Source organism: Zingiber officinale, chromosome 4B, assembly GCF_018446385.1.
Source record: "Zingiber officinale cultivar Zhangliang chromosome 4B, Zo_v1.1, whole genome shotgun sequence".
NCBI classification, from domain to species: Eukaryota; Viridiplantae; Streptophyta; class Magnoliopsida; order Zingiberales; family Zingiberaceae; genus Zingiber; species Zingiber officinale.
In genome coordinates, this window is record NC_055993.1 from 104135022 (window position 1) to 104253682 (window position 118661).

Here is a 118661-nt window from a genome sequence, read left to right on the forward strand (position 1 = left end):
TACAAATCAATTTCTCCTCGCCGTGCCCTAGCTCTGCCGGATCATCGTCGATCACCCGCAAGAAATTGTCGAGGAAGCGATCGGTCCACTGGAGAAGGCTTGGACAGCGTCAACTCCTTCGAGATTCCGGTGATGGTCCTCAATCGACGCAAGGAAGCTGAGACCACTGAGGGAGAGTCGTCCTCCGTCGACGTTGGGTCGTCCTCGAGAGAGAGCAATCGGGAGAGAGGAAACCGAGAGGCGAGGAAGAAGAACTAGCCACTTGTTTCCCCTTTAAAGCTCCGGTGGTTGCTTGCGCCGGCGACACCGAGAGGGGAAGAGAATGATCGCCGGTCGCTGGTGAGGCTCGGGACGAAGGAAGCTCTCGCGCGAAGGGGAAGGAAAATAATAAGGAATTAGGGCTAATTTATTTAGGGTTAAATTTAATCAAACCTTAAGTTGATTCCTTAATTAATTCCCACTTGAATGGTGTTCCAAACAGGTTTCCACTGTACCCCGAATCTATCCCCTCAAAACGGGTCATACGACCTCCATTCAAATCCCGAAAAATTTCTAAATTTTTTTGAAAAATCCAATAAGATTTTTCGTCCAATAACATTTATTATTTAATTTTAAGGTATTTTACATTCTCCCCCATTAATAAAAATTTGGTCCCCAAATTTACTGGTCAACTCAGGGATCCACACTTAAGGGTATCATCCAAGAAAATGAACAAAACTCCAACCATGATGATCCACCTCCAAGTGAATAACGATGACTCTGTGAGCTATGAACTCACCCTACTTTCGATACTTCCACACTGCTACTTAGCCAACTGTGGATGAAGCAACTACCTCTGAAATCCATAATCCACTATCATTAGATCCTCCAACATCTGGATAAAAAGCGCTCAAGCTATCCATCAATCTGAGGGTGAAAATCTATACTAGAGCAAAACTCTGAACCCAAAGTCTGTTGTAATCTCGGTCAAAACCAAGATGAAAAATCACTTATCTCCATCCAAAACAATACTCAGAGATACATCATCCCGTCTGGAAATCCCTCTAGAGTATAATCCTGCTACTCAATCCAAAATAATTTGTCCTACAAATCGATAACTAGGGAGCATAGTCCTCAACAAATCAATGATTACCCGACACACCACATCCTCTCCATATCCTGGGTAATCTCACGACAAAGTCCGTCATTACATGCTCCCAACTCCATTCCCACATACGAGTCTACTGAAACAATTCTACTGGTCTCCGATGTTCAACTTCCACTTGCTGACATGCTAGACATCAAGCTACAAAATCCGCAATGTCTTTCTTCATATCGTTCCACCAATAAGAATGCTTCAAATCTCTATACATCGGGTGTCACCCGGATGTACCATAACTCCATATCAAGGTGTTTCCTACAGTAACTCCTCTCGGATAAGAAGTGACTCGGAAACACACATAATCTCCCATGAATATCAATGAATCTCATTCCCATCACACGATGATTCGATATAATGGCATGAGACTGTTCCGCTCATGCTACATCGGAACTGCACCAAACCCCAGGTACGCCACATCTGTGTAGAGTACACACTCGTCTACACTAGAAAGTACAACTAAGACGGTGCAGTTAATAACTTTTCATTTCAACTCCTAAAACTAATCTCGTAAGCATCTATCCAGGAAAGTTCTATTCCTTTCCTAAACAGTCCAGTCAACGACATAATGCTGAATAAATTCACAAACAATCTCTAGCAATATCCAACCAGACCAAAAAAACTGAGAGTCTCGTGTATAGACTACGACTACTCCGAACTGGTAATAACCTCCAACTCCTGCGGATCCACTAATATCCCTCTACCAAAGACGTGTCCTAGAAATCTCGCAGAAAACAATCACAATACGCACTACTAAACTTCACATATAGATGTTCCCATCGAAACATGTCACGACCCGGAGGAGTCCCTGTCCGAAGAAATTTCGACAGCATCTCCCCTGTACGGCGGACAATCTGAAACTTTCTACATCTCCATATACCTCAGCCACATGCGGCTGGAATAATAACAGAAAATAAAATACAACACACAGACATTCCACGCAGTTTAATAAGCAATGATAAGAAGACTCAAAATCCACCCTACTCAACTACACTCATAAAACACAAATCCGACGATAAGATCAATTTACCTCTTCTGCCGTCTAGGCAGGCATGTAGTAAAAGTAAAACCAAACCAAATCCATCGACATTACAAAATCCATATCATATCCATACCATCAAACAAAACAAATTTAGCATAGTCTATGTAAGAAAACCAATAGACCAATAATATCCTCGAGGTCTGTAGGGACTAGCAACTGGAACTCTCTCCTGACAGCATCAAATAACAACGGAGGAGGGGGTGAGTCCAACGCTCAGCAGGTACAAGATATGTAGGGAAATAACATCTAGCACTAATCATGCGCACTCCCGATATAAAAGGATGGAATGCAACTAAAGTAAGCAGGAGAAAAACGAATAATCAGGTCATAAGACCGAGAATGGTATAAAATCTGTATGCATGTCAAACACGGTATCGAAACAATATGCGACATATAAATGGGAAACACAAACACAAGCAATAAATGCATCATGCGTATGATGTCAATGACTGGTCACCCGACGCCAATCGATCATCTCACACAATAGTGAGGCCGAGTGGGTAGGGTTGTGACAAGTGCACTCTGTCGTCACTACTCACGATGGTGACCGAGTGGACGGGATCTTGTCGATACACCTATCCTCCTACTTGAATCATAAATGGGGAGCGATGCTCTCGACTCACGACGACGGAGGAATCCCGGCTAACACGTTGCATCATGCCCCATGAGCGGACCACGGAGCCAAACAAAGTCCATCTGCCTCTGCCTGAATCAACCACTAACCCATGAGTGGTGGTGTGTGCAGATCCATGTAACTGGCGATGTGCTCAACAATAATGGAGCGGACTATCGCACAGCATGCAATCATGCAAATGGTGCATGTCACAACCACAAAATATCCTGAACTAATCCATATATATACATAAGGTGCACCACAAGTCAATGAATCAAACAACGGTACACAGATCAGATAAGGTATATAACCTAGGTCCTGAACATGGTGAAGCATGGTATGTCACTACCCCCTATAAGCATGTATAAGCAGGTAAGGAATACATGAGATACAAAACAAGCAATCAACCAAGTATGTAATAAGTATTGGGTAATGACTAACCGAAACAAATAAGAAACATAATTATTGCAATTTGTTAAAATCACTACTATGCATATCAAAGACATAAAGTCAAAAGTACCCGCCTCCAATAGGAATGTCCAAATCCGACATCGAGATGCTCGTCTCGTGTCAAAATCCTGTGGTATCAAACATATCCGGATTTAGCTAATTACTATATATATTCAGTAGCTAAATCAAATTCCTATTAAATCAAGAACCCTAATCAACATCACATAATCAACTTGCTTTAGGTCTAAACCTAAATAAACTTGATTTCTCCCAAGTATGCTCCTAAGACCAGAACAAATTATACACCTTACTTCAAATCACAGCCCTGTTTGTTGATTCACAGCAGGAAGTGTTGCTGTTGATAAGAAGATGGGTTGCTAGGGGAATAGCTGTCAGAACCAAAACCCTCCACAGAGTCCAACCTCCTTATTGGACACTTCGCTGACCAGCATCAAGAAAAGTAAATCCAGAATCAACAAAACAACCTAATTCCATATACATCTATTCATCCTACCTCTTTCTCTCCACTGGTCGGAGATGATGAACAATCTGGCGAAGGAAAACTCCAGCCCACAGTGTCGTGGTGGTTGTAATCTAGCTAATCTTCTACCTTCCGACACCAAAAACTCCTAAATCAACACCACACAGAGCTCAAATGCCCAAAATCCACAACTAGGGCACGGTAAGAAGAAAAGATACCTGAGCTAGAGCAGAAAGAAAAGTTATCGCCGGTGGTCTCTCTGTGGCGATCAGCGTAGAGGCAACTAAGGTTCGACTGGCCGGCGCTAGGGTAAAAGGTGCTACGATGCTGCGGTGGTCGGTGGCGCTCGACACCTAGGGCTCGAAATGGCGGCAGAGGAGAGGAGGGAAATCGGCAGAGAGCGGCTCTGTGAGTTACGACCGACGGTGGATCTAGGGCACAGCTGGCACAAGCGTCGACGGCGCTTGGGAGAAAAGTAAGAAGAAGGCGTTGGCTGCGGAGAGGGAGAGAAAGGAATCGGGAGGCAGAGGAGAGGAGGAAGAGAAGCAAAACCCTTGCCGAGGGGTTTTGTACTCGGGTGGGGGAAGGAACCGTCGGCGCCGGTTATGGTTTCGGCACCGGCACGCGCGGGGGAAAAGGGGGAAACGGCACGGGTTCGGCGTCGAGGGAAGAAAAAAGAAAAGGATAAAGAAATAAAACTTTTCCTCATTAAAACAGGGTAGCCTAAATAGGCTTTTCCGAAACCCAAATTTTATCCCCGTTAACTCGTCCATACGAGCTCCGAAAAATTCCCAAAAAAATTCCAAAAATTTCGAAAAATTCCCTTGTTAATATTCGCCTATTTTCGGTATTTTACAAAACATCTCTAGAACTATGTGAAGATAGTGTACGTGATCCTCCTCGGATCAGGAATATATCACAACATCGTCCATGAAACATCTAGGGCACGGTATGCCTAAATGGTAACACCAACGACTCCCAATATCCATACAACAGGCACACTCAACCGTAAGATCCCCGACACGTCTGTGATATGATCACGAACTACAAATCAACAAATCCATATATATCACAGACATACCACACTCCATGTCGTTATCAACCTCAAGTACCAATTAGTATATCCTCAAGTCAAATATCCACTAATAAATCATCGAAAGACAATATATCACCACACCTGATCTCACAACATCCACTAATCAAAATCATCCTCAACATCAATCAACCATACCAGATAGTCTCCTAAACAATGATAGAGGAACACTAGATACATCAAGCATATCTAACTACATCCGATAGGTCTATGAATCAGGATCTCACATAGAGCAACGATAGGCGAGTCTACTAGTCATCGCCGAAAGAGGTAGAGAACTACTCTCTCTTCAAAACACCTCAAATAAATCACTAAGTGATGACCGGATCTCCAAAAAACATTCCCTGCTTCTTCCTTCAAATGGTACCGGGTCACGTAAAGGTTAAGCAACTAACTTCAACTCTTTCACATCAGTACAAATCATATATCCAAATGTACTCTCCAACTCATACACCCTAGTAATGGTTGTATCTCATAAGTGTTAAGCATGTAGCCTTACACTTTTCCCACATCAGTGGAGGTATCCTATCCGAATGTACCTTTTAAGTCATCCTATCAGGTACAAACAGTCCATGGTCAAAGTCCCCATGGAATAGGATACGACAACCCTCTACAGGCTGACCAAGCCGAGAATGGTATACGGCTAACTCAGTCCTCCCCATGACGGTACAAGTCATGTACTCAAATATGTCTCCCAAAATATCTAACCAAGCACGAGTATCCCAAAGATAGGAATCTCTAAAAATAGAGTAAGTTGATCTCCTACTGATCGGATCAACATAAACAAATCGATCAACTACTATATGATCCAACAAGAGTATATCAATCCTCCACTAATCAAACTAAGGTAAATGATACACAACTACCCAAGTCAACAAGGGTAAATCGATCCTCTACCGACCGAACTAATAGGATCACGAAACCAACTAAGAAAAGTCAAACCCCACTGCACAAGTCAAACAGGTAACCCAATCCTAAACAGGAGTAAATCAATACTCTACTAACTGAGTCAACATGAGTATACAGATATCGTCCACTACCCAGCTAATAATAACAGGGACTAGTATGTGACTCTAACTCTCAACCAACTAGTAGTAACTGACACTAAAACTACTGGTAGTATGATATGACAAATCCCTTAAGACTGTAATCCTTAATCTCCATTAGGTCAACCGTGATCAGTGATTGACCTAACACATGCAATGCATGCTACAAATAAATAGGCAGGTACTAACCAGAGAGTACTAACACATGTCATAACTAACTATCATGGGGAACAATACATACACCAACACAGAAATGTATGATAACAATATGCAAACATACCTCCTATAGCATGGAGATGTCCTGCTGTTGCCTGGTCCCAAAATTCGAAAAGTCACACATCAAGAAAATCGAAACACAAAATCCTAAAACATGAAGAATAGGAATCGCAAACCCGCTCTGATACCACTAAATTTGTCATGCCCCCAAAGGAGTCCCTGCCAAACAAAAATCCGGCAACATCTCCCCTGTACCGGTGACAATATGAAAAATCACTACAAACAAAATATATCAGCCACATGCGGCTGGAATATATATGTATACAACCACGCAGTTATAATCACAGCTCACTCGGCTGGAATGAAACAATCACAACGACGCAGTTATATATAAAGCAGCCCACATGGCTGCACTAGAAACACAGCGGAAAAACGACGGAAAACCCACACAAACCAAATAAATACAATACATGTCGGCACGGCTTAAACACAAATACAACACCAAAATCATAAGATAGTCACATGGCTACACATAAATACAATGCCAAAAATAATAAAAAGATATACAAAAGAAAACAAACACAGTCTTTGGATGTGACATAGGACCCGGCAGACAGGATACTCCGAGCGACACCAACCATCTACAAGCTACCTGAAAACATAAATGTATTCATGCGATGGTGATTATAAGTAACTCAGCGGGTAATAGACAAGATAGTGCATGGTCCATAAACAACATGGAGATCACAAGTATACAGTCTCAGTAGGGAATAAAGAACATGATCATACTATCGTAATCAATGCACCTAAACATATCTGATATAATAACGTCATATGCTATAACCATATTATAAATGCACATACCCAATCGGAATCGACACTACGGTATAATGATCGATAAATCACTAAATATGTGATACAATATAAATACATGTATATACATGTAAAATAAATGACATGTATGCGGTAACAACCATATGCAACAATCATATCTCGATCAAGTGACAATCATCGCGTCTAGTATCTACTGGCGTATGCAAATCTGAGATGCACCGCGCGTGAATGGGAATAATAAGCTGCGTGTCGTGCTCCGTGGTCACCCCGACACCTCTCCGGACACCACGACCCCTGTATGGCCGAGATCTATCCTCCAACCCACTATATAGTGGTCGAGGCAGACAGTCCACTAGTAGCTATCTAGCTACATAGCATCAGGGTCCCTGACTCACAACGACGGATCTCACTAAACCTCGTGGCCGGGCGGCACGACGGCACGCTCCAGGCTACCACTACCCATGAGTGGCCGAGTGTGGCGTTAAACCAAACCGATGACTCTCTCAACCAAATGGGAGACAATGGTCGTCGGATGAATATGAGCATATATATATATATATATATATATATATAATCATCATCCATGCAACACCCCAAACCTCATAAATACCTCCAACATGAGTATAATCGTCATGATACCTCCACGTATCCCACCAAACATATGTACACACTACACATATATAATCAACCAAAAATCTCCAATAATCCCACCAGACACATGTACACAAAATATAAGTACAATCAACATGTATCCTCCAGTAAAAACACAACAGACATGTGTATATACCCCAAACATACAATCAACACAACTTCTCCAAAAGTACATGGCAAATACATATGTACACACCACATGTAAATGCACGGTCAAGAAGATAACTCCTATACCACATACCAACCTACGTACAATGCACATCCTATACAAAAATCAGTATGGTAATACCAATAACCCAACAATCTCTACAAGACCTACTCTACACGTGTAATCACAAAAGAGTAGATATCAAGAGTTGAGACTGCACATGATATAACTAGATCATCTCTAAGCTAAAGCAGAAGTATCAAGCAGGAAAAACAGCAACCGAACATGATATAAGGTAAAGTAACATAATCCGTCAAATAACAACCATGCACTAAGCTCAAAGAAAATCTACATAGAGGTAAAGGAAGAAATACCTGCCTTAATACATAGATCGTGTCCACAAATCCCACGTCCAGACGCTCGTCGCGAATCCAAGTCCTGCGATCAAATAATATATGGGTGAATTACATTTTACCCCCTGAGGTTTGGTTAAAGTATGAAATGATCCTCGTGGTTTCAAAAGTAACAAAAAAATCCCTAAGGTTTGACTAACATAACAAAAAAGCCCCTTGACTGGTCGGCGATAGTAGTCAACCGACAAAGTTAAGAAAAAGACATATATACCCCTACATTTCAGCGGGAAAAAAAAGTAAAAAATTACCTGAAGCAGTTGGAAATTAACTAAAATAAAAAATTACTGCAGCTTGAGAGAGTCATTTCACTGATCGATTATTCTTTATAGTGAAAGAAACAAAATATGGGAAAGAGGAATCTGGTTGGGAGCATAAGACGTGGAGTACGACGGGTTATGGTTCGGAGCATAAGACGAGAACGGATTTTTGCAATAGATACATTTCGGTAAGGAATTTGTAATCAAAGATATTTTGACTTTGTGGGTTTAGGGTTTACACAATCGATCAGTGGAATTACTCTATCAAGCTGCAGTAATTTTTTACTTTAGTTAATTTTTAGCTGCTTCAGGTAATTTTTTACTATTTTTTTCCGTTGAAACGCAGAGGTATATATGTCTTTTTTTTTATCTTTGCCGGTTGATTACTATCGCCGACTAGTCAAGATGTTTTTTGTTACTTTTGCCAAATCTCAGGGTTTTTTTTGTTATTTTTGAAACCACGAGAATTGTTTCGTACTTTAACCAAACCTCAGGGGGTAAAATGTAATTCACCCATAATATATTTAGCTAATTACATAGGTAGCAAATAACTAAATAAACTCCCCAATCTAATTAGGGAAAACCCTAATCGAAATAACTTACCTAATTCCTTAATTCAACTCCTTCTAGATCCAAACATAATCCACAATCTATTAATCAATCCAAAACTCACTAATCCAAACTCATCATAAATCCACAACAACCTAACATCATCATCTACAACTAACCAAACCACCACATCTGATAATCCAACCAACAAGCAATCCAATGATCTCAAGAATAATCACATAACAATCTACCTCAACCAATCATCATATCCACAAATTTCAACCCAATACAAACCTCAATTAATCCAACACATACCAATAATGATCATGTATCCATTTACATAAATCATTCACCAAATAACCATCACAAATCAACTTATCACAACCAAATCCCAAATTCAAATCAATTAATTAATTTAACACCATCGTTTAATCTACGTGTCATCTACTAACATCAAGAATCAATTCTACAATCCCTTAGAAAACCTAATAGAGTAGCATTCTAATAAGAAAACTAGTAGTACATCACTGGAAGACACTTACCTTGAGAGATGGCAGCAAATCCCGTAGCCAACAACTAGCCAGCCATTGTCCGGAAGCTACAACAGAACACCACCATCAATTCTTCCAAGAATCAATCCAAAAACTCAATTGTATAGCAAAGAATTGCTGAAACCCTAATCCACAGTACAAGATTCACCTTAACAGAACCTTACCTCCTCATCCGACAGCTTCCACAGAACCCAGCCGCAAGAATTGGAGAAGGTCAGCGAACAGCAAAGGCACAGTCCACCACAATGTGAATCCAAAGCCTCCCTCTAGTCCAGATCAGAAAGAGTACCACAAACAAACCCAATTACACAAGGAACTTTGAATTCACAGCACTTCCCGACACTTCCTTACCTTAACCGATCGCCTCCAATGGTGTCGTGCGATCCACTCCAACTGGTGATGATCTAGTTCGCCCTCCAGCGAGTAGATTGAAGAGGAGAAGCGAAAGGAGCTCAATTGGCCGAGAAGGATACAAATCAATTTCTCCTCGCCGTGCCCTAGCTCCGCCGGATCATCGTCGATCACCCGCAAGAAACTGTCGAGGAAGCGATCGGTCCACTGGAGAAGGCTTGGACAGCGTCAACTCCTTCGAGATTCCGGTGATGGTCCTCAATCGACGCAAGGAAGCCGAGACCACCGAGGAAGAGTCGTCCTCCGTCGACGTTGGGTCGTCCTCGAGAGAGAGCAATCGGGAGAGAGGAAACCGAGAGGCGAGGAAGAAGAACTAGCCACTTGTTTCCCCTTTAAAGCTCCGGTGGTTGCTTGCGCCGGCGACACCGAGAGGGGAAGAGAATGATCGCCGGTCGCTGGTGAGGCTCGGGACGAAGGAAGCTCTCGCGCGAAGGGGAAGGAAAATAATAAGGAATTAGGGCTAATTTATTTAGGGTTAAATTTAATGAAACCTTAAGTTGATTCTTTAATTAATTCCCACTTGAATGGTGTTCCAAACAGGTCTCCACTGTACCCTGAATCGATCCCCTCAAAACGGGTCATACGATCTCCATTCAAATCCCGAAAAATTTCTAAAAATTCCTGAAAAATCCAATAAGATTTTTCGTCCAATAACATTTATTATTTAATTTTAAGATATTTTACATGAGCTCCAAAAAATTCCAAAAAAATTACTAAAAATTCCATTAAGATTATTTTCTCAAATAATCTTATTATTTAATTATTATTTTATTGTCATATTTTACACACAAGGCATCAAAATATAACAGGACCTAACTTGACTTGGTTTGATTATATCAAAACTTCTACGGGGTACTTATAAAAACTTACTAGGATTTCTAGAGTAGCTGATGGGACTTTCATAGCCACTTGGTTAAACCTCTTAATGTAGGCCCGCAATGCCTCCTTAGGTCTCTGCTTAACCGTGAACAAGTTGACATTTATCTTCTGATGGCAGCGATTGCTTGCAAAGTGCTGCAAGAACGCCGCTCGAAAGTCTTTGAAGTTGCATATAGATTCCATCAGCAATCGCCTAAATCACATCTGTGCTGATTCGGAGAGCGTGGTGAGGAACACTCGGCATTTGACTCCATCAGTGTACTGATGGAGAGTGGCCATGTTGTCGAATTTGATCAGATGTTTCTCGAGGTCGGTCGTCCCCGTGTACTCTCCGATCGTCAACGGTGCGTAGTGTCGCGCCAGTTGATCGCCCAAGATCTCCTAAGAGAACTGTGTCTATTTATCCATTCGGGAGAATCATTGAGCCTAGGTGCTTTTCCCTTTTGCTCATCCCAAACGGGTATGCCATCCGAGGAGGATCCTTGTGCCTTCTCTGCTCGGCCGTGTTCCTCTGAAAGTGTGTGGAATAACACTTAGTGATAAGGGATCGACACATTTAGTGTGTCTCTGAATGTGTCAGTCGACTTGTTGTTTAGCCTGCAAGCGGTGGGATTTTTTGCTCAGCCTATATGATATACTTGTTGTCCTATCACCGACGTCGCGGGCTCATTAACTCGGCGATCAACCACTATCTGTTGCTGCTCCAACATCTTTGCAACTCACGCTTGTATCAACATTTCCAATTCTTCTAGTGTCAACATCACTGTGGTAAGTCGTCCATCATCCTCTATCTTCACATTTCGGTTACAGGTAGTTTTCCTACAAATTGCGCCAAATATGATCCTGTCTGAAAACGGATATGATGGCAAGCTGAGGATGTGGCTGGAAAGTTGACAAGGCGAGGATTCCGCGTAGACCTGCAACACAAGAGTCTTTAGTGTCGAGTTGGGAAGGGATTCCTGGCGATAACCTTAAGGCGCTCAAGTTAGTTTTTGGTGAGTAGAAAAATGGAGAACTATATCAAAAGTGTGTGGGAAACAAAGTTGCACATATCTCCACCTGTAGATGAGATCCCCTTTTATAGCGTCATTGTAATGTTCGTGCACGTATCTCAAAGCGTAAGCATGTTTCCTAGGCATCCTAGGAAAAAACAAATCAAAAAGTGTCCCTGACACTATTCCTTAAGGAGCCATGCAACCCTATGATGTGACAACCTGGAAGCTTCTAAAGTACAATTTGTTTACTGGGCATGCTATGTTGTCAGTGACACAGACTCTCAAAAGGATACGATAAGATAGTTAGTAGGTCCACACAAGGCCAACCAACCATCGCTCGACCAGGTTGTCCTCGTCCGGATGTACTAAGCAGAGCTATTGCCCTGTTTTCCATTCGATTGCGCTATTGACGAAAGGCTGCCCTGTGTCTGATCGGCCATGCTTCCCGCTCGGGGGAAGTGGCTCGGGAGGGTTGCTGTTTGTCTATTATCCTCAGGCGCGGGCTTTCAGAAAGCGATCGTTCAGATACGCTTTATCACAATCGGATGGTCACGCCCAACCGAACAATCAATACCGTCGCTCAACTTAATTGATTGCTTCAAGAGTCTAGGCTTTTAACTATTTTGACTTTGACCTCCATATCAAGTATTTTTCTTCTACTTTGACCAATTGATAGATCCCTCTTCATCACCACATCATACAAAATCTAATTTATCCCAAAGTTCTTTGCTTTCTGTAGTTTAATCTAAACTAAGTCCAAGAATGAATTATTCTGATTCTTTACTTGCCAAAATAAAAAAAATGATTTTTTTTTGCCACAAAATCATTTTTAATTACAGATGTAATTAGGAGTTCATCATGTCGGCTAAAAAACGATTTTTGTTTTGTTTCAGGATTTCGACATCTGGAAAGTGGAACGAGAAGTAGCTGTAGGTTTCTGTGTTCATTCTTTAGGGTTAAGTTTTTTTACTTCGGTTTCAGATTCAACAATGGAGGATTTGATTTGTTCAGGACTATTATATAGTGGCCACATAGTTTGGGGCTTTGGACTACAGACAGATACCTTCCCGGCAATGCTGTCTCGTTGAGCTTTAGAAGGCAGGCAGAGGCGGCTCGAGATCTCCAGCTCCGCCAAGAAAAATCAAATTTTGATGCTGGAAATCGAAGAAAGTTAGCATTTTGGGATCTTGTTGTGGTTTCGAATTGCAGAAATGGCTCCAAGCTTGGATCTTGGCGACTGGTGGGCGAAGGAGATCCGCCGCCGCGGCGGCGGCGGCGGCACGCCGGTGATGGTGACAATGCAGAACCCGAACTACTCCGTCGTGGAGCTCGACGACCGCGGCGGTGGCGGCGCAGCAGCCTTCCTGGAGAAGGGCGGCCGCGGGAAGAATGCGAAGCAGTTCACGTGGGTGCTTCTCCTCAAGGCCCACCGCGCCGTGGGCTGCGTCGCCTGGCTGGCCGCCGGCGTCTGGGCCCTTCTCGGCGCCGTCAGGAAAAGACTCCTCCGCCACCGAGGCCGCTCCTCCAAGAGCACAAGGGCGGCAGGCTGCTCTTCCGCTTCCTCAGAACCTCCTTGCTCCTCATCGCTATGCTCTCCCTCGAAATGGCCGCTTACCTGCAGGGATGGCACTTTAAGAACCCTAATTTCCGCATACCCGACGCCGGCGAGACCCGCGGGTGGACGCGCGACGCCTACATCTCTTGGCTCTCCTTCCGGGCCGACTATATCGCCTACCCTCTCCAGAACTTGTGCGCATTCTGCATCGTCCTCTTCGTCGTCCAGTCGATCGACCGCCTAGTCCTCTGCCTCGGCTGCCTCTACATCAAGTTGAAGAAGATCAAGCCCGCCATCAATGGCGATCCATTCAAGACAGAAGATTTAGAGGGTTCAAGCTGCGACTACCCCATGGTGCTCGTCCAGATTCCCATGCGCAATGAAAGAGAGGTGACGATCATCGACGCTCAGTTGGATCAATTCCACAGCTTTCAGTTTCAGTTTCAGTTTCATGGTGCTTTTGTGTGGTTGCAGGTGTATGAGCAGTCCATTTCTGCTGCTTGCCGTATCGACTGGCCGAGAGATCGTCTGCTGATCAAGTTCTAAACGACTCTGACGATGAGCCGATCGAGCTCTTGATCTCCGCTGAGGTGTCCAAGTGGAGTCAGCGGGGTACGAACATCGTCTACCAGCATCGCTCGATCAGAACGGGTTACAAAGCTGGGAATTTGAAGTCCGTCATGAGCTGTGACTATGTTAAGGACTATGAATTTGTTGCCATCTTTGATGCTGATTTCACTCCCAACCCTGATTTCCGCAAGAAGACAATTCCACACTTGAAGGTAATGATCCATCGAGATTGCCATGGTTGGGCTTCCTTGGTTCGGTGCACTCACAGGCCCTTGTCAGTTTAGGGAAATCCTGAGGTCGGGCTAGTTCAGGCCCGATGGAGCTTTGCAAACAAGGATAAGAACTTGCTGACTCGGCTGCAGAACATCAACCTCTGTTTTCACTTTGAGGTTGAACAGCAGGTCAACGGCACCTTCTTGAACTTCTTTGGTTTCAATGGGACTGCCGGCGTACGGAGGATCAGAGCATTGGAGGAATCAGGGGGTTGGCTTGAGCGAACGACAGTCGAAGACATGGACAGTGCTGTGCGTGCTCACCTCAACGGCTGGAAGTTTGTCTTCCTCAACGACATCAAGGTTGTTCAAATGCAATTGCTTCACTGTGTGGCAAAAGGCTTATATGTTTGTGGTGCCATAGGTGTTGTGTGAAGTGCCTGAATCTTATGAAGCCTACCGAAAACAACAGCACCAATGGCACTCCGGTCCAATGCACTTGTTCCGTGTATGCCTTCCGGCCATCCTAAAATCCAAGGTTTGTTATGCTGATCTTGCTTTGATGTCACAAATGAATTTACCATAGAATTCTAATGATCTTGCAGATATCGATATGGAAGAAGGCCAACTTGATACTTCTTTTCTTCCTCCTGAGAAAGCTCATCCTCTAATTTTATTCATTCACATTGTTTTGCATAATTCTTCCTCTATCGATGTTTGTACCTGAGGCTGAGCTGCCAATCTGGATAATCTGTTACATACCTGTCATTGTGTCGTTCCTAAATATTCTACCAGCCCCGAGATCCATCCCTTTCCTCATACCTTACCTTCTCTTCGATAACACAATGTCAGTGACCAAGTTCAATGCCATGGTGGTTGGCTTATTCCAACTCGGAAGTTCATACGAGTGGATTGTGACAAAGAAAGCAGGACGATCTTCGGAATCTGATCTTTTGGCCGCAGCCGAAAGAGATGCAAAACCTATGCAGCTCCTTAAAGGAGTTTCAGATAGTGAGCTCGTGGAGCTCACCAAATTGAAGGAACAAGAAGAGGAAGCGCCTCCTATAAAAAAGGAGAACAAAATTTACAAAAAGCAATTAGCTCTTGCTCTTCTCCTACTCACAGCTGCACTCTGAAGTCTCCTCTCGGCGCAGGGCATTCACTTCTACTTCCTGCTGTTTCAAGGAGTGTCATTTCTCCTCGTTGGTCTGGACCTAATTGGGGAGCAGATGAGCTGATCCTGAAAAAGAGAACACAATATATGGAACCACCTTCCTGCATATAAACTATAAGTCATGGATGGCTACTGAAGGGGAACAATAGTTGTGTCTACTTAAACAAGTTATGCATATCTAAAGTCTACTTAAGATTTTTTTTTTTTTTTCATCCCTATTTTTGCTTGTTTACTTTAGGGGCATTCTAGCAAATCAAGTGTCTATGCAGAAAATCTTGAGGACAAAAAGTTATCCAGCATTATTAACAGTGGGAGAGTTGAGAGCTGGTGTTCACATTAGATTATACTAGGGGTTGTGTTTACAAAATATGTACATCAGAATTGATTGAGTTGGAAACTGAATGAAAATATTGATGGTGCGATAACTCCTCTATGTAAACATCTAAGAAATGTGATGGTGTCAGAGAACCAACATACCTCTGCCTACTATCATTGATCTGTTGTGGCTTGCTATTTCCTATTAATGTATGCAAAAAGTTTATCATTGATACTGCAACAGTTGTTGACGCAAATTGACTTTAAGATTGCTAATACCGGTTATGAGTCTTGAGTTCAAGTAAATGGGCAACTCCATAACTAGTTTAGCTAGAACTACCACATCCTCCTTGAGAATGATTCACCATTATAGATGGAGAGGTGAGAAAAGGAAGTGAGAGGGATTGTGCAATGCATGCACCATGGTTGATGAGGATGTGGATGTCCCTATAAGCACATGCATTTTATTGAGATGACCATAAATGTGCCCATGTTTTGTCTGCTAAGTAGAAGGTAGAGGACTTTGCCATGGAGAAAGATTCTCCAGTATTCCTGTTGGTTTCTGGATCTTGTCATATGGAAACTGTGATCTTGTCCCTTTCTTTCAAAGGGCTTTGATTCGAGATTTTTTGTTGTCGTCTGGCTTGAAGAACTTTTGTTGTCTGACTAGCTGGAGCTGATATTGGCTTGCAAAGAGATTTAAATTCCTCCTGTTGATACTCAATTGGGCAAATAGGGCATAGCTCCTTACTCTCAGGATTCAATTGAGGTAAACTTGTACTTATATTGGGAGAGAAGAATGAATGAGCTAATGCACCTCTTCACTGGCCATATCTGCAAATATCGAGAGATACAAATCTGATCGTGCAAAGATATTCTCAAGGATGAAACGCCTTCTTCAAGAATCTCATCATAACCAAGTTGCAAGTCACTTACAGCATAAGTATCCAAAAAATAGCTCAGAAGATTCTGAAAAGTATTATATAAACTAACTAATGTCAGGCAACCATGGTGGCCACTCCACCAAAGTTAGCATCATTATATCAATAGATGCTACTCGAATGGAAATATTAAAGTGGGCAGCCATCTATAGCTTCAAGAAAACGAATTCTTCAATTGTCGGTGTCTCTCCAATTTTCCTCAGAGTTTCCTTGTTGGGCTCCTCATCAACGCCAATGGTCATTATAGCCTGTTTCCTTGGTGCAGTCCTACCTACACTCATAAAGCTAATATTCACATTCTGTTCCCCGAGAATTCTTCCCACCCTACCGATATTACCGGGCTGATCGGTGTTCCTGCACAGTATTACATTCCCTTCCAGGCTCACATCCACACTGAAAGACCCAACAAGGGTGAGGCGGGGTATGCCATCTTTCACTCTTCCTTCCACTGTGATATCACCAGCATCGGACAAGGCACTGGCAAATTTGGACTCAACATTAGATAGGTGGATCTGAATTGAATCTAGAGGAATCTCTGGAGAGGTGTCACGGAAAATCCTCTCTTCGCTGATGCGAAGACCTCTTTGCTTCGCTGTATAATCTGCATTGACAATATTGACAAACACGCTGGATATAGGTTCAATGATCCCTTTAGTGATCATAGCACGAAGAATCCTTGTGTCCAAGTCATCAGGATCTCGAGCAGATGTGTAGACGACTTTAACACCCTTGATACCGCTTCCCCCAGCTACTAATTGGACAGCTAGCCTGCCGAGTTTCTCAGCCAGGATAACATAAGAGGCTAGCTCGGAAAGGACCTGTGATAAAGAACAATGTCTCAAGTCCGCTTGCAATGCAAAATGGAGAAATTATGGAGATCTATTACAAATAATCACCTCAGCAGGAACCATGGGAGCATTCACAGCAGTTGCAGCTAGTTCACCTTTCAATGCCCCAATAACAGCCTCTGCTATTTCTACAGCTACACCTTCCTAAGAATATTGCCCACATAGATGATCATGGCCATAAGTCAAAAGACAATATTTTTGAAATATCAACTAAAATTAATCAACTGATCTTCTTATGAATCTTTGATACTTGTATCTTATACAAGTAAACTTCTGAAGAGGAGATTATACAAAATGCTTCTGCTACAAATATAGACTGGAAAATACTACAGCGACTGATGCAGTGAAAGTTATTTTTTATCTACACATTGGAGCTTGAGTTCAGAACACATACCTGAGCTTCCACAGTGCTAGCTCCAAGGTGGGGAGTGACAATAACATTTTCATGAATCACCAACTTGCTGTCTTTTGGTGGAGGCTCAACAGTGAATACATCAAGCGCAGCCTGTTTCAGTTACAATTAGCAAAGCCGATAGTAGTTTCCAAGTTTCAACAAAATCAGCATCATCTATGATCCATTAGAAGAGTCTTGAAAACATAAAGCAAAAAAAGGACATGCATGATAGTTTGATCCACCGGACATTTTACCTCCATACACCAATTACTTCCAATTTTATCAACACAAATCTAAAGCAGCAAACGCATCAAAACTGCAGGTTGATTATGTTTTTTTTCAGTTCAGGATTATGAGGAACTAATAATGTAATATCTGGGAACTAAGTGCTATGTTGTCATTTAGATGAGGATACATAAATTGGAAGCTGAGAGATGTCAGCAGAAGCATACCTGAGCAACTGTGCCATTATCAAGTGCTCGGACCAAGGCATCTTCATCGATAACCCCACCCCTGGCAACATTAATTATTCTCACTCCTTTTTTTAACTTTGCAAATGTTTCATCATTGAAAATCTTTGCAGTTGTTGGAGTCAATGGCATGTGAAGAGATATGAAGTCAGCAGTAGAGATGGCTTCATCAAACGATACAAGGTCCACTCCAACAGCTCGGGCTCTATCAGCAGGTGCATAAGGATCATGAGCAATCACATGCATTCCAAGTCCTCTTGCACGTCTGGCAACTTCTGAACCGACTTTTCCAAATCCCATAACTGCCAGTGTCTTCCCTACCAAAGAGACACCAACATATTTGTTGCGCTGCCATTTGCCTGAATATGACACACTTGGCCGCAATTAAAGGTAAACTTATATTACTAGTGTAAATGCAATTAAAGGTAATAAACTTGATGGGTCAATAGAAAACACCAGAGATATATACAAGTATTAAACAAAATTCATTGGTTCAGCTCAACAAGTTGCAAAATACATAATACTTAGAATATGTAGAGAATCCCTAATATAACAGGAAACATATCAGTTTTAATAGTACCTGACATTTTTCTTTCCTAATGGGGTTTATTATATCCCAACCATCGCCCTAATTCAAATGTTCCTAGAATACCTCATGCATCATACTTCGTCCAACTACCTCATTGAGTAAAATGAGTAGGCAAACAAGGGCAAAGGCACTTATTTGAAACTGGGGAGATTATTCATGAACCACTTATGTAAAAATGTAATTAACACAACATATGGTTCTTAAACTAGTTGCGTAGCTCTTGCAGACACTATGATGCAACACTAAAAATCAAACCCAAAGCTCAAAAAATAAAAAAGGAAATAAACTAACAATATTCTAGAAAAGAAATCATTGTGTGCCTGGACTGCTGAACTCAATCAAACCTAAAATAAATCCTCTATTCTCTGAACAAGATAATTACCAAATTAAAAACTACCTTAATTACCTTATTCTCCTAGATAAAAGGATCACCAAAGTAAACTTTTACAGCCTATAACTTCTAAAATTTACATTATAGCTACTCTGTCAAGTGGTCCCGCATCAAAACCAAGGTGCGACCACTTTTAAAACAATGATTTTTTGTGGTGAACAATGTCATTGTCTCAGTAGTTAGAAATCATACCTCAAGCAATATGAATCGTCTCATATGCATCAAAATTCTAGGCCATCATGAATGTTGCATTACATAGTCAACCACAAACAGTTGAGACTAACCCAGCTTGTTGTTATTGTCACAAATGTCACAATTTTAATCCACAGGTTTGAAGAGATAGGAGACCTTTTGAAAGGGGTTCCACAAAATTCATGAAATACATAACACATCAAAGAACAAACATTTACTCATTTTAATCTTGCGCTGTGAGTAATTTATAAAAATATCTCAAAGTTATCACCAAAGTTATCAAGTTAACAAGCATTAGCATAGGACCAATTTTATGAAGAGATGTTCAGGATTCTACCTTAATAATCAATAATCATCTTTGTGTGAAAGATAAAATAGTTCTTTACTTTGTTCTTTTAGTGTTCATATTCTAGGATCAATCTGAAGTTTTGAAAGTTAAATATGAATTAGGTCACAAAGACCAGCAAAGTTCAACAGAGAAGTAGACCTCATTAAACTGGGAGTCTAAAACTCGCTTAAATTCCCACCTTGACCTGACATTCACAAGGTTTTTTAAGTGTATGCAAATGGTATGTGGTCAACACGCTCCCTAGAGCAAATGCAGTATGTGGGAAACAGGGGAGGCATATGCAATCAGTATGAAACATTAAAAATATTTATAATAAATCGAAGTATTATGACTTGTAAATCAATTTAAGTTAACATTTATAAGTGACAAACTATTAAATAAGGTAGCTTAGCCTTTTGAGACAATTTAATTTTGTATAAATTTGTCTAGATGAACCAAAAAAGGATTTTTAACTGCATATATAGACTCCATATATCATATGTGGTTCCCTTGAAACTGCCGCTTATGTGGTTCAAGCAGGGGCTTTAAAACCAAAACCATGATTCGGTAATTTGATAATAAATTAGAAAAAAAAAAAATCAGCAAATCCATAATCATACTTCTTAATACAAACAAGAAATTATGCAATAAGGATCTGAAGTATTTCTTATCCACTCCCGTGTTAAAGATCAATCTCGTTCTTTTTCTTGCAGATCTAGGCAAAATGCAGGTAATGAACAACAAAGTCGGGTCACTTACCAGCCTTCATCGAGGCGTCAGCCTGCGCGACGTTTCTTGCCATGGCAGTGAGCAGCGCGATCCCGTGCTCAGCTGCTGCGACAGTGTTCGCAGTTGGCGCATTGACGACGAGGCACCCGCTCTCCGTGGCAGCTTGGAGATCCACATTGTCGATGCCCACCCCAGCCCTGCCGACCACTTTGAGTCGCCCCTTCGACGCCTCGAACACTTCCTGCGTCACCTTCGTCCCGCTTCGCACGATTAGCGCGTCGCAGAGGGAGATCTTGACGCAGAGTTCCTCGGGCGAAAGGTTGTATGAGCAATCCACGTTGGCGAACTCCCGGAGCAGACCCAGCCCAGCCTCCCCGAGCTTCTCAGCCACCAGAATAGTGGGCCTCGCTACGGCTTCGATTCGAAGTCCTCTTCCCGTGCTCCGGGTTCGAAGAGCGGGGATCTTGGAACAGGCGGGGTTGGCGAGGTGGATCCCGAGGAAGCAGGTTTCGATGCTGCAGGACCGGAACGAAAGGCACAATGTAGAGGAGGAAGCGGCGGATGGGAGGAGGGGGAAGATGTCCGGTGAAGTGTAGGAGAGGCGGAGGAGGGATTTGGTCGCGGCAGAAGCGGCCATGGCGGCGAATGCTTCCGGAAAAGGGAAGGGGGCAAATTAGCTTTTGAGCTTGTGAAAAGCCGTACTTAAACGGAAGTAGTAGGGTTTAAATAGAGATTGCAAAAAATGGAATGAAAAAAAAAAAGTTTCCAAACACCTTAGTTATTGTCTAATTTCTCCCTTAGTCCTCGAAATCAAATAAAATATGAAAATGTTATACAAATTTTCCATTTAAAATTAATTAACAATAAATAAATTTTTTTGAAAACAAAATATAAGAGTGTTTTTTTATTATAGTTAAAAGTGACTAAGTGAGTCCAATATTTTATGAAAAAATAAAGGTACGTTTTATCCTTAAATTTAGTTCCTAATTATCCCTCGCCTCTCTATTAATTATAATGTAAGTTGACTCCTAGATAAATTAAACTAAAAACTATATTGTATAATAATTTTTTTAACTATTATATATACAAATCTAATAAAAACTAGCATATCTTATAATCCTCTAGATGCATAATAAAAATAATAAATAAATAAATAAATTTTGTTATGGAGTGATATAAAAGAAGATAATTTACGAAATTATTTATAATCGATCATCAAATGACTAGGAGTGAGACGAGTTTTCTACTAAGAACATATTGAAAATTGATCTATCATCTTCTAATCAATTAGAAATCCCATAGGGTGCAATAATTTAATATAAATCTATCTAAGTCTAGATGGATATAAAAAATTCGAATAAAAATTGAAATAATATTTAGATGCTAATTAAGTGTGAAAGTGAATGTATTTTAATTTGACAAACATTTAAATCTGTTAAATGTATATAATAGTTTTAATTAAACATATTATATTATGTAATATCATAAAATTAATTCCACTTTATGTGGGTGATCAATACTTTACTCCATTTAAACAATCACAATTTTCATTTCTTACTGTTTCTAAGTTTGACTGTTTAACACAGGAAGAAAGTTCTAAAGAAGAGCTAATATCAGTTCATCCCTAATCAGCATGTGATGACCACTCCCACCAGAAGAACTGAGCAATCCTTCGACAATCGATCAATTTGAGACTGCAATCCTTATGCCCAACCATATGTAAGAGTCAATCCTTATTTTTATAAGCTACATATCCATCTTATCTATTCTTTTAACTATATTATTCCAGTTATCTCGAGAGAATTTAGTGATTAACACATGAGGTGTTTTAACTTAAAATTTGAGATTTGAATTTTAGCATAACTGAGATAAATATCTTCCTCATGTGTCAATCATTTGAAGGACTAATAGTCACTCGTGATTTACTTTTTCCATATCAATCCTGTGACAAATTAATGGAAATATTATAAGAGAGAGCACAATTATTTTTTACTAACTTATCTCTATTGTTCCAAAGGTTGTTCACTTTGAAAATTAGATATGGTTATAAGTACGACCTAGTGTGGACGGAACTCGGGCTTATAAATTGTCAAGGGTCATCAAGAATACACTGAACAGATATAATGTATGGATGACTCTCGAGTCTATCAATAGGATCTTCCAAGTAGAAAAGGTAACTATTCGCCAACTCGTTTGCAAAATTTCACATGCCAACTTAAGAATTTTAATCATATTCCCTTTCGAAACTGTGGAGGGATAATTGGAGAAAAAATAATAAATGTTTTTTTAAAAAAATATATTTTCATATTATGTGTTTTGATGATAATAAAATACTCTTTTAATTTTTGATCAAAAATATGTGTAGTTCCAGCCGCTCAAACTCACTTTTCACTTTCTTTTTTTAGCAAAAATGATTACGTTCAGATAACCGTCTTGTTCTTTTATCTCATGGTAAATTAAAATCAAACTTAAATTTTTTTAAAAAAGAATGGTACTCCTCACGCTCTACTCACGTGTCCGTTGTCAAGGATGTGAAACAGTTCTTGCCTTCCCGCTCTCGAGCTGAGGACTAATGCGGCTATAAATACCAGCACCGACCTTGCCCCATTTCACCCGATCCCGCAAACGGAAGCAGATCCTGCATCATTCGATCGCCGGCGAAGAGAGTGAGATAGAACCTCTCGCTTTTCATCTCCTTCCTCGCGTGGTAAGATCCCTCCTCGAATCGAAGCCCTAGATTAATTGCCCCTCATTTTTTTCCGACTCTTTTGTTTACGATCGGAACTCGTGCTCCACTTTTTACTGTTTTTGTTTATTCGTCTCGTACACGTCTCCGATCTCCGGAAGATTGGCCGGAGCGTGGAGTGCGGAACTGTAGATCTGCTATTTACTCAGACGAAGAGCTCGAGGGAGAGAGCTCGCGAAGGACAACGCTGATACAATTTTTATCTTCTGGCTTCTTTCGCTCAAGATTGGGAGGAAGCAGCGGGTGGAAGCGCAAGGTAGAGTAATTTTATTGCTGATTGTCTACCTGTCCTTGTCTTGAATCGAAAATTGCAAGCGACGGACAGAAGCGGAGGGCGAGGTAAGGAGGCACCGCTCTGGTGGGAAGCTGACGGCGATGGCATTCGGGTTTGAACAAACATTAGGTGGGAGCATTGGTTGGATGATAGAGAGCAAGCTTGAGGATCTTGGTGTGTTAGATGACTCGTCGACTTGAATTAAGGAGGTTGAAGACCTAAAGGCATGAGAACTATGAGAGATTATGAGTAAAAGTAAGTTTGAGCATTTTGTCCTTGGGAAACGTCATTGTGAACACTATGTGATAGCTAGGTAGGTGTAGGCTATCTAATGGTTTGGTTGTAAAGACTTTAATTGGCGATTGTTTGTCCCAAGTTGTAGTTTGTTGACTAGATTGATCTTGGGCCTTTGTGTAGGCTTACGATGGTTGTAAGATGGGTGAAGGTGGGATAACTTAGGATCCAGTCAACTGAGCAATCAATTGGAGCATGCAGTCGGCTGAATGCAATTGTTGGATAGATAGAATAATTCTCTTCGAGCAAAATAGTTGATTGGATGCCGTTCTAACTTGTGGTGAAATCTAGTTGATTGGTGACATAATCGTTGGCTTCCAATATTAACATTTGCTTGTCCAGTTGATTGGAGGATATTTTGTAAGCTCTTGAAGAGCTTTGAACTTAAAGGGTTGCACAGAAATATTTCTGTGAACAAGTGCTCAAAATCTTCAAGTGCTTAGATCAAGATTGAAAGCTTCAATTCAAGTTCTTGGCAATCTACTCTTTCCTAGATTCATAACATTAGGAAGAGTGATATTGTTTGAGAGCATCCTATTTGGTTGGTTGAGATTGTAAGAGGTTTGTCCCATTTCTCTTATAAAGGGGTAGTTTTAATACGCAGTAGTGCACCATTCTATCTAGAGAAGCTGATTATAACTTAGTTGCATAATGATAACTATCACGCCGTACCACTGAGCAATGCTTGCCATGGTCACAAGAATGGCTACAATCTTGCACTCAAATTTTCCCAATAGACACCACCCCTCTTTAGAAGTTTCCCATTGACTTGCGGTATGTTATGCCTTTGATTTAACCAACTTTTCAAAAGTTTTTAGATTTTTTTTTTTTTGGGCTCAGATGTAGCCCCTTTTTCTATTTATTTGTATACACCACTTTCAGCTAAAATATGCCTCCAAGCTTCTTTTTTCTGTACAGAAGATTCAGAGTCTGTGCATCACTTCAGCTTTGAAATTCTTTGCGTTTTATTGCAGGCTGCTGCTGAATTTCAATGCTTTTATCTCACTAAATTGGAACGATGGCCAACATAACAGTTTGTGTGAGGTTTAGACCGTTGATTTCAAGTGAGAAAAGGCTTCATGATGAATCTACACGCATTCAGGCCTTTGACACACAGTCTTTTGCATTCAAGGTTCTATTGCCCTCACTAATTGCTAAAGCTCTTCCTCACTGGATAATACTTGGCATGATCTTTCACTGCATTGCTTGTAGGATGAGAAGGAGGAAGATGCTATCTTTTGCTTTGACAGGGTGTTCTATCAAGATTCTGAGCAAGTAGAAGTCTGTGACTTCCTCGCAACACCAATAATTGAAGGTGGACACACATGAAAGAAAGACTTATCTTCTTGTTGTGTTTACTTATGGATGTTTCTTGTTAGAAAATGATGATCTATTTCCTATTTCTTCATTAGTGAAGATCATGTCTAGTCTTACATCTTTCAAACATATTAATTATCTCTTTATATAGGTGCCTTAAATGCAATAAATGGTACGATTCTCATTTATGGCCAGGTAAGCTGTGATTTTAGATACCTGTTTCTGTGTGATTACTTTTACCACTACAATACCGAAGGAAAATATATTGGCAAGAAAACAAAAGTGTAAAATCATATCTTTGCCAATTGCTACTACTTTATTGTTTAAATGTTGGGTGCTAAAAATGTGTGCTCAAAGATATAGAATTTAGGTCAAAGAATGCTTGATATTGCTTCAGGTGATTATAAGGAAGTTTGATGTTTAGACTGACAATAGGTAGTTACATAGGGATATAAACAGGAAAAGGTAAAATGTGCTGGCATATCCTTTTCTATCTCCAATTAGTTTCAAGATTATGATCTTAATAATTGTCAACATTTCTCTTAATAGTGACATAGGAGAATCTCAAACTATCAAGTGCATCCATGAATCACGTGGAAAATATGTAAGAATGGAAAGGTTTCTTTTAGTAAGAAAAGAACCATGCAAAGCATATAGGATCCTTGATCATCACACAAATTTCTAGTGCTACTCTTTTTTGGCATAGTTATTTGTCAATTGACAGAGCTCACTTGTACTCACTATACACCTACCAGCCATATCTTATATTCTTTGCACACGAAAGTTCACTTAGTTTTGACAGAACTAACTCTATCTTATTGTTGTGCATCAGTTGGTACGTAGATTAGCTAAGAAAGAATCAAAGAATCGAACATCATATGCACACTTCTCTATAGATCAACTTCACGTCCTCATTACACATCGAACTCCATGATCTCATGGCAAAACAGTAGCGAGCTGTCTGGGAAGTATCATTCTGCAAGCATTACTCTTGCATAACTAATGGCTACCCATGACTGTAACCTTGTCACTCAAGTTGACCTTACCATTGCTGGCTGTTTGACTTTTTGAAGTACATTATATGCTTGCTTTTTTTTTTCAAAATTCATATATCAAATTTTTTAGTAATAACCATGGAGTTACTAATTTTTCAAACTGTTGGATGTAAATGGGCAGACTGGAGCTGGAAAGACTTACACTATGGAAGTTAAGAGCAAAAAACCTTTTCGATATATTCAGCTTTTCATATGATTAATGAAATAAATATGGTGCATGCAGATATTGTAAAATGATTACTAATACTATAAATATTCCTCGCATCTTAAAGGGACCTAGTGTCTTGGACGAGGATCAAAAGAAAAAAGGTCTTCTTCCACGAGTTGTTGATGGACTTTTTGAAGGCATGAAATCTTTTGGTGAAATGACAAAGTGGACAGTCAAGTTGACTATGGTGCGAAAAGCAGTTTGATAGAATTTTAATATCATGACTGATCATGCATTATTAGTTCTTCTTGATCATTCTTGTTACTTGTTCAGGTGGAGATATATATGGATAAGATAAGGTTGGTAGCATTTAGGACAATTTAACTGTTTGATTTCCTCGTCTGATCTGATGACGTTTCAAGAATTAACTTGCTGAAAAAAAGAGAGTTAATATTCACTTGTATGATCATGTCCTATGAGGATTTAAATCAGAATTCATGGTATTATTTGTCAGAGATCTTTTTGATGCATCAAAAGACAACATACAAATTAAGGAAAACAAGTGCCAAGGAATATTTCTTTCTGGAGCAACTGAGGTAAGCTACATGTGCTGAAAATGTTCCAAATGGTAGAGGCACATTCCTTTAATTACCTTCATGTTCTTGTGTGTGCTTTTAGATGCCGATTAAAAATGCCATGGAAGCCTTACGATGCTTCCACGTAAGATTTTGGAAGTAATGCAAAGTCCACCTTTTTTAACTGACTATTGTAAAGATCACTATCTTTAACTGATTAACGCTTGTAAAATAACGCAGCGTGGAATTTCTAATAGAGCGGTTGGCGAGACACGTATTACTCTGTCGCATCCTTCAACTTTATGAAACAGAGGCTTTGTGAGGGATTTCTTTTCTATTCTCACAGTCAACTGGTTTATGTTTCTAGCTGAGATTTCTGCATCTTTTAACTTGAGCAGAAATGAACGTGGCAAGTAGCAGGAGTCATTCTCTCTACATATTTTCAGTTCAACAAGAATCTGCATCGGATGTAAGGTAATTTGTGCCTGTTTATTATCTCTCACTTATGCACCTCTACTGAAAATAGATTTGTGCTCTCTAGGATATATTCTAGTACTTCAAGAGTTCAAACCAACTTTCTTCTAGGTTCAAACCTTTTTTTTCATCAATTTGTAGCTTTGCTATAATAATACATCAAATCAATATCAAACCTTGTTTGTCCTGACCACTTTGGGTCGTCCAGTTTACAAGGTTTGTTTGATTAAGATATTTGGGTTTGATTGTTTAAAGCAATTTAGGATCTAGAAGTTCACCTTTGAAATTGAAGTTACATGTGGCTTTATTAGTTGGTAGTATTATTTGCAGCAATCGCTTCTTTTGCATTGGGCTACATAGGAATGTTCTACAAGTTTTAGTTGCCTAGGTCACACATGCATAAAATATTAGTATAAATACAATCAAATAAAGTATTTGAAATAATTAAAATTTTCTTATCTGCAGGTGATATTGTAAGAATGTATATGATAAGAAAACACATTTTTTATTATTTTAAATTTAAGTGAAGGAACGCCGTTGTTGTTTCCAAACTGAGATGAAAAGGCTGAGGACTACGTGTTAAGCATAGTCAACCAGTCACAATTTGTCGACACCTATGAACATGGATCTTACTTTTCATAAGGTTAAGTCATCACCCATAAGTGATGCGAAGGGCCTTAATCTCACGGTATTTTAATATGCAAAGGGTAGGCTAGGAGAAAATATTGCTAGATATTGCTTGTGTAGACCTCAACCGAGCAATAAAATTTATATAACCGACCACAAATTGTTGGCAGTTGGGACAAACATGACTTGACTTGAGTTTGCCTACTCTATTAGTGGAAATTGGGTGACATAAGTTGGGAGTTTAAGGACAATTGATTGATGATTTTCATGCTCACAATTGATTGATCTTGATAATTAGTAGAATAATAATTCTTGAGGTGGGACGCAGCCGATCCTAATCCAAATTGACCAAGTTATATGGTCAACCAATCTGCAAATTTTGCCTTCAATTTGTACAAATTTATATTAGATTGCTTCAGGTCCACCCTTGGAGGGACAACAATGAGTTCATGCGGTTGAATACAAGTTGACGGCTCAAGTGTCAGGTTGACTGAAATATTGAGAACTAGAAAACCTGATGTCCGAGGAACATATTATGTTACATCCCTACTCATATTTCCCCTTAGGTGTTGTTTCTACCATGTAATGTAATTGCCATACCAGGTCAAAAATAGGGAAGGTGGTTCTCGTGGACTTAGCTGGCTCAGAAAAAGCTGAGAAAACGGGTGCTGGTGGAACAGTACTTGAAGAGGCTAAGAGCATAAATAAGTCCCTTTCGGCATTAGGAAACGTTATCAATGCACTGACAACCGGTAAACAAAAAAAATGCTTTATGAACTAAGCCCATGGTTTTTGCTCTTTAGAATAGATTGATCGATCAGCTATATCTATTTTCTTCTTACAGGGAAAGTGAACCACATTCCATATAGGGATTCCAGACTCACCCGGATCCTTCAAGATGCACTGGTCAGTTACTGTTTCATAATTGGGAAATCAATTGCAATTGCGCTCATTTTTATCTTTTCACTGCAGGGTGGAAACTCCAGAACTGCGTTGCTTTGCTGCTGTTCCCCTAGTCCGACAAATGCTTCAGAAAGCCTCTCCACGCTTCGATTTGGAGCTAGGCACGCCTGAGCATTTTTGTATGCCACTTTTACAACAAGAAACTAAATATCTTTATTTTACCGCAGGGCAAAGCTATTAAAATCTGCACCAAAAACCAACAGTTTAGACTCAAAAGATGAGACCGAGCAGATTATCGATTGTCAAAATCAAGTGTATAGACATGCAATAACACTATTCAATAAGGTGGATCAAATTATCGACTGCGAAACTCCAATGTCTAAAGACAAAACACTCTTGGACAAGGTCATTTATAAAAGGAAATACTCTTCAGCCTTCCTATCTGTTGAAATTCCTTTTTATGTTTGACTCATCTTGTGCAGCTGAGGGAGAATCTCACTGAGGAAGACATTGACATGTTGGAACAGTTGTTTAAACAGGAGGGCCTCATTTTCGTTCTTGAAACCGATGAAGAACTTGAATCAGCAATTGAAGTAGTAAGAGACAAGATAATTTCGGAATTCGAACAAACAGTTGAAAGATTCAGGATCCTGAATATCGAGGTAATGTTTCTAACTTTTTTTTGGGGACTAATGGTTGCTCTAACTATCTTATATGTTTGTTGTCCTTTTACTGTCTACAGCTGATGAGAGAGAATCAGGATCTCGAAGCTGAGCTTGCGCCAAAAGTTGCTGATCCTGCTGCAAACACCTCTTGGTTCCGCAAGGTCATGAAATGTTTAACTTCTTATCTCCCTTTCTTTTACGGCGCAGACTGATAGTGCATTTTAATGGAACCACAAACAACATTTTCTTTGTCAAACGATCTTGCAACTGGCATTCTTGAAAGATATATGCATATATGATGATACAACCTTGCGTAGATCTTGATGGCAGGATAAGAATTATTCTTAAAGTTGCTGTTTTTGTTTTCCCAGACTACGGAATGTTTCGGACATTTTTGTGAAAAAATGGCTAGCATTCGTCTTGAGCAGGTTCGAATTGTTTAGCAGGTTTGTTTGGTTTAATTAGGCTTTTGATAAACTCGAAATTTGCCAAGAATTGAACCGGTTGATTGGCCCATTCATGATTGAACCCAGTCAGTCTAGTTTTTAATAGGAATGATTGGATCGGTTCTAGTTCGGATCTAGTTCGAATTGGATTGAATTTTTTTTTAAACCCTAATCTAAATTCGAATTCAATTTGAAATCCTTAAATCTGAATTAATCCGACCAAATAATCCAAAAACTCAATTCAAAATAATATTTTTTTTCTATTTTTAGTATAATTCTTTCTTTTTATATCAATATTTTATTATTATCATATTAACATTAATATTATTATACATAAAATCATTTTAATTAAAATTATTTTAATTTTCAAAGTAAAAAAAATTAATTAAATAAAAAAAATATCTATTAAGTGATTAAATCCTAAATTAAGGTAGAATCAATCTGAACACAGATATGATCCAATCCAAATCCAAAATTTCTTCAACCTAAATCTGACTCAAATTCAAAAAATTTCCAATTCAAATTTAATTTTTTTTCCTAATCGATTTGGATGGATTCATTTTATACCCCTCTAATTTTAATACACTGATTGATCTGGTGGTAAGGACGGGGGACCCTCGTTGGCGGGAGGTCAACGATACGTGGAGGTCAATGGTCAAGAGGGCTAACCCCAAGGTCGTGCCGAGCGGACAGAGGTCATGCTGAGCGGACTGGCAGGCCGACCGAGCATCCGATCGATCGAACATCCGGCCAGGGATCTCCCAGGGTCGTGCCGAGCGGACAGAGGTCAACGACACGTGGAGGTCAATGGTCAAGAGAGTCAACCCCAAGGTCGTGTCGAGGGGACAAAGGTCATGCTGAGCGGACTGGCGAGCCGACCGAGCATCCGGCCGACCGAACATCCGGCCAGGGATCTCCCAGGCCGGACGAAAGACAGCCTGACTAGGGGTTGGGTTTTCGATGCTCAAGTTAAAAGAGTCTCTGGTCGAGCGGGCAGGCCGCTCGGCCGAGCCACAAGACAATAAGGCGCAATCCCATCCGAGCACATGAGCAGGGCTTCCCCACCCGGTCCGAGGTATGCGCATTCCCGGAGGCCATGAGTGCCGAGCGACCGGTTCGCTCAGCCCGAGAACAGGCAAGAGGCGCAAAGAGACAAAAGGGACAGCTGGTAACATCATCCTCGAGACACCTGCCGCCGACAAACAGCATGGTCGGCGGTCGGAGCGGACAGAGTATTGTACGGTGGAAGTTTCCACCGTTACGTCATGGATATGCTCAGACGATTACGGAATGACATCAGACATGTTTTTCTAACACAACCCTACTGAGGTATGTTTGGGGAAGCGTGCACGCATCGAGAAGCTTGTATGCGCCTCCCCGGGGTCCTATATAAGGACCCCCAGACTTCGACGGAGGTATGTGATTCTCATCACTGTAGCCACAGTAGCGTTACTTTGCTCCTCTTCTTCTTCACTGCCTGACTTGAGCGTCAGAGGGTCGTCGTCGGGAAACTCCTCCCGGCTCGGCTTCTTTGCAAGTTCGCCGGAGGTCTACACCATCATCAGAGGATAAGGAAGAGCGTCACGTCCCCAGCGTCCATCAACTCAGTGCTCGGACAGGATCAAATTGGCGTCGTCTGTGGGAACACACCTGAATCCGAGCAGAGAAGATGGAAGAAGTTGGACGTCAACTCATGGTGACACTCTCCCCCGAAGAGATCGACACACTCATCCAAGCACGAGCAGCGAAGATTGTGGAGCAACAGCAGAAAGCTCAAACCGAGCGAATGGCACAACAGGCGACTTCCGTGTCGGGCGGCAAGGCAGCCCTAGAGGACCGATCGGAACAGCTCTCAATATGGGGGCAAAATAAAGGTCCAACTGGCACCCAGATGGGAGCACCGCCTGCCCCTATACCTTTCCACAGGGCTATGTTCCAAATGCCCTCAGAAGTCGCGCAAGCCAACCTCGACCGGGGCTCTTCGTCCGATGAGGCGCCCCTCCGCAACACAAGGAAGGGCAAGGCGCCACGGACAGACTCGTCCCCCGAGCGGATCAATAGGCAGTTCTCTGAGGTCATTCTGCGCGACCCACTACTAAGGCATTACGCGCCCCCCGCGATCGGGGAATACAATGGAACCACCGACCCGGACGACCATCTGGGTAAGTTCGACAACACAGCCACTTTACATCAATATATAGATGGTGTGAAGTGCCGGGTGTTCCTCACCACCCTTTCTGGATCGGCACAATGATGGTTCCGGAGGCTACCGAATGAATTCATCACGAGCTTCAAAGAGTTCCGCACGACCTTCCTCCATCACTTCGCGAGCAGTAGACGCTACCAGAAGACCAGCGTCAGTCTGTTCGCCATCAAACAAGGCTTGAAGGAGTCGCTCCGAGCCTACATCCAGCGTTTCAACCAGGTGGCCATGAATATCCCGACGGTCACTTCAGAAACTATGATGAACGCGTTCACACAGGGGCTTGTGGACGGTGATTTCTTCCGTTCGCTCATCAGAAAGCTGCCTCACAACTACGACCACATGTTGAACAAGGCCAACGAGTACATCAACGTGGAGGAAGCTCAGATGGCGAGGAAAAAGGAAGCACCATCCGAGCCACCAGCTCATGCCGAGCGGAAGCCGCCTTCCAATTATCAACCACCGAGAGGACCCCGCACAGAGGTAGCCCGTCCTCATCAGAGGTCGCACGCCGTCCAACAAGTAGCGGTCGATCGGCCTAAACCGAAAGGGAAGATATGGACTCCCATGTTTTGTTCGCTCCATCAGTCAACAACTCACAACACCCGCAACTGTCGGAGCCTCCCCCCAATCGCTCATCCTACGCCAAGGAGCTATCGTCGTCGATCACTTTCGCCGAATCGACGACAGCAACACCAAAGTCCTGGCCGGCGTACAGAAAGGAGATCTCACGAGCGACAACATAACCAGCAACACAGGGTCATTCCTCGGGCATCGCATGAACGACCCCGACCATCCGCTCGGGAGGAGGAGACTAGAGGCAAATGTGTCGAGTGGTGAAATCAACATCATCGCCAGAGGATCGACCGGAGGCGACTCCAACAGGGCAAGGAAGGCGCATGCAAGACAGCTCACGATCCATGCGGTTGGCTGCAGTCAGGAGCGGGCGAGCGGACCCGAGATCAGTTTTGGGCCTAGGGACCTCAAGGGAGTCGAAATCCCACATGATGACGCCCTCATCATCCAAGCGGTAATAGCTAACTATACTATTCACTGCATCTTTATTGATACAGGCAGCTCGATCAACATAATCTTCCGAAAGGCCTTCGACCAATTGCAAATCGACCAAGCCGAGTTGCTGCCGATGACAACTTCCCTCTACGGGTTCACCGGTAATGAAGTGTTGCCGGTCGGACAGGTCCGGCTGGCTATCTCGCTGGGAGAGGAGCCGCTCAGAAGAATGTGAACTGCTAACTTCATTGTAGTCGACGCTCCCTCCGCGTACAATGTGATCTTGGGGCGACCGGCTCTCAACGAGTTCCGAGCGGTCGTCTCCACCTTTTGCCAAAATGTCAAATTCCCCGTGGAAGATCAGGTGGGAGAAGTCCGAGGTGATCAGCTAGCGGCCCGGCGCTGTTATGTAGAGATGGTCCGATCCGAAGCCAAGGCCGCCCGGAAGGCACCACGCGTTGAGGTAAATGCTATAACCGAAAAGTCACCTTCTTTAGTTTACGAAGAAAAGGAGGAGGTAAAGATCCACCCTGTCCGACCGGATGCCACTACGTTCGTCGCACCCGACCTGGAGCCGAGCTAGAAGGAAAAGCTGATCAGATGTCTCCAGCAAAACTGCGGCGTCTTCGCCTGGTCGACCCACGAGCTGCCAGGGGTCTCGCCGAGCGTAGCGCAGCATGAACTCCATGTCCGACCGGACGCTCGGCCGGTGAAGCAGAGGAAGAGGGACTTCAGCGCCGAACATAATGTCATCATCCGAGCTGAAGTTGAGAAACTTCTGGAGGGCGGCTACATATGGGAGGTGCAATTCCCTAGTTGGCTTGCCAATGTGATGTTGGTCTCCAAGGCAGGCAACAAATGGAGAGTCTGCATCGATTTCCGGGATCTAAATAAGGCATGTCCGAAGGATTTTTACCCTCTACCCCAGATCGACCAACTGGTAGACTCTACTAGTGGATGCAAGTTGATATGCATGTTGGATGCATATCAGGGCTACCATCAAGTGTCGCTCGCCCGTGAAGATCAGGACAAGGTGAGCTTCGTTACCGCGGATGGCACTTACTATTACAACGTGATGTCGTTCGGACTAAAAAACGCCGGAGCCACATACCAGCAGCTAATGAACAAAGTGTTACGGGAGTAGATCGGGCGCAACCTGGAAGTCTACGTGGATGATATACTAATCAAGTCACTCCGAGCGGCGGATCTTTGTACAGACATAGAGGAAACCTTCTAAACAATGAGGAGGTATGGAGTCAAGCTGAACCCCCAAAAATATTTGTTCGGAGCAAAAGGCGAGCGCTTCTTGGGATACATCGTGACCGAGCGGGGCATAGAGGCGAACCCTAGCAAGGTGAAAGCACTGCAAGACATGTCGCCTCCCAGGAATCTAAGGGAAGTGTAACGCTTCACCGGCCGGATAACGGCATTGTCGAGATTCATCTCTAAGACAGTCGACCGGAGCTTGCCATTTTTCAAGATCTTACGCTGAGCCACCAAATTCCAATGGGATCAGGAGTGCAACCGGACGTTCGAGGAGTTGAAAGCCTATCTGAATTCATTACCCGTACTGGCTAAACCGAATGTAGGCGAGCCGCTCCGTATATACCTGTCATCAACCGAGCATGTTGTTGGTTCGGCGCTGGTGAGGGAAGGCGGAGAAGAGTAGCCTGTGTATTTCTTGAGCCACATCTTAAAAGATGCCGAGTTCCGCTATACTGGTCTCGAGAAGCTTGCGTTCGCCCTAATCCTGGCCGCACGGAGCGTCCTTATTTCTTGGCGCATACTATCATCGTTATGACGAACAGCCCGCTGGGAAGAGTACTCCTAAACCCTGAAGCGTCCGGGTGGCTCATTAAGTCGACAATGGAGCTCAGTGAATTCGACATCCATTATCAACCCCGCTCGGCGATCAAGGCGCAGTCCTTGGCGGATTTCATAACAGAGGTACAAAATCCTGAACCCGAAGCTTTGTGGAAGGTATTTGTGGACGGGTCGTCCACTCTACTCGGGAGTGGGATCGGCATCTTGCTGCTGTCTCCTCAAGAAGAACGGATGCTTCTGTCCGTCCGGCTGGATTATCGGGCAACAAATAATGAGGCGGAATATGAGGCCCTCATAGTCGGCCTACAGGCCGCTCGGCATGTGGGAGCCCACCGGGTGATACTGTACTCTGACTCCCAATTGGTCGCTCAACAACTCTCGGGGTCCTTCGAGATAAACAGCGCAAGGCTCCGGCTCTACGCGGAGGCCTTTGAAAAGCTCATAAATAACTTCATCAAGGTTGTCATACAGAAGATCCCCCGAGCCGAGAACCAGTCAGCGGATGAATTAGCCAAGCTCGCTAGCTCAATATCGTCGATCGTCATCCAACAGCCAATTGAGCATGTGTCCTTGGTGGCGCACATCGACCAGATGGAAGGTCTCACATTCCCGAGCGATTGGAGAACAGCCATAATAGAATTTTTGCATTCGGATGTCACACCGTCCGATCGGGAGGAAGTCCAGCTACTGAGGAGGAGAGCCGGGCGGTTCACGCTTATTGGGGATCAGCTTTACAAGAAGGCGTTCTCCCGCCCGCTGCTGAGGTGTGTCAGCTCGGAAGATGCAGAATATATTCTCCAGGAAGTACATCAAGGATCTTGCGGAGGTCATCCGGGCGGGCGATCGTTGGCTAGGAAGATCCTGCTGGCCGGATACTTCTGGCCAACTCTACAGGAAGACGTCGCTCGGACCGTCGCTACCTGCCTTTCCTGTCAGAAGTTCCACAGCTTCTACCATAGGCCAACGGAGAAGATGAAGACATCTACTGTGTCTTGCCCGTTCGACCAGTGGGGTATGGATATAGTGAGGCATTTCCCTATGACGACCGGGCAACGGAAGTTTTTATTGGTGGCGGTCGACTATTTCTCCAAGTGGGTCGAAGTCGAGTCACTGGCCAAAATAACCGAGCAGATGGTCAAAAAGTTCATCTGGCAGCATATAATTTGTTGGGTTGACATTCCTCGTCGGCTCATTTCGGATAACGGGCGGCAATTCGTTGGTCAGGAGCTCGGAGAATGGTGCAAGGGATACGGCATCGAACAACACTTTACTTCCGTGTCGTATCCTCAGAGCAATGGTCAAGCCGAAGTAGCCAATCAGGAGATCCTGCGAATACTTCGGGTTCGGCTCGATCACATGGGAGGAAGTTGAGTGGACGAGCTGCTCGACGTGCTATGGGTCATTCGCACAACCCCAATGGAGGGAACGGGGGTAATACCGTTCCACTTGGTATATGGGGCGAAGCGGTCGTCCCAGTCGAGATCGGAGTCGAGTCCGATCGGATCCAGAACTACGATGGGGATAACGCCGAGCGAAGACAACTGGAGTTGGACCTAGTTGACAAAACACGAGCTAAAGCAGTCGTCCGGCTGATGGCATACCGGCAAAGAATGAAGCAGAATTACAACAAACATGTAATTCCCAAAGCATTCCAGGTCGGCGACCTAGTATGGAAGAAGGCGAAGCCGGTCGGCGATGTGAATAAGATGGCAGCTCCCTGGACGGGGCCCTTCAGAGTCGTTGAGAAACTCCGATCGGGTGCATACTATCTGGAAGATGAGGACGGACGGCGGCTAGAACGACCGTGGAGCACAAACCATCTCCAACCGTACCAAGTAGGGTAAAAGGTGCGCCAATGTAATTTATCTCATGTATGTCTTGTTCGTTTGTATCCATTGGCTGCAGGAGTAAAAATTAAAAAAGACAAAGGATATGAGCATTTGTTCCCGAACAGCAAAACTCCATGAAAACCATCGAGTGGCGACGTTAAACTCTAGAGTTGGACCTGCGACTATAAACCCCCTGGCTTGAAGACCGTCGAGCGGCGACGTTAAATTCTAGAGTCGGACCGGCGACTATAAATCCATCGAGCGGCGACGTTAAACTCTAAAGTCGGACCGGCGACTATAAACCCCCCGGTCGAAAGACCGTCGAGCGGCGACGTTAAACTCTAGAGTCGGATCGGCAACTATAAACCCCTCGGTCGGAAGACCGTCGAGCGGCGACGTTAAACTCTGGAGTCGGACCAGCGACTATAAACCCCCCGGCTTGAAGACCGTCAAGCGGCGACGTTAAACTCTAGAGTCGGACCGGCGACTATAAACCCCCCGGTCTGAAGACCGTCAAGCGGCAACATTAAACTCTAGAGTCGGACCGGCGACTATAAACCCCCTGGCTTGAAGACCGTCGAGCGGCAACGTTAAACTCTAAAGTCGAACCGGCGACTATAAATCCCCCGGCCGGAAGACCGTCGAGCGGCGACGTTAGACTCTAGAGTCGAACCGGCGACTATAAACCCCCCAGACGAGACAGCGTCGCACAGATATACTAAAGCCCAGTGTCTAGGGCCGATGATCAGCAAGCTTTGATCCTAAGGACAAGGAGAAAACAATGGCATGCGCCTACCAGCGCCGACCAGCGAAAAGCTAACGGAATGGAAGGTCGTTCGACCGAGCGGCGCAGTTGAGAAAAAACACTTCAACGAAAAACTAACAGAAGTTCCATGCGGAAGGAAGATCGTTTGACCGAGCAGTGCAGTTACAAGAAACACTTCATGGAAGGCTAACAGAGCAAAAATTGGCATTCCAAAGTTACAGTTATAAGTTCGCCGATCGTGAGGATTACAGAAAACACTTCATTCAAGATAATTGAAAACATGTTTCGGAATGGTGGTGAGAAGCGTTGTATGCTCCGTAGCAGGGATGACCACGGATTTGGGGAGCTGACCCTTGGACTTCAGATAGTCCGTCGTGGCGGTGATGGCCAACTCGAAGGCAATGACCATTCGGTCGTAGACCTTCTCAGCAAATTCCACCGAGCGGATGTACTTCTGCCTCAAGGTGACGACACGGCCTGGCTCCGCCTCCTGGTACTCCTTGAAGGCGGCACGGGAAGCGTCAAGAGCCTCTTGCAAGGCCTTTAAATCGTCCTTGAGAGCTGCCACCTCGACCGAACGACCCTTCTTTTCTCTGTCCAGCAGATCCGCCAACTCCTTTACCCGCTGTTCCAGGGCGCGGGCCTCCGCATTCTTCGCCTCCAAATCGACGATATCGGTATTCTTCCGAGTGGTCGCAAGTTCTATCTTGCGGTCATAAGTTTTGACCTGCTTGTCAAGCTGGTGTAGCATGTATGTCTGGTCGGCCGTCTTTTTCCGTTCGACCTTTAGTTGCTCCTTGGTCTTCGTAAGCTCCTTCTGCAGCTCGGCATATGACGGGCTTTGAGAAGAAGACAGGTCGTCCGGACTCTTCAGTCTCTTCAGCTCCTCCCCCACCATGGCCAAGCGGTTGGCGACAGCGATGTCTTCCGCCCATCTCTGATGTACGCAGGAGTGTTAAAATGCAGACCGGGAAGACTACATAAAATAGCAAAAATGAGGCTTACCCCTGTGGACTGCTGCATGTGGCTGTCAGCCAGTTTGTCGAGCGGTATCATTGCAACACGGGCCCGGGCGTCCGCCCACATCACAGCAAGGGACCCCTTGATAGTGATCATGTGTTCAGGAGCCGTTGGCTGATCTAACTCGGCCATAAACACCTCAGTGGGGAGGTGCAAAGTGGCCTTAATAGTGTGGCGCCGCCCCGGAGTAGTGTGAGCGGACGCCGAGGGATCGGAGGCCGGGCTGGACATCGAGGACAGAATGCCGGAGCGGCGGTCTCGGCGGGGTACAGGAGGAAGGTGGCTGACCGGCACCGCTTCGATGGGGTCAGCAAGCGGATCCAGTTGGGAGGGGGTTCGGTCGGAGGAGAGCGCCTCGACCGATGGCGCTTTGCCGCGGGGAGATGGGGTGCCCGTCCGCTCGGACGCTTGCACTGCGGAGGTGCCCGAACGGAGGGGCATCTCAACACGCCGTCTCTTCTGGTTGAGTGGGAGCTCGTCCTCCGGATCGGAGCCCACCTCCCGAACGGTTGGCTCCTGGCTGGAAGTTGCACCACCCGTCACTTCCGTAGGCGAAGCCTGAGCGGCCGACTCCCCAGCATTTGCCTCTCTCTCACCCTCGTGAGAGCCGACCGGGGCGAGGCCCAACTGCTCCATTTCCTTGGCAGCGGCCGCCTCGAGCGCCACCGCTTTTCTCTTCAAGATCCTGAACAGCACAGACTCCATTACGATGTTCGCTGCAAGGAAAGGGGAAGAAAATCAGTTAGAACTCAAGACAAATGCACAAGTAAATTTCTTACCAAAGCTGCTCGGGAGGGGGGTCCGGCTCGGACTCAAGCCAAACATATACATCACGCCTTCAGGAAAAAGCTTGTTGATGTCGAGCTTCAGACCCACGAGCATATTGGTTGCCTGAAGATAATCCTGTCGGATTTTATACCTCTTCAGTTCGGGGGAGGTGGGCGGTCCGACCTGCCATTTGGTCCGGAAAGGAAGCCGACCGGGAATACGAAGAAAAAGGTAGTACTCTTTCCAATGTTTGTTGGAAGAGGGCAGTTTATCAAAAAAGACTAAACCGGGCCGAGCCTGAAACAGATAAGTGTTCGGCTCGGACTGCTTGGGATAGTAGAAATAATAGAAGATCTCCGGGCGGAGGAGAATGTTGTGTATCTTAAATAATACCACAACTCCGCACAGAAGGCGAAAAGTGTTGGGAACCAACTAGGCGAGCGGAATGCCGAAGAAATCGCAAACTTCGGCGATGAAGGGATGGAGAGGAAACCGCAAACCGGCTGTGAATTAGTCACGGAAGAAACAAATAGCGCCGCGCGGCGGTTTGTGCGGCCGAGCGGAAGGCGAGGGTAAAATCAATTCGAAATCAGAAGGGATGTCAAAAGCGTTTATCAGGCTCTCGGCATCACGCCGATCGAACCGCGACTCCATGGTAGTATACCATGGGCCGAGAGCCAGGTCCGCGGGCTGGGAAGAGCTAGCCATCGCCGGGACAGTAGAGAAGGCAGGGATCGGAAGAAAACGCAAAGGCTCAGGGAAGACGAACGGAATAGTGACCGAAAGGCAAGAACAAAAAAGATGAGGATCGAAAGAAGAGGGCAAGGGGTCGCCGGAGTGCCGAGGAACGAGGTCACCGGAGCAAGGAGCGCAGGAAAAGGCTTCTGAGCACGCGACAGCGAAAGTGCGGCGGAAGAAGGCGACGAGGACTTTATAAAGTCGAGCCCGAGCCTCCTGATCCGTTGGATGCAGGTCACATAACCCGAGGCCCGCATCCAACCGTCCATTTCAAACCAATGAACGTCGCATCGGGTGTAAGGCAACAACCGTACGATGACGTCAACAGTGCCACGTGGCACTCGGTCAGAGGAAGGTATTTAATGAGCCCCATCACGAGGCAGAACCCGCGTGCTCAACCATATTGGCGGAGATTTGCATGCATTTCGAGAAGATCCCGCGGGCATCATCGCAGGCCATCGACAAACCAGTTGGGCAGCCCTCGGCAATTAGCCGACCAGCGTTATTCGACCCCATAGTGGCCAGGCGGAGATACACTTTCGGGAATGGCAGGATGGCTGTCGCTTGGCCAAACTCATAGTCCAGTCAGTCGGACTTAGCGCCTCCTTCGACTAGACTTGAGGGGGAGGCATGTGATCCGGTGGTAAGGACGGGGGACCCTCGTTGGCGGGAGGTCAACGACACATGGAGGTCAATGGTCAAGAGGGTCAACCCCAAGGTTGTGCCGAGCGGACAAAGGTCATGCCGAGCGGCCTGGCGGGCCGACCGAGCATCCGACCGACCGAACATCCGGCCAGGGATCTCCCAGGGTCGTGCCGAGCGGACAGATGTCAACGACACGTGGAGGTCAATGGTCAAGAGGGTCAACCCCAAGATCGTGTCGAGCGGACAGAGGTTATGCCGAGCGGACTGGAGGGCTGACCGAGCATCCGGCCGACCGAACATCCGGCCAGGGATCTCCCAGGTCGGACGAAAGACAGCCTGACCAGGGGTCGGGTTTCCGATGCTCAAGTTAAAAGAGTCTCTGGCCGAGCGGACAGGCCGCTCGGCTGAGCCACAGGACAATAAGGCGCAATCCCATCTGAGCACATGAGCAGGGCTTCCCCGCCCGGTCCAAGGTATGCGCATTCCCGGAGGCCATGAGCGCCGAGCGACCGGTCCGCTCGGCCCGGGAACAGGCAAGAGGCGCAAAGGGACAAAAGGGACCGCTGGTAACATCATCCTCGAGACACTTGCCGCCGACAAACAGCATGGTCGGCGGTCGGAGCGGATAGAGTATCGTACGGTGGAAGTTTCCACCGTTACGTCAAGGATATGCTCGGACGATTGTGGAATGACGTCAGACATGTTTTTCTAACACAACTCTACTGAGGTATGTTTGGGGAAGCGTGCACGCATAGAGAAGCGTGCACGCATAGAGAAGCGTGCCCGCGCCTCCCTAGTGTCCTATATAAGGACCCCCAGACTTCGACGGAGGTATGCGATTCTCATCACTGTAGCCACATTAGCGTTACTTTGCTCCTCTTCTTCTTCACTGTCTGACTTGAGCGTCGGAGGGTCATCGTCGGGAAACCCCTCCCGGCTCGGCTTCTTTGCAGGTTCGCCGGAGGTCTACACCATCATCAGAGGATAGCGGAGAGCGTCACGTCCCTAGCGTCCATCGACTCAGCACTCGGACAGGATCACTGATCATATCGCATATCGACTTGTGCTCATCAATATGATTTTATCTTGATAGAAAAATTAATTATTTTCTTTTTAAAATTACCAAAATAATATCTCACCTATAATTTTATATTTAAAATATCATTTTAGAGTTATTTTATAAAAACAATGATCCGATGGTAAGGAGCGGGGGCCTACAGAGGAAGGGGTCAATGCTACGAAAGAGTCAAAGGTCTGATCGAGAAGGGAGGAAGTCAAAGGTTCGGCCGAGCAGGTAGGAATCTCTTGGCTGACAGGCCTGGGTAGACCCCGGACCGGCATGAAGATAGCTCGACCTCGGGTCGAGCTTCCGACGCTCACAAGCTCCTTTATATAGGAACCGCTATGCAGAGTAGCTGGGATGCTAGGCCGAACGACAGAACAACTAGCCGGGGCCCCCATCCGAGTATATGACCGATCGACCGGCTCACCCGGTCTGAGACACGTGTATACCCGGGCGCCCGGGAGGCCGAGCGATCAGCCCGACCGACCCGGTTAAAGACAAAGGGCTTAGAAGAGGACAAAAGGGGCAGCTAGTGATATCATTCTCGAGACGTGTTCCGCCGACAAGCAGCATGGTCGGCGGTCGGGCCGTACCAAGGATCGTACGGAGGAAGTTTCCACTGCCATGACAGAGATATGCTCGGATAATTAAGGTATGATGTCAGACATGCTTTTCTGACACAGTCATTCCATGGTATGCTTTGGGAACGTGCACGCTTTGGAAAACGTGCACGCGCCTCTCCGGGGTCCTATATAAAGACCCCCGGACTTCGACGGAGGTATGATTTCTCTCCTATTTTACTGTAGCCACAGTGTTTATTCTGCCTCTTCTTGTCATCGCCTGACTTGAGCGTCGGAGGGTCGTCGCCGGGAACCCCTTCCTGGCCCGACTTTGTTGCAGGTTCATTGGAGGCTACGTCGCTGCGAAGATCACTGGGAGACAGCAGAGAGCGCCACGTCCCCAGTTTCTATCGACTCAGTGTGCGGACAGGATCAAACAATATAATTAAATATCCTTGATTTATATTTTATGAATGAGAACATAAAATTTGAAAGAGAAATATTGATAAAAGAATATATGTTTTTTAATTTTTATCTTTAAATTTTTTATTCTGACATATACAAATACAGTTTATTTATGAGCACAAATCTTCTAGATCATCTTTTTTTTTTATCTAAGGGATGTATCATTCGTATTTACAGTTGGATCGTGATCGCGATCGCTATCCGGTCGCAAATGGTTGCAATCCTTCATGGGTTTATCGTCCCTATCATGTTATAGTTTTTGTTCGGAGCGGGCGGTCGGAGGCCTCCCGGAGGATACCCTTGCTCGGCGCCTAATAACATGGTCACTTATCCACCACCGGAGGCTTTCCGGAGGACACCATCGCTCAACGCTCAGTAACCTGACCACTTATCCACCACCGGAGGCCTTCGGGCGACTTTCGGTCGCCCACTCCGATCAAAAAATTATAATCTGATGGGACGATAAATCTAAAAAAAAGATCGTAATCATTTATAATCAGATCACAATTATGATCCAACTACAAATACGAATGACACATATCTTAGATCATAACAAATGATCTAGAATATCCTGTCTCTTTATTTGTATATAAAAATGAAGATAAATTTTATTTATCAGATTAACTTATTCCTTAACTAAATTATAAGAAGATTTTTTTTATAGTTTGCATAAATAAATAAATTAGTTTGCTGGTCAAATAGGGCTCAAGTATGTTCTCGCATGTCACGCTCCTATGCGGGGGTCCCTGTACGGCTAATTGCTCGCATAGTTTTTCTCTTCCCATTCCAATCCCCAATCCATCAGTTCCAGATCTGAGATCTGCGAGCCGGTCATCCTCCTCCGCCACCGCCGACCCCGATCCGATCTCTACCGAGGATTTGCTTGATCTGAGGATTTCCCATGGCGTGCCTCGCCATATCCCTGCAGCCTGCGAATGGCCCCGACATCCTCCTCCAAACCCGCGAGTGGTTCCCTCCCGCCCGTGCTCTGGCTGCCCTCTCCGCCTTCCGCCAGGCTCGCTTCTCCCTCTCGTCCACCGCTGGCCCCGCCCGTGGCCATCCCCCTTCCTCATCCTCCGCCACCGCCGCGGCCACCTCACTTTCCTCCTCTACCGATGACCTTGACTCCTCTCTGGGCGACGACCCCCTCGCAGCCTCCGGCGGCCAGCTCGTCGTTGGTGTCGAGAGCAAGTACCGCGTTGTCTATCGCCTCGTCAACTCCGTATATGTCCTCGGCATCACCACCGCTGACCACCACTCCAACCTCTTTGAGTGCATCAACACCGTCAACCAGGCCGTCTCCGTCGTCGTCGCTGCTTGTCGCGGCGTCGACGTCACCCCCGAGAAGCTTCACCGCAAGTACCCTGAGGTGTACATGGCCCTAGACATCCTTCTCCGCGGCGTTGGAAGCGTCCGTCTCGCTTACATCCTCTCCTCCATCCATGGCGACAACATCGCCAAGATGGTCCATACCGCCGTCGAGGCAGATAACCGCGTCCGTGGCGCTGATTCTTGGGCTGGCGGTGCGGAGTCTCTCTCTACCGAGCGTCGTGCCAACCTCGACGCTTTTTCTTCTGCCTCTTTCGAGCTCCCCACCGAGACCATTGCTGCTGGTGACGAGGTCGCCGCCACCATCGCCCCTGCCGTTCCCTCTCTACCGGAGGATCAGAAGGACCAGCCGGAGGAGGCCACTCCAGAGCAGAAGGACCCCTTCGCGGCTAGCGATCGCGTCGATAAACCCGACGAGGCCCTCGTCGGAGGCTTCAAGAAGAACAAAGATCTGGCCGCCAGCACCGCGGATCCAACTCTCGCCCTTGCAGGCCTCGAGGTCACGGCGCTTCCTCCGGCCGAAGCCACGAAGCCCACGTTCATCGGCGTGGAAGGATTTGAAGGCGAATACGGAGGGATAGAGTTTGGCAACGAGGAGGCCTCCCTTTCGGAAGCGTTCGAAGGAATCGAAGGGAACACCCCCTTCGGCGGCGGGCTTGACGCCTCAGAGTTCATCACAACCACAAAGAAGAAACCCCAAACCGAGGGTCTCACAGGTCTCGAACTGCTCGCCACCGGTGCGAGCCCTGCAGCTGCCACCGCTGCCGCAGCAGGAGCCGGCACGCCACTCGAGAATCTATTGGTAACGAAGACAAAGGAGATGACTAGCCCCGAGATGTACATCGCTGAGGAAATCAACGTCGAGTTCAAGGAGTCTCTTCTTTCTCGTGTGGGCTTGAAAGGCACCATCTTTCTCCGAACACTGCCACCGAAAAAGGCTTCTGGGAAGGAGACGGAGTTCTCTTTCCGACTCGAAGGCACATCCTGCATCAAGAGGGCTGCGCTGCAAAGTTCTCGTATAAGCAGCCTCGAGAACGGGTTGTTTCACGTCAGAACTCCATCCATGGAAGAACCCATTCCTCTTCTTCTATATAGCTTGCAGCCTCGATCGACCCCAATACCACTGAGGATTCGCCTTGTGAAGCGCCACACTGGAAAACTTCTCAGAGCAATGATACAATATGTATCCAACCCATCGTTGCTCACGCCATTGACCAACGTAACGTTTACCTTGAAGCTTCCTGTAGAGCCGACGCTGCTTGAGGTAGCGCCAAAGGCAATCCGTGCAGAGAGGGAGATCAGGTGGCACATCCCTGATATCCCTCCCAAGGGTGCTCCAGGCCGGTTGAGAGCAAGAATGCCAGTCGATCAGGATTCGGCAGAAGGTGAACTTGAAGTTGTCGGGATGGTGAAGTTCTCTGTTGAAGGAGCTACAACGCTGTCAGGCATATCTCTGAGACCAGTTTCGGATGGCATTGCAAACTTCAATGAGGTTAGCCATTTTTTTGCTAGTGGAACATACATATGCTGTTGATCAGCATCAAAAGCTCACTTTGTGATTGCTTACATTCGTTTGTTCCACAACCATTTATCGAGTTGCTGAGCATGATGGAGTTGCAGATGCAATAATTCAGTATTTGGTATATGTGATCCAACTACCTCCCTTTTTATAAGCAAGTTTTCTTCTGGCTTTGTTATCCTATGGAGCTTTGTGTACTATCTCTGAAACATTGAACAGTTTTAAGAAAATATTTCTCTGGATTTGATCTTTGGAAATTTTCTGCATTTTAAATTCTTAAAAGCATGAAACATTCACAGAATTAGTTGAACTTTTCTGCATTTGAACTAGGATGATATGCTGTATTTGATTCTTGTTTTGAGTTTTTGCCCATTTTTATTAGTTACAAGCATGAACATTATTCAGCAGATTAGTTAGAAACACTTCGGCATTTGAATTTTTCTATAATACAAAACTGTGCTCATTATCACTCAGATTCAGCATATATATATATATATATATATATGTATGCTCATTCTTCCAACTCTTATTCAGCATAGATTGCTTCCATTGGAGGTTTTTAATTTTTGCCATGCATATCTATCGTAGCATATGCATATGCAAAAGCTTAACGAGGCCTATTTTTCATGAATTAGCTTAAAGTAGATTTGCAGGTTTAGGTTGCTGATTTTTACCACAGGTCGGTTAAAGCAAATAGGAAGAACATGTGATCCAAGTGATCCACCTTAAGAAACTGGTGCTACGCCAGTAATTGGGCTCTTATTAGTGACCATGTAGTGAAGTACTTACAGTTCTCCAAAGAAACAGTTATATTAGGCAGCAATCATATCTGCTGGAATTATTATTACAGAAACTGAAACATGTCAGCTTCATGGTTTTGTTTTTTGTTCTGTTACTTCCATTACACACGATTCAGTATTGACACTAGCTATATGCAAGAATGTAAACTGTTTTTTTTTTTTTAGGTTGCCATCATTTTTTCGTCTCTGATTCTTTGACTTGTCATCTTTTCTTTTTTTACTAATATCACTGGTTATTGATGTAATCTACCTGGTAATATTCCTTCGCTGGTTTAGGGTTTTTTTTTTTTTTTTTTTTTTTTTTTTGTTATTGTAGTGTACCACTAGTAAAACCCCCAAATGGGCTTGCTCTTCGCCTACCCATGTGATGTGCACGACAACTGTCTATGAGACTACACTAGAAAATGATCTTGAGGTGCAACCTAACTATAATGAAACTCTATTCTGATGGCGTGTTTAGTTCAGCTGTATCATATATAATAAAGGTTATTCGCTTATGGTAATCCAAGATAAACGTATTTGGTTTGAGGTTTTCTGGATTTCGAAGTTTCTTGATTCTGAAATGTCGGTAAATGTCATCAATTTTGGCATCGAATCCGGAATCAGAAATCATAGGTCACTTTAAGGTTTTTCTCGATTACAGAGGTTACGTATTTTTTTTTTTCTGAAATTATCCTTTGAGAGATCGGAGCTGTCGAACGAGCAAGCTGGGCTGTGGGGAGGTGGCAGTAAGTAGATTGCCGTGAAACTGTGTGGCACGTGAAGGAGCGGTGGCTAGAGATGGCAGTGGGCGGTAGACGGTGCTGGATCGACAACTGGGCTGTGCGGAAGTGACAGCAGGCAGCTACCAAGCAGCCCAGCATTCCATCACACATGTAGATCGCCGTGAAGCTTCCTGTGGCTGCTGGAGGTGGCAGCAGCGGTAGTGGTCGGCGGAGTTAGTGGCAGCGGCGGCGGTGGAGACAGCGGCGGTTGGGCTGTGAGCAGCAGCGGCAGCGTGACAGTCGGAGGTGGCAGCGGGGGCGACAGGCGGCAAGCTGTGGCAGGCAGCACGGCAAGAGGACGACGGCAGTTGAGGATTGCAGCGGGTAGGAGTGCAATTGGTTAATAACTAAATTCAATTTATTCTATAAAATCAAAATGAGTAGTAAATAGAATCAATAAAACACTAATTAATTTGGTGGAAAATCGAAATAATTGATTTTGTCATCATTACTAGTTGACTGATGTATGTTTTATATTATATAACACCCACTGTTTGAGATTATTAATAGATTGATAAAATATCATAGTTGTTTGATAATTTTCAGTTCGGTTTAATCGGTGGAATTGATATTTTAAATCTAAAATTGAATGTACTAATTGAATTAATCGATATTAAAAAATAAATTAATCGAATTAAAGTTTCGATTTATTAATTCTCTTTGATTGATATTTTACTCATCACGAGTTGCAGCACCTTAATTTTAAAATTATCAAAAATGAGTGTAAAAAAATGATCTGGTGGTAAGCTGTGGTCTGCTCAGCAGTAAGTCAATGTGCGGGATAGGCGTCTGATTGAGCGAGCTACCTTCTCGATCAGACGGAAGAGTAGCCGATCCGACATTTCAACAGTTCGATTTGAGCCGATCCGACATTTCAACAGTTCGATTTGACGATCGAGCTTCTGACGTTCATAAGGCAAAGCAAGAAGAAACGAAGGCCGAGCGGCCATCCCGCTTGGCTAGACCATGGACACGGCCTCAACTCGGCAGACAGGGCTCCCTCGCTCGACAAGGTGAAGCCGGCCAGCAACTCATGGACCGAGCGAACACTCGGCTCTGTCGCCACCTCACTTGAACGGCGAATTGGCCGAGTGGCTCTCCCACTAGGCCCTATAGAAGACAAAGGAACATGTTGGCAGTATCTTCTTAGGGACCAGTATCGGCGACAAGAGACATGGTCGGCAGCATGGTCAGACAGAAAATCGTACAGTGGAACCTTCCACTGTCACATCAGGGATATGCCCGGGTTGTTAAAGTATGGCGTCAGACACGCTTTTCTGACACGTCCATTCCAGATATGCTTTAAGGAACATGCATGGTTCGACGAGCGTGCATACGCCTCTAGGGAGCCCTATATAAGGACCCCCAAACTTCGACGGAGGTACGCTCACTTCTTTACTGTAACTACAGTTCTCATTTCCTCGTTACTCTACTTCTTTCCGCTGGAGATCTTACTTGAGAGTCGAAGGGTCATCGCCGGGGAACCCTTCCCCGGCTCGGCATTGTGTTTGCAAGTCCACGTCAGCAGGAGATCTATGTCTTTGGAGTCTTCGACCAGTCAACAGAAGCGCCACATTCCCAGTGTCCATCGACTCAGCTCTCGGACAGGATCAAATTTGGCGCCGTCTATGAGAACGCACCTGAATCCGAGCCAAGAAGATGGAAGAAGCTGGACGACAACACACTGTGACGCTCTCTCCAGAAGAACTCAACGTGCTCATACAGGCACGAGCGACCAAGATAATAGAACAGCAACAGAAGGCGCTAGCCGATCGGATGGCGCAACAAGCAACCTCAGCATCTAGAGGCCAAGCGGCTCAAGAAGACCGGCCGGAACAGCTTTCCACCTGGAGGATATATGTGGACGGATCGTCCACTCGGTAAGGGAGCGGAGTCGGGGTACTACTGATCTCTCCCCAGGAGGAACAGATGCACTTGTCTGTTCGGTTAGAATATCGAGCAACTAACAACTAGGCCGAATACGAGGCACTCATAGCAGGCCTGCAGGCCGCTCGGCATGTCGGAGCAATCAAGGTTTTGATTCACTCGGATTCCCAGTTAACCACTCAGCAACTCACCTGAACATTCGATATAAGCAACACTCGGCTCAGGCTCTACGCTGAGGCCTTTGAAAAGCTAAAGGCCAACTTCCGGGAGGTGGTTATTCAGAAGATACCCCGAGCGGAAAATCAAGTGGCGGACGAGCTGGCTAAACTAGCTAGCTCCATATCACCGATTGTTATCTCGCAGCCGATCGAGCAGGTATCCCTGGTGGCACACGTCGATCGAATGGAAGGACTCACTTTCCCAAATGACTGGAGGACAGCGCTGATAGAGTTCCTGCGATCGGGAATTACACTGTCCGATCGGGAGGAAGCCCACCTGTTGAGAAGAAGAGCAGGAAGATTCACGCTAATTGGGGATCAACTGTACAAGAAAACTTTCTCCCGACCCATGCTCAAATGCGTCGGGCCAGAGGACATCGACTACATTCTACGAGAGGTGTATCAAGGAACTTGTGGAGGACACCCGGGCGGTCGGTCATTGGCTAGAAAGATACTGCTGGTCGGATATTTTTGGCCAACTCTCTAGGCAGACGTCGCTCGGATAGTGTCCACTTGCTTGTCCTGCCAGAAATACCACAACCTCTCGCACCGACCCGCGGAGAAGATGAAGGTGACCGTAGTATCCTGCTCGTTCGACCAGTGGGGCATGGATATAGTGGGGCCCTTCCCCATGGCGACCGGCCAACGAAAGTTCTTGCTCGTCGCAGTAAATTACTTCTCCAAATGGGTCGAGGTCGAACCGCTCGCGAGAATAACAGAGCAGATGGTTAAGAAATTCATCTGGCAACACATCATATGTCGGTTCGGAATCCGCATTGGCTTGTCTCCAACAATGGAAGACAGTTCGCCGGACAACATCTCAGAGAATGGTGTGAAGGGTACGGGATTCAGCAGACCTTCACCTCCATAGCATATCCCCAAAGTAACAGCAAAGTTGAAGTCACCAATCGGGAGATTCTGTGAATTCTTCGAGTTCGGCTCGACCACGTCGGAGGCAGCTGGGCAAACAAGTTTCCTGGCATGCTGTGGGCTATCCGGACGACTCCGAAGGAGGGGACGGGAGTGACCCCGTTCCACTGGGTTTATGGAGGCGAAATAGTCATCCTTGTTGAAGTCGGAGTCAAATCTGATCGGGTGTAGCAGTACAGTGAGGACAACGCCAAGCGGAGACTCCTGGAGTTGTACTTGGTGGGCGAGGTGCGCGCTAGGGTAGTCATTCGGCTGACGGCCTAGCGACAGAGGATGCGCCAAAATTACAACCGACGAGTAATACCTAGATCTTTTCAGGTCGGCGACTTCGTATGGAAGAAAGTGAAGTCAGTCGGCGACGTCACCAAGTTGGAGGCTCCTTGGGCCGGACCCTTCAAGGTCGTGGAAAAGCTCCGATCGAGCGCTTATTACCTAGAGGATGAGGACGGGCGGAGGCTAGAGCGTCCATGGAGTGCAAACCACCTCCAGTCGTACCGAGCTGGATGAAAGGTGCGCTGATGTAACTACTACCATGTAATCTCCATTTTTTTCTGCATCCTTCGGCTGCAGGATTAAAAGCTAAAGCAAGGGTTTACCAAAATATTGTCGGGCGATCAGCTCGCCTTGAAGACCGTCGAGCGGCGACGTTAAACCCTAGAGTCAGAGCGGCGACTATAAAAATCCCGCCCTGAAGACTATCGAGCGATGATGTTAAACCCTAGAGTCGGAGCGGCGACTATAAAAACCCTGCCTTGAAGACCGTCGAGCAGCGATGTTAAACCCTAGAGTTGGAGCGGCGACTATAAAAAGCCCACCTTGAAGACCGTCAAGCGGCGACGTTAAACCCTAGAGTCGAAGCAGCGACTATGAAAAGCCTGCCTTGAAGACCGTCGAGCGGCGACGTTAAACCCTAGAGTCGAAGCGGTGACTATAAAAAGCCCGCCTTAAAGACCGTCGAGCGGCGACATTAAACCCTAGAGTCGGAGCAGCGGCTATAAAAATCTCACCCTGAAGACAGCCGAGCAGCGACGTTAAACCCTAAAGTCGGAGCGGCGACTATAAAAACCCCGCCTTGAAGACCGTTGAGTGGCAACGTTAAATCCTAGAGTCGGAGTGACGACAATAAAAACCCCGCCTTGAAGACCGTCGAGCGACAACGTTAAAACCTTGAGTCGAGCGACAAATATTTCAATAACAAAAGCACGGGCGTAAGAGTCGAGCGGAACTATGCATACAAATACTTAGCAAATAAATGACGCAGGAAACAAACGCAAAAGGATTTCATTAATAAACGTTGTCGAACAACATGAATACAGTCATGGATTACAAAAAATCTCTCGGCCAACCCTTCACTCACTCAATATAGTCGAAGGCCACGTCAGGAATTGACTCGAGAAGCTGGACTCGGTCGACATCCTTATCGGACAAGGCTTCAGAAATATGGCCGTTCTTCCTAAGCTGGAGAAGCGTAGCATCGATTGCCAGCTCAAATGAGTGGACAATCCGATTGGTCGCCTTCTCCAGAAAGGGTTCCGAGCGCAAGTATTGCTGCTTCAAGGTCGCAAAGCGACCTGGTTCGGCCTCTTGATAAGTCTTCAAGGCAGCGCGGGAGGCCCCCAGGTCCTCTTTCAGACGCTTCACTTGATCTCGAAGTGTCGCCTCCTTAGCCGAATGGCTCTCCCGCTCGGCAGACAGGGAGTCCTCTGCTTTCTTCAAATCCTCGGCCAACTGTCTGACCTCTTTGTTCTTTTCTTCCAGATCGGCAATGGTCCGTCGTTTCCTTATAGAAGCCAGATCGAGCTTCCGGTCGTAAGTCTTCAGTTGCGCCTCGATATGGCCCAGCCTACTGGCCTGCTCGACCGATTTTTGCTGCTCCGCCGCAAGAAGTTGTTGAGCCCTCTCCAGCTCGGCCTTCAGGCGAGCGACCGACGGTCCTTGGGAGGAGACTTCTCTCGAAATTTTGAGCTTCTTCAGCTTGTCCTCCACTTGTGCCAGCCGCTGACACATGGCAATATTCTCCACCCAGTACTGAAAGCAAATATTAGTACCGAGCGGAGGTAATTTACTAATTGATTGTTAAAAATACTAACCCCGATGGACATCTCCAAATGGCTGTCAACCAGCGCGCCCAGAGGTTTCATGGCCGCTCGCGCCCTCTCCTCCTCCCAGATATGGGCGAGCCGACCTCTGATGTAGACTTGGTGCTGAGGAGAGCTGGGTTGGTCGCTCGGCGCCAGGAGATCCTCCGTCTGGAGGCGGAGCGTGGCGGTAACGAATCGTCGTCCGACCGACGCAGACTGAGCGGAAGCGGATGGGCCAGAAGTTTGACCGGGAGGTACCGACAGAATGGCGGATCGCGTCACCTTCCATCTAGCTAGCAGCAAGGAGGTGATCGACTGAACGGAGAGCGGCTCCTGCAGGCTGCAGCTCAGCCATAGACGGGGTTTGATCGGAGGAAGTAGCTGTTGGAACCCCAAGGTTATTTTGGTGTGATCAACAAGTTAAGTTAGGTCCTGCGTTGTTTCTAACCCTGTGTCTAAGTGTGCAGGAGCTTAGGAACACAGGTAGTCGAGCGGAAGATGCAGCTAGCGAGAAGGACGGCAGTCCGAGGGACACACCGGTGGACGAGAAGGAAGCGCAGTGGTTCCGAGGCCAGAGCGGAAGATTGCTCGGGAGCAAGAGACGCAGTTAGCAAGAGGTCGACCGAGGGGCGAAGACTGCGGATGAGTACACCGCGCGGACGAGAAGGAAACACGCGGCAATTCGGCGAGAAGCCGGAGGAAGCCCGCTTGAGAAGACCGGAAGTTGGGTTGGGTGAGCCCTTTTCCGGATGGCGAGATCACCCAAGTAAGCGAATCCGGGCGGAAGACCCGGACCGAGGCGGGACTAAAACGGAGCAGAGGTCCGGGAAAAGTCAACGAGTTGACTTTTTCAACCGGGCGCCCGAAGTTGACGTTTTGACCAGACGCGTCAAACGCGATCTGACTGTTGGGGGGATAAAGTTTTATCCCCCACAGGGCGCCCGGAATCCCTTCCAGGCGCCCCGACCAAGACTATAAATATAGCCTTGGTCCAGAAGCTTTTCAACAATCAGAACTCAAGCAATTCTTTCTACACTTGTGCACTTCGTCTGTAGTTTAGCTTCTTTTTGTGCGCTTCATCGTTGTTAGATACTAGTGCTACGCTTTCTTGGATTAACAACCTTCCCGGTTGTAACCAAGTAAATCTCAGTGTGCCTTTTACTTTTCTACTTTTATTTATTTCTCTTATTTTACTAGTGTTAGTTTAAGAGTTCGAGAAGGGTTTTTTTTGATTTTCAGGCTATTCAACCCCCCTTCTAGCCGGCCAACGGTCCTACAAGTGGTATCAGAGCCAAGACGCTTCAGGAGGACTAACCGCCAATCGAAGCAAAGATAATGGCTGGACCAAGCATCCACCCACCGAAATATGGAGGAGATTTCGCTACGTGGAAGAATCTGATGCAAGTATTTTTTACCACAGACTTTGAATTAACTCTAACAATGGAATCCGGTTTTGTAGCTCCAGAAGGTAAGGAAAAATGTCAATGGACAAAAAAGGAGCAGGCTGAATTCGTGACGAACGGCAAAATCTGCTAAGCGTTCTTCCACCTCAAGAAGTCAACAGAATCGGCAAAGGAACTTTGGGAAAAGTTCCTCGAGCTTCACGAAGGGACTTCCGAAGCCAAGCTCGCCAGAAGAGATCTGCTTCGGAATCAGCTCACCAGCCTGCAACTTGGGGAAGACGAGACAGTCGCGCACCTGCACTCGAGGATCAAAGAGATCATCACCGGACTGTCGAATCTCGGAGAAACGGTAAGTAACCGAGATTCGCTAAGGTACGCACTAAATTCATTTCCTAGAAATTCAAAATGGGCATCACAAGTAGATGCCTTTTATATTCTAAAGATTTAGAAAAGATCTCGTTAGAAGAATTTTTTCTACCTTTGAAGTGCATGAGTCAAGATGTGCGAGGAATGAAGGAGCCCAAGAACAACGTCGCCCTCAAAGCTTCGAGAGAAGTTGGAATCTTCTCTCGATGACGAGGAAATGATAATGATGGTAAGAAGATTCAAGAAGCTTTGTAAATCCAGATCTACTAACCATCCGCAGGGAAAGAAGAAAAGGACGATCCGCTGTTACCACTGCGACGAAGAAGGGCACGTCAAGGACAATTGCCCCAAGATGAAGAACAAGAACAAGGAAAAGGGTAAGAAGCCTATCCAAAAGCGAAAAACCCTAAAAGCGACGTGGGACGATACGTCGTCAGAGTCGGAAGTCGAGGCATTCTCCGGACTTGCTCTAATGGCAAGTCATCAAGATGACGACTGCGAATCAAGCTCTTCCAAAATGAGCATCGAGAGCATCGATGAAGGGGGAGCTTCGTCAGAAGAAAGCAGCAGTTCAGGGGGAGACACGGAAAACGAACTCGACAAGGTAAGTCAGGTACGTTCTCTTCCTCCCGATAAACTGTATAAATTTGTTAAGTTATTAACTAAAGACTGCTGTAAATTAGAAAAAGAAATAAAAAATTTAAAAATAATTTTAGCTAAATCCTGCCCTCTAGAAGAATTAGATAAATTAAAATTGGAAAACGAAAAATTGAAATTTGAAAATAATGATTTGAAAATTCAAGTAGATAATTTGAAAAACCATGCATGTTCATCTAATTCTAGAAAATTTAAAAATTTAAATTGGTATTATAGATATCACCCGGGACAAATTAAGAATATCTCTAGAAAATATGTCCCTAAGAAATTTTTAATCAATCCAGTAGGCTGGAACCTTCATTGGGTTCCTAAATCTTGCTTAGTTTAAGTTTTAAAATTAAAATTAAAATTAGCGCTTTTCAGTGAGAAAATTAAACAATGAATTTCTCTATGAGGTTTTGTCTAAGGAAGTGGTTGTTGCTCCAATAACCAAGAAGGCCTAGTGCCTCGCCACGACCTGGAAGCCAAAATATTAAAATAAATGTTTAATTAACTTCTGTCAAAGCATTAAAATTAGAATTAATTAATGCTTTCAAAGTTTTTTTTTTTAAAAAAAATATTTTTTCAAAATATTTTTATACTTAGAAAAATACTTTTTGCCAAAGTCAAATTTTCACTTAGAAAAATTCTCAAAGTTTTCACTTAGAAAAATTTTCTGCTTAAGTTACTTAGAAAAATTCTCATTTTTAAACCCCATTTTTTTTGTGATCAAAGGGGGAGAACAATTAGTATAAGTCTAGGGGAGATAGAAATTGAAAATTAAAATTTTTTGAAATTTAATTTTGTTGCACATTATTGCAATAACTTGTTTTAATTTTATGTCTAGTTTTGACCCTAGCTTAACTTGAGTTGATCACACCAAAAAGGGGGAGATTGTTGGAACCCCAAGGTTGTTTTGGTGTGATCAACAAGTTAAGTTAGGTCCTGCGTTGTTTCTAACCTTGTGTCTAAGTGTGCAGGAGCTTAGGAACACAGGTAGTCGAGCGGAAGACGCAGCTAGCGAGAAGGACGGCACGAGGTGCGTCCGAGAGTACTGCGGACGAGGTGGTTCCGAGGGACGAAAGCCGGAGCGGAAGATTGCTCGGGGAGCAAGAGACGCAGTTAGCGAGAAGGTCGACGACCGAGGGACGAAGACTGCGGATGAGTACGCTGGCGGACGAGAAGGAAACACACGGCAATTCCGAGGGACGAGAAGCAGGAGGGAAGCCCGCTTGAGAAGACCGGAAGTTGGGTTCGGGTGAGTCCTTTTCCGGATGGCAGAGATCACCCAAGTAAGCGGATCCGGAGTGAAAGACCCGGACCGAGGCGGGACTAAAACGGAGCAGAGGTCCCGGACGCAAAAGTCAACTAGAGTTGACTTTTTGCTCCGGGGCGCCCGGAACGTGAAGTTTGACCAGAACGCGTCTTTCGCGTTCTGGACGTTGGGGGATAAAGTTTTATCCCCCCCAGGGCGCCCGGAACCCTTCCAAGCGCCCCGACCAAGACTATAAATATAGCCTTGGTCCAGAAGCTGTCAATCAACTGAGAACTCAAGCATTCTTTCTACACTTGTACGCTTTTCTGTTTTAAGCTTCTATTGTGCGCTTCATTGCTGTAAAAGGCTTCTCCGCCTGAAGGAGATACTGGTGCTACGCTTTCTTGGATTAACAACCTTCCCGGTTGTAACCAAGTAATTCTCGGTGTGCCTTTTACTTTTCTGCTTTTATTTATTTCTCTTATTTTACAAGTGTTAGTTTAAGAGTTCGAGAAGGGTGTTTGCGTTTTGATTTTTGCAGGGCTATTCAACCCCCCTTCTAGCCGGCCCAACGGTCCTACAGTAGCCTCTACTATTGTGGGAGCTTGAGACGGGACGCCTCCTCCCGAAGATGTTTGCACGACCGAAGTGGTAGATCGGGAAGGTGCGTCCGTTCGGCGCCTCTTGCAGGTGAGCGGCACTTCATCGCCCGAGGATCCCGAACCCTCAGCAGGGATGACGGGTGGCGCTTCTCGGACCGATCTAGGGTCGGGCGCCCCTCCTACACTGGGCGTCCGCTCGGCGGTCACGTCGGTCGCAGTTATATTTTCCCCTGCTGTGCCCTCTTGCGAGCCGACCGGGGTGAAACCAAGCCGCTCCATCTCCTTAGCAACGACTGCTTCGATTTCAGCCTACTTAGCCTTCATTATATCAGTCGCCCGGGCACGCATCATGATGTCGGCTGCAAAAGAAGAACAGAATCCGTTAGACTCAAAGGAAGAAAGTTTAAGAGATTTCATACCTAGGCTGGTCAAGAGTTTCACTCGGTTCGGACTCAGCCCAAACATGTACATCACGCCCTCTGATAATAACTTGTGAATGTTGAACTTCAGTCCGACCAACATATTAGGAGCATGGAGGTAATCCAGTTTAGTCTTGTACCTCTTCAGCTCGAGCTGCGGTGGCAGGGCGGTCTGCCATTGAGTTCAGAAGTGGGGCTACTCGGGGAGTCTCAAATAAAAAAAAACTCCTTCCAGTGTTTGTTAGAGGAGAGCATCTTGTCGAAGAAGACCAGGTCAATGCGAGATTGAAATAGGTAGGTGCCCAGCTCGGATTGTTTGGGGTAGTAGAAGTAGTGGAAGACCCGAGGGGTCAGTGGGATGCTATGCACTCGGAACAACACCACCACGCCGCACAACAAACGAAAGGAGTTGGGGACGAGCTGGGCGAGCGGGATTCGAAAAAAATTGCAAACTTCGGTTATGAACGGATGAATGGGAAATGGGAGGGCAGCCACGAACTGATCTCGGAAGAAATAAATAGTGCCGGTCGGCGGGTTGTGTGGCCGGTCGGACGGGCCGGCCAGGACAATTTCGTGATCAGGCGGGATGTCGTAGGCGTTTATGAGACTCGCGACGTCCCCCGCGTCGAACCGAGTCTTCATGGTAGTATACCAAAGACCGGGAGCGGGGTCGGATGGCTGCGAGGAGCTCGCCATTACCGGAAGATGAAAAGGCAGAAGGTTTGACAGAGAAGATAATCGAGAAAAACTAGGAGGACACGAGAAATAGGAAAGCTATGAAAACTACACACAAATGGAGAGATTGGGAAAGGTCGAAAGGCTTACAAAGAGAAAGGCCGCTGAAGAAGGAAGCCAGGAGTCGCTGGAACGCTGGAAGCAAGCAAAGTCGCCAGAGCAAACTGTCGAAGAGCAGAAAGAGAACACAGAGGAAGAAGCGGTGACGCTGAGGCTTTATAAAGATGGGTGCGGCCGATCGGGGTCGTCCGATCTAGGGCGCAGGAATCAAAGTGCGCATCTGACTGTTGAATTCGAACCGCCAAACGTCACATCAGCAGCTGTCACCTCGGACATGCGGCAGTGGCGCCGACGACACGTGGCATCCTCTCACAGGGCAGTATTTAATGGGCGCGTGCTCGGCCTTAATGGAGTTGATTTGCACATACCCCGAGGAGATTTGGGCGGCATCAACATTGACTGTCCGACTCACGTCCCTTCGAAAGCAAGGAGGAAAAAGACCCAAGTACAGAGGCTTGAAGCGTCAACCGCAAGAGAGAGAGATCAATCCTACAGAGGCTGACCGGGATCCGACTCATTGATGTGCGTAGATTATATACTCTTTTATGCATGTTTTTACGCACATTTACATACTTTAAGCATACTTGATCTATGTATTTTTATACTTCCAGCTTTCCTTTTAGCATATTTACTCTTTTGGTTCGGAGATCTGCTTTTTGTGCATTTTCTGTACACAGGAGTCGAAATTGGTGAAGATTATGCGTCCTCGGGCAAGTTTGGAAGGAATTGAAGGGAGAGAGAGCATCAGGCCGTGTACCACACACGGCCGTGTTGTTTTAACAGGAAGGGAAGAGGACATGGTCGTGTGAATCTCACACGACCGTGTCTTGATTTGAAGAAATTAGAGCAGATGCCTTACATGGCCGTGTAGATCTACACGGCCGTGTGAGGTTTCCAGAGGCCAAGCAGGTAGTGGCCGTGTGCACCACACGGCCGTGTAACATTCAGGAGAGCGAAGGTCTGGCGGTGTGCATCACTGCAGTAGTGTTTCCAGGAGGCGGAAGGGTCTGGCGTGTGAGTCAGCAGTAGTGCGCTGGTAGAGAAGGAGGCTGGACATGGCGTGTGAATCTCACACGGGCCGTGTGGCGCCCGATTTCCTGCTCTATTTAAACCTTCCTTCATAAATTGAAGGGATCTCTCCCCTTTGGGAGAAGGCAAGATTTGGTGGTATCCTCCCATTCTTGGGAGGATTTCAGCGATTCGAGTTCTTGATAATTTCGACTCGGGAGCGAGTTGGATCCGAAGACGAGGCTTCTTCGTAGATAAGTTTTCTCTTTCCCCTTTTCTTGGTTTCTTGGATTGGGGATTTAAGAAATGCTTGTAATCTTTATTTCTTCGGGTATTCTTCCTCGATTCATGGAGTAGATCTTGTATTCTAGGATTAAGGGAGTATTTGTATGATGGATTGATGTAATCTCTTATGGATTTGCCATTTTCTTGTTTCAATGACATTGTCTTGCTTGTATCAATTAGATCTTGAATGATTAATGGTGATTTGTACTTAATTCTCATTCTTGATTGATTGTTTGGATTTCTTGTGGACTTTGTAAAGATAAACTCTCACTCGATCATCCGAGGGATCCACGTGACAGGTGCAAGCCCGTGTAAGGACGTTTGAGAGATAATCTTGAAGAGGAAATAGGAACATTTAAGAGAGTAGGATGGATCTTGTGCTTAGTTTCTTGTATCCTGATAGATTAATAAGTTGTGGGCTTCTATGTTGATATCCGAGGAAGACATAGTAATAGGTGCGCTTCTGTGTAAGGACAACGTAGGTTCACGTCTAATTGATCATATTTAGATACATTTCTCAGTCCTTAGCCGGTTATCTATTGCAAGAGAGAACTGACAACTTTCTACAAGTGTTTGGCAATTGAGGGATAAGAATTGGTGAACCATTTACATTCGAGAAATCTTACAAAGAAACCGAAACTCCTAGAATCTCCCTTTATCATAACCCAAAACACTAAACTCTTGTTTGTTGATCTTTAATATTAGATTTGTTTACCTTCACTTTGCATTTGAAACAATTGGATAGTTGTTTAGCTAATTCGCATTGAGACATTTCTAGTGCTTATTCCAGTCCCTGTCGATACGATAATCTTTTATATTACTTGCGACATTTCTGTACACTTGCGGAGTGCAACACTCATCTATCAGCCGATCGGCCAATCGGTCACCAGGTCACTTGTCCAGTCAGTCGGACTTGCAGTCTCCTTCGACTAGACTTGAGGGGAAGGCACGTGATCCGGTGGTAAGTTGTGGCCCGCCCAGCAGGAGGTCAAAGTAGGTCAACGTGCTGAATAGGCGCCCGATTGAGCGAGCTACCTTCCCAATCAGACGGAAGAGTAGCCGACCCGACACTTTGATAGCTCGGTTTGATGATCGAGCTTCCGACATTTATAAGTCAAAGCAAGAAGAAACGAAGGCCGAGCGGCCATCCCGCTCGGCTAGACCATGGGCACGGCCTCAACCCGGCAAGCAGGGCTCCCTCACTCGACAAGGTGAAGCCGACCAACAACTCATGGACTGAGCGAACACTCGGTTATGTCGCCGCCTCACCTGAACGGCGAACTGGCCATGCGACTCTCCCGCTCGGCCCAATAGCAAACAAAGGAAGCTATTGGCAGTATCTTCTTAGGGACCAGTGTCGCCGACAAGAGACATGGTCGACAGCATGGTCAGATAGAGAATCGTACGGTGGAACCTTCCACTGTCGCATTAAGGATATGCCCGGGTTGTTAAGGTATGTCATCAGACACGCTTTTCTGACACGTCCATTCCAGGTATGCTTTGAGGAACGTGCATGTTTCAGGGAGTATGCACACGCCTCTGGGGAGCCCTATATAAGGACCCCCAAATTTCGACGGAGGTACGCTCACTTCTTTACTGTAGCTACAGTTCTCATTTCCTCGTTGCTCTACTTCTTTCCACCGGAGACCTTACTTGAGCGTCGGAGGGTCATCGCCAGGGAACCCCTTCCCGGCTCGGCATTGTGTTTGCAGGTCCACGTCAGCAGGAGATCTACGTCTTTGGAGTCTTCGACCAGTCAACAGGAGCGCCACATCCCCAGCATCCATCGACTCAGCTCTCGGACATGATCAAAAAATAAGGTTATTCCTTTCCTACTTCTCCCAATCTCCTAAATCACTTCTCTCGTCATTTTTCAAATGCATCTCCTTTCTCCAGGATTAAAATATCAGGTCTAGAGTAGTCTTTATATGAAAAAACATCAGTCTCACGGTGGACTGATATGAGATTATATTAGGGCCAATGGTGGGCCTGATATGGGAACATATCAAGCCCTTTTAATTCTGGAGAGAATAGATGCATTGGAAAATGATGAGAGAGAAGGGATTTAGGAGGTTAGCGGGAGGGGTAGGAAGGGAATAATATTATTTTTGACATTATTTTGATAGTTTTAAAATTAGGGTGCTCTTTTGGGTAAATAAAAAATATGACCGTTAGCGTGAGCTTTATACTTTCCATATTAGGTCCTAGACCTAATATTTTTCCATATAATATATATTGAGCTTCATATGAAAAATATCGAGTTCATATTATCTGACATGGTCTAATATCAAGTCTAGTGTAGACTTGAATTTTTTTTCATATCAAATTTATGTATTAAAAAATAATATAGGATTTAGAAGATTCACGGGAAGGATAGAAAGGTAATAATATTATTTTTTATACTCTGTTTGATATTTTTAAAATTATAATATATTTTTTAATAAATATGTAAACATGACTGTTGCTTTTAAGTAAAACACCGTTCTTTTAATTCAAGTTTTTTTTAAGCAGAGCTATTGATATACAAAGAGCAGGTTGTCTAAATCATTCTTGAGGCACCGGGCGATAGAAAAAATTTAATATTTTTAAATAAATATTATTAGAAATATTTAATTTTATTACTTATACTAGAATTTGTCATCCTAGTAATCCAACATGATTGATCCTACGACCAAGCTACAGTTGGTCACTACGAGGAAAGTATTTTTCTTGGCTTTGCCTAGATTTAACACTTTATCCATTGTAATAATATCTATCCTGTATTAGCCAACTCAACCATATCCTAGGGCGACATTTAATTTTATTAGTAAAATTTAAAATGACAGTTTCATATATTGCCAATGATTATTTATATTGATACGGTGCATAAAGGTACGACCTGGTCCAGGGGACGTGACAGTCAGAAGTCAGGGGATGTGACAGTTAGAAGTCAAGGGGATGTGACAGTCAAAAGTCAAGGAGACGTGGTATTGAATCATGGGGGTCGTAACCCCTCTAATAAGGGGTCTGGAGTTTCAGGTCAGGAGCTAAGGTAGGTTACACGGGTAAAAGGCCCAGGTCAGAAGCTTACTCTGAAGGCTTGGTCGAGATGTCTAGGTCAGGGACTCAAAAAAGCCATTCGAGTAAGAGAGCCAGGTCTGGAGTACGAATGTGTGCGCTGGTTGAGGTGCTCTAGTCGGAAGGAGGGGAGAATACCATCAAGAATAAGGAAGAAGGGGAAGGAACCATTCCGGTCGGGATTTACAGAGCAAGACTTTTCGAGTTCGGCTATATATGCAGGTCAGGATTTACAGAGCAAGACTTTCTGGGTCAGGCTATGCAGGTCAGGCTTTACAAACAAAGACTTACAGATCAGGATTTGCAGCAGGATTTACAGAGCAAGACTTTCCGGGTCCGGCTATGCGGCAGGATTTACAGAGCAAGACTTTCTGGGTCAGGCTATGCAGGTCAGGATTTACAGAGCAAAGACTTTCTGGATCAGGCTATGCAGGTCAGGCTTTACAGACAGAGACTTACAGATTAGGATTTGCAGCAAGATTTACAGAGCAAGACTTTCTGGGTCAGGCTATGTAAGCTATGCAGGTCAGGTTTTACAGACAGAGATTTACAGATCAGGATTTGCAGACCGAGACTTACAGGTCAGGATATGTTGGTCGGGATAGATTGGTTAACCATAGCTTCTCCCATCAAGTCGGTAGGTCACTACACGACAATTAAGCCAGAGAATCACAACCGCCTGTTAGAGAATAACCACTAGATGTTAGGGTATATTCCAATGACTTGTGACTCATTATCAGAAGAACTTTCCTACAACCGCTGATAGGATGCCACGTGACACTTCACCCCCAGACAAGGTCTGACACCCAACATTCCCTAACATGTGCCAGGGACCAGAAGTACACATTGTCATATAAAAAGGGGTGTCCTCTCTAGGGGTGAACATTCAGTTAATTTGGTTAATTTGATATTAATTTTATATAAATTCTTTTTATTGTTATTTTAAACAAATTTAGTTAATTCGTTGTTAACTGAAATAACTAATTCGGTTAATTTAGTTTTAGTAAAACTTTGATTTGATTCGGTTAGCCAACACTAAATTGGTTTTCGGTTAATTCGGTTAATTTATGGACCGAATTAATCGAATGCTCACCCCTAGTCCTCTCCCTTACGCAGGTACGCGCACTCACCCTTTTCGTACTCGTCTTCCACTTTTTCGGTTCCTTGATTGTTTTTCTGGGGAAAAAGAACCTGAATTGAGCGTCAGAGGGCCTGCTCCGGGGACTTTTTTCCTGGTTCTTGGTCTCTAACGACCTGGGTGCTTGTCCAAGTGTGCGCAGGAGATTCTTGCCTCGTTGTCTTAGTCATCGTCTTCTGTCATCCTCCCGCGGCAGCCTTTGCAGGAAGTACAACGCCAGCAACGCGTCTCAACGACCCCCGTCAACGCCGACGACAGTACAACCGACCTCCGTCTGACTCAGCTTCCAGACGAGATCATATACAATAAGAAACAGTGACTAATTAAATCACATAGCAATAACTTTATCTTATCTAAAACCTCACTTTTTTATTATTAGTAAAATTTAAAAAATACAAAATAGTTTATATTAACTAATTTAGAATCAAGAAATAAATTATTGTAACACTTTTAATATATATTTTAATTACAATTTTTTTAAAAAATATTATCAATGATTTTAACTTCAATGAAGGAAAGTCTCAACATAGCGATGAAATTATTATATAATCTAGAGAAAATAGATTTGTGTGCAAGATATAGTCACCACATATAATAAACTTTTCCTCAGAATCTCGTATTGACGGGAGGTTTGTGAATTAAATTATCTTTTTATCAATTTTAACTTTGATAAATTATTAATAAAATTTATTTAGCCAAAAGTATTTAGCTAGAAAATATCGATGGTGAATTATTAAAAAAATAATGAAAAAAATAAAATTTAAGAAAGAAATAATTTTACAATATTAAATATGTTTTTGATTTTTAAAAATATTTTTATAAAAAAATATTAATTAAGTATAATCGATAAATATTTTTAATTTATTAACAAAATTTAATTTTGATTGATACATTAAAATTTTATCAGTAAAAATTTTAAAATTACTAATTAAATTTTAATAAAAAAATAAAAACATTACCAAACAAATCTAATTTTAATAGTAAAAAATTAAAATTATCAATTAAATCTAACACAAATAAAAAAAATCTAGATTTAATTTTTAAAAAATTTAAAATTTTTAACCAAATATAATTTAACTAGTAAAAAATTAAAATTACTGATAAAAATAAATGTCGACTAAAATTTATTTTATTTTAATTATAATTTTAAATATTTAATATTCATATATATATATATATATATATATATAATTTGGTCCTAAGCCTCTGTTTGGATGAGGTGATGTAAGGTTCATTAATGGAAGGGCATGGAAGGGGAAGGGAGGGAAAGGAAAGGAAAGTAATATATTTATCTTACCCTTGTTTGGAAGAGAGAGAAAGTTTATGTGAGAGGAAAGGGATGGAATGAAGGTTAAATATATAATTTACAAAAATATCCTCTTATTTTTTTAATAAATCTGTATGTGAAAAAATAAATAAGGATATAATTGTAATAATTTCTCCTTACCCTTCCTTACACCCCAATTTGAGGTGTAAGGAATTTCGCTTATTCCCGAGCATGCAAGGGGAGACTTTACCCTTCTCTCCCCTTCCCCTTCATAGCTCATTCTCTCCCAAACAAGAATAAAAATTTATTTTATCCATGTTTACTTTTTTCTTCCCTTTACTCACTTCCTCCCAATGAAAGGTTAAGACGATAGGCATAGGCCTTGAGCCGGCCCTGACAAAGAGTGCTCTGATCTTGTTTGTTTCTCCAATGTCGCTGGAAAAAAGATATCTCTCGCCGTTATCTTGTTTATGGAATCAGACGGCCCGCGGCCAAAGAAGTCAACGTGTCACGAACAAGTAAAGGTCAACGAAGCAGCATCGCATCCACCGCTCATGAATTGCTAGTGCTCCACGTGTCGCCGCCGAGTGACCCGTTAGGCGACCAGTCGACCTGTTCCCCGTTGACTTGTGGGATGATCCGCCGTGGAACCGACGGCGACTGACCCGGCCGCTGTCTGCTCTGGTTACTTATAACACTGCATATGCTAAAGTTTTAACTCCCATTAAACGAAAGTCAACGGCGCTATATCTCTTATATGAACTCCATCGTCTTGAAATAAATTGGAGCAAATTGCGACGAGAGAGTAAGGACAAAATAATTTTGACTTTAGTTTTTTGTCAAAGGGTTGACCCAGTACCTTCGCAAAGTGCTTACAATATCCGGTCTCCAACTTACCGAGTCGACGATGAATTCTATCCGTTGGGACAAAGGATCCAAACTCTTATAAATTGCCTTATCTCCATAGTTCCTCTTACAATTCTCGCTTCGCCCTCTTCGATTTGGAGTTGAATTTCCGCCGACGATGGCCACGGACGATATCACCTTGATCCGGGAGGCGGCGGACGCCGAGCTTTGGAGCTTGGAGCGGCTCCTCCTCCAGCTCTCCCGCCACCATCCGCCGTCGGAATTCCGAGACATCGCCGACCAGACCATCGCCAAGCTCAAGAACGTTATCTCCGTCATGAAAAGAACCGGCCACGCCCGCTTCCGCCGCTGCCCCCAGCTCGGCGCCGCCATCTTCTCTGACCCACCTTCCATTGCTCATCCGCCGGCGGTGGCTCCGCGAACCGCGACGCTGGACTTCACGAAGCCGAAGAAAATCTTAAGCGTCTCGGATACGGCGTCAATGTCGAACTCCTCCTTCCTCTCCGCGCTCAGCGGTGGCGAAGGCAGCGTCACCAGAAAATCAGGCTACTCCTCTGTCCTCGTCCCCTCCGCCGGTGCTGCCTCCTCAGTCGTCCGAGGGGGAAGACCCCCGCTCGTGCGTTCCCACCACAGGAAAGACTCGCACGACCACCCTCGCTGCGCCGGCGCCGGCTCTCCCGGCCCCTGCCACTGCGCGAAGAAAAGGTACGCTCGCCGTTGAACTGCGCACGTTAGTCCATTCCGTCATCCATTCTCTAAATTCAGCCAATTCTCGGTGTATTTTAGCAAAAGGAACCGTGACAAGAAGACTGTGCGCGTGCCGGCGATAAGTTCACGGAACGCCGAAATCCCGGCGGACGAGTACTCGTGGCGGAAGTACGGGCAGAAGTTGATCAAGGGCTCGCCTTACCCGAGGTAACTTAAACTACGACTATCCACCGTACGATCAGGAAAGGCGCCTTCGTGGCTCGATCTGACCCGTTGGATCTCTGCTGCAGGGGGTACTACAGGTGTAGCGGCGTCAAGGACTGCCCTGCGCGTAAGCAGGTGGAGCGGGCGGCGGACGACCCGACTATGCTCGTCGTGACGTACGACGGCGAGCACCGGCACGGCCATCAGTGCAAGTCAGAGCCGAAGCTGCCGGTCGTCAACGAGGCGTGCCGTTGACTTTCAAGGCTGCCGTCGTTGTTTTTCTGAAAGTGGGTTGACTTTCTAAAAACAAAGGGAAAAAATAAAGGGGATTGTTGACATTTTGACCCACACTAGAACAGCAGAGTTTGACCATTTTAACCTTTGGTGGTTATAAAAAAAAAATTGGAACCGTCATATCAGCAGCCCTCTAGAATCGGTCTCACGGATATGAAGGGAGATAAACTCATATAGCCGGGATGTTAATCTCAGACAATGACATCCTGAGAATTAAATCCTAAACCTTTTGATCACGAAATCATACGTCCCCACCTATACTACTGGGAATTATTCATAATCGTGTAACACATAGTCATTTGCCATTTATAATTTATATTTAATATACAAAATGAGTAAATTGGAAGAGTTGGCTTTATCGTTTAAAGGTTGACTTTTTAATTTGTTTGAATAAATTCTTCTGTCTTTTAACTCTTAGATCATAAAATTGATTAAGCGTCAGGCTGCCGATGCTTCGCTAATAAACTTGTGCTATGCTATTTATCAAATCTTCTAAGGTTATGTTGGGTACGAATGATGAGATTATTGAATGATAAGTAAATGTATGATTAAAATAATGATAGATGAGGATGTGTTATATTTGGTTTGATTTTTATGTCTAGGATTAAGTGAATGAGATTTCTTAATATGACCAAAATACCCTCAACTTATTTTTTTATGCAGAGTCTCGAAAGAGGAGATCTTCAGGAATGCAAAGCGGCCATGTGTACAGTGATCTTCAGGATTGCCAAATCAGAATGCCAAAATTAATTTTGTAATGTGATTTCCTGGATTCTTCCCCATGAAATTCTCATAAAAAGAATGCTGCAATGCTGGATAGTGATGATGCCGACAATGTAAGTTCATCCAGCTGGGAAATTATCATAATTCAACTAACCATACAAATATACTAGAACACAACCCAAGATAATTGTAGAGACATGAAAGTTAACATTCAAAACACAATCCATGCCAAAAAAATATATTTAGCTGCGTATAAAGTAATTGCACAAAATTTGATCTATTACATCCAAATCTGAACAAAAAACTGCATACCTTATACGTAGAAAACAGTTGATCAAAATAATTACAACATTGTTTAAGTTCAAAATACTATTACCCCAAAAGTGCACTGTCATGCGAGAAGCCATTGTGTTAGCCTCCTCTAAGCAGCTTCCTCGCTAAGCTCAATCTTCTGCCATGACCCAAACGCAAGAAAAGTGATAATTTATTATGGTTGTCCACCAATAACTCAGTAACACTCACTTTCTCGTCCTCCGTCAGTTCTGAAATTTTTTCCATGGCATCTAAAACTTTGTCTTGTGCGATAGACATCTTCTCGTCAGATGCTTCTGTTGCTAATTGTTTGATGAGTTCCGTCATTGTATTTTTGGTTATGTCTGCGAAATTGTTTATGGCTTCCACTATTGCATCATCACCGTCATCCACTTGCTTCCGTTTTTTACCCTTCGATTGCACACTTGCTGTTGGTTTGGATGATGGTGTGACAGATACGAACATCGACTCAGCAGCTCCCTCGTCCAAAGGAAATAGGTCTTCAAGGTTCATACCTATGCTGTTAGGTACTTCAACATTCATTTTATTAAGGACATCCTGAACTGCAGAAGTGAAGTGCTCAGAATTCTCACCTGTTGCTCGATCATTTCCAAAAATTTCACACCAGTCATTGTAATATGTCCACCTCTTGTGTTTCATGGCACGTGCATTGTTGTCCACCTATAAAGATGAAGAAGTAAAGTTTACTAGAATGGAAAAAAAGTGCATAAATTTTACTAAAATAAACTACCATAATAAGTGCATCCCATGTCTCATTCGAAGCTTCAATGGTTTTCTCGGTGTCATTCCATCCTACTCCACTTTTACTTAATATTGTCACCAAATTGCCATACATTTTCTTCCACACATGCACTTTAGAGTTAATATGTGGGTTACCACGTAAGTTTGTCTCCGGAAATGCTGCCTTCATCCGACGTTCCAAGAAACCCAAGTACCCTGCTCGAAATCCATTACAACTTTTCCAACCTTCGGTGATAGCCTCTTTTAATGCTTGTATTAAAACCTCTTCCTCACGTTCACTCCAACCACGTCTCGTTTTATCTGTTTTCTTACCTTTGCCTGCACAATTCTGCGATGTTGCTCCATTTTCCATGCTTATGAAGTTGTCGATATCCTGGTCCAAGTGAAAACAAAGCAAAAGACTTAATTATATCAAAATTCTATAATACTTACAACAATAAAATAAAAAGGTAAAAGAAAACAAATATAACAACTATCTTTAAATCACATTCATTCATTAAAACAAAAAACATGGAGTGCAACTATGTCGCCAAAAAACATCAAAAGTCAGAGTACATCTCTTGCAAAAATAATATGACCAAAGTACAACAATCGGAATGATTTATGAATGAGTGTTCCACATCGACAATGCCAGATTTTCTCTCCATATATCCCAGTCATCAGATGCGTCGAAATTGTTGATGAAATCTTCTTCTATCTCATGGGTCGGACTGACTACCTCATCATTAGCTTCCTCAATTGGATCATCGGGCATTTCAGACCGGATGAAGTTGTGTAACAACATACAAGCCAATATGATTCTGTTTTGTGTTTTCAGTGGATAGAATGATGGACTTCGAAGTATGGCCCATCTCTTTTTCAATAAACCAAAGGCTCTTTCAATCACATTACGAGCTTGAGAGTGTCTCCAATTGAATAGCTCCTTATAATTTTGTGGACCGACTGCACGGTTTCCCCAAGCATCTCTATGATATCGTACTCGCCTATAAGGAGTCAAGAATCCCTCGACATTGGCATATCCATTGTCACACAAATAATAATGGCCTGCATATAATAATTAAATCAGTATAACAATTAAAACTGAAATACAACTTCTCATACGTTATATTTAATTGAAAGTTTCAGATTATATTAACCTCTTGGATATATTAACACAAAAATTTATTTTTACATACAACAATTAAATCAGTATAACAATTAAAACTGAAATACAACTTCTCGTACGTTATATTTAATAGAAAATTTCAGATTATATTAACCTCTTGGAACTTTGAGTGTATCATCACGGGTCAATGCATCACGTAGAACTCTAGCATCTGCTGCAGATCCCTTCCACCTAGTAAGTGCGTAAATGAAATTCATGTCCTTGTCGCAAACCCCAAGAACATTGACTGCAATAGTACCTTTTCTTGTTATGTATTTCCCCTTCTCTAAGTTGGGTACATGAACATTGACATACGTTCCGTCCAATGCACCGAGACATCCCTATAGAATTTAACATTTATACAGTTTACAATTTTGTAATGCAAATATGTTACATTTTAATTTACACATAAAATTTGTACTAAATATACTAAAAATACATTGAAATTACCTTGAACCATTTCCAAGGTTCGTTGGTGCAACTGTGATCGACAGGGGAGGGTTTAACCAGCAATATAGGATGTAGCAACAGAATTGATCGCAGAACTTCATGGAAATGAGTGCTAATTGTGTGTCCACTACGTATATAGTCATGACTAGCAACTCTATTTTTCTTGTGATGAGCCAATATAGATAGAAACATTGCGACCTTTTCTTCAATGCGGACATATCTAGACTCTACGAGCCCTCCAACATGAGTTAACAAGTAACACAATCGTGCAAATGTGTTCTGATTCATCCTCAAGTTCAACACACACTGAACATCTCCTATTTCAATAATCCTATGCAAATGGTTCATTTGCGCATTTATTCTTTGCGTCATGCTGTACGGGACTGGTGTTCGACGTGGCTCACGAAGTCGTTTGGAACGTATTTTTCGCCGATGTCGTGATAAAAGTGACAAAATAAAAAATGATCGACACATAATTTGGTGCAGCATCACAAACAGTAGAATGTACCTATGGTTAATGGCCATCTTGCAAAGATACTTCACAAGAAACTATATTTTCAAAGGTTATTAACAATAAAGTTCGAAAAAATTCTTATATAAGGTTGGACTTAAAGAAAAAAATATTTAGATTTGTGAGTAAATATCGTAGTTTTTGCAACACCATATTGTGCCTAAAATACATGTGATATTTTTTTTTAATCATAAAACTTATTCAGATTTTGAGCCAAAAATCCAAGAAAAACATAATATACATAGAACGGTGACTACCAAAACCATAAAATATCATGCAAGATTAGGAAAAAATCAGAACATTTCAACCACAACAGGTTCGGTATCCATAAAAGAGTATCCACACAATGAAACTCGAAACACATCTGTTCCAGTGTTCCCACCAACTGCAGCAAAATGATCGATAAAATTTTTGAGAGCTTAACTCATCTCGTTTATGACAAACGAACATGTTTAGAACAACCCGAAAAGTAGGCTATTAAAATAGAAGACATAAAAAAGCAGTCACGATTACGCACAAAATTTTGAGATTTGATACATTTTAGGGGGTAAAACTTTCGTTTTTTCCCTAAAAATCCATGATAAACCTCAGGAAAGCTTTCGGTTTGAACAAGAAAGAACAATGCACGAGCAGGATCGAACATACAAACATTATGGCACGTTTAATAACAATGAAGAAAGGTGCGGAAACAAAATCAATGTCGTGCGGAAACAATACAGTTTTTACAACACCATATTAAAATAAATATCATAGTCGCAGATTTAGATGAAGATTTACCGTCGAGAAGGGAGGACGTATGAATCTTCTACTAGGCCGACGACTTCTTTTCTTCAATTTTACAGATTTTGCGTGCAGGAGAGAAAGCTTGTTCGGCGCATGTTTTGTACGATGGAGTGTAAAGTGATGGGTTTATTTTTTATTTTGGATAGGGCAAAGGTTATTTTGGGAATAAAAGAGGTGATATAAAGTGTGGATTATTAGTCATTATTTTTTTTGTGGGTTTAATTATACAGCTTTAAATCAACTTTATCCTTTCTTGGAAGGAGTGAATCAGTTTATCTAAAATTAAACCAAACATGAGACAAACCCATGAATTTTACCTCAATCAATCACTATCATCCAAATTAAACACAGCCTAAGTGAATAGATATGAGATTGGTGAACCGAATCTAGTTATAATATTATATTAAATATGGTCAACTCTCCGTTTGTATAATTAAAATTAAAATAAATAAAAGCATTTTTTGGATCCCAATATTTTCACATATAATTCATCACAAGTTATTCTTTTTGCTGCATAAACTTTATAAAATTTATTTTATGCAAAATTGATTCATGTCAATTTAAAATTCACACGTTGCCTTTGAACTAGCGATTATTTTAAAAAATTATAATTTTTGATATCGTCAATATCTGACCGGCTCTATGTGCCTGCGTGGCCCATCTTGAATTAGCCAAATCATCTTACTGGATCATCATTATTAGCGACTTGCTAAGCTAATCTGAGTTGTCAAATAGGTCACACTACTTTAGTTGCCGAGCTGGTCTGAGTGTTTCGAGTTGACAAGTCAATCTGACTCGCTGAGATCACCCCTGAGAATAGTACTTTCGGCGGTAAACAAATCGAATCGAATTAAATATATTGAAAAATTTAAGATTCGAATTTAATTCAAAATAATTATATTCAAATTTGAACTCAATTCGAATCTTACCAAATTTAAAATTTTGTATTTGAGTTCGATGTAAATTAGAGTTTGGATTTGAGTTTGACTTGAAAGATTTGTTCGTGAACTATTCAAATTATTATTTGAAAATAGATATTCAAAATTTATTTATTTAATATATATTTAATTTATATTAATAAAATATTAAAGTTCACGAACGACTTGCGAACTATCGAATAATATAAGTTGAGCACGAGTTCAACTTAAAAAACATTTGAATATATTCGAATTTGATTCGAATTCGATAAATTTAAATACGAATTGAATATGTTTTTAACCTGATTAATAAAAAAAATTCATAAACCGGCTCAATTCGTGCCTTAATATTTCTATTTCCAAACCCGCAGCCTGCAATCCTTAAACCACTAACGCTTTAGAAAAAAAAAGGTAGATCCGCTACCTTAGCGGCCCCCCTAGTGCCGGCCCCACGGATATGGAGGGAGGTTCATGCAGGTACACAGGCCATAGGCGCATGACGGGGTAAACCTCAGGTCGTCAATTCCTGAGAATCGACCCCTGGCCATTACGCCAGAGATACCATGCGCCCACCGTCTGCGCTACGCCCTGGGGGCAACCACTAACGCTTTAGAGTTTGACAGAGTGAGGCTATATAAATAGCAGAGATAATGATGAAAAGGAGAGGGATGTTTTTACACCGCCTTTAATCTAATTGATGTGGTGATAAAAAAAGCTTACTAAACGTGAGTCAAAGGCACAGATAGTAGTCCACGTAGAAGTTAAAGTTAAGGTGATCAAGTAATGATCAATGGTCCTACTAAAGATGGTCGAGCGGAAAATGACGTCAACTATCAATCGGGCATAAATTATCTGATCGGCCAGGTGGCTTGTCTGAGAGGATCGCCCATCTGGCCAGGACTGGAGCACTACGACAAGAACATCAGATGCTCATTACGAATCGGAGGAACGCTAAGGCGACTGGAGCACTTGTCCGATTAGGCGAAAACAATCTACTGAACCAAGTCATTGCGGGGAAAAGCTACAAAAGTCAATCAAGCGGAGGAGTTGTGACAGAGTGGCTACCCCGCTCGGTCGAACAGTGAGACCATTCCCATATCTCTTAAAATCCCTTTAGGAGGTAATGTCGTTGACAACAAGGCATGGTCAACAGATGGATCGTACGATAAAACTTCCACTGTCTTATTAGGGATTTGCGTGTCATCTTAAAGTATGGTGTCAGAGATACTTTTCTAACATGTCCTTTCATAGGATAGTTTGGAGAACATGTCTATGTTGGGACCTTGACGTTCGCTAGAGGGGGGGGGGGGTGAATAGCGTCTCACCCAAATCGTCGCTTCCTACGCTTGTTAGTGCACAGCGGAAACAAAAATACTATCAAACAAAAGCAAAGCTAACCCTAGAAAACAATAAACAAGAAGTAAACCCAATGACACGCTGTTTAACGTGGTTCGGAGATGAAGCTCCTACTCCACGGCTGTCCGTAAGGTGGACGATCCCGATCCGTCGGTGGATGACTCCCCGAAAAACCTCCGGCTAGCTCGTGTAGCTCCTTGTGGGTGGAGAAACCTCGCCACAAACTCTCACCAAGGACTCTTGAGAAGCTAGGGCACTGGTAGACTACTAATAGGGGTTAACCACCTCTATTTCGTCAACTTCAACCAAGCTTCCAATGTTTGGTTATATAGGCTACGAGTTAGAAAACCCCGCCTACCAGTCGACCGCCAAAACATGCAGTCGACTGCCCTTCGTGGAAATTCGACCGTTGTAGCCCAACGGCTCGATACTAACCCTCTGTTCGCTACCAGTCGACTGCACCAGTCGACTGATGAAACCACCAGTCGACTGCTACAGTGCTGCTACAGTAAACCCTAATTTTGGGATTTTACCCCGAGTACATTCACTCAGCACTCGTTCTCGCCCGACTAACCTAGATCTAGCCTTCTAGCCTCCTCCATCAGCCTTGCGTCCCTCGGATGCCTCCCCATCCTTCACGTCTTGCCTTCTGGAGCTTCCATCGACCTTGTCATTGTTGTCGGGTCTTCCTTTGCCAAGAGGTCGCGCCTCCGGGACTTCATCCATTGCCAAGTCACACTTGGACTTACGTTGTCAAGACTACATGCTTGGACTTACACCGCCAAGACTCATCCTTGGACTTTCCTCCTTTGCCAAGATCACACTTGGACTTACGTTGCCAAGACTACATGCTTGGACTTACATCGCCAAGACTCACCCTTGGACTTTTCTTGTTGTACCTGTATCCTGCACACTCACAATGCATATCAAATACAACAATAAACCTAACTTAAACCTTTGCCCAAACATCAAAACCTAGGGTACCCAGATTGCTCCAACAATCTCCCCCTTTTTGATGTTTGACAACCCGTTTAAGTTAGGGAAACAATATAGCAATACATATGCAAATAAATATATGTAATCTACACATGCATAAATCATGAAACCTAATCCTAGGCTCCCCCTTTACCTAAGCTTCCCCTTGAGCTAGGATTTCTTGCAAAGGTAAACTTCTCCCCTTTTGCTAATAAATGAGCAATCGCTCCCCCTTCACCTAAGCTCCCCCTTGAGCTAGGATTTCTTGCAAAGGTATGTAAGTTTCCCACTTAAACCTAAACTTCTCCCCCTTTGTCATACATCAAAAAGAGCTCCAACAATATCCCAATTATTGGACTCTTTGACATCTAATGACCATAAATATCATGTATTAATCCCCCATAAGATTACATACATGTTTGCCACTCTTTTGGTCATTTTCTAATGCTTGAAAAATATTTTCAGACCGTATCAGTCGACTGCAAGAAGTACCAGTTGACTGTCCCCATGAAAACGAGCTTACAGAGACATTCTGTGCTTGTGAACAGTGTTACCAGTCGACTGGTAACTGTACCAGTCAACTGGTACACTATTCATGAAAAAATCAGCCTTTTCTGGCCAAATTCAGAAATGCGCCAGAAATTCCACAGACCTCCAAAAATTCTCAAATTTTGTGGAGAGGTCTATTATATCAATATATAATTGGAAAAAATATATATAAAAATATATTTATCACAGATCCCAAGATTGACATAAAATTCAAAACTAGCTAAATGGTTCAATTAAACCTTGACCTAAAGTCCTAGTTTTGACTTCCTCTTGATGTATCTGCCCATACTAAACCATAATGCATCACTAGCATTATTTATATGGCATCTATACATCAAAAACTAATTTTCATGCAATATGAACTCAATTCATATTTCTATGCATGAAACTCAACTCAATTGTGCCGACCCACTATGTTAGAGACTTAAGTCTGTCTCCTAACCACTTGACACATTTGATAACTCATCTACCATGGGTCCCAAAGGCTCTTCCTAACCTTAGGAATCTTAACCTTAGTCACCTCCCTTGGTGACTCATCCACTATGGCTAGGCCACTTCGGTGCACCTCGGGTGATACTTGGCCTACAAAACTCACATTCTTAACCTTAGACACTTTGTCTTTGGTTAATTTCTTCTTGTCCTTAACCTTGGACATCCCATCCTTGCCATAATTATATGTCACCCTAGCATATTCCTTCTTATTGGCCATAGATGACTCTCCCTTATCCTTGGTCACACCTCCCTTACCAATGTCATGTGCTACCTTAGCACTTGACCTCCTTTTGGTCTTGGAAAAGATTTTTATGTTTTCAAAGAGTAACTCCCCCTAAAAACATAGTCAAACTTCTATCATTGCACCAACAATGACTTGGGGTTCTTAAATAATTAGGAAAACCAAAACTCGAAGTTTTGATGTTCAAAATTCAATAATGAAACTAAACCTCAACCGAAACTTCACTTTAGTTTTTCTTAACCAATCCATACTTGTTTTCATCATGAAAACTCATGTAGACATTATTTAGGGTATACTTTATTAGGAAAAAATAGTTTTCTATGAAAATACTTTCTATTTTCAAAGATTGACACAAATTTGAAAACTCTTGAAAACTTCAATGTTTTCTCCTAATTTGTGTCTAACTTTTCAATGATGATTACTATCAAAAGATAGCCTTCACAAAGGTTTTTCAAAAGTATTTTGAAATCATTTTCAAAACCAATATCCAACCACGTTCTTTGGGCTCAATGCACATGACTTGTACATTAGCTTTCCCAATGATTGGAAGACACATAACTATGTGTTTTGATGAACCTAAAACTCAACAAGATGCACTAGATCAACATCTTGAGTTTTGTTCACCATTTTAACATCTCACTTGTATCTAACGTGTATTAAAACACATACAAGTCACCTTATAGTTCTTTGTGAGATGTATATTTGGTCTTGCCCTAAACTAAGGGATCATGCATCTCTATCTAGGCATTGTAAAAATCATGATCATCCATCTAGGATGTCACTTGATATGATCCCTCTTGTTGGGACACTTCCATACAGATTAAATGCCTTTTATCCTTAATTACAAGGAAATTGACATACTACATGATGATTAATGGCATACATCAAAATAAATAATTTTCAAAAGCAAAGCATGTTATAGCTACATGATGTATGTATGACATGACATGATATTTTTATATTTTTTATAATAAAATGTGAATGTTAAATATGATGTCATGGCATATGATGGGTAAACAATCATGGCAAGTTAGCATAAATAAAATTGACCTAGATTACCTATCTAAGTATTCTTAACCCTAGCTAACTCAAAATTTAACCCTAGATTGCCTAATTTCATCAAGAAAATGTCAAACCCCAACTTGACATTTCTTTAATTTCTTTCTAAATTTGTGTCATTTTAAATTAACCAAATTCCTCAAAGTATGACACATTTTACACTTTCCAAGAGTAAATGAAATCAAATTAAGACTTAGATTTGCCTTTAACCTTCTAAGAAAATGTCAAAACCCCAACTTGACATTCTTATCCTTTTCTAAATGTGTCAATTTAAATTAAGTTCAAAACCTCAAAGTTTGACACATTTTACTCTTCCAAAGAGTAAACATCTTACATTAGGACCTAGATTTTCCTTTAATTACCCTAAGAAGATACCAAACCCCCAATTTGGTATTTCTTATGTTTTTCCACATTGTGCCAATTTAATTCAAACATAATTCCTTAAGATTTGGCACATGTTACTCTTTCCAAGAGTGACAATTTGGATTAAGGTTTACATTTCCCTTAATTCCATAAGAAAATGTCGAATTCCAAATTTGGCATTACTTTTGCTTCTCTCTAGTGTGTCAATTTAAATTATATTTAACTCCTCCAATTTTGACACATTTTGCTCTTCAAGGTTCTAATCACATTTGATTAAAGCATGAGTTTTCTCTTAATTCCTTAAGAAAGTATCAAAATTCTAACTTGATTTTTCTTATACTTTTCTTAAGTGTGCCAAGTTAGATTAAATTCAACTCTTCAAATTTTGGCACATATATTACTCTTTCAAAGAGTAACCCTACAATTCTTTTCATTTTCAAAGGTTAACAATAACCTTGAAAATGCTTTCAAGTGTCAACTTTAACAAGTTTGGGTTAACTACCCTTCCAATTGGAGTTGACACTCTCTAAACCTATCTAGGGTGTAGAGAATATGCTCCTAGGAACCCACAACCTATTGGTGCTCCTTGGATGCTCTAGGTACTTACTAGGGATGACTTCCCTAGATACATTCCTAAGGACCTTTCTAGGCTTCTTAGAAGCCTTGGTCACCTCTACTAGGTCACTTCTAGGAATAACTTCCCTTGTAACCTTCTTTGAAACTTTATTAGGCCTTTTTGGAGCCTTAGTCACCTTTACTAGATCAACTTTAGGGATGACCTCCCTTGCGACCTTCTTTGTGACTTTGTTAGACTTCTTAGAACTTAGTCACATTTGTTTTGTCAAAAGTACTCTTAGGGATTCCTTCCCTAGTATCTTTGACTTGACCTCTACACCTAGGGTTGGCCCCATAGCTATATGGAACCCTATGAAAGGAAGTCACATCCTCCTTGGCTTTAGGTTTGTATCCCAAACCCCTATCGCCATTGGATGGCTCTTGTCTAGCTTTTCCTAGGTTATGCTCATTTTGACCCCTAAGCATGTTTTCCATTCTTGCTAAGGTCCTTTCTAAATTATCAAGTCTTGTCCTCAAGACTTGATTTTCACTCCATAAATCCCTAGATTTTGGTTTTTCATTTAATCTTTGAGCATTTCTATTTCTAGGCTTATATCTAAAATCCTTGGTGTTATTGCCTAAGTTGTTATTTACCTTCCTAACCTTAGGTGTGGTAAATCTAGCATGAGGAGGAATATATTTATCCTTAAGGTTATCATGCCTCCTATTCTCATGATAAATAGCATTAAGATGATAAGAGTTATTTCTAGCATGCTTTTTATCATGTGTCAACGAAATGGATTCATTAAATGATACCTTGGTTTTTACCTTGGAAGTTCCCTTCTTCTCCCACTTCTTCAAGTGCGCCAATTTCTTGAGCTCTCCTCTCCTTGGGCACTTTGTGTGGTAGTGACCCCACTCACCACATGTAAAGCACCTAATGTGCTTCTTCTCATTCTTCTTCTTCCTACAACTCACATTAGTTTCTAAATTAACTTTAGTGAGTTTAGGGTTTACCTTCTTGAGCGAAGGACACCTACTCTTGTAGTGCCCCATCTTACCACACTCAAAACATTTGATGTGGTCCTTTATGCTCTTCTTGGTAGTTGAGGTAGAGGGTTGAGCTTCCAAGATCTCCTCTTCCTCGGATTTCTCTTCTTCCTCTTCACTTGAAGATGTGGACTCTTCCACTTCTTCATCTCTTGAGGATGTGGAAGATCTCTCCTCTTCCACCTCTTCCTTCTCTTTCTCTTCCTCCTCTTCCTTTTCCTCCTCGAATGTTGACCTCTTGTCAACATCGGATTGGTCCTTCTCTTCTTGGACCAATGAGCCATTCTCCTTGGGCTCTTCCACTCCTTGGATTTTTATAGGGTCTTCATGATAGGCAATGATCTTTTTCCAAAGATCACTTGCATTTGTGGTTTCACCTACACTCAACAAAATATTAGAAGGTAGTAAATTATGCAAAATTCTCGTTACCTCCTTGTCCGCCTCCGATTGCTCTCGTTGCTCTTCGGTCCAATGCTGAGGTCGGAGGCGTTTACCCTTCTTGTCCGTAGGAGCTTCAAATGGGTCACTCAAGACAACCCATTGGTTCCAATCCATTTGGAACCATGTCTCCAACCGCTTCCTCCAATAATTGAAGTCTTCTTTGTCGTACGGAGGTGGAATTCGGATATCCCATCCGAGCGGTCCTTCGGACTCCATCTTCTTCTTCCTCTAGCTTCTTGCTCTCTTGGCGGTTAGTCCGTAGAAGAGCGACCTCGCTCTGATACCACTTGTTGGGACCTTGACGTTCGCTAGAGGGGAGGTGAATAGCGTCTCACCCAAATCGTCCCTTCCTACGCTTGTTAGTGCACAGCGGAAACAAAAATACTAATAAACAAAAGCAAAGCTAACCCTAGAAAACAATAAACAAGAAGTAAACCCAATGACACGTTGTTTAACGTGGTTCGGAGATGAAGCTCCTACTCCACGGCTGTCCGTAAGGTGGACGATCCCGATCCGTCGGTGGATGACTCCCCGGAAAACCTCCGACTAGCTCGTGTAGCTTCTTGTGGGTGGAGAAACCTCGCCACAAACTCTCACCAAGGACTCTTGAGAAGCTAGGGCACTGGTAGACTACTAATAGGGGTTAACCACCTCTATTTCGTCAACTTCAACCAAGCTTCCAATGTTTGGTTATATAGGCTACGGGTTAGAAAACCCCGCCTACCAGTCGACTGCCAAAACATGCAGTCGACTGCCCTTCGTGGAAATTCGACCGTTGCAGCCCAACGGCTCGATACTAACCCTCTGTTCGCTACCAGTCGACTGATGAAACCACCAGTCGACTGCTACAGTGCTACTACAGTAACGCTACAGTAATGCTGCAGTAAACCCTAATTTTGGGATTTTACCCCGAGTACATTCACTCAGCACTCGTTCTCGCCCGACTAACCTAGACCTAGCCTTCTAGCCTCCTCCATCAGCCTTGCGTCCCTCGGATGCCTCCCCATCCTTCACGTCTTGCCTTCTGGAGCTTCCATCGGCCTTGTCATTGTTGTCGGGTCTTCCTTTGCCAAGAGGTCGCGCCTCCGGGACTTCATCCATTGCCAAGTCACACTTGGACTTACGTTGCCAAGACTACATGCTTGGACTTACACCGCCAAGACTCATCCTTGGACTTTCCTCCTTTGCCAAGATCACACTTGGACTTACGTTGCCAAGACTACATGCTTGGACTTACATCGCCAAGACTCACCCTTGGACTTTCCTTGTTGTACTTGTATCCTGCATACTCACAATGCATATCAAATACAACAATAAATCTAACTTAAACCTTTGCCCAAACATCAAAACCTAGGGTACCCAGATTGCTCCAACAGTCCACACCTTGAGGGGTGTGCACATCATCCACTATATCACTATATAAAGGGGGGTTTATGTACTGGTAGAGGTACGCGTTATTTACTATTCACGTTTGTGCTTATTGTTGCTTCGCTTTCTTCTACTGTTCCGGTGATTGACTTGAACGTCGGATGACCAACGCTAGGAACCCCTTCTCTAGCTTGGCACTGACATTTTTTATATTGCAGAGCGAAGCGAAGTCTACACGTGATCAACCCAAAAGTTACATCCCCAGCTAGTCTTCTTCATGATTTTCGGATAAGATCACTAATTTTAGTTGGAAAATTAATTTTGGTGATGAATAAATTAATAGAGATAAGAGGATTATTTCATGAGTAGATTGTTTTACGAGTATATTATCGTAAATCAATTTTTTGAGTGAATGTGAAATTAATGACTAATAAAATATTAGTCAGATATGATCGGACAAAAGTTTGACTTGCACACAAGTTGGATTTATGAATGAACGCAACTCAATTATGTAGAACCATTGAGGGGTATGAAATTATAATTAATTTTATTTATTAATTAATTATTTATTTATAATAGATTAAGTAAACAGTTAATCAGATTAATTAATTAAATTAATTAATCATAATCATAAATTTTAAGTGAAAATGTTTAAAGGGAAAAGATAAATAAAAGAAATTGTTGACATTTTGACCAAACAATGGAACAGCAGAGTTTGACCATTTTAACCTTCGGTGGTTATTCACAATCGTGTAACACATAGTCATTTGCCGTTTATAATTTATACATAATATACGAACTCTTAAAAGTTGCCTTTTTAATTTGTTTGAATAAATCCTTCTGACTTTTAAGTCTTAGATCATAAAATTTGTTAAGCTGCTTATGCTTCGATAATAAACTTGTGCTATGCTATTTTTCAAATTTTATAAGTGAATAGATTTGAGATTGGTCAACCGAATCTAGTTATAATATTATACTAAATATTGTCAACTCTCCCTCTGTGTAATTAACAATAACTAAATTTTATCCTATTAAATGAGGTTGATTATATGAATCTTTTTATATCATTGTACTTTATCTCCTATTATATTATCATCTATACTTAAATAAATTTTATCTTATTTTATTGTTACAAATAAATTTTTTTAATCTTCCACTTTCTCGTTTGATATGCGTGTTTCTTATAGTTTCGTATCGCATAACTGGAATATTTATTGGTCATCTAAGTACATGTTTGTATCATCTTAAACGCGTCTTTCGGAGTTTTCCCTCAATAGATGCAACTCTGACTTTCTCTCTAATACTCTTATTTCTTATTTTGTCCATCCTCGTATGTTTACACATTGAGCTTAACATCTTCATCTCTGCAATTTTTATCTTCTGCTCATATGCTTGAGTTTTAACTTAATATTCAGCTTCATATAACATAGCAAGTCTAACTGGAGTTTTATAGAACTTTCCTTTATGTTTCAGAGGTACTTTACACTTACATAAAACACTCGGTGCATATACGCTAATTATGTTCATAATTTCTTTCGCCACTATTATCTTAAGGGTTATAATTCTGTCTTCTTTTCTAACTACTCCTACAACTTCATTCTTTAACGAACTATCTACAATAATATCCACTCCATTTCTTACTTTATTCTTTTAAGTGTACTATAACTTAAAACTCGGATTCTCTATTATCTTTGTCTTATTAGCTACCCATTTTGTCTCTTGTACATACAAAATACTAATTCTTCTTCTAATTATCTACTACCTTCATTCATTTATCAATGAAGGTTCCTATATTTTATGTTTCAAATATTAGATTATTAGTTTGTCTATCATATTTGTTCTTATCCAACGTACACCTAAGTTCTAATAGAGATGTAACGGTTATTATTGATACATAACAGTCAGACTCTGTAACGCGAACTCTTATATATTTAGCACTACACTTGAGTTCTAGAGATGTAGCGGTTTTTATCGAGATATTACAATCGGATCCTACAACACGTTCCTTCCGGAGAATAACCTAATATTAGTACAATAATTTAATAGATCTATTCATTGAATATTTACCAGCACTAAAAAAAAAAATCTGTATAGGGGCAGTTTTTTTGACTTTTAAGAGCGGCTTTCAACCACTCCTACACTTTTACCAACGGTTTGAAAACCACTCCTCTTGTCGCCGTCCCTATATCCTATCGAAGCGGTTTTCGTAACTGTTGGTAAAAATTAAAAAACCGCTCCTATTATACTTTATAGGTACAGTTTGAAACCGATCGTACACGTTATACATATAACAATGATTTCAAACTATTTCTATAGCTATATATTCAGGAGTGATTCAAACCGTTCTAAAACTCTTTAAGTGTTAGAATGGTTTTAAACCGCTCTTACACACCATAGATATAGGAGCGATTTCAAAATGCCTAAATGTCATGATTATAGGAGCACTAATCCTACAGGTAGACTCGCCGACCTCGGACTCTTAATCGGGTCAATGGGTCAAGTGCCCATTGACCCTATTTTTATTTTTATTTTCTTTTAAAGTTGGAAAAGAAATTAGTTGTTATTGTGATTCAAATTTAGGTCTCCTAAATTAGAACCTAATATCCTAACCAACTAGACTACAACTATTAATATTTTTATATGTTAGTTAATTATTTAATAACTAGTCAATAGTTTCTTTTGTCATGTTACTCTAGGAGAAGATTAAGAGATATATTTATTCATTTATTTATTAATTTATAATCGCTATAATTTTATATGCTAGTTAATTATTAAATAATTAATTAATAATTTTTTACTATATATTTATTCTTAATAAGTCCAACAATGTCGGGTTCAGTAAACGATTTTAACCACCTATGAGAATATGAGACTAAAATGATCTATGAAAAGGATTTTGGTTCTAGTTGATGCTGAAAAGTTGAAAGGAAAAAAATTTAGGTTAGCTTTACTTGCTATTAGAGGCTAATAAAAGTAAAAATTTAAGAGAAAAAATAATAAGGTTAATATATTTTAAAAATAATGGTTCTATATAAATAATAATAATAATATTTAATAATATTATGATCATAAATAATCTAATATTATTTTTAAATTTTAAAATAAATAATTTTTAATAAATGTCATTATAAAATATTTATAAAAAATATCAAAGTTATATTTTAGTAGTGCGAATTGGAGGATGGATAAAATCGAATAAAGAAAGAGAAATATTTTTCAGAGTGAGATTTAGGATTTTAGAGTTGAATAGAGGAAGAAGAAAAGTTTTTGGTGTGAGATTTAGATTCGGAGTTGAATAGAAAAAGAGGAAAGATTTTTAACATGAGATTTAGAATTTCGGAGATAAATAGAGGAAGATGAAAGTGTGGAGGTTGTATGCGATGTCGGGAATGAAAGTTATGTGTTTAGAGAAAAAATATTAAGGAAAAAAATTTAAGAAAAATACATATAAGAAAACAGAATGTTGTGGCAAGATCCAGTGCAGAGGCAGAATATCGAGCTATGGCTATTGCTAGTCAAGAACTTATATGGTTAAAACAGTTGCTTCAGGAACTAAGGTTTGGAGAGGTTACACAAATGTCACTCATATGTGACAACCAGGCAGCTATGCATATTGCCTCAAATCCAGTCTTCCATGAGAGAACAAAGCATATTGAAGTTGACTGTCACTTTGTCAGAGAGAAAGTCATATCTGGAGAAATATCTACTAGTTTTGTCAACTCAAATGATCAGCTAGCAGATATATTCACTAAATCACTTGGAGGTCCTCGGATTGACTACATATGTAACATGCTTGGCGTATATGATCTATATTCTCAAGCTTGAGGGGGAGTGTTAGAATAAGTATAGGGGTAGTTTGGTCTTTTGGTTCATTTCTTCTTTTCTATATAAAGGCCTAACTCGTGGTTCCTAAATACACGAGATTTTAGGTTTTACTTTGTACATGGTATCAGAGCAAGGTTAAAACCCTAAACCTAATTCTCTTATCTCAGCGCCGCTTCTCTCTCTCACCGCGTCTCTCTCTCTCGCCGCCGCGAGCATCTTCTTCCTCGACAAGGGCAACGCGGCGCGGTCGGTGACTCCTTCCGCGGCTTCCGCCTCTCCTGGACGGTCGACGACGCGCCGCCGCCTACGTCGCCTCGCTGCCCTCCTTCGAACGCACACCCGCTGCCGCTGTCTTCTCGCGCCGCCTCCTTCCGCGCCGCCTCCTTCCTCGCGCGGCCTCTTTCCGCGTCGCCTCCTTCCTCGCTGCCGCGCGCCTTCTCTTTTTCTGCCGCGCGAGTTCTCCAGCAGCGAGCGCCTTCTCCTTCTCTGCTGCAAACTCTCCAGCAGTGAGCCCGTCTCCTTCTGCCGCGCGAGTTCTCCAGTGGCACTGTCTTCGTCTGCCGTGGCCTCTCCAGCAGACGTCTCTTGCAAGCATCTCTCCATCGAGGCCATCTGCAAGTCCATCATAGGGCCTCGAGTTGGTCGCGTCTATGAGATCGCCAAGATCAAGCAAACAGCCTTTATCCAGCAGCATCTCTGTCATCAGCAGCCAAGAACCTCCACCAGCAGCATCTCTGTCATAAGCAGCCCTTGCCCTTTCTGATTGAGGTGGAGCTCCTTCCGGTTGTTGTTTCCGATTTGAGAGTTCAAGCAAGCGCAGTCTGGTTCATAGCTCTATTCATGGCTACATCTGGCGCTCCAAAGCCAGATACCTCAATCTTTACCAACCATATTACTGCACCCCTCTCTTCCGAGCAGTTGGATGGTAAAAATTATATCCCCTGGGCATCTCACATTGAACTTTGGCTTGTTGGACAGGGGTATGAGACACATCTCACTCAAACTGAAGAAGATGTTCAAGACGCCGATCGTCCTCTGTGGAAGAAGGTTGACGCTCAGTTGTGTTGTATTATCCGAGCCACCATCCATTCATCTCTTAGGAATGTCTTCCGTACTCACAAAACCTGTAAAGCTGTTTGGACACAAGCTCAACAACTCTTTACAAACACTTCTCGGCGACTCTATCAAGTTTGTGAAGATCTCATGACTATCCTCAACGCCAATCAGATTAAGGATTCAATGTCAACTTATCTGGGTTCAGTGTCTAGCCTTCTTTGTGACTTCAATGAACTGCTTCCACCTGCAACTGATCCTGTTGAAGAGCTTGAAAATCGAAAGAAATTTTTTATGTCTTTGGCTTTATATGGTCTGCCCACAGATTATTCTCATGTCCGTGACCAGATCCTAGGCAGTCCTACAGAAGCTACCATGGAAAATACCTGGGCGACTCTTCTCCGTGTCCCGGCCAAAGTCTTGACGATGCCTTCTTCTGTTCCTGTCGACTCGTCAGCTTTGGTCTCTCGACACAAAGGGCCTCCACCTTGCAAGGGTGGCAAAGGACGCCCTTGGTGTGATCATTGCCACCGACCGGGACACACGATTGATAAATGCTGGAGTTTACATGGTCGTCCTCCTCGTGCTGCTCAGATTGTTCAGAGTTCTGTTGCTCCTTCAGCCTCCACTTCACAGTTAACACCTTCTTATACTGACTTTCTGAAATGGTTTGAGGATCGACAGGCTTCGGGTTCCACTGCTACAATTGCAGACGCTGGTACTTCCTTTGCTGGCATATCTCATTCTTCAGGTCCTTGGGTTCTTGATTCTGGGGCCACCGATCATATCACTGGTAATAAATCCCTTTTTTCCTCTCTCACTACTTCTGGTAATTTACCAATGGTCACCATGGCCAATGGTTCCCAAACTCAATCCCAGGGTATTGGTATTGTTCATCCTTCTTCATCTCTTTCAATTCATAATGTTCTTTATGTTCCCGGCGCTCCTTTTAATCTATTGTCGATAAGTCAACTTACTCGATCTCTTGATTGTGTCATTTCTTTTACTACCACGTCTGTTTCCTTACAGGACCGGAGTACGGGGAGGATGATTGGCTTCGGATGTGAATCTCATGGCCTATATCGACTTCAACAACCCTCTTTTGTTGGTTCGGCGGCGGCATCTCCACTTCTTATCCATGCTCAGTTGGGACATCCAGGTCTTAATAAGTTGAAACAGTTACATCCTAGTCTTTCTCACTTAGAGTCTTTATCTTGTGCGTCGTGTCAATTAGGCAAACATGTTCATAGTTCTTTTTCTCCTCGTATTGAAGGTCGGGCTATGTCTCCTTTTGCTTTGGTTCATTCTGATGTTTGGGGTCCGAGTCGTGTTTCCTCTACAATGGGGGCAAGGTATTTTGTTACTTTTATAGACGATTTTTCCCGTTGTACATGGTTATATCTAATGAAGGATCGTTCAGAATTGTTTTCTTATTTTGAATCCTTTTTCCTTGAAATAAAAACTCAATTTGGTACTTCCCTTCGAACTTTACAAAGTGATAATGCACGCGAGTATTTGTCTACTCAGTTTCCTACCTTCTTGACATCTCATGGTGTGTTGCATCGCACGTCTTGCCCTCATACCCCTCAACAGAATGGGATTGCAGAACGCAAGAATCGTCATCTCCTTGAGACCACTCGGACTCCTCTTCTCCATTCTCATGTCCCTCTTCAGTTTTGGGGTGATGCTGTACTTACTATGTGTTATCTTATCAATCGCATGCCTTCATCCACTCTCCAGGGTAAAATACCTCATCAGGTACTTTATCCACATCAGTCTCTTCATCCTTTCCCACCTCGGGTCTTTGGTTCTGTATGTTTTGCTCATGCTCTTGATCCCGGCATTGACAAACTCTCTCCTCGATCTCATAAGTGTGTCTTCCTTGGGTACCCACGGTCTCAGAAAGGGTACAAGTGTTATTCCCCTACTCTTCGTCAGTACTTCATCTCTGCTGATGTCACATTCTTTGACTCGGTTTCTTTTTTTGGGTCTTCCGCTTCACAGGCCGTGGTTTCTCCCTCTCCACCTGCACCAGTAACTATCTTTTGTCCTCCGGAGACGCCTTTATCACCTCTAGTCTCATCTCCTCCTTTACAGGTTTATCAGCGTCGTCCTGGTTCTGCTTTGCCGCCGACCAACACTGACACTGCCGTGGGCACATCTTTGGAGCCAAGTCCTTCGTCGTTTTCTCCGGTCCCATCTTCTGACTCTGATGTTCCTATTGCACTTCGAAAGGATATGCGTTCCACTCATAATCCTTCCCCTCACTATGTTTCTTTGAGCTATCATCGTCTTTCTCCATCCTATTATTATTGTTGTCTTCCTTGTCATCTGTTTCTCTTCCAAAGACTGCAGGTGATGCCTTTGCCCATCCAGGATGGAAACAGGCTATGCTTGATGAAATGAGTGCCTTACAGAGCAGTGGAACTTGGAACCTCGTTCCTCTATCTCCTGGGAAGTTAGTGGTTGGTTGTTGATGGGTGTTTATGGTGAAAGTTGGTGTAGACAACATGATTGATCGGCTTAAGGCTCGTCTCGTTGCTAAAGGCTATACTCAGATATTTGGATTGGATTATGGAGACACTTTTTCTCCTGTTGCCAAGATGTCTTCTGTGTGTCTTTTCCTGTCTATTGCTGTAATTCGCCATTGGCCCCTTCATCAATTGGACATCAAAAATGCATTCTTACATGGTGACCTGCTCGAGGAAGTCTACATGGAGCAACCTTCGTGTTTTGTTGCTCAGGGGGAGTCTTTTGGACTTGTACGCTCGAAATCTCTTATGGTGCCAGTCGGTCACCAGGCAGAATGGTAAATTTCGTTCGTGCCGCCTGGCATGGAACGGAATTTCAACCCTTGGTTGCATCTATGTAGTGGTTTATGTTGATGATATTGTCATCACGGTAATGATCATCTTGGGATTTCACAAATAAAACAACATCTTTTCAAACATTTCCAGACAAAGGATCTCGGCAAACTCAAATATTTCCTAGGGATAGAAGTGGCACAGTCTAAAGATGGGATCATTATATCTCAAAGGAAGTATGCAATGGATATTCTGGAAGAAACAGGAATGTTAAACTCAAAGATAGTCGGCAATCCCATGGATCCTAATGTCAAGCTCCTACCAAATCGGGGGAGCCTTTTGAGATCTGAACGGTATAGGCGATTGGTAGGGAAACTAAGCTACCTTACTGTCACTCGTCCGGATATCTCATTTGCAGTGAGTGTAGTAAGTCAGTTTCTTAGCTCTCCATGCAAAGAACATTGGGATGCAGTGACTCGCATTGTTCGATATATCAGGGGCGCACCAGGAAAGGGACTTCTATATGAAGACAAAGGACATACTCAAGTCGTGGGATATTCTGATGCAGATTGGGCAGGATCTCCCTCTGATAGAAGGTCCACTTCTGGATTTTGTATATTTGTCGGAGGTAACCTTGTTTCTTGGAAAAGCAAAAAACAGAATGTTGTGGCAAGATCCAGTGCAGAGGCAGAATATCGAGCTATGGCTATTGCTAGTCAAGAACTTATATGGTTAAAACAGTTGCTTCAGGAACTAAGGTTTGGAGAGGTTACACAAATGTCACTCATATGTGACAACCAGGCAGCTATGCATATTGCCTCAAATCCAGTCTTCCATGAGAGAACAAAGCATATTGAAGTTGACTGTCACTTTGTCAGAGAGAAAGTCATATCTGGAGAAATATCTACTAGTTTTGTCAACTCAAATGATCAGCTAGCAGATATATTCACTAAATCACTTGGAGGTCCTCGGATTGACTACATATGTAACAAGCTTGGCGTATATGATCTATATTCTCAAGCTTGAGGGGGAGTGTTAGAATAAGTATAGGGGTAGTTTGGTCTTTTGGTTCATTTCTTCTTTTCTATATAAAGGCCTAACTCGTGGTTCCTAAATACACGAGTTAGGCCTTTATATAGAAAAGAAGAAATGAACCAAAAGACCAAACTACCCCTATACTTATTCTAACAATGGACAAGCATGGTTCAAGACACTGGAGAGCACGATGGAGCTTGGATGGCCGAACACGAGAAGGTGAAGTGTGCCTCCTTCTGCCGGAGGCGCGCATGTGGTGGGAAAGAATCGAAACGAAGCGCCCAGTGAACCGGATGACATGGGCTGACTTTGAGAAGGAATTCTTTGAGGAGTTCTTTCATATGCGGGTTACAAATCGCCACTACGGCGAGTTCACCGAGTTTCGTCGGGCAACCTATCGAGTTGAAGGCGTGAAGAAATTCAACAGTTGGCTCGTCATGCCCGAGCTAGTCGACCTGAGAAAAGGAGCGGATCGGTTGATGCTCAAGATCTGAGGCCGAGATAGCGATGGCGTGGTGGTGGCATACATAGGCCACAAACCACGGAGGAATTGGTGAGCAGTGCCTTGACCACTACCAGAACAGCATGAGGCAGAAGCAAGTCTCCTCGAGTCCAAGGCCAAGGAAACTCTCACACTCAAAAGCAAGAAGGCCACAGCTCTAACTGGAAAGGGAACTCCAACAATAAGCGCAAACCAAGGAGTGATCCAAAAGGACCCAGTTATCCAAAGTGTGCCACTTGTGGGAGATTCCACCCGGGGTTTCGCAAGGGCACACGAGGATGCTTTGAATGTGGACAAGAAGGCACATGGCCAAGCGTGGCCGAACAAGACCGGTCTTCCTCGGCCACAGCAGATCCAGATGCAGCCCAGCCAGCTCATTAGATGCATGCCGCTCTAGAAGGTCCACTCATCGGCCGGGGCGATTAGAAGCCCCTCGGCTATGGCGAATCGAGATCTACTCACTCACCGAGAGGGCGTAGCAAATGCCTCGGCGGTCGTCACGGGTCGATTAGCATTTTCGAATATAGTGCTACTTCTATTTGATCGGGCAACCCATTCATATATAGCCGGATGTTCTCCGAGAAATTAGAAATACCCCGAGAGATACTCGGTGGTCGGTTTCCGACGGCACTACCTTCTGGAGAGGTCATGGCGCACTAGCTCCGGGCGGTGCGGTCATTATAGCAGATCGGGAACTCTTTTGTGATATGATCCCCTAGAAATGGTGACTACGACGTCATCCTTGGGATGGACTTTACGATCAAATATGGTGCTTCCATAGAGTCGTAAAGTCGTATTCCAAGCGAAGCTTGATTCGAGTACATCGGAGAACGAGGAAAGCCGAAAATTTCTCTCTATGAAGGCACGAAGTTGATGGATTCGGGATGTGCGGGTACCTAGCACATGTAGTCACTACCGGCGGGCGAGGACCAGCTAGCAGAGGTCCAAGTTGTATGTGACTACCCAGCAGTCCCCAGGCCTAGCACCAGTCAGTGAGATTGAATTTGAGATAGAGATCTTCCGGCACAATCCTATTTCAGCCCCTGCATGGCTCCGGTGAAGGAACTTCATGAGCAGCTCAGAGCTACTTGACAAGCTTCATCGCCTAGTCACTCACCATGGGGGCGCTGCTATTCGTGAAGAAGAAGGATGGAAGCATGCGGCTATGTATAGACTACGAGCCAGAATCGGTCACGATCAAGCGGTATCCTCTTCCCGAATAGATGACTGTTCGACCGCTTAAAAGGAGCGGATGTTCTCTAAGATTGACCTCGGATCGGGATATCACCAAGTCGAGTCAAGGAGGGTGATATACCGAAGACAACATTCAGGACCGGATACGGACATTACGAGTTCGTAGTCATGCCTTTTGCGTGACAAATGCTCCAGCTACATTCATGGATCTTATGAGCAGGTATTCAGGAGTATTTAGATAAGTTTGTTATTGTGTTTATCGATGACATCCTTATCTACTCGGGAACTCGGGAAGAACACTGAGCACTGAAACTAGTATTGCAGACCCTTGATGAGAACCGACTATCGCCAAGTTCACGAAATGTGAGTTTTGGCTAAGTCAGGTTCCTGGGTCACGTCATCTCAAAGGATGGTATTATGGTAGACCCAGCAAGATAGAAGCGTAAATGGCGGAGGAGAAACGCCGGCGAGATCGGGAGCTTACGGGATTAGCAGGATATTACAGGAAATTTGTAGAGGACTTCTCCAGGATAGCCTCCCCACTGACAGCTCTCACCAGGAAGAACAAGAAATTTCAGTGGACAGAGGACTGCGAGAACAGCTTCAGCGAACTCAAGAGGAGATTGACTAGTGCACCTATTCTGACACTGCCAGAAAATACAGACAGCTTCGATATATATAGTGACGCCTCTAAATTGGGATTAGGAGCAGTGCTGATGCAAGATGGCAAGGTGATCGCCTATGCCTCCAGACAACTCAAGGATTATGAGAAGAACTACCCTACTCATGATCTTGAGCTTGCAGCAGTAGTGTTCGCTCTCAAAATTTGGAGACATTACTTGTATGGAGCTCAGTGCAGAGTGTATACAGATCATCAGAGTCTGAAGTACTTCTTCACTCAGAAGGATCTGAATATGCGACAGCGCAGGTGGCTAGAGCTAGTCAAAGATTATGACATAGACATCCTCTACCACCCAGGGAAAGCCAATAGGGTAGCAGACGCCCTTAGCAGAAAATCCAGCGCTACTTTATTATCTCTAGCAGCCATGTCACCACCCCTACAGAAGGAGATCGCGGATTTTGGTCTCGAACTCATCGTCGGACAGCTCTCTACTATGACCTTAGAGTCTATCTTGCTTGGTGATATTCAGTCAGCTCGGGACCCCGAAATTCGGAAAATCAAGCAAGGGCTAACAGAATCAGAGAATTCAGAGTGTCCGATAGGCGGGTGTTGTATTTTGGTGATAGACTCTGCGTTCCAGTTAGGAGGGACTACGACAGATTTTAGATGAGGCTCACGGGACTCCCTATGCGATGCATCGAGCTCCACCAAAATGTATCAAGACCGAAGAAACGTTTTGGTCCGGGATGAGCGAGACATCGCCAGATATGCTAGCATCTGCCTCCTGTCAGAGGGTCAAGGCGGAACATCAGCGACTAGGAGGAGTTCAGCCTATACAGATCCGAGAATGGAAGTGGGAGGATATCTCGATGGACTTCATTGGAGCTACCCAGAACCACGAATAGTTTTGATGCCATCGGTAATAGTCGACGGGTTGACTAAACAGCCCACTTTTAGCTATCAAGATATCCTACTCCATGGAGAAGCTAGCTCGATTATCTCCAGGAGATCGTCGGACTACATGGAGTCCCACGAACCATCATTTCGAACAGAGACAGCAGATTCACATCACACTTCGGGGAGTGCGTACAGTCAGACACAGCATTCCATCCTCAGACGGATGGCCGGACCGAGGAAATCGGTACTCGAAGATATGCTCGGCGTGTGCCCTAGACTTGAGGAAGTTGGTGCAAATACGAGTTTAGCGATTTGCATACAACGATTATCGAGCCACTATCGGCATGGCACCTTATGAGGCACTCTATGGGCGGAGGTGCAGATCACCAACTGTTGGTATGAGAGTGGTGAGCAGAAGGAACTAGAGATTCGAGACGGATCTAGTGGCGGATACCACGACCATCCAGATCCGCGGAGAGATAGAGGCAGTAGAGCCGCCGAAAAGCTATCTTGATACAGCCAGACCCCTAGAGTTTTCGATTGGGGATCAGTTTTCCTCGAGTAGCTCCCATGAAGGAGTCATGCGTTTTGGGAAGAAAGGCAAGCTAGCTCCCGGATATGTGGGACCATACCATATCACGAAGAGAGTGGGCAAGGTAGCATATGAACTAGAGCTACCTCGGGAGATGTCATCCGTCCACAACGTATTTCATGTCTCCATGTCATGAAGAAGCATATTCAGACGCCACCGGTGATTGAGCCCCGGTTAGTGCAGTCGTGATGATCTCAGCTCACGGTCGGCCTATTCGAGATAATAGGCGGCGGTAAAGAAATTACGGAACAAGGAGGTACCATTAGTCAAAGTCAGTGGCAAAATCACACAGCAGAGGCGACTTGGGAGGCAGAGGCCAGCATCCAGAATTGTTTTAAGTTCGGGGACGAACTTTTTATAAGGTATGGGGGATTGTAACGCCCGAAAATTCTCAAAACTGTTTTAGAAATATAGTATGATTTTTCTGGAATTTTTAGATATTTTTCCGGAATTTTCCGAGTAGCGGAAGTAGCAAAAATAATTAGAACCGCAAATAGCTTAGGCGGGAATCGAACCCGAGACCTATGGTGTAAGGGATAATGTTAGTAACCAGTTGAACCCAGCAGAGCCGTGCTGAGAGAAAGGAGAAACGTTTATATTTATATTAGAGTTGGACCGGAATTACCACTTGATATAAATAGGAGGTTTAAGTGGGTTTGGGTTATTTTTGATTAACTTGGTTCGGCAATATCAATTCCACCGTGACCTATCCCTCTCCCAAAACCCTTCACCGCCGCCCACTCCCCTTCCTCCTCTTCTCTCGGCGCCCAAGCCCCAAGGGCCCTCGGTTCACCTTCCGGCGACGACTCCAACACGAAAGAGGTTCTTCTCCGCGAGAGGAACGCGAAGACGTGATCGGATCGTCGAGAGGATCATCTCCACCAGAACTCTAGCGAAGAGAATCGTAAGAAATTACGATCAAGAGGTAAGAAACCCCTCACCTGCAGTATAATAGCTTTCGTTTGATTGCATACTGTTAGATTTAGCTATATGCAGGTTTTTCGGCACATAGGGTGTGTTTTAACCCTCCTCGAGGATTTAGGGATCTAGTTGAACACCTCTAGACGGGCCGGACACGTTGTTCCCCTTTAGTTGGAGATTCTAGACGTTGTCGGGTGCCTAGAGGTGATCTCCCCATTAGAGGAGAGAGTTGGAGCACACCAAGTGTTCGGTAAAATGTTAGTGTAGCTAAATACCACCTCAGTTATGTTTAATAGCTCAGTTAGATGCATTAGAGGCATTTAAACCAGCACATTAGTTTAGTTCAGTTTTATGGGACTACGGTCCAATGGGTGGGCTCCACGATCGCCTCTAGGTTCAGATAACCTAGCTCTAGGTTGGATAACCTAGAAGCGACATGTTATATCGATTAGCTATAGATATCGATATTTTATTTTCGGCAGCATCTTGGATTAGATATCCATTGGGTTGGACTCCCACGGTCGTCCCTAGGTTCGGATAGCCTAGCAACCCCGCTAAATTCGGGACTTGCAACCCGGGTCTAGTAGGGATGCACGCAAAGCGTTGTCGGGCCCAACAACATGTTTAGTATTTTCACTTATTATGTATTAGATTTCAAAACTCAAAATCAATTATGCTAGTTGAGTTTGTTTCTAGTGACAGATTTAGTTTCAGTTAGTTTAGCTTATGTTCAGTTCAGTGCTTTTATTGCTTGCTACGATATGATCAGTGCTTATGCCATGCTCATGTGTTGTGCTTTATGATTTCAATATACCATGACTTAGCAAGTTCAGTGCATAATTTCAAATAGCATGCTTTAAAAACCATATTGCACCGAATGCATGTTTTTGTGAGGTAGATGATTTCTTACTAAGCTTTAAGCTTACAGATTCTACTTTTCCTTATACTGCAGATAAAGGTAAAGGAAAGATGGACTAACAGAGGAAGCTGGAGGGCAATGCAAAGATGGTGTGTGTGGCAGGAACTGGAATCAAAGATCTTTAGGGGACTTAAACATTCTAGCTTAGAATTATGAACTTTTAGTATTTTGCTTTTTTATGCATTTTAAGTTGTTCAATGCTAGAAATTAAAGAACCATGCACTATAACAAGTTAGATTGCTAGTCATATGTTATTAGAGTGTTTATTATGCATTAGATAGTTGTAGTGTGAGGTTTTGGCACGAACCAGTGCTGAAATCAGAGTTTCAGTGCGAAATCAGACACCCCAATCGATCGGTGGATCGATTGGGGGGTTCCAATCGATCAGCTGATCGATCGGGCAACTTGCTCCGTGAACAGTAGGTTTCTGGATCGATCATCCGATCGATCCAGCAATTTCTGTCGCGAACAGAAGGTTCGGGGATCGATCCCTGGATCGATCGGTCAATCTGGATCGATCAGCCGATCGATCCAGAATATCGTCCCGAGCACAGTAGCGTGCTGGATCGATCACTGGATCGATCCAATTTATGTCCCGCGTACAGTAGCCGGCTGAATCGATTCCTGGATCGATCCGACGTTCCAATCGATCAACGGATCGATTGGGAGGTCTGATAATAGCCGGAGAACGTTTGTTTCGGCTCCTTGACCATAGGGGATGTAGTATATGTTAGGTATACTTTAGATTACATCCTTCAGTGCATGTAGAACCAGGAACAGTTATCAGTTAGCAACTAAAATTTAAATTAGATCAGTTTTCCGCACAGTTAGCACAGCATAACTGTAGCGATCGGCCTTACAGCTTAGTACCTAGAAGGCGGGTCGTTACAGAGTGGTATCAAAGAAAATTGATATATATAAAATTAAGATTTTTTTAACAAAAATAACAATAAGAAAAGTATGAAAATATATAAATAAAATTAAGATTTTATAAGTTATTTAAAGAATAATTTGTTTGACTAATAAATATTTATATTAAATAAATAAATTTAAATTTGAGATGTACATAATAAAATTATATTAAGTAAATTGTACACTTTAATTGTTATTTTTTTAAACAAATATTGATCAATTTTAACTTCGATAAGAGCGGTTTACAGAATGGTTGCTAAAAGTGTACTGATTGATAATTATTATTAGAAATTAGAGCAATAGAAATAATTAGTAGCAGCGTTTAACATAGAACCGTTGTTAAATGTACCCAATATCAGTAGTTTCAAGGTTGCTTTTAATAATTGAATCATTAAGAGTGGTTTCAGCAACGATTTATTCAAATCGATGTTAGAACTATTCAACAAGAACGGTTGCAAAATAGTTCTAAAAAGGTAAGACATTAGAAACGATTTAATTCAAACTATTTCTATTATTTGATTTTTAAGAGTAGTGTTAAAATCGCTCATAATAAATCGTTCTAATTTTTTTTTCTTTTTATAGTGCTGTAGTATTCTGTTGTATAATTAAAATTAAAATAAATATAAATATTTTTGGAGTCCCAATATTTTCACATGCAATTCATGACAAGTTATTCTTTTACTGCATAAAATTTATTTTATGCAAAATTGATTCATGTCAATTTAAAATTCGCCTTTGAAACTAGCGATTATTTTTAAAATTCGCTATGTGCCTGCGTGGCCCATCTCGAATTAGCCAAATCATCTTACTGGGTTATCATTATTAGCAACGTGCTTAGCTAGTCTGAGTTATCAAATTGGCCACACTGCTTTAGTTGCCGAGTTGACAAGCTAGTCAATCTAACTAGCTGAGATCACCCCTAAGAATATAATTTCTCCAACACCCGCAACCTGCAATCCTTAATCCACTAAGTTTTGGGTATTTGACGGTGTGAGGCTATATAATTAGCAGAGATAACGATTAAAGGAGAGGGATGTTTTTACATCGCGTATAATCTAATTTTAGTTGAAAAGTTAATTTTGATGACGAATAAATTAAATTAATAGAGATAAGATGATTATTTTATAAATAAATCGTAGTAAATTAATTTTTTAAATATGAATAGGAAATTAATAATTAATGAAGGATTAATCTGATATGTTCGGATGGAAGTTTGACTCGTATATAAGTTAGATTCATAGATGAACGCTAATTTAAGTATGTAGAACTATTGAGGGATATGAAATTATAATTAATTTGTTGATTAATTAATTGATTGATTAAAAGATTAATCTTTATAATATTAATTAATTAATTAATATTTATAATAGATTAAGTAAATATTTATCAGATTAATCAATTGAATTAATTAATCATAACGATAAGGTTCAAGTAAAAATATTTAAGGGAAAACACAAATCTCATATCTTTAGAAAAAACCTTTTACCTCTTGGGAGTAACCCTTCATCTTATAAAACAAACTTCATTCCTTCCACTCAATTCACTCAATTTTCAAGTTGTGAATTCTCCTCTTGAGTTCTTTTCTTTATCTCCTCTCTTAAGAGTTTTAAGACTTTGAAAGTTTGACAAGCTCAAAATTTAAAGTGCTCCTATTTCGAAATGTAAGTCATTGTATCTTAAGAAATGATTGTCAATAAACCGTAAACACCTAGGCGAGACAATATTATCTTAAAAAAAAAGTCTAGCCTTCACCTCGACCTTAATACTCTTATCTTTAGGGATAAGTTTATCCAAAGGGGTTGTGTCAATATCTAAAGGGATAACTCGACGACCGACGAGATTAGATCGGTAATGACGATACCAAGAAGGGTATATCTCTTACCCGAAGGGGTATTTAATAACCGAAAAGGGATGTCGAAAGTATAAATGGGACAAGGTCCATATCGTCATACCGAGCTCCACCGATTAGAGTCATCGACATTGTCGAGATGACTAATCTGGTCCAACTGTTGGATCTCAACACCTAAGATCCATATACATGTAAAAACTTTCTAACAATCTTAAGACGATATTGTGGTTATGACGACCATAGGTCACACTCCTACTTGAGAGAAATTAGAGAAATTCTCCATAATCGTCTTCAAGCGATGATAGTAAAAGACATTATATTACTTGGAGAAAATGTATCTTTTAAGAAAAATATAGATTCTCTACATTAACTGCCCCGCCTAGTGTCGATCCCACAAATATGGAGGGAGGTAAATACAGATACATAGGTGTTAGACACATGTGGGGTAAACCCAAGGTTGTCAGTTTTTGAGAATTAACCCCTGATCATTATGAAAATGTATCTTTTAAGGTTATTATCAAAAGATGTCCTAGTGCATTTAAAAGTGAATCTCAAGTGATGGGAGAGTTACTCGTAAGGAAGAATAGAATTTTTCCTATGTGAGAACCATATCTTAAAATGATGGACGATAAAATTGTACCATGAGTATAATGTAACAATTAGAGCTGTCAGACGGGCCAACCCGTGGCGGGGTAGGTTGGCTTGTGGTGGGCCAACCATTTGGCAGGGCGGGGCAGGTAGACCTGTCAACTTGGCGAGTTGGAAATTTTCCAACCCAAAACAATCCAAGGCGGGTTGTGAGTTTAGTGGGCCGACCCGTGGGCCCATCAATTTAAAAAAAAAAATAAAAAAATATTTCATATCTTTAACGTTTTACTTTGTAAAGATTTTATCTATTTATAAACATGTATTTTAAATATAAATGGACGCAAACAAGTACTTATGTGGGATGAAAAGTACTATTTTTTATTTTAAAATTATAACAAAGAAAGATAATAAATTGACAGAAAACTTAGTTTACATGTGTTTCTTAACCCGCGGGCCAACCCAAGCCCATCACGGACCGACCCGTGCGGGTTGCGGGCCTAGGTTGGTCGGCCCACGGCGAGCTTGGGTTGATAAAATTTCAACCCAACCCACTTAAATTGTTTGGCGGGACGGGACAACCCGACAGGTCTAACCCGACGGGTCCTGTTGGATCATGATGTTTCGATAGAGGGGGGGGGGGTGAATATCGATTAAAACTTTCGTTCGAAAAGAGTTAAGTGCACAACGGAAATAGAGTAAAGACAAAGTAGGAAATCAAGGCAAGGCTAACACAGTTCGGTTTTACTTGGTTCGTAGCCTATGTCGACTCCTACTCCAAGGCCCGCACTCGTCGAGTGCTTTCGTTGGGCAATCCACTAGCAGTTCGAATATTTGATTACAGTAAGTTAAGTACAGAAGTGCTAATGAAAAATAAAACCAAGCTATACCGACAAGGGAGTAAAATTAAAAGAACAGGACCGAGTTGTCGGAGCTTCGTTAGCGTCGCTGGAGCGTAGAGCAGCAGAGCAAACAGTTTGAGAGTTCTAAGTTGTGTTTTTTTTGTGCTTCGCCTTTGACCCTCCTTATATAGGAGGCTCGGGGCGTCTGGATCCCTTCCGGGCGCCCTGGTGGGACGTGGCAGGTCCAACTAGCAAGCTCCACTTGGCGACGCGCGATCAGGATGAGTTTTGCCTCCCGGGCGCTCGGATCCTTCCGAGCGCTCGGACCTCCGGGCGCCCGAATCCCCTCCGGGCGCCCGGACCACCTTTCTCCAGAAACCAGCTTTCCTGCAAGACAAGGTCAGTCCGAGGCAAATAAATGGTGTATATCCTACAAAACAAAGTGTTAGCACAGTTTATAAGTTGGACATAAAAAGTATGACTTAGATTCCGTCTTTCCGAGACTGGAATCTAGTCACGATCTCAACTTAGATATCCGAAATGGATCTAAGTCGGATCAACGCCTAATGTCCCCTTCCCGGGAACACGTCCTCACAATCACTCCCCTCCAGTGACTTACCTTACTTACCTGCCAGACGTTCGGTCAGCCCTTCGACCCGTCTGGACTTCTCGCCAAGCGTCCGGTCAGCCTGTCGACCCGCTTGGACTTCTCGCCAGCTATTCGGTCAGCCCGTCGACTTAGCTGGACTTCGTGCCAGACATCTGGTCAGCCCGTCGACCTGTCTGGACTTCGTCTGCACACTCGGTCAGAGTGTTAGATCACAACAAACCTAACTTAACCCGATTTGTCATTCATCAAAACATGAGTTAGACCGTTAGTGCTAACCGCACCAACAATCTCCCCCTTTTTGATGGAATGACAACCTGGTTAAGTTAGTAAAAATATGCAAAAAAAATAAAATAAAGCATTTTGTTCTAGCATGAGTTTTAAGTTAGTTTAACTTTGTACTTTTAAGTTAGTTTAATTTTGTTTTTCTAACTTAACCACCTATCCCTCCTCCTTTGGCATTCATCAAACAAGGATATATTTTTAACATTCAAAAAATATAGAATACATAAAAAAATATGTAGAAAGCGATGTCAAGTTAACTTGGGGGAGTTTTGAACTTTCGACGATTTGTTTAAAATAATAAATTAAAATTTTAAGACTAAGTTTTTAAGGTGGCTAAAACATATAAAATAGTCTTTTGGAAAATAGCTAAGTTTCGAAAGAGTTTGAAGCATTAAAGATTTATTTTTGTAGAATTTAATTTTCAAAAATGACTTTGCAAATTTATAAAGGATTTTCAAATATAAGTATAAGTTTCAAATTTTAGGAAAAATGTTTTAAAGTATTAATCAAACATAAGTTTTGACAATCAAAATTGTAAGGCTAGTTTTTTCAAGCTAGATACATTTTTCAAATTTGTAAGATAATTTCAAAACTGAGTTTTAAAAGATATTTTCTTTTCAAAACTGATTGAAACTAAGTTTGAAGACAACTAAAAGCTAGTTGAAGAATTTAATTTTATAAAAGCTAGTTTTAAAAGAATATTTGAAAAATACAATTTCAAAAACTAAGTTTGAAAACTTTTCTTTCCAAGACTTAAAAAATTTAGATTTGAAACCAACGACCAATTTGAATAAAAAATATAAAAGAAATGCTTAAGGTGGAGAAAATAATGTTGGTGTTAAGTGTTGATTTAATCCTCCCCCTAAACCTGACATCTAAAATAGCTGTCTAACCAATTAGGTACTTACTGACTATCAAAAGATAGCAGCTTTCACTTGGTTAGTCAAGTTAAGTTAATTGCAATCAGTTAGTGGTTGACTTAACTGAGTAACTTAGCTTGATCAATGTATGTTTTGTATTTAATGCCCAGACTTATATCGATGCACTTACATAAGCATCTTAAGTCCAGACAATTGGCCTATGCATCTCACCCCTTTCTAAGTTTGTCAATCACAAGCAAGGTAACCCTAGGGTGTTGGTGAGATGCTCAAATACTAGTCCTGGGGGAACATGATTTCTAAGGGGATTTTTCTAGTCTACAGCTAAAGTTGTTTTGAAATTCTAAAAGTTGGAAGGTTTTTTTTTTTTTTTTAAAATGAAAATAAATTTAACCTAGAATTTAAAACAGTCAATTTGAAAGCAATTTTGAATTTTGAAAATCCTAGTCTATTAAACACATCCCTAATTTTCTACGTAGATTGCTAAATTCACTTTCAGGGAGTGGTTTGGTGAATATGTCAGCTAGATTTGACTTGGACTCAATGTACTTGAGTTCAATGTCACCTTTAGTGACATGATCCATGATAAAGTGATGCCTAATTTCAATGTGTTTGGTTCTAGAATGATGCACTGGATTTTTTGTCAAATTAATTGAACTAATATTGTCAATTAAAACTTTTACATTTGAGATAGTTAAGTTAAAATCGTTTAAGGTGTGCATCATCCATAATAGTTGTGCAACGCATTCTCCTATTGCTATGTATTCTGACTCAGTTGTAGATAATGCAACACAGTGTTGCTTTCTACTAAACAGCTGACAAGTGATGGGCCTAATAGTTGACATCCACCATTTGTACTTTTGCGGTCTAATTTGCACCAGGCATAATCTGAGTCAGAATATCCTATCAATTCAAAGATGTTGGTCCTAGGATACCAAATACCTACATTTGTTGTTCCCTTAAGGTATCTAAAAATTCTTTTGACTTGAGTCAAATGGGATTCTTTAGCACAGGTTTGGTATCTGACACACATACTAACTGCAAATAAAATATCGGGTTGACTTGCAGTTAAGTATAGTAGACTACCTATGACACTTCTATAATATTTTAAGTCAACTGGTTTTCCATTGGGGTCATCATCTAGGATTGTATTTACTGCCATAGGTATTTTTATTTCTTTTGTATTTTCCATTCCAAATTTTTTAAGTAATTCTTTAGTGTATTTTTGTTGATAAATATAGTTTCCTTCATTTGTTTGTTTGATTTGTAATCCTAAGAAATAAGTCAATTTTCCTACTAGGCTCATTTCAAATTCTTGTTCCATTAGATTAGTAAATTCTTCTAAAAATTCTTAGTTGGTTGAACCAAAGATTATATCATCTACATATATTTGTGCAATAAATATGTCTTTATTTAATGATTTAACAAACAAGGTTGGGTCAATTTGACCCTGGTTGAACCCTTTGGATGTTAAGTAAGAGGTTAGCTTTTCATACCATGCCCTGGGTGCTTGTTTAAGTCCATATAATGTTTTCTTTAATTTAAAGACATAATCAGGGTGTTCTAGATTTTCAAATCCAGGTGGCTGACCTCCGTAAACTTCTTCTTTTATTAGTCCATTGAGAAAGCAGACTTAACATCTATTTGGTATAGTTTAAACTTAGTAACATTCTAATGGATTCTAATCTGGCTACTGGGGCATAGGTTTCATCATAGTCAAGTCCTTCAACTTGACTGAACCCTTTTGTTAGGATCTTAGATGGCTAAAGGGGGGGTGAATAGCCTCTTAAAAACTTAAACAAAAACCTTCTACAAAAAACTTGTTAGCACAGCGGAATTAGAAAACTAAAACAAGAAGGAAACAAGCACACTAACACACTGATTTACGAGGTTCGGGGATAACTTGCCCCTACTCCTCGGCGTGTCCGTAAGGTGGACGAGCCCTTGATCTTCGGTAGATCACACCCCGGATGACTCCGGCTAATAAAGCTCTCCTTCTCGGTGGAGTAACCTCTCCACAAAGTCTCAAGAAATATATATGTTAAAGCACAAGACTTACAGAGCTCGGTGGCAAAGAAGAATGAACTAAAGCTTACAACCACGCGAGGATCAGTGGAAACAGAGAAATCACAGATCGTAGTTTTTCACCCGAGAGCTCAAGAACTTAGCACACCACAACGATCAACAGAACGTTTTTCTTTTTCTTGCTTTCTCATGTTCTTTTCTCTCGCTTTTTACTGCTTCTTAAGCCCCTGTCTTCCGCTGTCACGGATCGTGGTCAAACTGCACAGAATCATCGCTGCAGCCAATCCCTCTTCCTCCTTACCTGGTTCTCTGAACTCACACCAATGAAATCACAGTCTTCACTGGTGTCTTCTGAGCTCGAACCAATCACCAGGAGTCAAGCGGATCGCAGCCAGATCACACCAGTAGCCGTTGTTGCTTCAAATACACCATGCGCCGCGAATCACAACAGAAAGGCCATTTGTCGTATTCCTCTTATGGACTTAATTTGAAATTAAGCTCTGAATGATACCTGTGATCCTGCAAACTCAAAGGCTAACAGCACAGAGGGTTATATCACATATATCAGGTAAATCAAATGCAGTGGAGGAATCGCAGAAACAATAACAAGTCTGATTGTGTGTGGATCGGTCTCCAGACCGATCCATGGACCGATCAGGGCATATCCTGATCGGTCCGAAGCTTGTTTGATCGGTCGTGGAGACCGATCAGGCTTCAGGTGGATCGGTCTCCACGACCGATCCATGCCTTCTTCTCTTCGCAATACCATCTCCTGATCGGTCCAAAGACCGATCAGATTTACACTCAGTGTGCTACTGAGTGTTTCCTGATCGGTCACCAGACCGATCCATGGAAACTCAGTTTCACTGGATCGGTCTGCCGACCGATCCACTGTCTCATGTATCACTGGATCGGTCTGCCGACCGATCCAATGTACCATGGAATGTCCACTTAGGTCCCTCTCTGACATAATTCAGTCCAGAGAACGAGCTCCCGAGCCCTCTCTGACCTAGTCCGGAGAACGAGTTGCCGAGCCCTCTCCGACTTCGTCTGGTCCAGAGAACGAGCTACCGAGCCCTCTCTGACCTAGTCCGGAGAACGAGCTACCGAGCCCTCTCCGACTTCGTCCGGTCCAGAGAACGAGCTACTGAGCCCTCTCTGACCTAGTCCGGAGAACGAGCTACCAAGCCCTCTCGACTTCGCGTGCCAAGTTTCCAATCTTGGACTTTTCCCTTCCACTTGATCAACCTTGATCATTAATCAAACCGAGTTTAATTAACATCTGATACAAACTTAAATCCGTGTCAACATCAAAACAACAGCCAGGTCAGACTGTATCAACAATCTCCCCCTTTTTGTTGTTTGACAACACGATTTAAGTTTAGATCAGAAATGTTCTTATTTTCATAATTTTAGGGGAATCAAGATCCTCCCCCTAAGATGGATACACCACTAAGTCAATAACGGGAATCAAGATCCTTCCCGTAAGATGGATACACCACTAAGTCAATAACGGGAATCAAGATCCTTCCCGTTATCTTCTCCCCTAAAATCAAGCCTTCATACATCTCTAAACTTAGGTATCCTCTCCCCCTTTGTCAAACACCGAAAAGGTGCAAATGAGGTTACAAAACTCAAAAGGCTCCCCCTTAACCCATACTGTCTTGCACCTAGAGTTCCCTCTAAGTGTATAATATGAAAGTAAGAAAGAGATAAGATACAATCAAGTCATGGCATAGGAACAGCATATTAACAGCCAATAGGAAATGACACATAAAGAAAAACAGGAAAATGAGCAGCATAACTAGATGAAATAAGCAAATATCCAGGTCATACAAAAATATCCAACAGAATAGCATCCAAAACACAGACAGTCAAACAGAATGTATCAATCAATGTCCTCAACATGAGGAGCATCATCATCATCTGCGGGAGGCACGTAATCCTAAGGCGGCATGCTGGAGCTCGAAGGTGGATGGCCCGAGAAACGCTGCGGAGGTGGGTAGTTGGCCATCCAGCCCAGAAGTAGTTGCTGCGTCACCAGCTGCTGACTGCGCAAGTCATCGTAGCGCTGGTCGATCCGAACACGCAGTCCATGGAGCTCAGCAGCCAGTAGCTCATCGTGTCGATCAAAGCAACTCTCCAGCTCGGCGATCTGCCAGCGCAGATTAGGATCGGCCTCTCCATCGTCAGCAGCAGGAGGAGCAGCAACATGAGCAACCTGTCGTGGAGGTCCCCGTGGTAACTCACCTAGTGCTCTCCCATCCTTCCACCGAACATCCCCATTTTGTCCTATGATTCCAGACTTGGAAAATGCCCGCTTCCCAAGTCTGCAATCCTGTCTGACCATCTTGACTATTCTACCCTTAGAGACATCAATCTGAAGGGTCTCGAGCCAATCTGTAATTATATGCCCATAAGGCATATAAATAGTGGAGCTGCTAGGCTGAAAATAAGAGATGATCGAAGAATAGATGCTCGACATGATATCAAAATCGAGACGCCGACGTAAACCATAAAGCATAAGACAGTGGTATGGTCGGATCTCTACTAGAGGTTTGGATGTGATTGGAAGAAGGCAGTTCGTGACAATCTTAAAAAGAATGTAGTCTTGAGGAGATAATCTCAAGGTTGCAAAAGTAGGGAAGTCAACATCTAGCTCATCTAGTCCATCAGGTCTAGGGTGTCCAAAGAAATACTCATAGATAGTGTCAGGTGATACATCAAGTGGAGGAGGTAGTGACTCTGGTAAATCAGGATAAATGGGAAAAGGATCTCCTGAACACATACGGCAACCTAGATACCCAAAGAATTCTCTGATGGAGAAATCAATAGTTCTTTTAGCGACTCGGGTTTTATAAACACCATCACTGTTCTGATGAAGATTGTTATAGAACTCAGAAACTAGGTCAAGGTTGATGTCCCTTTCTAAGTAGACTACTGAGTCAAGTTTATAATAGGCTAGGGTTTCGGATACAGAGGGACAAAATTCATCCATGTACTTTCGATCCACAGATCGACATGGAAGCAGCTTGAATGTCCTCTGTTGAAATTCTTGCTCAAACTGGCGGTTCGGGAATCTTGAAGAAGAGGAAGGTTGAGGTCGGGAGGGTGCCTGGGACTTGGATTTCTCAGGTGACTTAGATTTAGAGGTCCCTTCATCCACTACTTTCTTTCTAAGGGTTATCAAAGTGGTAAAATGGGGCAATGAGTGAGCACCGGAGCCACCAGCACCAAAAAAAAAACATATATGGTGAGAAATGAAACCGAACTGCCAAAGTTCTAGAGAGGTAGAGAGTTACCTTGGTGCCATTGAACTTTTGGCTAGAGTTTCGGAGGACTAGAGCTTCAGCTAGGGTTCGGCTAGAGGTCCGCGTGCAACGAGAAGAGAAGGAGTGAGGTGAGGGAAGGAGTCGGCTAGGGTTCCGCGTGAAAGAGGAAAAGAAGAGATCGGGAAGTTTTAATGGTTTACTGATGGGTATACAGTTGATGAAATGATCGGACGGCTGTCCGATCAGGAGAAATCCTGACCGATCAGGGAACGTCCTGATCGGTCAAGAGAGTCCTGATCGGTCGTGGAGACCGATCAGGGAGGTTAGTCCCGTGCCAGGGCCTCCTGATCGGTCGTGGGGACCGATCAGGGTACCTCCTGATCGGTCCCCGGACCGATCAAAGGTCGATTGATAGGTAACAGAATCGGAACTCTCCTGATCGGTCGTAGAGACCGATCAGATAGCATCCTGATCGGTCCCTGGACCGATCAGTGTCTGATAATCAATGATTTCAGTCTCTGAAATCCATATCGAAAGTTCTAAAACTTGGTTCAACAACTTCCAAGTTCAGAACCTGGGATCTGAAGAGCCCACAGATTATATTCAGTGATACCAATGAATATTTCCTAATGATGAGCTCTAATGATTTGGAATTATTTAGGGCTCGAAAGTTTCAGACACTTCATAACAAATGTGTTGAATCTCAAAGTTTCAAAAACCAGAGAAGTTTGTTTTGTTTGTTTGCTGAAACTATGTTCTATAGTGAATCAAGGTAATAAATCTGACTCAGACTATCGGTTCAAAATATATCCTTGCTATGAATAGTTACAAGTTTGTCAAAATATGTCAAAATTTTTTCACCAACTTGTCCTATTTTCAATCAAAAGCAAGAAGGTATCAATCAAGGGTATCAATCAACACATCAACAAGGTTAGATGATTTCTAGGCAAAAGTCCAACCAAGATTCCTTGGTTGGAATATATGAGTAAGATCTAGGAACCAAATATACATGAATTATGTAATGGTCTTCCCCATACTCAATTTATGTCTCTTCAACCTAATTATTCAAGGGATGCATGATACATTTTGAATAATTTGGTTGATCCTAGCATCTCACCCCATTTCTAGCAAACAAAAACATTTTGTTAAACCTTATAGTTTGTGTGAGATGTTCCCAAGTTGCCCAAATTAATTTCCCAATTTCTCTTGTAGTTTTAGTTGTCCTTATTGATCATGATGTGGTCAAAATGACTTATTGAGCCAAACACATTCCCAATTCCCTCCTTAAATGACTAAATTCATTTTCCGGAAGGGGTTTGGTGAAAATATCGGCTAGGTTTGACTTTGACTCAACATATGTGAGTGCAATGTCTCCCCTAGCTACGTGATCTCTAATGAAGTGATGACGCACTTCAATGTGTTTGGTCCTAGAATGATGGACTGGATTTTTCGTTAGGTTTATTGTGCTAATGTTGTCACACAACACTTGCACTCCCTTATATGAAAGTCCATAATCTTCTAGAGTGTGAATCATCCACAACAATTGTGATACACTCTCTCCCATGGCAATGTATTCAGCCTCGGTCGTGGAGAGAGCAACACAATGTTGCTTCCGACTTGACCAACTAACCAATGATGATTCTAAAAATTGGCAACCCCCACTAGTGCTTTTCCGATCCAATTTGCATCCAGCATAATCGGAATCGGTATAGCCTATCAAATCAAAAGACTCCGTACGAGGGTACCACAGTTCTACTCTAATTGTGCCTTTAAGGTATCTCAGAATTCTCTTAACTGCAATTAAATGAGATTCCTTGGCACAGACTTGATATCTAGCGCACATGCCCACAGCAAAGAGTATGTCCGGTCGACTAGCTGTGAGATATAGAAGACTACCGATCATGCTTCTATATTGCGTTAGATCAACTGATTTTCCACTCTCATCATTGTCCAGACGAGTGTTTGTTACCATTGGTGTGGACACTTCCTTAGAGTCACTCATGTTAAATTTCTTGAGCATCTCTTGAGTGTATTTCGTCTGATGGACATAAATTCCATCTCGAGTTTGTTTGATTTCAAGTCCAAGGAAGAATGTCAATTCTCCTACTAGACTCATCTCAAACTCACTCTCCATGTGGGTGATAAATTAATTCAAATAGTCCTTGTTATTTGAGCCACAAATTATGTCATCGACATACACTTGGGTTACAAAAATATTTTCACCATCTCTACGCAGAAATAGTGTTGGATCTATTTGGCCTCTTACAAAACCCTTTTCTAGTAAATATGTTGACAACCTTTCGTACCAAGCTCGAGGTGCTTGTTTAAGCCCATAAAGTGCTTTCTTGAGCTTGTACACGTGGTTTGGAGCTTCGGTATTCACAAACCCCGGTGGTTGTTCAACATAGACTTCTTTAATAAAGCCATTTAAGAAGGCAGATTTAACGTCCATTTGATAGAGCTTGAAACCTCTATGTGCAGCAAAAGCTAGCATTAAACGAATGGACTCTAATCGTGCCACGGGAGCATAAGTCTCATCATAATCGAGACCTTCGACTTGACTATAGCCCTTGGCTACAAGTCTTGCCTTGTTTCTTACAACTTCTCCCTTTTGATTTAACTTATTTTTGAAGACCCATTTAGTTCCAATAATGGTGGTCTTCTTAGGTCTAGGAACTAAGTCCCACACTTGGCTCCTTTCAAATTGACCTAACTCATCTTGCATAGCTATGATCCAATCAGGATCGTGCAATGCCTCATCAACTAATTTTGGTTCAATCTCTGAAATCAATGAGACTTCATTAGACTCATTTCTAAAGAATGACCTAGTCCTAACCCCTTGTTGGATGTCTCCCACAATTTGGTTTTGGGGATGACTAGTGGCTATCCTAGATTGTCTTGGTGTTGATGGTGCCTCATGAATGGTCTCACTAGGCACAGACAAGGACTCAATATCGGGCAAAGGATCAGATTGAGTTCTTTGTTGCCTCTGCTCATCATCATCAGAGTCAACCTCGACTCTTTCTTCATTTTGATCATTCAAACTTAGATTTCTAAGTTCGAGTTGAATTTCTCCTACATCCCTTGATTGATCATTCGATTTAGGGATTTCTTCAAATGCTACATCAGAGGACTCTTCAATCAATTTAGTCCTATTGTTGTAGACTCGATAGGCTTTGCTGGTGAACGAATACCCGACCAGTATCCCTTCATCAGCCTTGGCCGAAAATTTTCCAAGATGGTCCTTGGTGTTCAAGATAAACACCTTACAACAAAACACCCTAAGATGTTTAATTGTAGGGGGTTTCCCAAACCAAAGTTCATGAGGAGTTTTTCCTAAAAACCTATGTATCAAGACTCGGTTTTGCACATAGCAAGCTGTATTTACAGCTTCAGCCCATAAGTAACTCGGTAGTGAGTACTCATTGAGCATACTTCGTGCAGCCTCTTGTAGGACTCGGTTCTTTCTCTCCACAACCCCATTTTGTTGTGGGGTCCTTGGAGTAGAGAACTCATGCCTATATCCCTTTTCTTGACAGAATTCTAAAAACCTATGATTTTGAAATTCCCCACCATGATCACTTCTAATGGTCTTAATTGTTGTTGATTTTTCATTTTCAGTTCTTCTACAAAAGGAAATAAAAATATCTATGGTTTGATCCTTAGTTTTCAAAAAGAAGGTCCATGTAAACCTAGTAAAGTCATCAATAATCACTAAACAGTATCTACTTCCATTTAATGAAATAACACTACTGTAATCAAACAAATCCATATGTAATAAGTCTAAGGCAGTAGTTGTACTTACAGCGCTTTTACCTTTATGAGGCGCTTTAGTTTGCTTACCCTTCTGACATGCATCACACAATTTGGTCTTTTGGTACTTGATGCTTGGTAAGCCTCGCACTAAACCTTTGTTGACCAGCTTCCGGATATTCTTCATGTTCACATGAGCCAACCTCCTATGCCAAAGCCACGATTCTTCTTCTTTTGACATGAAACACTTAGCAAGAGCATTAGTAGCACTTTTAAAAGAAACTTGATAAATGTTATCTACCCTTGTCCCTACTAGTACCGTGTCAAGTGTGTCAATGTTTTTGACTAGACATTGACTCGAATGAAATTCAATTGTGTAACCCGTATCACACAATTGACTGACACTTAGGAGATTAAAAGTCATCCCCTTGACTAGAAGGACATTCTTGATTTGGAGATATTCGGATATATGAATGTCTCCAACTCCTATAACCTTAAGACTACCATTGTTACCAAATGACACATACCTCTATTTTTGTTTTGAATGGTAGAAAATAGTGACTTGTCCCCGGTCATGTGCTTGGAGCATCCACTATCAACAAACCAAGTTGATAGACGCTCCCCCTTTACCAATGCCTACAAGACACGAAAGATAGATGTTTTAGGTACCCAAATCTTGGGACCTAATGCATCTACAATGAAAGACTTAGGCACCCATGCCTTTGTTACCTTCTTCCTAGTCTCATGAACCCTAGAAACATGCGATCTATGAAATTGGGTTCTTGACACTAAAGAGATAAAGCTAGATTCCTTAGGTTGGTATCCTAATCCAGCCTTGTTGTAAACCGCCCTTTGGGCATTTAGAATCATGTCTAGGGTCTTAGAGCTAGTTGAGAATTTCTCAAGCATTTTCTTGAGTTTCTCAACCTCACCCTTCAAGGCCTTGTTCTCATCCTCAAGGAGCTCTAGATGTAGGTCATCAACCTCATCTTCCCTAAGAGCTCTCAAGTTTTCTACTCCTTCTTTTAATGATTTATTTTCTGTTTTTGATTTTTTAAGCAAGGTAGACAAATGTGTAATAGTCTTATAATATTTTTCTAAGTGAGAAGAGGTTACCTCTTCATCATCCGAAGATGATGAAGCCACGGCTGAAGTGCTTGAGTCATCACTCTCGGACTCGGACTCGGACTCCTCCCTTGCCATGAGTGCCAATTGCCGAGTACTCTTCTCCTTCTTCTCTTCCTCCTCCGATGAGCTTGAGGAAGATTCATCCCATGTGGCTTTGAGGGCTTTCTTTTTCTTGGCCCTTTCCTCCTTCTTCTTTAGCTTTGGACACTCGCTCCGATAGTGTCCTTTCTTGCTACACTCATAGCAAGTAACGTTAGACTTATCAATATTTTGATCTACAGTTTTACCTTTGTATCTCCTGCTTCTTCTCATGATCTTCTTCACAAAATTTGCCATCTCGCTTGATGATGATCCACCTTCATCATCGGACTCGGAGGAGGATGAAGATAAAGGAATCTCTTTCTCCTTCTTTTCTTTCTTTCTTCTCCCATCCTTGCTCTTTTCTCCTGCAACCAAAGCTATACCTTTCTCCTTTTGACCTTTGTTAGCAAGTTCATGAAGTTCCATTTCACAAAAAAATTCATCTAACTTTACAATTGAAAGATCCTTAGAGACCTTGTAGGCATCTACCATAGATGACCACAAGGCACTCCTCGGAAAGGCTTTTAGAGCGTACCTTACAAGATCGCGATTCTCCACGCGTTCATCCACGGAATGGAGACCATTGATGATCTCTTTGAATCTTCCATGTAGCTCACTTACTGTCTCATTTTCCCTCATGGTGAGGTTTAGGAGTTGATTCAAGAATAGGTCCCTCTTGGCTATCCGAGAATCTCGAGTTCCTTCTTGGAGCTCAATAAGCTTGTTCCATAAATCTTTTGCACTCGAGAATGAACCTACCTTGACGAGTTGGTCCTTGGCAATCCCACATTGTAAGGTGACTACTGCCTTGGCATCGGCTTGCCCTTTACGAGTTTGTTCAGTAGACCACCTTGATGAATCGAGTTCCTTACCTTCTTCGTCATTCGGTGGTGTGAATCTTTCCTTGACCGAGAACCATATGGAGATATCAGTCTTGAGGTAATACTCCATGCGGCTCTTCCAATACTGGAAATCTGCTCCATCAAAGAAGGGTGGTCTGTTGGTGCTGAATCCTTCCTTCATGGCCATCTTCTTGCTCCTTAGGATGTTAGTCCAGATGAAGAGCACCAGGCTCTGATACCACTTGTTAGGATCTTAGATGGCTAAAGGGGGGGGGGTGAATAGCCTCTTAAAAACTTAAACAAAAACCTTCTACAAAAAACTTGTTAGCACAGCGGAATTAGAAAACTAAAACAAGAAGGAAACAAGCACACTAACACACTGATTTACGAGGTTCGGGGATAACTTGCCCCTACTCCTCGGCGTGTCCGTAAGGTGGACGAGCCCTTGATCTTCGGTAGATCACACCCCGGATGACTCCGGCTAATAAAGCTCTCCTTCTCGGTGGAGTAACCTCTCCACAAAGTCTCAAGAAATATATATGTTAAAGCACAAGACTTACAGAGCTCGGTGGCAAAGAAGAATGAACTAAAGCTTACAACCACGCGAGGATCAGTGGAAACAGAGAAATCACAGATCGTAGTTTTTCACCTGAGAGCTCAAGAACTTAGCACACCACAACGATCAACAGAACGTTTTTCTTTTTCTTGCTTTCTCATGTTCTTTTCTCTCGCTTTTTACTGCTTCTTAAGCCCCTGTCTTCCGCTGTCACGGATCGTGGTCAAACTGCACAGAATCATCGCTGCAGCCAATCCCTCTTCCTCCTTACCTGGTTCTCTGAACTCACACCAATGAAATCACATTTTTCACTAGTGTCTTCTGAGCTCGAACCAATCACCAGGAGTCAAGCGGATCGCAGCCAGATCACACCAGTAGCCGTTGTTGCTTCAAATACACCATGCGCCGCGAATCACAGCAGAAAGGTCATTTGTCGTATTCCTCTTATGGACTTAATTTGAAATTAAGCTCTGAATGATACCTGTGATCCTGCAAACTCAAAGGCTAACAGCACAGAGGGTTATATCACATATATCAGGTAAATCAAATGCAGTGGAGGAATCACAGAAACAATAACAAGTCTGATTGTGTGTGGATCGGTCTCCAGACCGATCCATGGACCGATCAGGGCATATCATGATCGGTCCGAAGCTTGTCTGATCGGTCGTGGAGACCGATCAGGCTTCAGGTGGATCGGTCTCCATGACCGATCCATGCCTTCTTCTCTTCGCAATACCATCTCCTGATCGGTCCAAAGACCGATCAGATTTACACTCGAGCATCGAGTGTTTCGATCGGTCCGCACCGATCAGATTACCGCAAGCATCGAGTATTTCTGATCGATCCGCACCGATCAGATTACACTCGCAGCATCGAGTGTTTCGATCGGTCACCGCACCGATCCATGGAAACTTCGCCATTAGCACCGGATCGGTCCGCCGACCGATCCATGCACATGAACTCTGATCGGTCTCCGACCGATCCAATGTACCATGGAATGTCCACTTAGGTCCCTCTCGGACCTAATCCGGAGAACGAGCTCCCGAGCCCTCTCTGACCTAGTCAGGAGAACGAGCTGCCGAGCCCTCTCCGACTTCGTCTGGTCCAGAGAACGAGCTACCGAGCCCTCTCTGACCTAGTCCGGAGAACGAGCTACCGAGCCCTCTCCGACTTCGTCAGGTTCAGAGAACGAGCTACCGAGCCCTCTCTGACCTAGTCCGGAGAACGAGCTACCGAGCCCTCTCCGACTTCGTCCGGTCCAGAGAACGAGCTACCGAGCCCTCTCTAACTTAGTCCGGAGAACGAGCTACCAAGCCCTCTCGACTTCGCGTGCCAAGTTTCCAATCTTGGACTTTTCCCTTCCACTTGATCAACCTTGATCATTAATCAAACCGAGTTTAATTAACATCTGATACAAACTTAAATCCGTGTCAACATCAAAACAACAGCCAGGTCAGACTGTATCAACACCTTTGACAACTAGCCTAACTTTATTCCTAGTGATTTCCCCAGTTTCACTTAATTTGTTTCTAAATACCCATTTTGTTTCTATTATTTTCTTATTTCTGGGTGGTGGTACTAAGTCCCAAACTTCATTACGCTCAAATTGAACTAGTTCTTCTTGCATAGCTATGACCCAATCTGGGTCTAGTAGGGATTCAGCTACAGTTTTGGGTTCAATTTTTGAGATTAAAGATATTTGACTTAGATTTCTAAAAGATGATCTAGTTTGAACCCTAAGGTCTGGGTCACCAATTATTTGATCAGTTGGGTGATTTGGGTTGACTCTTAGAGTTCTAGGTGGATGATTTGCCTGAGGTTGTTCTTCTTCTTCATGATTTAGAGTTTGGTTGGCTCCTTCAGAATTATTATTTTCTTGATCAAGTTTAACTGGGTGAAGTTGTGTTTGTTCTACTCTTTGTTTGGATTCTTCAAATTTCACATTAGTAGTTTCTTCAATTTTTAGGGTAACCTTATTGTAAACTCTATAGCCCCTACTATTTGGGGAGTAACCTACGAAAATTCCATTGTTAACTTTAGAAGTGAATTTTCCTAAGTGTTCTCTTGTGTTTAAGATGAAAGCTGGACACCCAAATACTTTAAAATATTTTATATTGGGTTGTTTATTATAATAAATTTTGAAAAAGATTTTGTTATGGGTTTTATTTAGTGTTGTTCTGTTTTGCACATAGCAAGCTGTACTAACAGCTTCTGCCCAGAAATACTTAGGTAAGTTGTATTCATTTAACATCATTCTAGAGGCTTCAAGTTGTAAGACCGTTGAATTCGATAGAGGGGGGGGGGGTGAATATCGATTCGAAAATCTCGAGTTAAAACGCAGCGGAAAAGTAAGGAAGTAAAGAGATGAACACGGTTGATTTTTACTTCGTTCGGAGCCTGTGACGACTCCTACTCGAAGGCCCGTACTCCTTGAGTACTTTCGTTGGGTAATTCACTAGCAATTCGGATAATTACAATTTACGTACAAATATTGCTAATGAAAGAAAAACAAAGCTATACCGACAACTAATGAATTAAAGGAAACCGGAGTGAGTCGTCGAAGCTTTGTGAACGTCGTTGGAGCGCAGAGTAGCAGAGTGATTGAGCTCAGAGTTCTCAGAAAGCAGATATATTGAAGCTCCTGCCTGGGGCTTCTTTTATATGCTGCTCCGGGCGTCTGGATCCCTTCCGGGCGCCTGAAATGTGACGTAACACTCCCAACCAGCATGCTCCAAGTGTCAACGTCGTCCTGGGGATAAAACTTGCCTCCGGGCGCCCGGATCCCCTCCGGGCGCCCGGACCCCTCTTCTCTAGAAAGTCCTTCTCCTGCAAGAAAAGGTTAGTCCGAGGCAAGATGTACCCTGCAGCAAAGATTGTTAGCACAGTTTTATAGATAAGCAAAGTATGACTTAGATTCCGTCTTTCCGAGACCGAAATCTAGTCACGATCTCGACTTAGATATCCGAAATGGATCTAAGCCGGATCGACGCCTAATGTTCCCTTCCCGGGAACGCGTCCTCGCAGTCACTCCCCTCCAGTGACTTACCTTACTTACCTGCCAGACGTCCGGTCAGCCCTTCGACCCGTCTGGACTTCTCGCCACCTATCCGGCCAGCCCGTCTAGCTGGACTTCTCGCCAAGCGTCCGGTCAGCCCGTCGACCTCTCTGGACTCATCAACCCGTCGACCTAGCCGGACTTCGTACAAACATCCCGGCTCACCGTCGACTGGACTTCTCCTCGACTTTATCAAAGTGTCAGACAACAACAGACTAACTTAACCTGATTTGTCATTCATCAAAACCTGGGTTAAATCGTTAGTGCTAACCGCACCAACAATCTCCCCCTTTTTGATGGAATGACAACCTGGTTAAGTTAGTGAAAACATATGCAAGAAAAAAACAAGCATTTAAAGGGTTTTTAAGTTAGTTTGTATTTTCAATTCTGGTTTAGCTAACTTAACCACCTAACTCTCCCCCTTTGGCATTCATCAAAAAAATAAGCAAGAGTAAACAAGCATAGTGTAGAGTTACTGAAAACAATAACACTTAATCTTAAAAGATAACTGAGTTTGGTTCAGAATTCAAGGAAAAAAATACAATTTTTAAATCCAAGAAAAGAAGTTGATTTGGGGGAGTATAAAGTTTTGAAAACTTGTATAAAGCAGTAGCTTTTAGCTTTTAGAAAAACCAAAATTCCAAAACTAAGTTTGAAAAAATTTATTTTTCAAAACTAATTGAAATTTATTTTTCAACACTAAGTTTGTATAAGATTCAATTTTCAAAATCAAGGAAAATGAGTTTGAGAAGCTTTAGTAAATTTTTTTTTTTTTTTTTTTGTAAAATTTAACCTTCAAATCAAAATGGCAAAATTAAGTAAAATCAAATTTTAAGAACTAGATTCAGGACAATTTTCAAAGTAAAGTTAAATTAAATTTAAATCTTTACTTTTAGTTTTCAAAGGAGTTTGGTAAAAGTAAGATCATATTTTTAGAATCTTTTTGTAAATTTTTTTTTCAAAATCAAATTTTCAAAGTTTAAAAGTATTAGATTCAAAACCTTTCAAACTTTCAAATTTTTGTAAAAAATTTCACAATTTTAAAAAAGTTGTTTGTAAACTTTGATTTTCAAAATTAAGCTTAAAATTCGTTTTGAAAAACTGAATTAGTTTTATTTCTCCCCCTGAACCTGATATCTAAGATAAAGCTTTTGAAAATATTTGCTAAGAATTTTTAATATAAGATTTTCAAAGTAATTGGAGTAGAATTTTCAAAAGAAATTTAAAAAAAACGCTTTAGTTAATCCTCCTGAATTTGATACTCAAATTTACATAGCTGTCTAACCAATCAGTTACTAACTAACTATCAGACAATAGCAGTTTTCACTTGGTTAGTCAGATTAAGTTGATTATAAGCAGTCAGTGTTTGATTTGACTGATGAGCTTAATCTGATTAATATCTGAGTTGTATTTAACGTCCAGACTTATGCCGATGCACTGATATAAGCATCTTAAGTCCAGACAGTTGACCTATGCATCTCACCCCTTTCTATGTTTTTCAAACACAAGCAAGGTAAACCTAAGGTGTTGGTGAGATGCTCAAAACTAATCCTATGGGTACATGCTTTCTAAGGATTCAAAAACTAATCTAAGGCCAAAACTGTTTTTGAAAATCTAAAAATGGAAAGTTTTGAAAACAGACAAGTTTAACCTATAATTTGATAAAACCATTTTGACAGTATTTTGAATTATCCTAGTCTATGGAGCATATTATCAATGTAAGTCTAGCAGAAATATCACTAGATAAATTCAAAATAGTTTACAGGTGGTGTAGCTACAGAAGTGAGTCATAACTAGATCTACTGAGATGAAGAAGGGGGTGGTCCAGATCCCAAGGATCGGAGAAGTGCCATCAGCTCAGTGTGTCGTGTATCCCCGGCAGCTCGTAGCTCGGTAATCTCTCGTCGTATGTCCCGATGAAAATCAGAGTTCTCCTGCTGGAGACTCGCCATAGCTCTCTCTAATCCGGTCATACGGTCGGACATAGTGCGGGAAGCGTGACCTCGTGCTCTAGCTGGTGGTGGTGGTGGAGCCGGTGCGGCTTCCTCTGGAAATAGTGCGAGCATGAACTCGTCCACCTGTGCGTCTGGATCGGGCTGGTGCTGTGCCCCCCTCCGCCAAGACATAGTCCCGTCATCTCTATCTATATGGACACCAGCTAAGGAGAAGTTTCGAGCTGTGATAACATCGAACTCGGTCATGTTGGCAATGGCTCCTCTAGTGACATCAATGTGCAATGAGGACATATAGGCTGTCAGAATGTGACCATATGGCATATGGACTCGTCTATCAGTCACGAATCCGGCCGAGTAGATAATGGTGGAAAAAATGTGCAGGCTGATGTCAATTTCTAACCTATGGATCAGGGCATAAAGTAAGAACGAATGAAATGGGCGCATCACAGCGATGTCTCGGGTAGTCAGTGGTAAAATACAAAGGACCACAACCCTATAGAGAGCGTAATCCTGGACCCGTAGCTCTACTGACCTAAACTGTGTCACAGTGGGATCTCTCTCTCCTCCAAAGAAATACGAATAAATCGTATCGAGAGTAATATGTGCGTAGGGATCTCCGAACGGTAGATCCCTCGGAGGGTAGCACAAAAAGGGACAAGTAGACGGACGCAGCTCTAAGAACTCTCGGATAGCGCTAGGGGAAAATGTGATATCAATGCCTGCCGCCCTAGTGGTATAGGTGAGATCGTCTACTTTTACTAGGTTATTGCAAAATTCGGCACACAGACTTATGTTTATAGGACTAGTACATTCGACGAGGTTCCTTAAGTTATAGTGGCCTATAACCTCTAAAGCGGAGGGGCATGACTTTAGAAAAAATGATCTATCTATGCAGGTA

General features: G+C 42.8%; 5 protein-coding genes, 1 long non-coding RNA gene and 1 pseudogene across 6 annotated transcripts; 4 read left to right on the plus strand and 3 right to left on the minus strand.

Annotated features, from left to right (window-relative positions):
- Nucleotides 1-6669: 6669 nt before the first annotated feature.
- Nucleotides 6670-10353, minus strand: LOC121975847. Its single transcript, XR_006110450.1, has 5 exons — nt 9834-10353; nt 9647-9748; nt 9474-9529; nt 8087-8150; nt 6670-6731 (listed from the first exon to the last, which is right to left on the minus strand). It is a non-coding gene; the product is annotated as an uncharacterized LOC121975847 (long non-coding RNA).
- A 2365-nt stretch (nt 10354-12718) lies between these two features.
- On the plus strand, nt 12719-15747 carry LOC121975849 (annotated as a pseudogene).
- Nucleotides 15748-16481: 734 nt separating this feature from the next.
- On the minus strand, nt 16482-21167 carry LOC121975848 (D-3-phosphoglycerate dehydrogenase 3, chloroplastic-like). The gene is made up of 5 exons (XM_042527740.1): nt 20506-21167; nt 18229-18605; nt 17777-17887; nt 17431-17526; nt 16482-17352 (listed from the first exon to the last, which is right to left on the minus strand). The coding sequence occupies exons 1-5, from the start codon at nt 21110-21112 to the stop codon at nt 16681-16683; spliced, it is 1863 nt and encodes a 620-aa protein (XP_042383674.1). The 5' UTR covers nt 21113-21167; the 3' UTR covers nt 16482-16680.
- Nucleotides 21168-24779: 3612 nt separating this feature from the next.
- Nucleotides 24780-29839, plus strand: LOC121977789 (kinesin-like protein KIN-1). Its single transcript, XM_042530211.1, has 15 exons — nt 24780-24921; nt 25002-25104; nt 25258-25301; nt 26283-26312; nt 26434-26556; nt 26643-26668; nt 26824-26905; nt 26988-27029; nt 27125-27158; nt 27283-27358; nt 28589-28737; nt 28830-28891; nt 28958-29293; nt 29371-29550; nt 29631-29839. Exons 1-13 carry the CDS (start codon nt 24808-24810, stop codon nt 29057-29059), a joined length of 987 nt encoding a protein of 328 aa, XP_042386145.1. The 5' UTR covers nt 24780-24807; the 3' UTR covers nt 29060-29293; nt 29371-29550; nt 29631-29839.
- Nucleotides 29840-43626: 13787 nt separating this feature from the next.
- On the plus strand, nt 43627-46012 carry LOC121975850. Its single transcript, XM_042527741.1, has one exon. It carries the CDS (start codon nt 43793-43795, stop codon nt 45752-45754), a length of 1962 nt encoding a protein of 653 aa, XP_042383675.1. The 5' UTR covers nt 43627-43792; the 3' UTR covers nt 45755-46012.
- A 19639-nt stretch (nt 46013-65651) lies between these two features.
- On the plus strand, nt 65652-66687 carry LOC121977790 (WRKY transcription factor WRKY51-like). The gene is made up of 3 exons (XM_042530212.1): nt 65652-66222; nt 66310-66432; nt 66516-66687. The coding sequence occupies exons 1-3, from the start codon at nt 65675-65677 to the stop codon at nt 66682-66684; spliced, it is 840 nt and encodes a 279-aa protein (XP_042386146.1). The 5' UTR covers nt 65652-65674; the 3' UTR covers nt 66685-66687.
- Nucleotides 66688-67867: 1180 nt separating this feature from the next.
- LOC121978497 lies at nt 67868-70462 on the minus strand. Its single transcript, XM_042530837.1, has 6 exons — nt 70115-70462; nt 69780-70005; nt 69152-69564; nt 68510-68893; nt 67969-68439; nt 67868-67897 (listed from the first exon to the last, which is right to left on the minus strand). The coding sequence occupies exons 1-6, from the start codon at nt 70460-70462 to the stop codon at nt 67868-67870; spliced, it is 1872 nt and encodes a 623-aa protein (XP_042386771.1).
- Between the last annotated feature and the right edge of the window lie 48199 nt (nt 70463-118661).

Excerpts from the sequence above, each read along its gene's own strand:
- LOC121975848 (XM_042527740.1), bottom strand. The coding sequence starts at position 21,112 with ATGGCCGCTTCTGCCGCGACCAAATCCCTCCTCCGCCTCTCCTACACT. Across the intron at positions 17,527-17,776 it reads CTAGCACTGTGGAAGCTCAG|GAAGGTGTAGCTGTAGAAAT; the intron begins GTATGTGTTCTG and ends CAATATTCTTAG. Across the intron at positions 17,353-17,430 it reads CTCCCATGGTTCCTGCTGAG|GTCCTTTCCGAGCTAGCCTC; the intron begins GTGATTATTTGT and ends TCTTTATCACAG.
- LOC121977789 (XM_042530211.1), top strand. The coding sequence starts at position 24,808 with ATGGCCAACATAACAGTTTGTGTGAGGTTTAGACCGTTGATTTCAAGT. Across the intron at positions 26,313-26,433 it reads GAAAGACTTACACTATGGAA|GGACCTAGTGTCTTGGACGA; the intron begins GTTAAGAGCAAA and ends CGCATCTTAAAG. Across the intron at positions 27,159-27,282 it reads TAGAGCGGTTGGCGAGACAC|AAATGAACGTGGCAAGTAGC; the intron begins GTATTACTCTGT and ends TAACTTGAGCAG.
- LOC121975850 (XM_042527741.1), top strand. The coding sequence starts at position 43,793 with ATGGCGTGCCTCGCCATATCCCTGCAGCCTGCGAATGGCCCCGACATC.
- LOC121977790 (XM_042530212.1), top strand. The coding sequence starts at position 65,675 with ATGGCCACGGACGATATCACCTTGATCCGGGAGGCGGCGGACGCCGAG. Across the intron at positions 66,223-66,309 it reads TGCCACTGCGCGAAGAAAAG|GAACCGTGACAAGAAGACTG; the intron begins GTACGCTCGCCG and ends TTTTAGCAAAAG. Across the intron at positions 66,433-66,515 it reads AAGGGCTCGCCTTACCCGAG|GGGGTACTACAGGTGTAGCG; the intron begins GTAACTTAAACT and ends TCTCTGCTGCAG.
- LOC121978497 (XM_042530837.1), bottom strand. The coding sequence starts at position 70,462 with ATGAACCATTTGCATAGGATTATTGAAATAGGAGATGTTCAGTGTGTG. Across the intron at positions 70,006-70,114 it reads AACCTTGGAAATGGTTCAAG|GGATGTCTCGGTGCATTGGA; the intron begins GTAATTTCAATG and ends TAAATTCTATAG. Across the intron at positions 67,898-67,968 it reads AACTGACGGAGGACGAGAAA|AAGATTGAGCTTAGCGAGGA; the intron begins GTGAGTGTTACT and ends GGGTCATGGCAG.